Raw genomic sequence first — 113,320 nt, 5'->3', positions numbered from 1 at the left:
AGAATGATCACTAGCACTAAATATGTTTGTAATGGTATCTCTCTTATAATTAAAAATACTTTGATAGTTTGAAATTCTTTGAAGCATTTTTTTTGAGCACAAATCTTCTTTGAGTGAAATACTTTGAAATTGTCTTTTGATTTATTATTTGTTTGTTTCAAAGAATTTGTATACAATTTTTTCATTCTCAAAACAAAAGAAAATTTTTGGGAAAATTTGATTTCAAATCAGTGTTGATGCTTCTCTTGGTTATGAAAGACATAGTATTAATTTCATAGAATCTAATTCTCTTGGTTGAGAATGTATCAAAGTTAATAATAAACTAGGTATTGGAAGAAATTATTGATCATAATTCGGTTCAACAATAGTTAGAAGTAGTGGAGAAAAATGCAAAGCTAAATGAAGTTAGAAAAAACTCATCAACAAAGTGAGCAAACAACTAAAGGATCTTTCAAAAGAATTGAGATAATATTAATCATCATCCACATGATCAAACTGATAACACTACAAGAGGAGTAGAATTTTCACTCTTAACTTAGGAATGCTTCAAAGGCATATTTTCTAGCCGAAGGTTTGAATAAGGAGAAAGATACAATCTATGAAAAAAAAACCTTACTTCTATAATTGGTCTTGAATAAAATATAATGCAATCTTGTGTTTTCATTATTTAAGAATGTTTTTAAAGATGTTATTTTATATCAAACCCAGGTTAGTTTTGACATACATTAGAATTAATGGAGGAGTTTGAGAGGTTAACCTTCAAATCCTACTGATCTGAATCGCAGAAATAATCAAGAATTAACAATTTGTTGGATTTGACACACATTAGAATTGATAGAGGAGTTTTAGAGGTTAACCTTCAAATCCAACTAACTTGAACCATAAAAATAATCAAGAATTAACTTTTTTTTAAGACTCTAAGGCATGACATTAATAGGATAAGTTTTGAATAAATATAAATGAATTTAGAATTTTTAAAAAATTAGGTGCCCATATGATTTTGTTCCATTCCATCAAGATTATATATAATATTAAATAAAAATTATTTTAATTTATTTGTTTTAATTTTCAATCTTTTTAATATATATATATATATATATATATATATATATATATATATATATATATATATATATAATATTTTACTTTTCATATAAATACATTATAAAAATTTATAGTATCTATTTATTTATAAATTATATTTATTTTTAGTATAATTTAAATTTTTAAAAGTAAAAAATGGCGGATGGGTATGAGAATTTTTTATATTTGTACCATCCAATTAATTTTTTTTATAATAAAAATGAAAACAGATATAAATAAATGATTTATGGGAAGGCCTGACCTTAAACCACCCCATTCTCATCCCATTGGAGAAAAAGTGAAAACCACATTCTTTTCCTTGATGTTATTTAGTATTTTCCACCACACACAAAAAATCCACGTAGGACAATCTATAATGGAACTCCACATGTCACAAATATAGCTTGTAATCTCAAACCTGGGTCAATACAAGACGTGTGGTGAATAGTTCCATGTGAAGCAAGTAATTCACAAAATGCATTGAAATTATATTCCCCACCCAAATCACACGTAAAACACTTGATAACAACAGAATGTTGAGTTTTGACATAAACTTGAAATGCATTATAAATATTCAAAAAATTATAATGGTATTTCGTAAGATGAACCCAACAATAATCAATATAATCATCAATGAAGGAAATATAATATCGAGACCCTTCTTTTTTAGAAATTGGAGAATGTCCCCACACATCAGAATGAACTAAATCAAATTAGACGAAAGAAGAGGAAACACTTCTATTAAAAGGTAAGGCGAAAAATTTTGTCAATTTACATCCACTACAATCAGAAATATCTCGTGTTTACAAATTTCCTAATGCTCCTATAGAAACTAAATACTTTAAATGAGAAGTCGAAACATGTCCTAAATGAGAATGCCATAAATAAAAACTAGATGAAAAATGACTCAAATGAAAAGAAGACAAATCAAGACTAGGAGCTGCAACTATTAGAACTTTTAGCTCGTTTAGAATATATAATCCCTTTCGCCTACAACCTGTCCCAATCAACTTCTAGGATTGAGGATCTTGAACAAAACAAGAAGTAGAAAAAGAAGAAACTAAGTAACTAGAGTCAGATAATTGACCAATAAAGACAAAATTCCATGTAAGATTAGGAATATGATAGACATGAGGAATAGACAAATGAGGTATGATAACAAAATCAATACTGGCTAAGGGTAAAAGAGTGTCATCAACAATCATGATAGACATAAAAGATGGAGGAGATAAATAAATAAAAGATAAGGAATGAGGAGACATATGATGAGAAGTTATGGAGTCTAAGACCCATATGGAAGAAGACATACCTAAAGAACTAGTGGTTGGCAAACCCTAGACATAAAATGTGGTTGAGTGGTGAGGAGTTTCTAGAACTGTTCAACAAGAGAAGCTACTATGGGATTAGAGGATAATGTGGATCCAGATCCAAAAAAGTCAGATGGAGAAACAACTATTGTGGTATTAAACTATGGTGGCTTGTAAAAACATTATTGGCTAGTATTGAACTGACTCTCCTGAGACTGTTGAGAAGACTAGTGTTGTGTTGTTCTAGGGGGATCATCAAACATTGAGCCTTTTAAGTGACCTTTTTGCTTACAGTAGCTACATTTATCTGCAACAACCCTCGAGTAATCTTTTGATAAAAAATTGTAAATGCTAAAAAAGTTACAAACACTTCATAAAATCACTATAAAATGGATTCTTAATCTTTTGGGTCAAATTAAGCATTTGATACTATTTTATTAATATAAGTTTGTCATTGAATTCCTAAGTGGTGGATTGGATGGCGAAGATTTGTCTGCTCAAGACGATTAACCCAATCATTCTCTTTGCTTACTTAAATAAATGACTTGGAGATGACAAAGACTACAACCTTAACATGCTCAAGTTAGTCACAAGTGCTTGCATGGAATGGTTGGACAACAAGCCTAATGGATCCATTGTTTACGCCTCATATGGGACCTTCATGAAGCTAGAACCCAAGCAAATGGAGGAAGTATCTTAGAGTCTAAGGTGGAGTAATGCCTACTTCTTGATGGTGGTTTGGGAATCTAAGTAGGCCAAATTGCCTCAAAAGTTCAAAGAGGAGATAGAGGAAAAGGGCTTGTAGTGTCATGGTGTCCCCAGTTGGATGTTTTAGTCCATAGGGCAATGGGATGCTTCCTCACCCATGGTAGTTAGAACTCCAAGATGGAGGCACTCAACTTGGGTGTTCCAATGGTGGTTGCCCCTCTATGGACTAATCAACCCACCAACGTTGAGTTTGTTGAAGATGTTTGGGGGATAGGATTAAGGGTTCAAGACGATGACAAAGGGATTGTGAGAAGAATAGTCGTGGAGCATTGCATAGGGCAAGTGATAAGAAGTGATAGATTAAAAGAGATTAAAAACAATGTTATGAAATTGAAGAATTTGGCCACGAAAGCAATTGATGAAAGTGGAAGTTTAGATAAATGCATTGATGAATTTGTTGCCAAACTAGTTGTTTGGTAACTTTCACACTAAATTTTCCTAGTGATATTCTACGACATTAATAAAGATCCTTAGAAACAACTTTGCAAGTCATGGAAAAATGGTTTTTCAATAAGTATCCTTCCATCTATGAAAAAACATCATATTTTCAATTTTTCTCAACTTTGCATCCACTACAACAAATTTCATATTTTGTTGTAATGATTTTGCAATGATTTTTATTTTTTATGGCAATAAGATTACTTTATAGCGGTAAAAAATCATAATTAACCACATCATATTTTTGGGCAAATTTATTTTCATAAAATTTTGACATAAGTTCTATTTTCATAGTTAAAAGTCATATTTAATCATAATATTTATTTATGATAAATGGTTTTTATAATATTTTGGCACAAATTTTTATTTATGGAAAATCGATAATTTTTTATTATATTTGAATGAATTTTATATTTTATGATGAAAAATTGTATTTATGGTTTTCTCTCTCTATGTCTCCTAGCTTTTTTCGTCAACAACCTCATGTTTCATCATCCGCTTCTGGATCCCCCACTGTAAGTCCCTAACCTCACTCTTCAAACCCTGATTTCTTCTCTGCATCTCTCGACCCTACCCGCTTCTCCAAGATCCCCAATTTTGTATTTGTTTATTTCGGTATTTTTTTGGTAATCCGTGCACGTGTTGATTTCGATTCGCAGTCTGGCTCTGATTTTGTGTGTTTTATTTACTGGAATGATTTGATGATTTTTGGTTCTCGACTTTGTGCTCTTCTTTGTGCAAATTGGCTTGGTTTGATTTGGTCTGCGATGTTTTTGGGGGATGGTTTCTCGATCTGCTTCTGAATTTCGGATTTTTATTCCTTTTTATGATCTGTGTGATGTCGAAAAATTATGGTTTAATTTTGGATTTATAGAAACTTACTGGTGTTCAATTCGATTCCTGAAATACATGGCCTTGCCGCGCTTTTTGTGTATTGATGATGGATTTGGAGAGTATACTCAGCTAACATTTACTTGTTTTTATTTATATGCTCCACCATCTCAACCATGCTCTTTCTAAGGACCAAAATACCCCTAATACAAAGCCTAAAGTGCCCTTACAACTTAGTACACACTCACCTATTTCTTACAACTCCAAGGGACGCAGCTTTAAGGAGATAGATGACTATAAGACGTTCGATACCAAGGATTTGGATGGCTCCAAGGTGTGCAATGCCAAGGAGCTAGACAACTATCTTTTAGCCAATACTCTATTGTAGGATAGATTGTTGAGGTTTATCATTTGAGGTCTAAATAGTGTTGATGGTCCCCCAAGGAGTCGATGCTCTATCGCCTATGGGTTGTCGGGGTTTTGAACAATGCCATCAATCTCCTCCCCCTTTGCCTTTTTCTTTCCCCCACCCTTTTTCGAGTTTTCATCCTCCATTCATCTCCAAATTCATCCTCAATGTCTTCCCAAGTATTTTCATGATAAAAATTGACCAAAAATAACATAAATAATAAGCCTAAATATATTCATGTGGAGAGAACCAAATATTATTTGTACATTCCAAATATAATACATTAATGGAAAATTTGGAATTAACTCTGAACTTCCTTCAATAAAAAACTTTTTGGAATGTTAGAAAATATTCCCAACCTCATATAATCACTCCCCAAAACTCCCAAATCATACCCTTGATCTAACAATAGTTTTGCAGTCTGTGCTCAACTTGCAAAAGGACAAAATATTAAACCAAAGTACTAGCTAGTCATTCATGTAGCCAAGATGGTACTAGGAGGGCCACACAAAGATCTAAGGACCCAAGTTCGAATCCTAGGGAGGCCACTCTGTGATGCCCCTGACTAGCACAGAGCCAAAAAAGCCCTTCGAGGTACAACAAATGACGTCCAACAATCCATGTACAAATTATATAAAGAAAAAGTAAAAGAAAAAAGAAGGTATATAAATGCAAACAACTAAAAAATATGTATATTCTTATCTTAGGGGGAAAGAATATCCCTCTCAAAATAGTATGCATACATAGGTTGGACATCTCGGAGGATAGAAGCTATGAACAATCTCACCCTCACATGTCCACTTCTCTACACACATCATTGATGACAACAATCACATGTCATGCTTACAGCCTACCCATATACTCCAAACTTGTTAATTAATAAAATTGGTAACAAATTAGCAAACATTCAATAACTAGTTGTTGAAATTCAAAAAAAGAGAGAGAAAAGAAAATCTAGGATTTCTCATTATGAATTCTCTTGAAAAAAAAAAAGATACAACTCTATTAGGATTTAAATAGACCTAATAAAACCTAAAAAAGAAAGAGAATAATTCTAATATAGTAATTAAATAAGAAAGAAAAATAGTAACTAAACAAAAACTAAATAATAACTAAATAAAGCTACTTGATATTACTAAATAAATAACTCTAACACTGATAGCCACAAGACCCCCTCACAAGTCACAACCCTTTTTTAGTTTCACCATCTCCATATTTATTTAACAAAGAAGATGGCATACTTTTAACTTTCTTGTCAAACAAGTTGTCAGATGTCATAGGGTAGTGTTTGTATTGAAAAGGAACACTTTAAATATATAGCTGGAATATAAAATTAATATACTGAATGTTGCATTTTATGGAAAAGTTATATATATATATATAAATTAATAATTACTCAAGTTTGGATCTCATTCTATTGTATGCTTATCTTTGATCTTGCATTTTGAGCTCTTTTAAGTAGAAAATGAGATTCAATTCTTTGATTAGGAAAACCAAAAAAAAAAACCCATGGTTGGAGGGATGATTTTCCATTTATAAGTAAAAACAAGAAGAGAGCAAGAGCTCAAGAGTGTGTGAAGATTTGAAGGAATATGGAGAAGGAAAAGAGAACCCACAAATCTCACTGCATAGCCCTCCCATATCCAAGCCAAGGCCACATAAACCCTATGCTCCAATTCTCCAAGCGTTTGGTACACAATGGGGCCAAAGTCACACTGGTTCCTACATGCTTCATCTCCAAGTCCTTGCTCGGAGACTCTGGTCCCATCACCATTGAGACCATCTCTGATGGATATGATGAAGGTGGCTTCGCCCAAGCAGAAAGTGGTGGTGCCTACATGGAGCGGTTTCGGGTGGTTGGCTCAGAAACCCTGGGCAGCCTCATTGAGAAGCTCAAAAGCTCAGGGTGTCCAGTTGATTGTGTTGTGTATGATGCATTCTTGCCTTGGGCTCTTGATGTTGCCAAGAAGTTTGGGCTTGTGGGGGCTGTGTTTTTCACTCAGTCTTGTACGGTCAACAACATATACTACCATGTCCACCAGGGTATGCTCACGCTTCCTCTTTCAGAGCCTGAAGTTGTGGTTCCTGGATTGTTCCCTCTTCAAGCCTGTGACCTGCCATCTCTTGTTTATCTTTATGGCTCCTACCCGGATTTCTTCAACATGCTTGTGAATCAGTTCTCCAATATTGAGAAGGTAGACTGGGTGTTCTGCAACACCTTCTACAAGTTAGAGGAAAAGGTAAGGTACTTCATCTAAGTTGGCTACATGTACATTCTAGGGTACTTATTATCTAACAGTTTAAGCTTTTCCTATTAAAAAGGAGGACAATGTTAGAAGGAAAAGTCCCTGCTGGAGCTTAAGCTTTTAGGTTGAGACATTTATTGACTCATTACTTCATAGTTTCTCTTTTGGGTCAAATAAAAGGTTTATCAGGGTAAGGAAAAGTCTTGTTTGAGATGATCGACCCAATAGCTAATGGCTTAATCTTTTGGGTCATATTAAGCATTTGATACTCTTTTGTTAATCTAAGTTTGCCATTGAATCCCCAGGTGGTGGATTGGATGGCGAAGATCTGTCCGCTCAGGACAATCGGCCCAACCCTTCCCTCTGCTTACTTAGATAAACGGCTTGGAGATGACAAAGACTATGGCCTTAACATGCTCAAGCCAGTCACAGGTGCCTGCATGGAATGGCTTGACAGTAAGCCTAATGGATCCGTTGTTTACGCCTCATACGGGAGCTTCGCAAAGCTAGAACCCGAGCAAATGGAGGAATTAGCTTGGGGTTTGAGGAGGAGCAATGCCTACTTCTTGATGGTGGTCAGGGAATCTGAGCAGGCCAAACTGCCTCAAAAGTTCAAGGAGGAGACAGCAGAAAAGGGCCTGGTGGTATCATGGTGTCCTCAGCTGGAGGTTTTAGCACACAGGGCGATAGGATGCTTCCTCACCCATGCCGGTTGGAACTCCACTCTGGAGGCACTCAGCCTGGGAGTTCCAATGGTGGTTGCCCCTCTATGGCTTGATCAACCCACCAACGCCAAGTTTGTTGAAGATGTTTGCGGGGTAGGATTAAGAGCTCGAGCGGACGACAAGGGGATTGTGAGAAGAGAAGTCCTGGAGGATTGCATAGGGAAAGTGATGGGAAGTGATGGATTAAAAGAGATTAAAAACAATGCCCTGAAATGGAAGAATTTGGCCAGGGAAGCAGTTGATGAAGGTGGAAGTTCAGATAAATGCATTGATGAGTTTGTTGCCAAACTAACTGCTTGGTAACTTTCACACTGAATTTTCCTAGTGATTTCTACCACAATAAAGATCTTAGAAACAGCTTCGCTTGTCATGTAAAAATGATTTTCAATATGTATCCTTATTTTCAATTCTTCTCAACTTTGCAGCCCTGCCCATGGACATCAACTTTCTCGTACTTTCTGGGAAAATTATGGATATAAATGTTTGGTTATCATCAGTAGCTAAAAATTTGGACAAGGAAAGTTTATTTGTATTCTGGGAAAATTTGATGTGTTCCAAAGTGGTTAGGAGGAAAATTGTCCAAGAAAGTGGAGCCTCTAGTTAAAAAATCATCTTTCTATACAAGTATCCTCAAAAGATATGAGAACATGTAATCTCAAAGATTGAGAAGGCTCTCTGCTGCATCAGTGATTTCTTTGTAATTTTGTAAGGTTTAATGGTGTAGATATGAGTTGATAAATGTATATTAAATATGAGGACTTGTTTTCATATTAAAAGTGAGCAGAAATAAAAGCTAGTGTAAAATCATACAAGGGACCTCCTATCAATTCCCAAAATAAAATAAAAATGAAATGATACATGCAATGTAACTATGAACCTGAACTACTCAAGGCAGCAAAGCCACCACCCTTCATCATCTGCTTGAACTCCTTGTAGTTCACTCTTCCATCTCCATCAACATCCACCTTCTGTATCATCTTCTTGCAGTCCTCTATCGTCCTCCCTTGCTTCAACCCCAACGACGACAACACCGATCTCAGCTCCTCCACCGTGATGAACCCATCCCCATTCTGATCAAACACGTTGAAGGCTTCTCTCATGTCCTCCTCCTCGTCCCTCTCGTCCATTATCGTCTGGTACAGCGCCCCGAACTCCTCCATGTCCACGTACCCGTCCCGGTTCACGTCGATCTTCTCTATCATCTGGACAAGGTCTTTGTCCGGGATGTAGATGCCCAGGTTCCGTAAGGAGTCGCTGAGCTCCTTCTTCGTTATTCGCCCGTCTCCGTTGCGGTCGAACATCTGGAAAACCCGACACAGCTCTGCCGGATCCATGATCAATGAAACTGTAAAAAAGATGACAAAAAAAGTGGCTGACCAAAAGGGTTGGTTTTGGAAGGAGACTGAGAGAGTGGAATGGGGTTGCGCTGAGCACAAGAGGGAGAGATCATGGGATTGAGAGATGAGAATAAGAAGGGAAAATTGTTGAGGAAAACGGTTGGGGAAGAGGGGTGAGCCAGTAAGGGTTTGTGGTGGATGTTGTTTCGATTTGTTGAGTAGAAGGTGGCGGTAACTGATGGTTCATGTCTCGTTTTAGGGTTTTGGTGGTTTTAGATCGTTCTTAAAATTGAATGTGGATTATATTAGGGCAACATTTGAGGTGGTGGTTTTTTTTGAGAAATGAATGGTTTTTTTCTTTGCTCCCTATCAACTTCCTTTATTGAACAGATTTATACACAATCATGATTTAAAATCCGTTTGACAATTATTATATAAAATGTTTTTACCATAAAAAGTGTTTTGAAAAACAAATGAACACTAAAAAGTATTTTTGAAAGCAAATGAATTGTTTGCCAAATTTTAAGAAACATTAGTCAAATTTTGATATTTAAATTATGTATTATCTCATTATATTATAAAGAAGTTTAGTTATTTTTGTTATTATGTCACGTTTAATATTTAAATTTTCTATAAATATTTATAAAAATAAAATTAAAAATAAACATTGATTCATTGGTTAATGAATTTCAACTATAAATAACAAGGAGTGAATAGGTTTTTTTACATCAATTTGAGATAGTCTCTTACAAATATTGTTCATTATTCCCTTGATATTTTTTAATTGTTTTGATTTTCTTTTTTAACTTTATTAACAAACTAGTAAAAGGTAAGAATGGATGCACCCATATTCTCCCAATAAAATAGTCAATGCAATTCACATGTAGATATACACACAATATTTCAATTATTCAAAACACATTATTTTTTCATATTTATTAATATTAAAACAAGTTAGAAATTATTTCACATTATTTCAAACATTAAATAATTTAATTTCAAGTCATTACCTCGATCAACCAACATATTAAATCAATAATTAAATTAATAAATTAGGATAAACAAATAAAAAGATGATATAAAGGTAAAACGACAATAACACCAAGATTTAATGTGAAAAACCTTGAAAAAATAAAAAATCATTGACTTAAATGTGATCAAAAGCATCCACTATGAAGAAATAATTGAGCACGAGGATTTATCTAGCTTATGCCTTCAATCTTTTCTTAGACCATTTAATTAAAACCTTCAAACTTCAATTAACCACTTTCATACTTGGAGCTTACACCAAACTTAATTTCGATCCCTTCTTGAGTTCTCAAAAGAAAAAAATTTGAGTTTTACCCTAAACATGATGAATAGGATAATGGAGATAAAACCCATATCAAATCAACCCATTTTGAAAGAATTTTTCTCACTCAAAAGATGATTTTCTTATGGCTCAAGAAGAATATGCAAAAATGAGAGAATTGAGATAACAATTTTTTCTTATTAAGAATAATTCATCACTACTTTTTTCTCATTACATTCCCCCTATTTATATGGGCTACAAAATAGAAATGGAAACCAATAGAACCTCATCCTAATAGAAACTAGAAACTTATTAAAAATAGAACTCTTCTTAATAAAACTATTAATCCTAAGATTCTTTATTCCTTACACTAAATAAAAACCAAATATTGAGAGATTCTAGGGATCCTTTATTCGGGCCATAACATTCCCTCCCCCATCAAAAGAAGCCTTATCCTCAAGGCTAAAATTGTGGAAGCTTTTGTTGAATCTTGTAAGCGTCTTTCCATGTTGTGTCTCTTGGAAACAAGTTGGACAACTATCCTATCGTTCCTTTTCAACTTCATATGTTGCTTCCACTTCACTTTTGTGACCATTTAATAAAAAAAAAAATTGCTTTTTTTTTTTTTACACTTATGACCAGGTTCATTTTTCTCATCATAATAATAACAAAGTCTTTTTTTCTCGTCTCTCTTGCATCTCTATGTCTAAAATCCTCTTAATGGGTGGTAATTGTTTATTATGATTCATTTTGATTCCCATAGAGTTTACTATACTCCCCACTTTCATTAGAGTACTTGACCTATTTGAGGATTGCCTCCATTGTCTCTTCTTATAGCAAGGCTAACCCAATGGCTTAGGATAGTGTGCTTGGGTGAAACATGGTGACTTGATTTTTTATTGCTTCTTCCAAGCTACTAATGAAACATTGAACAAAAAACTCCTCCGATAACCCACTAGTTTTGGCCACCAATGCCTTAAATTGCTTTTGATATGCCCTAATCTTAGCAACCCGTTTTAATTTGGTTATTTGTCCAATAGGACTATCATAAGCACTAGGACTTGAATCTAGAAACCACATCTATAGAAAATTGTTGCCAATGGATCTCCTTGTCACTAACTTCATACCCTTGAAACTATTCTAAGGCTCTTCCTTCTAAGTGTAAGGAAGTCAATCCTACCTTCTCATGATCTCCAATTCCATTAATTTTAAAAAATCTATCACATTTGTAAATCCACTCACTTGGATTTCTTATCTTCAAAAGTTGGAAATTTGAGTTTGGAAAACTTGGTTTAAAGGAAATTTGTACCTTATGAGTGATAGTCAATCCCGAAGCACTACCCCCATTACTTGACTCCTTTCTAGAAGTCATATCTTCAAATTTCAGGTTTATTACTGCTACCATTCTTGATAATTCTTATAAAGTAGTTGCTTGTTTATTCAATGAATCCTACAACTGAAATAAAGTGGCTACTTGTTTATCCGATGAGTCTTTCAACTACTTAATAGCATCTTCAAGTCTTTGTTGTTCTTATCAATACCAATTCTTATTACCCAAGAAGATGCAAAATTAAAAGAACATTTTTTTCTTATTAAGAATAATTCATCATTGTTTTTTTCTCATTACATTCCCAATTTAAACTCATCCTAATAGAAACTTAAAAACCTATTAAAAATAAAACTCTTCCTAATAAAACTATTAATACTAAGATTTGTTATTCCTTACAATAAATAGAAACCAAAAATTGAGAGATTCTAGGGATCTTTTATTATGATCATAACAGATTTTCAACCCAAAACTCATAAATTCTTTCAAACCAAATACTCCTCAAATAGGTAAAAACCTTGAAGTTTAAGGGACCTCACTTAGCTTTCACAGTCATTTCATCCTCATCTAGAAAAAGGCTTAAATGCTGGGGTTTTAAAATTCATAAAAGAAATGAAATTAATATAATCTAATCGATCAAATGAGATTATGAAATTTTGGGTATGACAAAAACTATTACTCTTTAGTTTGATCATTTGATATATCGCAAGTGAACAAGTAATTGCAAGCAATTCAACTTGTTAACCATCCTCATGTGCACTTTGGACACTTTAGAGCCCAAAAATCATTCAAAATGTTGATAAAATGCCCAAAATTGTTCAAAATTCTGATAAAACGCCCAAAATTGTTCAAAATCCCAATTCTATTGGGATAAAATTGAATCCACAATATTTTGGAAAAATGTTGTTATTTGATTTTTGGGCTTGATAATTTATTCAAAATAGTAGGGTTATGGATTTTATTGAATATGGTACTTATACTAAAAAAATCGAAACACACCATTTATGGATTGGATTGGTGGGCTGGTCAGATCTCATAGAACCACAAACATGATTTGACAAAAAAGGAAAGGCAAATGGCTTAATGTGTCTTTTACGCTAATTTTCAAGCTGGTGACTAGGGTTTCAGAGTGATTTCCAATCAGCAAAAGAATTGAAACGCCGAAACACGAAGAAAAATCAATCCAAGATCAAACCAAAATTTCAATGTAAAAAATGCTCTGAAAAACAGAGAAAATTTAATGGAATGTGATCCAACCATGTGTCCAAAGAGACCACGCCATAAAGAAGATCAAATGGACGAGTAAATTGGAAACTGAAACGCAGATTTCAATTGATATCGCAAACGTAGAAATTGCCTCAAAACATCGCAGAGGGTAATGGGACAGAGTGCGTTTGCTATTATAACCGTTAGGAAATGAAAAAGAAAATGCGAGAAAACAAGATTTGTACCAGTGATTAAAGGGCCTGGAAAATCATGACAAAGTTCAGATCCAGGCGAGTGAAACTGGAGCCTCCATTTCGCAAGTTTTTCAATTTAATTGGCTTCGGATCATCATGTTCTGACCCAGCCAAGAAGCTGACTTGCTTTCGAAACCAGAAATAATAAAGCAAAAAAATAAATAAATAGATAAGGAAGAAGAAAGTATGGAAAATCTATTCTCGTGAGGATGGAGGAGGCAGGGCTTCGGAAGGGCTTCTTCTGGGTTCTTATAGAGAGAGAGAGGTGCGATTAGGGTTTTGAAATTGTATTTTCAGGGCTTATGGACAGTAGTTCAAGTCCGAGTCTTTTATATACTGAAACACGGTATAACCTCTAGGATTAGGGCGTGTTTGGATTGACCATACTGATTCAAACATCACTGACAAAAGATGGGAAATGGCATCGCTCTTTTAGGAGGAAAAAAGGAAAAATCTCTTCTTATTAAGCTCAATAAAAATTTGAATTTTTATATATATTTGATTAATTTTATTAAAAACACTTTTAAAAAAAAATTAATAAAAATTTATTTCACTTATTTTATATAAGAGTATATATATTTCAAGAATAAATTTTAATTCTTCCAAAAAAAAAAAAGAAAATCAAAAATTATTTTTTATGTTATGTTCCTACAAACAAAAAATATGATGTTTTTAAAAAATATCTTTTAATTATTTTCTTATGAATATTTTTAAAAATTCTTATAAAAACATGTAGATTAATTAAAAATAAAGCATTAAATATAAAAAATATTTGCTCAATCAAGTGGTCTGGAACAGGCCCGCCTTGGTATCTCACTCTCCCACTCTTTCCCTACATCTCAACAGCTCTTCCTCCCCTGCCTGCATTGCATTAAAATAAAACAAACCCTCCCAAACAGAAATCACACAGTTACAGTTTCACCAAAATACGAATCCAAATAATCAAATCCGCCCCTTAAGGCCTCACAGCATCAAGACCTGATTTAAATAAGCAAGTAGCCTAAAGAGACATTTGATCATCTATTTCAAAATCCAGGCCCCCAACCAGGAACTGCTTCAAACCAATTCCATTTGGCTCGGAAAACCATAAACCCAGACAGACCCACCCGCCCCCACACTATACACTTCTGTAAGATACTCCTGTTCCTCGCACTGGAATCTTCCTGCATGGATGGGTCAGGGATAGCACAAGCGTGCAACTAGGTCAATTCTCCTGATGAAGTCAACTCAGGATCATATTCTAGATATCAGCGTCTCTACCACTACAAGGTTTCTAGCTGAGGTGCTTGCTCCCAGTCAATTACAGACGTATCTCTCTTCTGGCACCATATTCTGAACCAATTTGTATCTCAGAGCTACTAGTTGATGGAGGGGCTTTTGTTCTCCTCAACATAGTCTCAGTTCAACAAGTTTACTCTCTTCAATTTGAAATGTCCAAGTTGCCACCTTAACATCCAAACTAGCAGCCACTACAGATGGCATAACATTCTATCTAAAACATTATCGTCAACATGAATTTAAGTCCTAGACAATCTAGATCAGAATTGCTATTTCTGAGCAATTTAACTCCACCACAGTTCCAAAAATCCCTTCCTCCCTCCTTTCTCAAATCCCCATCCCAACCCCTTGCCACTTGGGCCAAGCCTCAAAGGCACATCCCCCATATAATGCACTCCACCATTTCTTTCAAATTGTAAAGGCAACTGTCTGACTCCTCTCCCACTCATAATGATTGAAAAACCAGTGAGAGACAAATCCCAGTACCAATAATGCACTTTTTCACTTCCAAATCAAATTCAAGGACCGAGTCCCAAATCCCAATCAATGCCTTCCCATCAAAGCCTTTTTTACTTCCAGGTCACTACCAGTAAAACACAACCTAGAAAACATAAAAACCATGCTAGAAGTCTGAAAATTGGAGAGAGTTTGTCAACTATTCCTACATTTTTTGGCAACCCAAGGTTCAAACTTGAGCTTCTTTTCTTTTCCTACAATTTTCAGTAAACAAAAGCAGCACAAGGGCATTAGAGATCACAACAAAAATAAAAATAAATAAAGAGGAAGAATCGAAGAAGTTTAGAATCCTTGGTAATTTTCCTTCCCAAAAGACAATATGAGAACAAAAAAGAATGCACTAAAAAAATCTTATCAACATAATTGAATGTAATTTGAACCAATCTCTCTTTCACGCACAAAAAAATAAAAAAAGCCACATCAAACACAGCATAAAACTGCAATAACAAACCCAAAAGGTCATTGTAAATCTAAACATCACAGATCAAAACACAAATTTTAGAAAGCAAAGGCAATCCAATTTTTAGTGCACATTCTCAAAGCAATAAAAATCTACACGTTCAGGCTTTCTTTGTTTCTGGTCAACTAGGCCCAAAATGTAAGCTAAAGAAAAACTTAAATAGACTTGAACACCACATTCAGCGTAGGAAAGCTTAACAGAGTTGCCAACAATTTCCCACGTTTTTGCAGCAACCAAATGTCCAAATGTGAGTTTTGTTCCTTTCTTTTCCTACATTTTCTCAGCAATCAAGTGCAGGACAGCGGCATGATCAATCACAATGCACTCGAGCCAAAAAATTGAACAATAAAATGAACTAAAACTTAAATAAATCTCATTAAAGAAAAACCCACATCAAACTCAACATATATTCAAACTAATCCAAGAATGCCTATTATAGTCCAGACACCACATATCCAAATGTGAAATTTGTAGGAAGCAATAATAATCTAAATATCAAGTGCATTTGAATGAGCTGAAAAAGCAAAACAAAACTACCAGTGAGCAGAATGTATGCCTTCTTGAGCAGTGAATCATGACATGACCCAAGATTTGGGCTTGTGCACAACAACCTTGAACCAAAATTTCAGCAATCTCATACAAAGAACCACATTACACCCAGCATAAAACTGCAATAATGGATCTCAAATTGCCTATTACAAATCCCAACCTCCTTATCCAAACATGAAACCTCTAGAAGACAAAGGTAACCTTGTATGATAGTATCTAGTGAATATTATTGAACTGAAAAACAAACTATTCAGGCATCCTTTGTACTGGAAACTACCAGTGGAGTAAAAGCTAAGTAAAAACTTGGCCGGCTAAAAAGCCATGCTAGGAGCACCAAAGCTGAAGATAGTTATCAACAGTTTCCCACATTTGCTAAGCAACCAAAAATTCAAATTTAAGCTCTGTTTTTTTTCCCAAATTTTCTCAGCTACCAAGAGCAAACTTCTCTTCCCAAAGGATAAATCAATCCAATAGGAACTAACCAGTCTTACACAAGTCACAGTGTATAACCACCAATTCAAATCTGACAACGCCCATTATAGATCTAAACACATCATAACAATTGGAATCTGAAACAACTAATGGTGATTTAGGAATCCTATAAATCGTGTGGCATAAAAGGAATTCAAACATGAAAGTTTTTGACCTGTCAACAATTCCCTACAATTTTTTCCACAGCTAAAAGTTCAAATTTGAGCTTCCCTTCTTTTCCTACATTTTCTCTGCAACCAAAAGTAGGCAAAATAAACTATTTTCACACCCAAAAGCATCCAGCATAAATCCATTACACCCACGTTAAAAACAGCAGACATATACGAAACTGAATCGGAAAATACCCATTAAAAATCCGAACAATACATATCCAAATACGAGATTTTGAATAAGGCAACAAGAACCCAATGTTTAGAGCACATTATTGAACCAAAAAACGAAACATAACCACTAGTGGTTAAGAGCAACTGACTTCTCAACCACCAAATTCCGGAAAATCACGGCCAATTACGCAGTATCCCAGGGCCTGGGCTCCGGCACAGCAACAACCATTCCATCCATGTCATCGGTGAGCAACACCTGACACCCCAACCTGGAGTGCTTGTTCAAAACCCTAGACCTAGAACTTCTCTTCAGAATAAACTGCTCGTCGTGCGTCCGCGGAGGCAGCCTGTCGAGCCACTCCTGGGCGATGTTGATCTCGCACTCGGCGCCGCAGGCCTCGATATCATCCAGGCGGTGCGATTCAGGGTCGATGAGGCCGCTGTTGCAAAGGGCTCTGAGCAGAGTCTGGCCCGAGAGGCCCAAGACCTCGCGCTTCTTCCCTTCGTGATCGATGGCTGAGAACTTCACGATTCGATCGGCGACTTTCTTGGGGGATGATGAAGATGAAGACGAAGACGAAGATGATTTGGAGATTGTGGCTCTGGAGAGAAGGGGGAGGGAGGAAATGCGGTGGATTTGGGATGATAGCAGCCTCTTCGTGCCGACCATCGCCATTGTTGATTGTGGGTTTTCCTTCTCTCTTTCTCTCTTCTTATGTTTGGAATGAGGGAAACGGCGAGAAAACTACTTTCCCGGAGAAATAAAATTTGGAAATTATGTTCGATTAGAGGGATCGAGCAAAAAAGGAATAAAATTAAAAATAAAAAATAAAATTATTAGGAGGAAAACATATTGTTATATTTTAATATGAAATGAAAATTATATAATTTATTTTTAGAGTAGGTATATTTTTTTGTTTTCAAAAATATAAATTAAGGACTTGTTTGATAATTATTTTGTAAAACAATTCTAAAAATAATTTTTAAGAACCAATTTTGAAAATTATTTATGTAAAACAAAAGGATGTTTAAAAATCTAAAATGTTTTAATCTGTTTATAATATTTTAAAATATATTTTAAAAATATTTTTATATCTAATATTTTATTTTTAATCATTTATATATTTATATAATTATTTTTAAAATCAATCTTTAAAAAAAACGAGTGAAAACAAATAAAAGATATTTTATAAATAAGTCATTTTTTTTTTTAGAAAATAAAATAGAAAATAATTTTTAATTATCAAATGTGTTTTTTTTATTTTTTTATTTTAGAGAACAAAAAACTATTCTTAAAAACAATTCTCAAATAAATATTAAAAATAGCTTACATATATAAAATATAATCGTTCTTCTCATTATTTTCATTTGATACCCACATTTTTAGACACCTAGGAGTGGGAGATAAATATGTATTTCTCCTTAAAATTAGTTTGATTATTTTATGAAGGAGCATTTTTATCCTAAAAATATTCATTATTCGTATGGATGCATGCATAAGCCTTTTTTGGTAATTGTTTTGAAAACAGTTTTCTGTTCTCCAAAACCAAAACATAAGAAAATACTCTTGACTACTAGAAAATGTGGTGTTTTTAGATAACATGTTTTGATTGTTTTTAATTATTTTTATTTGTTTTTAAATGATTATTTTAAAAATTAAATATATCAATATAAGGAATGATTAAAAATAAACTATTGCATTAAAATCTATTTTTAAATATAAAAGTTATTTTTCAAATATCTTTAAAAATATTAAAAACGAGTTAAAAGTATTTCAAGTTCTCAAACAAACTTTTAGTTTATAAAATATCATCAAATAATTTTAAAAACCTTTTTTTAAAATTATTTTCGAAAACACTTCTTGAACATAATCATAATTTCTCTATAAAAAAAAATTATGTGTATATATAATTTGAGGCCGTAAAAGCTTTCTAATATTTTAAGTTTTTAAGTTCCAAAGAATTCTTAAATATTACTTTTTAAATCAACGGTAGTAAATTTTTTTTAGTATTTTAATTCTTTAAATAATTTTTAGATACCAAAAATTCTTATATTTATATAAGAGTTCCTATTTTAATTTATTTTTTTGATAAAGGAAAAATAAAAAATATGTCCAAAACAATACATTAGTATTTTATATTTTTATAATAAATATGTTGGAATAAAAATTAAATTTTAAAATCAAAATTAATATAAAAAAATATCAAGCAATATTTTTAAAATAAACATCTAATCATGTAATTTAGCTTTTGATACGAGTGGCTTGTTGAAAATTAGTTGGATGTTCAACAGTTAAATTATGTCAAAGTGTAAGGCTTGAGTTTTTTCCACGTTAGCATTTGGTAGAATTGGAAAATGAATTGTAGATGAAATATAGAATTGGGATATGAATTGTAGATGAAATATTTGAATTGAATAAATTAAGAAAATTGTGGGAACAAAATTTAGCGGATTTAATATTTTTGGACATGCTAAATTGATTAAATTAATAAATGGAATTAAGTTTTACAAAATCGCTTATATTTATGTTGATAAATAAATATTAGTAAAATTAGTATTAGTCCAAGGGTTCTCCTAATCGGGTTTTAATGATAGCAAATTTTGGTTAAGTGACTAATTGTTTTGAATGGTAAAGAATCTCATATATAAATTCGAAAATTTATCAAATAACCAAATGGATACAAGACCGAGACTTTTGGAAGACCTTTGATCATAAGAAACAAATGTAAGATGAATGCATGGGTGCACTTAATGTTTTCATACCATTTTATGCATTTTTTTTAAAAACTCGGGTTATCCTTTAAACTTTCAAATTCAATAAAACCCAAGTTTGAATTCTCTAACTCTTTTCTCTTTATTTTTGTTTATATTGTGCTTAAACTTGTTGTGTTGAAAAAGATTTTTAAAAACCCAATTCACCCCCCCTCCCGCCTTTTGAGTATTTTTCTTAATTAAACATAACTTTTATTTTCTCAATTGGTATCAAAGCTAGACCTCTTGTTTAAGACCTAATAGTCTAAGAGGAAATGACTATTCCATCAAGCTCATCTCAAACTGAAATTTTTGCAAAACATAGAGCTTCATTCTTTACGGGAATTGACTATCTCTATTGGAAAACCAAAATGACTTGGTTTTTACAATCAACCGATTTAGACATATGGGATGTCATTGAAGATGACCCAACTTTTCCTACTAAACTAGCTGATGGAGTCTTGGTTCCAAAACCCAAACAAGAATGGAATGAGCTTGATAGAAGAAATTTTCAATTAAATGCTAAGGCTGTTTTTACTTTGCAATGTGCTATGAATAGAAATGAATATAATAGAATATGTTAATGCAAATCAGCTAAAGAAATTTGGAAATTACTTGAGATAACTCATGAAGGAACAAATCAAGTGAAAGAGTAAAAAATTAATTTACTTGTTCATAACTATGAATTGTTTTCAATGAAAGAAAATGAGACTATTGTTGAGATAATTACTAGGTTCATCGACATTGTCAATAGTCTTGAAGCTTTGAGAAAAACCTACAAGAAATCCGAGAAGGTGATGAAGATATTAAGGTCACTCCCATCAAAGTATCATACTAAGGTCATCGTAATTCAAGAAACAAAAGACTTGACTAAGCTACCTATGGAAGAGCTCATAGGGTCATTGATGACATATGAGATTAACTTGGCAAAGAAGTTACAAGAGGGTGAAGACAAAAAGAAGAAGAGCATAGCTCTCAAAGCTACAACCAAGGAAGAAGAAGATGTTGAAGAAGAAAAACCAAGTAAGGAAGATGATGATTTAGCCCTCATCACAAGAAAGCTTAACAAATACATGAGGAATGAAAGGTTTAAAGGAAGAAAATTCACATCTAGAAGAGACCTTTCTAAAAAGGAATCCTCATCTCATGGCGACAAGAAGAAATGGGAAGATAAAAGGGATTTGGTGTGTTTCAAATGCAAAAAACCGGGACACATCAAATATGATTGTCCTCTCTACAAAAGTAAAGCCAAGAGAAGAATGAAAAAGGCAATGACGGCCACTTGGAGTGATAGTGAAGAATCCTCCGAAGAAGAAAAGGAGAAAGAAGTGGCAAACATGTGCTTCATGGCAATAGATGATCTTGATGAAGTAAACTCTAACTTTATTGATGAAGATATGCATGATCTTTTTGAAGAATTATATGAGGATTTTGAAAAACTTAGTTTGAAAAATAATGCTCTCAAAAAGAAAATTCAAGAACTTGAAAAAGAGCTTGAAAAAGTGAAAGAAAAATTTTCAATTGTTGAAATATCTTAAACTCGTTTTGAAAAAGAAAATGAGATTTTAAAAAAGAAAATGAATGGTTGACCTCTTCTCTTTCAATTTTTTCTTATGAACAAAAATCTTTTGAAATGATTTTAACTAGCCAAAAATGTGTTTTTGACAAACAATGGCTAGGATTCAAATCCTCAAGTGCAAGTCCTTCTACTATTTGCAACTTTTGTGGAAGAGGAGGACACATTAGTAGCACATGTCCCTTAAGAAATGGATCTCAAAAGAATTCAAACACTAAGGTTAAAAAGGTTTGGATTGAAAAATCCAAAGTGACTAACCCTCAAGGACCCAAAAAGATATGGGTACCTAAATCAACTTGAATTTTATTTTGTAAGGTTCAAAGAAAAATAAGTGGTTCTTGGATAGTGGATGCTCAAGACACATGATTGGAGATGAATCCAAGTTTGTTTTCCCTACAAAAAGAAAGAGAGGATACGTTACCTTTGGAGACAATGCAAAATGAAGGATCATTAGTCAAGACAACATTGGTAATGACACATCCTCTCTTATTGAAAGTATTTTATTAGTGAATGGTTTAAAACATAATCTTTTAAGCATTAATCAACTTTGTGACAAAAATGTGACAAAGGTTTTAAAGTGACTTGGAGGATGATCACTTCCACCGTCAAAGGGGTTGAGATCAGATTGATTCCGAAGAGCATTTATCGCATTTTGGACATTATTTCAGTTGGACTCAGGGTGTATGAGTCCAAGGTTTGGCCCACGGTGCCAGGTTTCAAGCCTAGAGAGGCTATTTAGAGAATATGTGGCCTTGTAGATGCCTAGGGGATGGGCAAACCATCGGCACATAGCCTGACCGTGATTAGTTGTGTCCTTCATCACATGATCTGCTCCATCTTATTACCACGAGGCAAACATCGAGATGAGGTCTCTTACCTTGAGGCATTCATTGTGGACTCCATTCTGACGGGGAGACAGATTCACATAGGGCATTTGATGATGATGCATATGATATCATGTTGTGAGAGCACGACCCGAGTACTCCCCTACGGTCACTTCCTTACTAGAGTATTTAAGGATGTCGGGGTTGATTTGAGCAAAGAGACAGATTTTGAGGCCCTACCACTTATGACACATACGATGAGCAGTCATTGGGGCAGATGAAGTTTGAGAAGGCCCCTAATGACTCCTAGATTAGGAGAGCTGAGCGACCACCAACGCAAGCCCGGGGATAGGGACAGATGCATCCCGGAGTAAAGGATGAGGCCGATATCCAAGATATGAAGGGTAAGATAGACCCTCAAATAGAGTAGAGAGGGCCCAGGCTTGATATTCCTCGGTCCGAGGGTGTTCAGTTTGAGACATCATTTCCTGAGCCGATGATATCCAAGTCGACGTACACAGCGGGACCATCTTCTCATCCATCCTTCCTTAGGCCTCATCACACAAAGATACCATCTCAGGCACCTCACGCTCCTGATCATGCGCCTTGGATGGATTTATTCACTTAGATCAGTTCACTTGGCATTCGTATGGAGGAGCTTGCAGTAGTCAGTGATACTCGATTATACTCTATGGAAGATCGCATAAATCAATATTAGACTGACTTCACTTCTCAGTTTAAGCACCTCCAACAGATATTTGAGCGTATAGAAGAGCGTATGGATCAGCAGTAGACTACTTTTGAGCATCTCTAACAGAGCATTGAGCGCATTGAGAGTCGCCAGGAGAGTCAGCATGAGGAGATGGTGACTTACCTCTGCTCCGTGTTTCCACCTCCTCAGCCTTGATCTCTTCGAGACCCCCTTCGTTTATTTTTTATGTTGCCAAAGGGGAAGAGATATTTAGGATCTAAGATACTTATATGTGCATATCATCATCATATCATTTGCTTTGTTTTGTGTACATTTGACTTTACTATATATGATATGATATTTTCATGGTTTATATTGTTTCCTATTGAAAATTTGCATGTCCTAATTATCTCAGTTTTAAATTCATAAATTTTGGTTTGATTAATCCATGCTTGGTTTGAGGGGGAGATTTCTTTTTCTCCTAGATAATCGAGGTTTGTCATCATCAAAAAGGGGGAGATTGTTAGCCCAAGGGTTCTCCTAATCGGGTTTTGATGATAACAAACCATGATTAAGTGACTAATTGTTTTGAATGGTAAAGAATCACAGGTATAAATTCGGAAATTCATCTAAGAACCAAATGGATACAATACCGAGACTTTTGGAAGATCTTTGATCATAGGAAACTAATGTAAGATGAATACATGGGTGCACTTAAGGTTTTCATACCATTTCATGCATCTTTGAAAAACTCGGTTTATCCTTTAAACTTTCAAATTCAATAAAACCCGAGTTTGAATTCTCTAACTCTTTTCTCTTTATTTTTGTTTATATTGTGCTTAAACTTGTTGTGTTGAAAAAGATTTTTAAAAACCCAATTCAACCCCCCCCCTCTCTCTCTCTCCTCCCTTTTGGGTGTTTTTCTTAATTAAGCATAACCTTTATTTTTCTCAATTAGTATACTAAAGGTTAATGCTTCAAACATTTTCTTTAGAGTATGGCATGTTATATTTATGATCTGAATGTTCCTAGATCGGTTCCTATCGGTGGAGAGGTAATGTAAATCTTGAAAACTAATAGATCTTCCACTTGATAACTCTCTTTCTTGAATCCTGACACGTGAGGATGATAGAATCCTCTAAGTGGGTAGAGGCTAAGATTCCTCTTTTTAAAAGATTGAATGACAAAAAATACAAGTCTTAAACCCTTGAAGGGTTTTATGTAGTCTTACTTATGGGCTTGAGTGACTTGAACTTATCTTGGGTTTAAGTCACTTAATCTAGCCCATTAGACCCTAACTAATTAATTAGTTCCATTGGACTCCAATTAATTAATTAACCTAATTCAAAAAATCGTTCATAAGCTCTTGTGCATATTACATTTTTACCAAAACACCCTTATGTCTACATATGAATAAAAAACTCTTAGAAAATGTGTCACCAAAGAATATGAGTTCAAGTGAGAACCAATGGGATCCATAAGAAAATATTGATTTCGTCATAATTCAATTTTAAAGTTGGCTTAAGATCCCATTGCGGAGAAACAATTGCACTCCAATATTCTATGAAAATAACTCCAAATACTAAACTCAAGTTTGTGACCTATTAACCACTATATGCAAATTCCCAGTGAATTGATGTATGTAATCTAACGAGATGAATGTTATCAATCTCTCAAAATTACCTCTATAATCCTTGAGTCTCAGATCTTTCTCTTATATGATCAACTGACATATTTAAGTTCTTTAAAAGTATTTGTCAAATTCCACTTAAGAAAATATTACAACTATAGTTTCTTGATCACTTATCCTTAAAATCATCTAAGATGACACATTATTTCAAACTAATGAGATATCATGACTTTTATCTTGAAAATACTTGTTACCACCTGCCTCAATCAATAGTGACTTGGTCTAACAAAATAGAGGATATTGATCTAATTGTGCATTTATTTTTTAATTCAATTTTTTAAAGAACATCTAACCCTCAAGAGCCAAGAAGCTCAAAATGGGAATCATTAAAAACTCATCAAGATTGAAGATCATTTTTGGTCAATTTCATGTGAGCATTAAGTTAGGAATACATATGATCATTGTTTTAAGGCACCAAAATTCATCTAGGAGAAGTTTAATCTATTTAATTCTTTCAAAAAATTGGATAAAGCATGTTCTTAAATAAAACTACATTAAAATTAGTTTATTTATGTCTAAAGAGGTTTTCAAAATCATAAGAGCTTTTTCTAAGTATTTTCCCTAATATTTTTTAAGCTAAAATGAAAATTGTCACAAATAAAAGAAGTAAGGAATTGATAGACTAATTAAGGAGATTTTGGTAAAGAGAGAAGTTAGTAGCTACTAGTTGAGGAAAAAACCTTAATCAATTGATGATTGGTTGACTAATCACTCAACTAGTCGAGGTTTTTGTCATTCAATAATCACTTGTACATTTATACTTCCAACAACTATTAACTTGATAAATTGGCTAAATACAAATTGTGAATCAACTTCTTTAAAAAAAACTTTTACTTAAGGTTCCTACACTTCATTTATTGGAATAATAACGGTTCAAAATTACTATTCATTCATTTATTGAACCTTCGAGAGTAATGAGTGCATCCCGCCCAAGATACTTGCACACTCATTTATCGCACCTATAATCCTAGTTTCTTTGTATCGTTGAGCCTAAATTTTGTAAGCTAGGAGAATTTTTTTGTATCTCATGTAAACCAACAAGAAACAGTCAAAAGTGAGGGATATCTTGGAAAAATTGATGAAGGTTCATTGGAACACAAGAATCGATGTAAGATTGAAGGACTCATTGATGGTGAAGTAACCTCTTAACTTGGGATCGAAGATAGAGAAGGGTGATAGTAGGCAAACTTCTCTCTTTCTCTCTTATGTATTTGCAATTTGTACAATTATTGTCACTTGCATTTAAATTTTGTTTAAAATTATTTAAAGATATCATCATCCAATTCAAATGCTGCTAATTCTTTTTTCATATGAAACTATGAAATACTAATTTAACCTAAAAGATTAAACTGACTTTGACATTAACACTAAGGCTTTGTTTGGCTCTAGGAAAACCGATCAAGATAAAATAAATTATAAACTTGGGTGAATCAATCTCAAATCAAATAGTTGTATAAAATTAGAAACCAATTTTTTTTTTTTTAAATTCCAACATATTTATTCATAAATGACTCCTTTACTTTCCATCTATGGTATTCAATTTCTCTAATTGGACATTTATTCCAATTTATTTTACATATTCTTATTGAAAGAATTGGGTAATTATTATTCCCAGGCTTCCAAAATCTATTTCCATAGAATCTTCTACCTTTCCGTTGAGTGCTTTTGGTACATCTAATAGAAATTAAAATAAGATAATAATATATTAAAAAAGGGAATCAAAATCTTCACAAAGATGGGTTTTGGTTTTCGTAAGAACTCTGAACTCTATTTATGAAATACATCCTAAACCCATTCCAACAATTCAAACAAGCAAGGTAAGTGAGAAAATTTATGGACTAATCAATTTCCTTATTCTTATTTTTCTCTATATTAAAAGAGCGCCAAGATTCATTACTTAAAACTTAAGACCTCTAATTCACCATAACGGGCAACAACTAGACACTGGATTAGATCCAATCTTCCAACCGATTAGTATTAGCTCTTTTTAAAAGTGATTGATATTAATTACCCATTTGACAGTGAAGCACTTTTAACCTTTTTAACACTTTGAAAAATTTTATCATTCAATTATTAGAAACGTTAAATATGTTTTTTAGAAACAGTATCAAATACGCCTTAAAACTTTATTAAACAAGATTTCTCGGTTTTAAAAAACAATTCTAACCCTCCAAGAATAACTCTGTATGGAACTATAGGCGGTATTCATAACTTGGAGAAACGACTTTTCAAGTAATCATGAAAGTGAATATGTTAGACATTACTATAAGATCAAGAAAGTGTTTGTCCTATTGTGAATAGGTCAATTTTTTTTTTTTAAATCCAAATAAAAATCAATGTAAAAATGCCACTCAAACTTTATATTCCAAATAAAAATTAAAAATTTTGACATTTTACATTCAAAGAAAATATTTAAAAATAAAACTTAAGAAAAATAAATAGCCCTAAGACAACCGAACCAGTGCCAAAAGAACAAAAAATAAAATAAAATAAAAAAGGAAGAAAGGAAAGAAAAGAGAAAAACCCAGTTGCAAGAAATGGATCAGATCCATAGCTAGAGATAGAAGCAACCACATTTGTTTCTTTTATAGACCTAAATAGAATGAAAATCTACGTTTCTCTTCCACATTCTTCATTCCATCAACCCTTCTATTGTCTATAGAAGGTCATTCTGGCATGCATCTAGCAGATAAAAGGGGCAAAATCATAAACAAAAAGGAGGAAAACTATGGCACACCAGACCCTGCAACAGTGTTTTAATGTTGTCCCAGGCAAAATCACTTGCCTGCAAACAAGAAAAGAGATTATTACAGGGGAAGTTTTCATTGTTCAGAGACATGGGCAATCAAGTTGCTGGATATCAGCATCAGTTCAGCTCTACAGCAGCACCAGACTGGACCCAAGTAAGTTTATTTCAAGCCAGTTTCTAGTTTGTAGATACTGTGTTTATCAAAGTCAAAAAACCCCTCCTCCATCAACTAATGTGGTAAGCACATTTCAAAATCGATGAAACAACAATGATCATTAACATTAACAAGAGAAATGATGCTACTTCGGCTAAAGACAATTGACGATTTCAAATGAAACGATATGGAGAAAGTCTTATGATATAGGCATGGAATCAAATGTACATTATTACTCTACATCCTTCCCATTTTCTCATGGGTAGCCTAGATTTCAATGAGTTCCATCTTAATGTGTTGAGGCTTTGAAAATTAAGACCAATTTTTCTTCTGCCTACTTGGACCTACCATAGTTTCAGGGAAACTTTGCTTTCACATAAAGTATTTATAGACCACAACTAATTTCTTGTAGTTCTCCAATTTGAAATGTTTTATGATTTTAACATGATTCTTCTTCTAATCATTTTCAATTTGTTACACTATTGTTTTAAGTCAGTGGCTGTGTCAACCAACAGGTGAAACAGGAACACCTTTTATGGTTCAAATTCTAGATTTGATTTAGCAACACACATGAAGTAGGATCGAGGACTCAAACATAGGTGTAGGATTCAAACTACCAACATAAAAATCGTAGTATGATTGTATTCTTATCATGCACAAAATGATTTCATATTGAGAAGTTTGGAGTTCAAAAGAAAGGTTTTATCAACTCGGTCTAGACTCATTTCCAGAGTCTTATATGAAGGCTGGCAGGTTTTTATAGTTGCACTTCATACAAAAGCAGTCGCTGGTAGGTCATGTAGCAAAACTGCATAACTTGTTCTGTTTGATACCAACTTGCTTGAAAAACAGATGAGAAAACCTTAAAACATTATTTTCAATTTGATACATAACATCAAACTGCTGCTGACAACCTTTTGTATTTCATCCAAGATACTGGAAAAGGGAAGCTAAGTGAGAAAGCATACCTCAAGCATGGAAAGAGTTGTGAACACAACGGTACCAAAATCACTAAATATAAAGTCAAGTTCAGAGTGGAGCCAGACTTTGGAATTCCAGGTGCTTTTCTGATTAAAAATGAGCATAAACACAAGTTCTTCCTTCAATCTGCAACACTTGAAGTTCCTGCAAATCAAAGTATTCAGTTTAACTGCAAATCTTGGATATATCCATTTACAAAGACAAAAACCAATCGACTTTTCTTCTCAAACACTGTAAGTAAGCATATTAAATTTGGTTATTGGCAGAATCCTTTTAAATGCAATAAAAAACCAGAGCTCATGTTGCTGTGTTTAGGTTTATCTGCCAAACGAAACGCCAGAAGCTTTGGATGAACTGAGAAAAGAAGAGCTTGAAAGCTTGAGAGGACATGGAACTGGGGAGCGGAAGGAGTGGGATCGAGTGTATGAATACGACTACTACAATGACCTTGGCAATCCTGATAAAGGTCAAGAACATGTGAGACCCATTTTGGGTGGGTCAGATTCATACCCATATCCTCGCAGGGGAAGAACTGGCCGACCTTGTTGCAACCAAGGTATTTGGCCTGTTTGGAAACTATTTTTGAAAACAGTTTTTGTTATTTAGAATAGAAAATAATTTTCTAACTCAAGAAACACATTTGACAAACAATTTTTTAAGGATATATTCTGAAAACAGGTTGTTTTTTTAACAAATTTTAGATGTTTTCAATTGTTTTATATAGATTGTTTTAAACAACAACTGAAAATATGAACAATACTTTAGAAACTTTTATATCACGCATAAATGTGCAGTACCTTTACGGAGAATAAGTCAAGAAAACTGTTTCATATTTGAGTTTCCAAATATAATTTTGTTCCTAAAAATAACTGAGAGGTTTTTTCAAGAACTGTTCTCAAAAACTGTTTTTGAAAATGTTCCTAAATAGGCTCTCAGTCTATATTTGGTTCTCAAAAAATTTGAAGGAATACATGAAGAAAAAAAAAGAAGAGAAAAAGTAAAAAGAAAGTAAAAAATGAAGTAAAATAAAAAATAAACTTAAAGTCAATAAATTATTTTATATCTTATTTTACACTCATTTCATTTATTTCAATTCTTTATATAAAGATTAAATATGAAAATGCATAAGGTTTTAATTAATTTCATTTATATTTGATTTTTTTTTTCATAGTACAACAAAATATGAGAAAATTATTTTTCTCAACATTCTTTTTCGTTCCTTAGTACTTTCAGGAACCAAGGATAGTCTTAGTTTCATCTTATACTTCCTAGGGTTGGTAAAAGAAATGGGTTCTGGTCAGGCAAAGGACCAGCATAAAGCCTAGTCATCCATTTCAAACATAATCCCACTTTTATTTCCATGCCCAAAATTGTCTCTTTTCCTCTCTCCTTATTTGAACCACAATGAACAACCATTCCAGTTTTTGGATGACATGCTGGCATAGATTGTTTTCATGTCTAGACCCAGATTTCAAAAGTGCTATTTTGCCTGAACCCGGTTTGCAACTTCTAATTTATTTTCTTTCTAGTCCTTTAGTTTTACACCTATAATAAATAACTTACTGCTACATGATCACTAATGTTTAGATCCTCTAACTGAGAGTCGGCCAACAAAATTCAACCTGGATATATATGTTCCTCCAGATGAGCGATTCAGTCCCAAGAAACTATCAGAGTTCATAGAGAATTCGGTCCAGGCTATTGTACATTTCCCTCTCCCTGAGGCACAATCCATCGACGAGCAAGAATCCAATAGTTTTGAGTCATTGGAGGAGATAAAAGACATTTTCTCTAGACACAAAAGGCAAGGAGTAGAGGGATGGATTGCAGAGGAACTGAAGAGTTTAGTATCAGATGATCTTTTCAAAGAAATTAAGGAAGCAAGCAAAAAAGATCCCATGAAATTTCCATTACCAAAAATAATAGAAGGTGGGATCAGCTTATAATCTATTGCTAGGATTGCATTGGTGTATTCTGTAGAGTAGGTTATTTTATTTCTTTTACTGGTTATTTTATTTTTCAGAAAACGAACTGGCATGGAAGGATGACGAGGAGTTCGCACGCCAAATGCTGTCCGGAGTCAATCCAACAGTAATCAAAGGCTTGGAGGTATGTCCAAATATTTGTGGACTGAGTTTGATTCATTGTAGGCTTAGCTCATAGCCTGGATAGGCATAGAGATTCCTAAAATAAAGTAACACTCAGTTGTAAATAAAAGGGCATGAAATGAATGGAGTGGATATGTGACATCCAACTAGGAAGGTAACCATGTCATCTTGGTCCTAGCTAAAATTTTTATGATATGCAGGAGACAAATGGGAAAAAAATACATGGGAAAAAAGATATAAGAAAACAGGTTGCAGACAAAAGAAAAATCGAACTATAGCCCATTTTCAAGTACTATGATCCAAATAAGCCCTAAATGAAATTATTTAAGTATAACCAGTTATTCATGGGCAGTCACTACCAAAATTTATGCCTTAGTGAAACCATCTTCATACCTGCCAAGCCATATCAGCTTTGTGAGTTTTCTTTTCTTTTCTTTTTCTCAAATTCCCAATAATATTCCCAAATTAATTTTGTTTGTTACTTTGACTATTCTTGCATTTATTTGTCTGTTGATTCAAAGTGGATCATTTTTACTTGTGGTTTGTGAATAATGAATATAACTAATACTATACCACTAGAACCCAAGTTAACTCGTACAACCAAAATTAATGTTCATTTCAAAGATCCATGCCTAGATATTTGGACTTGGATAAGAATAAATATCTCAAGTTGTATTTTTCCATGCTTCTACATATCACACCCCCTATATCCAAAATCAAGACCAAAAAAATACAGAAAAAGGAAGTGTAGGTGATTCGCCTACCTGGAAACAAGACAACAGCATTTCTTGTGATATAGATATGGGGCAAATAGGCAGTCTAATTTTCAAGATTTTCATATCAAAGTTCAAGCTAAATTAGGAACATCAATGGAGCCGCTATGGGACAGGGTGCCCCTCCCCAACACCACCCCTATAGAATAACAGTCCACCTTAATAACCAGATAACATAAACCATGTAAATAAAATTTGAGAGAGATGAGTAAATAGTAGCAGAGAGAAAAGGGGAAAGGAGACTCCTTACTCTGTTGCATTACTAGTTTTTCAAAAATCTTAAATTGTTAGGATTTGGACCCACATGTATACCATACTCTAACAAGTTAGTGACTCCACAATAGCAGCCTCCACTACTACAGGAAGGGAGACAACAATTGCAGAACAGTCCACAATCATAACTGGAAGGAGAAGAAAATATAAGAAATAAAAGCTTTAGACGAAGATGAGATGCCAGGGGAAGATGAACTTGGTTTGAAGACATTTAAGAGAAGAAAATGTTAGGCTGGGAAGAAAGTTGAAAGAGAGAACTAGAGTTAGAAAAGCCCACTTTACGGGTGTCTATAGGTGTATTTTCTGTAGTTATTTGAAAAAAAAAAAAAAGAAGGAAAATAAGTAATGATCACTACCCAACCTGTTTAAAAATCACCCAAGCCTTACTAGGTCACATCAAAAGTCTGCCCCATTGGCAGCCTAAGCTAAATCCTTACCATTGTATTCAGCTAAGAAACAGGTAATGATCACTGCCCAGTACTTAAGCTTTATCTAAATTGCCATATTCATGGCCAAACTAACACCTCACATGTAGCTAGGGACACCTTTCTAATCTTTTTGCAAGCTACACTATTTAGAAAAATGTTTTATGATTGTTGCATGATGTTTCTGGTTTTCCATCCGTTCTTTTCTTTTGCCTCTAAATGTTCACATTATCAAGCTGAATGTTTAAATTTTATAATTCACAGGTGTTCCCCCCACAAAGCAGAAATGGAGTCTGGAGTTCAATAAAGGCATCACACATACAGCACAATCTTGATGGTCTCACTATTGCAGAGGTTACCACACAAACACAACCCCTAACCATTATCTTTCTCACACACAAACATGCATGTGCAAATACCTAAGCCTGCACTTTTAACTTTAGAAGCTGGAACCTCATATAAATGGCCCAGTTCTCTCTTCTTTATATTTCATGGGCTGAGTGGAGGTAATCCTCCAATGCTCATCCCTTGTGGTTAGGTTGGAAGTTCTCATTCAGGACCTTGTATATCTAATTCCAGAAAAATGTTCAGAATAGAGAACTTACAACACTATGATACGAATTCACATTCTCAGATGCTCCCCATGACTCCAGTCCATCCTATTAAAATGGAAAGGGAAAGAAAAGAAGCACATGCACACATGTATTTTGTTTCCAGAGCAAATGATTTTGCAAAATGAAAAACTCAACATAACTTTATCTCAATTGAACATGATAAATTGCTCTTTAACATCTAAGTTTCATTGCAGGCAATGAACCAATGGAGGATCCTCATCCTGGATCACCATGACTATCTCTTGCCATTTTTAAACAGAATAAACACAAAGGGCATTTGTGTTTATGCATCCCGGACTCTGTTGTTCCTAAGGGATGATCATACACTAAAACTATTGGCAATAGAACTAAGTTTGCCTGGCTCCTCTGCTGACATGGAGATCAATAGGGTGTTTCTACCAACAACTCAGGGGACAGAAGCAGCACTTTGGCTTCTTGCTAAAGCTCATGTTGCAGTTAATGACTCTGCCTATCATCAATTAATCAGTCATTGGTGAGCTATTTGAACAATTTTGCACACTCATTCTAGCAAAATTTTTAAATTATTCATGACTTTTCCTATTTATGCCTAACAATTTTTCTAAGGCACCATGCCTACACAAACATATTGAAACTCCATGTACTGAAAACATCTCAACTATTTCAAGTAATTCTAAATTATGATATCTGCTTACTTATTAATAATATGCACTGTTATTTGTTAAAATTCTTACAAACAATTTGTATACAATGCTGATTAATGCCAAAGTTTGTAACCATCTTAGCCAAAGAGTTCCAAATTGTCACTGCAAGAATACTGAGTAGATGCTATGTCATGTATTTTATAGGTTAAACACTCATGCAGTAGTTGAACCATTCATTATCGCCACCAGAAGGCAGTTAAGTGTGATGCACCCAGTCCACCGGCTACTGGATCCTCATTTTAAAGACACCATGCACATAAATGCATTGAGCCGGAGTATCATCATAAACTCTGGTGGGATCCTTGAGAAAATATTGTTTACTCAAGAAATCTCAATGGAGTTATCTTCAGCAATTTACAGAGACTGGAGATTTGATGAACAAGGCCTTCCTGCTGACTTAATCAAAAGGTATTTTTCTCTTTCCAATTAACTAGAAACTGCATTCTTCCAGTGTAGCTGCAATATTCTCACACACCCATAAACCAAGATGTATACATAAAGCCATGAACAAGGCCTTCCTGCCGATCTAGCCAACTTGCCCATTTTCATTTTTCTAAGAATTTCTAATTGAATTATTCCAAAAGCAATGTTACCTTGTCCTTACAAAATCCCAGGAATGTATTTTTCCAAAGGCAGAAATATCTTACAGGGTATACCAACCAATTGTGGCCATCCTAAAAATCTTTTGCCAAAAATCATTGGGCAATGTCAGAAAAGGGGGCACAAGATTCACTACTCTTCCAACACAACACACACATTTGGAAGCATACTCTGGGCATCAACTTTCCCATGGAGTCGGATTACCAGCCGACCAAATGCCTTCACCTGACAAGGCAGCATAGAACTCTAAATGGGAGAGCAATATTAGGACCAGAAACTATAGAAGAAAAGAACTCAGTAAAGAAGTTGCCATTAGATCCAAGAATACAAGATGTAGTGCCTAATAAGGAAAGGCAAGGGTATTTTTGAGGAGATGAAGGGGAGGGGAAAGCTCCTCAGTTTTGAGTTTGGAAAGATTCTGTTAAAAATTGAAGTGTCAAGAAAAGGAGGTTTTGATAATAATAAAATATTAACAATAGGTAAAAGTAGCTAAGGAAAGAAGTTTTTTATTTATTAATTTTTATTTATTTTCAAGTAAATTTTTTGACGTTTTTGGAAAGGTAAAGGTAGCTAATGAAAGAAGTTCATTATTACTGTTATTTATTTATTTTCAAGTAAATTATTTTCCTATTATACAATTTTGTGTGTTTTAAATATGGTAATGCCAGAAAAATAAGAAAATGAGGTTAATGATTAGCAAGGGTTAGAAATTTTGAGAGGTGCATCATCAACCTCCCACAATAGGGAAGCTAAGTCATCATCAACCACTAGTTTGATGTGTTTGACAAACTTATATAAACTTTTGGCGACATTTCAAGGGGCACTTATAGTTGGTCCCCTGAGCCATGTTGGAATTCCAACCATTAGGGTGCAAGCAATATTTGATTAAGATCACCATATGCCAAAGAGCCTTGTGTCACCTAGGCCACTTACTAGTGGTCATGGAATTTTTTTATTTTTTTTTATTTTTTATTTTTTATGTTTTTTTGGCCATCCTATGGTTGTCCATAGATATAAATGTGAATAAGATAATATGTGCATGTATACATGACACATAAAATAGAATAGGCATGATATAGTTACAAACATGTATAAAATAATCAAAGTAGTATCAGTCTTTCACTCATATGTCATATTTACTCTGACAAGATCAAGGTTAAATATGAATTTCTACAACACAGTCTGACAAATCCTGGAATAATAGACAACTTTTTTATACTTCCATTTTCCAAAATAATTCCCTCATGCCACAATATTTGCAGAGGCCTGGCTCTAAAAGATCCAGATAATCCCACCGGGGTTTATCCACTCTTAGAAGACTACCCTTATGGTGCAGATGGACTTGAGATATGGACTGCCATCAAGACATGGGTCACAGATTTTTGTTCACTCTTCTACACTGATGACGATTCTGTCAGGTCTGATGTGGAAATACAAGCATGGTGGTCAGAGATTAAAAATGTGGGTCATGGTGATAAGTGCAATGAGAGATGGTGGTATCCACTGACAACTTTAATGGACCTAATAGAGGCTCTGACCACTCTGATATGGATTGCTTCAGCTCTTCACGCTTCAGTCAACTTTGGCCAATATGCATATGCTGGTTACCCACCAAATCGTCCCACACTATGTCGACAATTCATTCCAAATGAAGGAACACATGAATTTGCTGCTTTCCTTAAAGATCCAGACGGATACTATCTTAAAATGCTGCCTGCAAGATTTGAGATGACCATTGGTGTAGCATTGATAGAGGTACTCTCTCAGCACGCATCAGACGAAGTGTATATAGGTCAGAAGCCATCACCAGAGTGGACAGACAACGAAGAGGTCCGACAAAGATTTGAGAAGTTTCGTGAGAATCTTCAGAAGGTAGAGAGAAAAATTTTGGTAAGGAACAGGGATCCCAAGCTGAAGAACAGAAAAGGACCTGCCAAGATACCATACAAACTTTTGTACCCCGATACATCAAATATAGGAATTGGAAGAGGTATCACAGGAAAGGGGATTCCTAACAGCATATCCATCTAGCTTATTCCAATGTAATGTATTATGGAACATTCAAGATCAATACTTATGCCATGAAGGCTTCAGGAAGTGTTACCTTGTATAATCAAGTGAGACAAGCAATAACCTGATGACATGATCATCAAACATTTGACAGCCCTAGAACACTTCAAATTAGGTGCCCAATCTCATCCTTAGATTGAACATTTATATGTAGACATGGAACTCAGTATTCATCTCCATTAAATTAAATTAAATAATCCAAAAAGTTCAATATTTTAAGTGTGGATGCTTGTATACATATGCATATTGCATCATAAGAATTGACACATATGTTTAGGACATTTCTTTTGAGATATGTGGGTAACATAAGTATAGGAAATAAAAAAGAAAGAAGTAAATTAATTTGGAAAGATGGCAACTATGAGCAAAAACGTACCAATTTGAGAGTGTGTGTTCAAGCTGCTGGTACAAGATGCATTTGCATCCATGAAATGATCATAGAGTATGCACCTGCATTATTTGTCTTGGCTGACCTAAATTTAATCAAACACATCGACCTTGAACAGCAAAAGGAGCATAATCAACTTTCCCCGGATTGCCTAACACCATATCAACAACCATTTCAGCAGTTCCCAAAGCCTGAAATTTGGCCAAGATGACGAATGCTTGTTTAGTTACTTTTTCAAACAGATAACATAATTAGCAATTATTATGCCATTAGCCAGATCCAGATAAAGTCCCATAATATGACAAGATCAATCATTCTGCACATTAGTTTAAGACAGCAATAACACAGACAAATAAAACACATAAGGTGATGAGGTAAATTAATCTTAGATTTTTATTGTTGTCTTGTTCCCTAAGCATATAAAGAATATGAGAGTAGTACAGTTACCATTGAAAGTCCCCCTCCTTCATGTCCAGTAGCAAGGAATAGATTTGAGAAGCCAGGAACAGGTCCAATCAATGGTTTGCCATCAGGCACTGAGCAGATAACATATATGATTTAATCAGTTTTCCTAGCTGATGAATCAAATTTTCAATATTAGTGCAATTAAAATCTCTCACAATCCAACAAGTCAGGCAAAACTTTGTTTTACAAGATCTAAAGGATATTGAGACTCACTGTAAGGGCGTAATCCTACTCTCACTTCTCTGCTTCTAGTGAAATCATTCAGAGGCAGCTCTTTTAAAGAGGGGAAGAACACCCTAGCCCGTTCCCATATATGATCAAGTATGTACTCATCTACATTTGTATCAAATCCAGAAAACTGGCGGCTGCTCCCTGAAAAGATAGAATAGATGGAAGGAAAAACAAGCTTGTTATTGGTTAACAAACATAATCTATTAAGAGACATATTGATGATAGGCATGATCAGGAACCACACTGTCACCCAATTTAAGTGCATTAAATGCTTACTAGTTGAATCATCATCTAGCGAGAAATCTGGGAGCAGTTAAGAGAATAGAATAACTCAAAATTAGATAAAATATGTAACCACATTATTTGGAAGATTGGAAAAAGGCGAACAGTTTTTATTTAAAGAATAAAAAATTAAAAATTAAAAATAGAAAAGAATCTGTGAAAATGGCTTAGGTAAATGTTACTTCAATTAAGTTACCAACATACTGATCTGCTAGGAAACTCAAAAGTCCCTTTCTGGAACGAGGGAGTAGATTCTAGATTTCTGTGCATGAAAAACAGGGGAGACGCTTTTTTTTGGTTTCTGGTTTGATTCAGATACCAAAAAATAGTGTACATTAGGAAACTAAAAGCAAAAGATTTTGATGTAGGACAAACCTAGAATGATTCTCCACAATCAAATAGGTAGGATAGGACTTCACTAGTTTAGGTTTAAGGAGAGGAATGAGGAACTAAAAACTATGGCAGCATGTAAAAGAAAATAAAAGTGAGAGAAGCAAAAAGATGAAGAAAAGATAGGAAATCTAAGAGTGTCACTAAAGCCTTCTACAAGTTTCACCCACAAGAAAAACAAAGAGTCTCAAATTATGGGCAGAAAAAATGGTATTGTTCATCACCATCACCAATCTCATTTTACAGCAAATTATCTTAACTTATAGGCTTTCAGAAAACCCGAAAAACTTAATAAAACCATTAAAAAAGGAAAGAAAGAAACTTAACTTATATAGTAACTTATTAGGACTCTTAATCCTTTTCTAAAACTCCAAAATCTTCCAAATAATGAAATAAAAAAGAAACTAAAAACTTTCTTTTTAGAATTAAAAAATTTTAAACTTTATAGAAACTTACTTTAATAAGAGTTTCTAATAATGAAGACTTTCTAGAATCTAAAAGGGACACACATGAAAATTTTAGAAAAAGAGAATTTCAGAAAATAAAAATTTTAAAAATATAGAAATTTTTTTTAAGGAGAAATTTCCAATGAAAAAAGGTCTCAAATTCTAAATGGGATTCAAACAACCAACTACTTAATAATTATGACTCAAAAGAACCTAAAATCGGCAAAATTTTTCTTTTCTTCCTTTTCTTGAGTAGATCTTGAAGGACTCATCCCAATCAGACATATAGGCAAGCAAAACAAATATATATATATATATATATATATATATATATATATATATATATATATATATATATCAAGATAGCATCTAGGATTGAGAACATCCAGAATGATTTCAAATTGAGACAGGAAGAGAAGATTTAGTGAGCAGGATGCAGGTATGCAGATCCAAGAATTAAAGGGGCTAGGATCTCAAGGGGATCTCTGCTTGAAATAGAGCCTCCTTTGCTAAATGTTTGTGGAGGTTCCAGGAGAAAGTAACTTCTCATAGCATGTTATCATTAGTGCAAGAAATCGATAGAATATACAGAAAAGGAGACTTGGGATGCTGTTACACATAACTATTCAAAGAAGGGAGATGTTGCTCAAGTTTTTGGGTTGAAGAACAAGATTCATGGAACCAAACAAGGAGAATTGACCATCACAGCCTACTATAATACATTGAAGGTGTTATGGCACGAGATGGACATCTATCAACATATTGAAACGGAATCACCAAAGGATGCTGCAAAGCTTGCCAATTTATTTGAAAGACGGAGGATCTTCGAATTCCTTACTGGCTTGAATCCAAAGTTAGATCAAGAGTCAAATCCTTGGAAATTCCCACATATGTAGTGAAGAATCTAGAATTGGTATTATGATGAAAACATCGTCTCATGATAATTCTGCTGTCAATGTGGCTGTGGAGAACAATCTAAACACAAACAAGGGAGGGGAGAAAGATCTGAGATGGTGCAACAATTGCAAAAGACTCAAACACACCAGAGAGGCATGCTGGAAAGTGAATAAAAGGCCACAACAAGGGAACAAGACTTCCCAAGCTGAGACAGTACCAAGTCTAACCTCTGCTGCTAATAGACCCACTTCAAGTGATGAAAATCTGCCTTTTACGAAGGAACAGATTGATCTGCTATATAAGATCATGGGAAAATTAGAGGTTACTCCTACTTCCACTTCTTGTTCTTTTGCGAAATTAGATACACCCGTAGAGCCCTTACAACCACTATAGAGTCTAATAAGGACATTGGGCCGTCAATTACATACAAATATGTCCAAGACAACAAGTTACAAAGAAACAAGTTTTTCAGTCTTTGGTCAAAAAGCTCCTCGTTTCAAATGATCTTCTATTTCTCTCCTTCCAAATTGTCCAAAAGAGGTACAAAGGAGTTACTCCCTACACCTTTTTTTGTTTCCTTCCGACAAAGGAGTCACGCCATCCTAACAAGGTCTCCCTTGTAGAGGAAGATAACACACACATACCTTGACGATGAAATTTCCGCTCTTTGTCTCCAACCAAATCACCTTATCTTCTTCTCCCCTAATAATCACCTTTTCTTGAAGCCTCGAAAAGAAATGCTCCACAATCTTAATTTCCTAATCGTTTAGATCCTTAGAAAAGCTAAGAGTTCAAATACCCCTTTCATTGGATTGATTCCACACATCCGCCACCTATCCAGATGCAACACCTTTTCCTTATACCTTCTTAAGCCCCTTAAGAGCACCCTCTCAACATCAAAGTTTTCCTCAAAGTCAAACAAAATAAGGGCACCTCATAACAAGGAAATCTTCACTCCCCCACTCAGAGGCCAATTAAGGGTCACCCACCTATTCAACAAACATAACTCTAAACCTAGATCTGAACACTCACCCCATCTCCCAACCAAACAACACGTCAATTGTTCCTTCCTACTTTGAACCTCATCAATCCCAACCTGAATCCAAACAGCTTCACCTATCCTACCATGAACTTTCCATATAGAGTTTGCATACAACCTTTTCCCACCTCCATTAAATTGCCCCCTTTCTCCACTTGCCTTGAGGTCAGTAAGATTGGGAGCATCCTTACCTCTCAAGAAGAAACTATACTTAGACAACAAAGCTTCTCAGCCAAACTAGACCACCCCCAAGTAGACCCCTTCCTTCAAGGAAAAACCAAGAAAATCTCTTAGCCTCCACCGAACTAACCAAATAGATAATACACCTCCTTGTCACTCCAACTTGAACTCTACCATTTTCAACCCAAACTTTGCTATGCCGCTTCCCATCTTTATCCTTGCAACAAGCTTCCACACCTTCCAATAGACGAATAGCTCCCCAAACCTTATCCACAAAGGAAAACTTTTGCTTCTCCCCAAGACTTTTCCTATTAGTTTCCCTCCAGCCTCCTCCATTGAGATTTCAAAGGATTTGGATCCCACTACAAACCAACTCTTACCTCCCTCTCATCCTTTTTAACCACATTCCTAAGCTTAAGCTCCCCCAAGGGCCAAGACTACCAAAGTCCTCACAAAAACCTATGAAGCACAAGGGAAAATCTAGGGAAGAATGGCAAATTTTAGAGAAAATGAAAAGGGAAGTACAGACCCAAAGACTCAACTCTTATGACATGAAATTTAATTTCTTGTTAATATTTCCTTAATGTTGTAGTTGCACAGTTAAAAGGGGAATATATGTCTCAAAGAAAGTACATTCTTGATCTTCTAAAAGAAACTAGAATGTTAAGGTGTAAACTTGGACAGAGTACCAATTGATAAAAGAACATATCAAAAGGCTTGTTGGCAAGTTGATATATCTGTCTCATACAAGGCCAAACATTACATATGTTATAAGTTCGTGAGTCACTGCACGCACACTTCCTTAGAAGATCACTTGGAAACTGCAATGAGGGTTAAGATATCAAAAGACCACTCCAGACATGAGATTGTTATTCTCTAAAAATAGTCACATGCAAATAGAGGCTTACATAATGTGGACTATATTGGATCTATAACCAACAAGAGATGTCCTACAGGGTATCACACATTTGTAAGGGGCAATTTAGTGACTTGGAGGAGTAAAAAACAACCATTGACTACTAGATCAAGTGTTAAGGTTAAATACTGAGCTATGGCCCTAGTATTTGTGAACTCAGGTGGATCAAATCTCTATTAAAAGAAATTACAATCAGAAGTTGAAAAACCTATGAGGCTATATTGTGACAATAAAGCAATAAGAAGCATCGTACATAACCCAATTTAGCATGATTTATATAAACTATAGCTGACTAATATATTCATTAAAAGGCATGCCTAATTCAAGCTTCAACTCAATGACATGCAAGTTGGGAATAAAGAATATCGTTGAACTAGCATGAGGGGGAGTGTGTGAAATCAACAAAATCTCTTAATCTTAGGCCTAATTAACTCTAAATGAACAATTTTGGGTGTATATTAGCTGTTAATATTAGCCAGTAAAATTAGTCAACTACAGATAAGGACAACTATTATAGTTAACTATTAATTGGGATGGTTGTAAATTAGCGATTAGGACAACTGTAAATTAGGCGTTACTATCAGACGTTATTATACATATGTGTATTATTTTCTGATTAAGTGAATGGATTGATTTTTCCAACCAATAGTTAGAAACATCTAATTGGACACAACATGGTCATTAGGTGGTCACACTGATGACCATGGAAACCTATCTCCAAGGCTTCTGTTATTCACTTTGCCCACTTCTCAGTCAATTATGGTTCAAAACTCAAGGTTTAGGAGAATTTATGCTGGTGAGATCAGCCTCTTTCTAGAAAACTCCTAAACTCTATAGTGGTCTAGGAATTCTGATTTTTGGCAGACCCAGAAAGGCAAGGAAATGGTTAATCTCAACTCCCTTATGCATCCCTTGAATTGTTTTATACAATTATGCACCTTCATCTCCTAATTTGAGGATTTAGGCCTACTCTCCTTCAGTTTGTTCCCCTCAATGTCCATTTTTCTTGCCTTGTCTAAGGGCTCATCTGGTTATATTGCCTCAGCTGATTTCATCTGGCACTCTAATGTTTTTTTTAAACCAACCTAACACTCAAAGAGACCCTACCTAATCTACAAAATCAAACAAAGGCATCGAGCCTTCTCTTATGTGCATGCTAATCCAAGCTGAAAGATTTGTAAGGAATGAAAGTTTTAACATTTGGTCAGTCTTTTCCTTGTTTTTGATGCTCTTCAATTTTGTTTCCATCAAATTATCCAAAAAAATGCAGAGAGGAGTGGCTCTCCACACTTTCTTTCTTTTCCTCCCCACAAAGGAACTATACTAACTTAAATAGAGTTTCTTTCATTCAAGAAAGATCACCCAAACTACACCAAATAAGGAGAACAGAAGATGCCATAGAATCCTTGTCTTAATACAATGAAATAGAATATGATCAATAGATTTCTTCTCAAGTTTACAAAGGAAACATCTATTCATTAATCAGATGTCAGAACTTTCCTCCAACTGGCTTTCCAAGCAAAAAAGCCCAGTTTGGATGAGACCCATGGATTCCAAATAATGTCCATTGGAAAGGGGATTGACTTCCAGGGTTCCAAGACCAAAAATAGAAGGGATTGGTCTCTCTTCTAGCTCATGTCAATGCTTTTTCTGGGTTAGCAGCCAATAAAAAGGCCAACACTAACACCTGACCAGGACATTACAAATAAAGAGGCTGTATAGCCCTTTTTCCATCCTGTTTCTTTGGGATTAAGACATGGTTTATTTCAGAGGTTCATTTCATTCCTAGCAATGTTGCAAATTCAATTGATCATTTCCTTTAATGGTCTAGCAAAAAACCCTAGGGACAGAGTTCTCTGGTAGGGGGAGATGGTTGCAATCATTTGTGTGATCTAGCCAAAGAGAAACTGTTGAAATAATGCCAAAGTTAGGACTTTAATTTAGGAATAAAAAAGGAGAGATCATTTAGGATATTTCCTTATGATTTAGTTTCCTAATTTTAGGAGAGAATTAAGCTAGATTGATTCTTTCTTATTCAGTCATTTGTGTATATATATGTGTATGGTGTGTACCGATAATTTATCAATAAAGGAGTTCAGAAATTCTTCATGGTATCAGAGCCAGTTTTCTGAAACCCTAATCCCTTCTGGCCACCTCTTATTCAGGCCATCACTCATTCCGGCCAAATCTCTCTGGCCATATCTCAATCCGATCATCTTTCTCTCTCTCTCTCTCATTCCGGTCATCAGTCCCTGTTCTCAGAGCCAAGGGAGAAAACGCTTTCCGATCAGTCGAATCATCGTCAGAAAACACTCACCGCCGGCAAAATTTTCCGGCGAACTTTTCCGGCAAACTTTCCGGCGACGGTTTTTTTCTACACCGCAAGGAGCGCCTGGAGGAGATCTCCAATTTGTCCCAAAGCACCGGAACCAGAAACCCATCCACGCGCCGCCCACGCGCGTTTTTCCGTCCGGCGACTGCATCTCACGCGCCGGCGCGTGAGGGCGCGTGAGCCACTTTCCGGCGACGCGCTTCCTCCTCCAGGCTCGCCTGACGCCGACCAGCCACCCTTCCTACCTGTTTGTGCAATCCAAGCCCTGCACGTGCCTCTTTTGGGGTTCTTTTGCTTCCGCGGGCCCTCTGATCAGATTTTCCGGCGTCCTCCGGCTATTTTTTCTCAACTCCAGTCCCTGCACGAGCCTTGGGAAGTGTTCTTCTACCTTTCCGGTCCATGACAAAATACGGAATGGCATCATCACAAGTATCCAGCGTCACGTCACCAGAATCAGGGGGCAGATCTGAAATTCCAAACCTTGGTGGCAATGATTCCTCTCCTATTCTCATCACAGGACACAAATTAAATAGCCATAACTATTTACAGTGGTCACAATCTGTGTTGCTGTTCATTTGCGGTAAAGGAAAGGATGAGTACCTTACTGGAGAAGCAGTCATGCCAGAAACTACAGAACCGGGTTTCAGGAAGTGGAAGATTGAAAACAGCATGATCATGTCATGGCTTATCAATTCCATGAACAATGACATAGGCGAAAATTTCTTGCTGTTTGGGACTGCAAAGGACATATGGGATGCAGCCAAAGAAACTTACTCAAGTTCTGAAAATACTTCAGAACTGTTTCAGGTTGAATCAGCTCTACATGACTTCCGCCAAGGAGAGCAGTCAGTTACTCAGTATTACAACACACTCACAAGGTATTGGCAGCAACTTGACTTATTTGAGACTCACTCATGGAAATGTTCGGATGATGCAGCAACATACAGGCAAATTGTGGAACAAAAGAGACTGTTCAAGTTCTTCCTAGGACTAAACAGGGAATTGGATGATGTTAGAGGCCGAATCATGGGCATTAAACCCCTGCCAAGTCTCAGGGAGGCTTTTTCAGAGGTTAGGCGTGAAGAAAGTAGAAAGAAAGTGATGATGGGATCAAAAGAGCAACCTGCCCCAACATTGGATGCCTCTGCCCTTGCTGCTCGGTCATTTAATAGTAGTGGTGGAGATCGTCAGAAACGGGATAGGCCTTGGTGTGATTATTGTAAGAAACCAGGCCATTATAAGGAGACTTGCTGGAAGCTTCATGGCAAACCGGCTGATTGGAAACCAAAGCCACGGGTTGACAGAGATGGCAGAGCACACGTGGCTGCCAACTCTGAGAGCACATCTGTTCCCGAGCCGAGTCCATTCAACAAAGAGCAAATGGAGATGCTACAGAAATTATTAAGCCAAGTTGGCAGTGGCAGTACTACCGGTGTAGCCTTCACTGCTAATCGAGGAGGAATGAGGCCGTGGATAGTAGACACAGGTGCTTCTGATCACATGACAGGAGATGCTGCCATTCTTCAAAATTACAAGCCAAGTAATGGTCATTCATCCGTCCATATTGCTGATGGTTCAAAGTCAAAAATTGCCGGGACAGGTTCTATAAAACTTACTAAAGACTTATATCTTGACTCTGTCCTCCATGTTCCAAACTTGGATTGTAATCTTTTGTCCATTAGCAAATTGGCTCGTGATCTCCAATGTGTTACTAAATTCTATCCAAACTCGTGTGTTTTTCAGGACTTGAAATCGGGGAAGATGATTGGCAGTGCTGAACTGTGTTCCGGGCTCTACCTCCTTTCATGTGGCCAATTCTCAAACCAAGTCTCTCAAGCAAGTTGCGTACAGTCTCAGAGTATGTCAGAGTCTTTCAATTCTGTGTCAAATTCTAAGGTCAATAAAGATAGTGAGATTATAATGTTACACTATCGCCTTGGTCATCCTAGCTTTGTTTACCTTGCGAAATTGTTTCCCAAATTATTTATCAATAAAAATCCAGCATCTTATCACTGTGAAATTTGTCAGTTTGCAAAGCATACTCGAACAGTATATCCTCAAATCCCATACAAACCTTCAACTGTTTTCTCTCTAGTACATAGTGATGTGTGGGGTCCCTCCCGGATAAAAAATATTTCTGGCACTCGATGGTTTGTGACATTCGTTGATGATCATACTCGGGTAACATGGGTTTTCCTTATGAAAGAAAAGTCAGAGGTCGGGCACATTTTTCAAACCTTCAATCTTATGGTTCAAAATCAATTCAATTCCAAAATACAAGTCCTCAAGTCAGATAATGCAAAGGAATACTTTACTAGTAGTCTCAGTACTTATCTTCAAAATCATGGCATTATCCACATAAGTTCTTGCGTTGACACCCCACAACAAAATGGGGTGGCTGAACGCAAGAATAGACATCTCTTGGAGGTTGCCCGGTGCCTTATGTTTTCCTCTAATGTTCCAAATTATTTCTGGGGGGAAGCTATTCTCACAGCTACCTATTTGATTAACCGTATGCCATCCAAAGTGCTTACCTTTCAATCCCCACGTCAACTTTTCTTAAAACAGTTTCCTCACACCCATGCCGCCTCTTCTGATTTACCACTCAAAGTATTTGGTTGCACAGCATTCGTTCATGTGTATCCTCAAAATCGTAGCAAATTTGCTCCTCGAGCAAATAAGTGCATTTTTCTAGGGTATTCTCCAACCAAAAAAGGGTACAAATGCTATTCTCCAACCAACAAAAGATTTTACACCACCATGGACGTCTCTTTCTTTGAACATGTCTTCTTCTATCCCAAATCTCATGTTCAGGGGGAGAGCATGAACGAACATCAAGTTTGGGAGTCTTTTCTTGAGGGTGTACCTTCTTTTCACTCAGAGTCACCAAATCCTTCCCAATTCGCGCCCACTGAGTTGTCCACACCCATGCCGCCATCAGTTCAGCCAGCCCAGCACACAAATGTTCCTTCTCCCGTGACCATCCAGTCTCCCATGCCTATTCAATCTATAGCCCCACAACTTGCTAATGAGAACTTACAAGTTTACATCAGGAGGAGGAAAAGACAGGAATTAGAGCACGGATCACAGTCAACATGTGGCCAATATATTGACTCCAATTCAAGTCTTCCTGAAGAGAACATAGGTGAGGATAGGGATGGAGAGGTGTTAATTCCCAGCATTGATGATTCTATTTTGCCAATTGCATTGAGGAAGGGTGTTAGGAGATGTACAGATCATCCAATTGGGAATTATGTTACGTATGAAGGGTTATCACCATCTTACAGAGCATTTGCCACTTCTCTTGATGATACTCAGGTTCCCAACACAATACAAGAGGCATTAAAAATTTCAGAATGGAAGAAGGCAGTACAAGATGAGATTGATGCACTTGAGAAGAATGGGACGTGGACTATCACAGATTTGCCGGTTGGGAAGAGGCCTGTGGGGTGCAAGTGGATTTTCACCATAAAATACAAAGCAGATGGATCAGTCGAAAGATTCAAGGCTCGTTTGGTAGCTAGAGGGTTTACACAATCCTATGGGATAGACTATCAGGAAACTTTTGCTCCTGTTGCAAAACTGAACACTATCAGGATCCTTCTCTCATTGGCTGTCAATCAAGATTGGTGCTTGCAACAACTGGACATAAAAAATGCGTTTCTAAATGGGGACCTGGAAGAGGAAGTCTACATGGAAATACCACCTGGTTTCGAAGAAAGTATGGCAAAGAATCAGGTTTGCAAACTCCAAAAATCCTTGTACGGCCTTAAACAATCTCCTCGAGCCTGGTTTGATAGATTCACAAAAGCTGTCCTGAAGCTGGGCTACAAACAAGGTCAGGCTGATCATACTCTATTTGTCAAGAAGTCTCATGCCGGGAAATTGGCCATATTGATAGTCTATGTCGATGATATTATTCTATCTGGGAATGATATGGGGGAGTTACAGAATTTGAAGAAATATTTGTCAGAAGAGTTTGAAGTTAAAGACCTTGGAAATTTGAAATATTTCCTTGGTATGGAAGTGGCTAGATCAAGGAAGGGAATCGTAGTCTCTCAAAGAAAATACATACTCGATCTTCTTAAGGAGACCGGTATGCTTGGATGCAAACCAATTGATACTCCTATGGATAGTCAGAAGAAACTTGGTATCGAGAAAGAAAGTACACCTGTAGACAGGGGGAGATATCAGCGGCTTGTCGGGCGCTTGATTTATCTCTCACACACTCGGCCAGATATTGGCTTTGCAGTGAGTGCTGTAAGTCAATTCATGCACAGCCCCACTGAGGAACACATGGAAGCAGTCTACAGGATTCTTAGATATTTAAAAATGACACCAGGGAAAGGCCTATTCTTCAGAAAGACAGAGAACCGTGACACTGAAGTATACTCAGATGCGGATTAGGCAGGAAACATCATTGACAGGCGGTCCACTTCCGGATATTGTTCTTTTGTCTGGGGAAATCTTGTTACCTGGAGGAGTAAGAAGCAATCAGTTGTAGCCAGAAGTAGTGCAGAAGCTGAGTACAGAGCTCTTGCACAGGGAATCTATGAAGGGATTTGGATAAAAAGGGTTCTTAGTGAACTGGGACAAACGAGTTCATCTCCAATTCTGATGATGTGTGATAATCAGGCAGCTATAAGCATAGCAAAGAACCCCGTGCATCATGACAGGACCAAGCATGTTGAGATTGACAGACACTATCACAGAGAAGGTGACTAGTGAGACGGTCAAATTGAACTATGTTCCTACCAAGCACCAAACCGCAGACATCCTCACCAAAGCTTTACCTAGGCCTAACTTCGAAGACTTAACTTGCAAGCTGGGATTATATGATATATATTCTCCAGCTTGAGGGGGAGTGTTGAAATAATGCCAAAGTTAGGACTTTAATTTAGGAATAAAAAAGGAGAGATCATTTAGGATATTTCCTTATGATTTAGTTTCCTAATTTTAGGAGAGAATTAAGCTAGATTGATTCTTTCTTATTCAGTCATTTGTGTATATATATGTGTATGGTGTGTACCGATAATTTATCAATAAAGGAGTTCAGAAATTCTTCAGAAACACCATAATTTTTTAGGACAAGAGCAACACTCCATAGGTGCAATAGGATTTCAGGGCACTCCCATGAGTTTGATGATGTTGGATTGGAGGGAAGTGCACAGGGTAGCAGGATCTCTGCTCCCTTCTTCCCCCTTCCTCAGGTTGCTTTAAGCTTAATTTTTTTGTGGGTGCTTGGGAATCCAAGACAAATGGGGATAGGCACTGTCATTGGCGATCAGTGTAGCATCATGATCAGAGTTTATGATAGACCAGTTAGTTTTCATTTAGCCACTGATTTGAGATTTTAAAAGGTTGAGAGGAAGTGATTTTTGGACATTAATGATCTTTTGGTGGAATGTTGTTCCGCAATTTTGATATCTTATGTTTCTCAGGGCAGGGAAGAGCCTTGAAGATGGGATGGTTGGATTTGAAAATTCTTGGTCTTTTCGAGTTTTGGTTTATTCCTTCACTAGGATCTTCCAACCAAATGGCACTGGCAAGAGAATGTCTTGAGGATCTATTTTGGCCCCACTCCCACCCGAGGTGGTTTTTCTCAAAGGATTCCCCTGTTAATGTTTTAATCCTGCCTCCTCTTTCGTAATCCTTGCTGTTTGGTAGGACATGTCATCTTTACTCATACCATATTTCATTACCACTAGAAGTTTATGTTTCTTATCCAAAATAAAAAAAGAAAGAAAGAAAAATAGAAAGAAAAATAATTCTTCTATCTGATAATTGCAAAAAATTGAATAATTAATAACAGAGAACAGTGAACTAAAAAATATACAATTTAAATGGGAATATAGGGAAATTAGAATAGAGGGAATGAAAACTGACCCAGAACAAGGTTTCCCACTGTGTCCATGGTGGCTGTCATTGAAATAGACAAGGCTTGCCCTTGATCTCCTGATGCTGAACTGGTGGTATGCTGAGCTGTAACTTCATGGTTAGCATATCCCACCTCCATCAGACCATGTTTCAGTTGGAGGAAATTGAAATTCTCTAGCACAAGCAGGTGACCCTGTCATTCAGATCATGCAAGTTAGGTCTTGCATATGTAAAACTTGAGGTCATCTAAGGAGCTCATTGTAAAGGAAAATTTCATTAAAAATGTACCATAGGACTAAGAAAAAAAAAAAAAAACAAAATCCCAACATATTCCTTCTGAAAATTTTCCCCAGGAGATGTGGTAATGTAGAACATGTAATGTATTTTCCACAAGATTGCAATTTAAAGCAACAAATGTGAATGCAAAATCACAAAGGGTGTTAGAAAATAGTCTAGAAGAGAGTGGTTTAAAAGAATCATCTTAAAGCAATTAAAGTTATTCTGTTCTTAAGGTCCACTTTGACACAGAGGAAAAAGCAAAAAAAGAATAAGCATTACATTTTGACTAAAATTAAGGAATTTCAAACAAGGTCCTCATTCTATTGATGGGATTAAACACACCAAAATGTTTTGGGAGTCATTCTCATAAAAGTATTTTTAGTCTATAGCACTTCTATTAAAAACACTTGAAATTAGAATGTGCTTTTAACCTTCCAAGAATCACTCCTAAATGGACTCTTAAGTCCCTCTGACCAACATGTTTCAAAATTTAAACCATGCCTCAAGGTAAAACTAAGGTCATGGGGTGTAGATACTCCAATTAGCCATTGAAATCTTGAAACCTTGAAGAGGATACATTTACCACAACCAACTAAAAAACTTACTACACGCAAATAAGTGATTCACATTCTAGATTCTAACCTTCCGGGGCTTTACAGGGACATCCAACACAACGTCTGAATTTCTAAGTAAATCATGTATTAAAGACCCACTCCAGCAGCCAGCTGCCACAATAATGGCCTTCTTACGGTACAAGATATTCTTGGAAGTTTGAACAGCTTCAATCTCCCCAGTATTACCAGATCTGAATATATAAGGATTGCACAAGTTACTAATCTATATCACTAGTACATAAAATTCCATTTGAATCCCATAGTTTTAGCATTACTTTCAGCATAGCACAATAAGGATCACAATAAACCTTAATAACAAAGTAGCTGGATCATTAAAGAACTCTGCATATCTGCCTTCCGATGCAAAAACCTCATTAGCCTACAAAAGCCATAATTACATTGATTAACTATAAATGAATGGCACATAATCAGACTTGATTGAAGTACAAGCAAACAAGGTAGTTGCCAACAGAGAAAATGTTGAAGGAACCTTTCTAATAAATGCAACAGTATGGCGAGCATCCAATTGGCAGTCATCAGGAAGAAAAGCGGCCCCACCTTCTTTCTCAACCATAACTGCCGGTTCCTTTAATAGCAGATCGCTGCTACACAAATATTCTGCACTCAAACCAGCTTCAACAAGTAGATTCACCCTTCTTTTTAACATGTCAGACTCTTTAAGGGTTCTCCCAATTAACAAACTTCCTGTAAATGAGAATACCACAAAATAATTTGTGTCAATCTTCCATCAGAATGGAATACAAGAAACACACTAATCATTACACAACAATCAAGACCTTTTTTCTTTTTTTCTTTTTTTCTTGTTTTGGTGAATTAGGCAAATTGGAGATATATATCAACAGGCACCTAACAAAAGTGGGGATGCAACTGAAGCATCCAGGAGGAATACAATGATTGCCAGACATCAGTAGCAAAAGCAAATGACAAAAGCACCTAATCAGCCTGCACTCTTGCCAAACATTAAATGAATTCTGGAAAAGAAATGTATTCCACCCCTGAAATACAAAGTCTTTAGGAAAGACTCTTTGAAAGCCTTATCAAGACACTTAACACAATGAAAAATCCTGTTGCTTCATTATTTCCACAGGCATCAGAACAACTACAAAGGAGTAATCCTCTATGCCTTAGGAAGCTTCGTTACCACAAAGCAGTCATGCCAACCAAGCAATAAATCCTTACCTGACACCAAGAATACAATATCAAAAAGAAAACAGATGCCACAAGTTCTAGGTCTTTCTATAGTGAAGTAAATATGGTTGGTTGGCTCCTCCATGACCTTGCACAAAGGTCACTTTTTTGTTCACTATTTCTACTCATAGAAATGCCATGGCCATTTTATATAGGTGAAGGCAAAGAGTTTCACGATTTGGAGTTGGAGACCGTTTAGCTGTTTCTGCAGCTCATTTAGGGAGTCATGTGTGTGGGTTTGAGGATAGTTTGGTTTGGAGGTGTGCTTAGAACCTCAGAGTGAGTGGTTTTCCATCCATAAATCTATATTTCATCTAACAAATATGACTACAAAGCAATTTAATAAATCGGTGTAAGCCACACCAGCTTTGATCCATACCATCACCAAGCAATTTATGTCAAATGCAATTGGTAGTAGATTTCAGCTCTCAACTTTTCGCCATTTGGTTATTTCAGCTCTTATCATGTCTCCTTTTGCCATCCCCAAAAAAGAGACACTAGACTAGAAAAGATCCAAAGGGATTTCTTTTAGGGGGGAGGTTCCTTGGAGAGAAAGTCGCATCTAGTGAATTGGTTAATCATTTGCATTTTGCATGGATAAGAGAAGTTAGAGTTCAGGTATTAGAAACCTATCCACTCTAAACAAGCCTTTTCTTGGAAAATGGTGATGGAAATTTGTGAATGAAAGTAATTTTCCTTGGAAACGGGTGATAATTGGAAAGACTGGGGTGGAAGAGGGAGGTTGGTGCTCTAGAGGAGCGAGGGAACGTTAAGGAGTTGGAGTATGGAAGGCAATTAGGAGTAAGTGAGAAGTTTTCAAGGGTAGAAGTGGTTTCAGGTTAGGTAGTGAGAATAAGGTGAAATTTTGAAAGGATAAATGGTGTGGTGACATTTCCATTAAGGAGTTATTTCTGAAGCTCTTCTCAATAGCATCCTCTTAAGGATGCATGGGTTGCTAAGGTGTGGAAGGGGGGGTAGTTGGAAGGTCAGGTTTATAACAATTTTTATGATTATGAATTAGAGGAGCTGGAAGCCTTCTTTAAGAGACTGTACGAGCAGATCATTAGGAAGGACATGGAAAATAAACTGGTTTGGTTGACTTCAAAGAGTGGCATTTTTTCAATTAAGTCTTTCTACTCCTCTTTGTCAAATGGAAGGGTGGAGGCATTTTCTTTTGGCTCTGTTTGGAATTCTTGGACACCATCAAGGATTAATTTTTTTTTTTTTTTTGCATGAGAAGCAACATGGGATAGGGATTCTTATTTTGGATAAGCTCAAAAATAAGGGTTGGAGGATCCCAAATGGATACTACACATGCAAAGAATAATAAACAACTGACCACATCCTCCCCCACTACTCGAAAACAGCTATATTGTGGCAGCTGATCTATGCCCTTTTTTGGCATTCAATGGGTGATGAATTCTACAGAGAGTGGTGCCTTTTTGACCTGTTATGGGTCTTTCATCAAAAAGAAGAGAAAAAGGGCTTGAAAAGCTGCTCCTTTATGCTTGTTGTGGATACCATGGAGGGAGAGAAATAGCAAAGCTTTCAAGAATATTGAGGGTGGCCACCAAGCTATTAAATAGTCTTTCATGTCTTCTTGTTGGATTGGGTTAGGGTGTCTATAGGAGACTGCTCCTTGTCCATCTTGGACCTTGTGGAGTGGCTAGGCCCTAAGTAAAGCATGGTTGCTATTTTTTGTGTTCCCATCATCTTGTTTTGGCCTTTTTGGCATCTCTATATATATGCGGTACCTAATAATATAACACTGCTGTTTTGAATACCATTCTGCCATTTCTCTGCCAATGTCACCAGCATAACACTGAGTTCTTTAAAAAGGATGGTGGGAAGGAAGACATTGAAGGTCTTGGTGGAGAGGAAGACCTTCTTGGTTAGGTTGGAAGGCGAGCACGGAGGAGAGTGGTGCTTGATTACAGAGCTAAGTAGAGGCTCTGTTTTTGTATTAGGTTTTAAAAAGGATGGAGTCGGGTGGATGATTGAATATCTGACGAAAGCCATCGAAATGAAGAGCCACCTGGGTTTCAACAGAAAATTCAGGGGAAAAAGCAGGGTCCATCTGATAGAAGTTGGCTTCAACAACCACGGAAGGTTCATAAGGATCTCGGAGTTTGCTACCAACAGAAAATCTTCCGTTCTGATTATTCCTGAGGGCGACAAGGGCAGAGGTTGGGAGAATATCAAAAATGCGTTGTCTTCAATGTTGGTGGTCCCCTATTCGAATGCAGTCGAAAAAGGAAGGAAATTTAGAGGGGAAAGTTGTTCTCACAATCATGTGGGCTCTCTGCACCGATCCTACGTAAAGGCAGTCAGTGGTGAAGGACCAAGAGGATGTGGTTTAGTTCCAGTTGGGAGGTGGGCGCAAGCCGTGGTATGTGAAAGCAATGATGACAGTGCGAATTGGGCTGAGGTTGGAAGAGCAGTGGCGAGAAGCTTAGGGAAGAAAGGCGTTGTAACGATTGTACCCATTTCAGGTGGAAAAGGTGTATTTTTCGTTGAAACAACTGAGGAAGCTATCTTTCTCCATGATATGAGGAATTTAAGGGTTGAGGAAAGGAATATAATCCAGTTGCGAAGGTGGTCGCCGAAGGAAAACGCGGAAATAGTTGGAAAGTTCAGAGGAGGTTAGATCGAATTACGGGGGTTGCCATTTCATCTATGGTTTGAGGTACATCTGAAGAAAATTGTGGAGCAATGGGGGAGGGTAACTAAAATTGATTGGCGAACGTTGAAGCTGTTCGATCTTAGTAGGGTGAGGTTAAGAATCGCAATGAAGGATAGGCCAATCCTTCCAGCTTTGTTAGAGGTGACTGACGGGGATTGGGTGTTTACAGTTGTCGTCGTGGTGGTCGGAGATGAAGAAAGTCGGAGAGGTAGTGAAAAAAGTGAGTCGACTTGGGAGGCTGTCGCATCTCATTCGGGGACAGGTGGAGGAAGACGAGGGGAGAGAGGCAAATCAACGACGAGGGGAAGATACCGTATCAGGGAAGACAATAGACTGAGGAAGGGGGGAGAAAGGGGCAAAGTTGTGCTTCTCTCAATGGGAACATGTGGCAAAGGCTGCCAGCTTCCATCGTTGTCTTGTTTGAATTCAAAAAAGACGACCGATAGGCTAGACGGGATTGAAGAAGCGGTAGAAGATAGGGCCGGAGGAGACGAGGCCATCGCCGATGTGGGTTGTTGGGCCTATGAGAGGAAGGCCCAATCACTGTCTAAGACTGGTCCAAAAGTTGATATAATGGGCTGCAAGTCCAAAGGCCCGACGGGATTGGGCCTAAGCCCAAAAGAAAATAATCAAGTGGAGACGGCGGTGTCGTTAAGTAAGGAAGAAGACCCTTCTGCAACCGGAAAGGGGAAAACAGCTCCTAGACTCCTTGAGGTTCAGTCGAGAAGTTCCGCGATGAAGAAGGGGTTGTTCGGTTCAAAGAAGTTATGGTCAACCCTCTTTCCCCCAAGCTTTGAGCGCCGACAGGGAATCCGGTGTTGCAGCGAGCCCATATTGCGCGGAAAGAACCAAGCTGACAGCGAAGAGGACCCAAAGGAAGAAGCTTCAGGGGCCGATTTTCAGGCGAAAAGAGGATTTAGTGCAAGTCCTCTCTTTTCTTGTCAATTTCCAAGGTTTCGTAAGAAGAGTTTAGGGGAAGGGGCTTCGTCGTTGAGAAACGAGGCGGATCTGAACAATTTTTCCTCTGACGAAGACATGGAAGGATTTTCGGGCCTAGTGGGCTCCGATCCTCATGGCTTAGCAGTCATGGTTCTGCCTTCTTTGCCAGAAACCAGAGGTAAAGGGCCTAGCTTTTTGGGGAATTGTGGATTGATGGTTGCAGAAAATCTGGAGGTAATCTCGTCATCACATTTTCAGTCTCCTCCGTCATCTATTCCTCCTTCTTGTGGTTTGACTTTTTCCTTTCTGAGTCCTTCTACCCCCATTCTTCCCGGTTTAGCCTTTCAATCTCAGGTTCCTATGGAAAATCGAGTAAATTCTAATTTTTTTTTTCAAAAAAGACAACGTTGCTTATGAAGGTCAAACTTTTCTTGATATCCCTACTTTAGAAATGGAGGTGATCCAGCCTGCTTTTCCATACCAGATGTTCCAAAATGTCAACCCTCTTTCGCCTAAACCAATTTCGCCTATTAAGGACTCCAACATGGTTACAGTTAACTAGGGAATTAATGCGGGCTCTCCTTCGGGTGAGTTCCAAATAGAAGGATTGTCCCCTAGGAAAATGGAAAAAGTGCGTGAGGTTTTAAAGTCTCTGGATATTAAGGTATACTCCAGGAGGAAGAGCAGATACTCCACAGGTTTGTGAGAACTATTGGATTTGGTTAGGAGTTCAGGGTCAGTGAGTTTTACACATGAAGATAATCAATTGGAATACTAGGGGTTTGGGTTCAAAGAAAAAGAGAAGGGTGGTAAAAGATTTTCTGAGATCAGAAAAGCCGGATGTAGTGATGATTCAGGAAACAAAAAAGACGGAGTGTGATAGAAGGTTCGTGGGTAGTGTTTGGATAGCCAGATATAAGGATTGGGCAGCCCTTCCGACGAGTGGGGCGGGTGGGATTTTGATCATCTGGGACTTTAAAAAATTGCGTAGGGAGGAGGTAGTATTAGATTCCTTTTCGATCTCAATCAAGTTCACACTAGATGGATGCAAATCATTATGGCTATCTACAGTTTATGGCCCAAACAACTCAGCTCTTAGGAAGGATTTTTAGGTGGAGCTTTCAGACATTTTTAGGCTTTCTTCTCTGCGTTGGTGTGTGGGCAGCGATTGTAATGTCACAAGGAGAAGATCAGAAAAATTGGGAGGTTCTAGATTAACCCCAAGCATGAAGGACTTTGATGATTTCATAAGAGATTGTGAATTGATAGATTCACCTTTAAGGAACACACCATTCACTTCGTCAAACATGCAAGAGCATCCCGTATGCAAGAGATTAGATCGTTTCATGTACTCAAATGAGTGGGAACAATTATTTACTCAAAGTCTTCAAGAAGTTCTTCCAAGATGGACATCGGATCATTGGCCGATAGTCTTGGAAACAAACCCGTTCAAGTAAGGCCCAACGCCGTTCAAGTTTGAGAATATGTGGTTGCAACATCCTAGTTTTAAGGAGAGCTTTGGAAGTTGGTGGAGAGAGTTTCAAGGAAATGGGTGGGAAGGGCACAAGTTCATGAGGAAATTACAGTTCGTTGAAGCCAATTTGAAAGAGTGGAATAAGGCTTCTTTTGGAGAGCTAAGTAAAAGGAAAAAAAACATCTTGTCTGATTTAGCTAACTTTGATACCTTGGAGCAAGAAGGGATCCCCTGAACTTTTAGTCCAGAGAGCTTTAAGAAAAGGGGAGCTAGAGGAGTTGATTTTGAGGGAAGAAATTCATTGGAGACAAAAAACTAGGGTGAAATGGGTTAAGGAAGGGGATTGTAACTCAAATTTTTTTCATAAAATGGCTAATGGCAGGAGAAATCAGAAATTTATCAAGGAGTTAGAGAATGAAAGTGGCCTAATGTTGAATAATTCAGAGAGCATCAAAGAGGAGATATTAAGGTATTTTAAAAAGCTCTACGCGAGTTTTCCTGGAGAGTCTTGGAGAGTGGAAGGCTTAGATTGGTCCCCTATATCTGGTGAGAGTGCATCTAGGTTGAAATCCCCCTTTACTGAAGAAGAGATTTCTAAGGCCATTTTTCAGTTGGATAGGGATAAGGCCCCAGGGTCGGATGGCTTTACCATTGCAGTGTTTCAAGACTGTTGGAAAGTGATAAAGGAGGATCTAGTGAGAGTGTTTGCAGAGTTTCACAGGAGTGGGATTATCAATCAAAGCACTAACGCTTCCTTTATAGTTCTGTTACCCAAAAAAAGCATGTCAAAGAGAATCTCAGACTATAGACCTATTAGCTTGATCACTAGTCTTTACAAGATAATAGCCAAAGTGTTAGCAGGACGTCTAAGAGGGGTACTTCACGAAACATCCATTTTACTCAAGGAGCTTTTGTTCAAGGGATACAAATTTTGGATGCAGTTCTCATAGCCAATGAGATAGTGGATGAGAAAAAACGATCAGGAGAGAAAGGAGTTGTCTTCAAAATTGACTTTGAAAAGGCCTATGACCATGTGAGTTGGGGTTTTTTGGATCATGTGTTGGAGATAAAAGGGTTTAGTCCTAGATGGAGGAAATGGATGAAAAGTTGTTTGTCCTCAGTTTCTTATGCAGTTCTAGTGAACGATAACGCGAAATGGTGGGTTAAGGCTTCTAGAGGTTTAAGACAAGGTGACCCTTTATCCCCTTTTTTGTTCACTATAGTTGCAGATGTATTGAGTAGGATGTTATTGAGAGCTGAGGAGAGAAACGTCTTGGAGGGTTTCAGGGTGGGTAGGAACAGAACAAGGGTATCCCATTTACAATTTGCAAATGATACCATTTTCTTTTCTAGTACTAGAGAAGAGGATATGATGACCCTTAAGAGTGTTTTGCTAGTGTTTGGGCTTATTTCTGGGTTGAAAGTTAACCTTGACAAAAGTAATATCTTCGGCATTAATCTTGAACATAATCATCTTTCTAGGTTGGCCAAGATGCTTGACTGCAAGGTTTCTAAGTGGCCTATACTTTACCTGGGTCTTCCTCTGGGAGGGAATCCTAAGGCGTGTGGTTTTTGGGATCCCGTGATTGAGAGGATATCAAGGAGATTAGATGGGTGGCAAAAGGTGTATTTGTCTTTTGGAGGCAGGATAACTCTCATTCAATCTTGTCTCACCCACATGTCATGTTACTTTCTCTCCTTGTTTAAGATTCCCGCCTCAGTGGCAGCAAAAATTGAGAGATTGCAAAGAGATTTTTTATAGTCAGGCGTTGCAAAGAGATTCCCGTCTCACAAGAAGGTTAATACTAATGACTTGCTACAGTTGAGAAAACCCTATAAAGCACTTAGTCCCGACATTTGTAAGTTGTGCGTGAAGCATGGAGAAACAGTAGATCACCATTTTCTCCATTGCTCTTTGACGATGGGGTTGTGGCACAGATTATTTCAATTAGCAAAGATGGATTGGGTTCCCCCCAGGAGCATCTCTGACATGTTATCTACTAATTTTAATGGTTTTGGATCTTCTAAGAGAGGGATAGTTTTATGGCAAGACGCGTGCATCGCTTTAATGTGGGTGGTGTGGCGGGAAAGAAATGCAAGGATTTTTTAGGATAAAGCAAGGAATTCAAAGTATCTTTGGGATTCTATTCGTTTCCTAGCTTCTCTTTGGGCTTTCTGTTCTAAGGTTTTTAAGGGGATACCTTTTAACGTGTTACAACTTGATTGGTTAGCGGTGTGCAATCCTAATGGGTTGGTCTAACTAGAGAGTTCGCTTGTTTTTTCTTTGTATTTTCTTACATTTGATTACTTGTAGTCTTGTTTTTCTCTGTGGGAGGATTCCTCATCCTTCTCTTGTACTTCCTTTTTATCAATATATTCCTTTGTCGTTTCCTATCAAAAAAATATATATACGATACCTATACACCCACTGCCAAACCGGCCAAAAAAGTACAAATAAACAAGCACCCAGCTAGGTCAAAAAACAACCTTAGCTAGAGCTCAACCAATCAATAAAACTGACTAAAGTTAAAGGGCGATCAGTTATAAAAAACAAAAAAGTATTTGAGTCTCTGGATTGATAACACATCATCACAGAAGGCCAATCTATTTTTCGCCTTTCAAACCGTCTAAAATATGTAAAGAGGAGCTGCTCTCCACACCTTCTTGCGCTTTTTGCCCACAAATGAACCATGTCAACTAAGGATAGTCTCTCTAACTGAGGAAGGCAACACCCATGACATCTCAAACAAAGTAAAGAGCAAATTCTATAAGACCCTTGTTTTTGTACAATGAAGAAGAAGATAATCTATAGTTTTTTCCTTCTCATGGCACAAAAAGCATCTATTTGTCAAGACCCTCCTCTTTTTTGAATTAAATCCAAGGTTAAAGTTTTGCCCCACCTAGCCTCCTAAGCAAAGAAGCTAATCTTGAGCTACACCCACAAGTTCCAAATGCAACTTGAAGGAAAAAAAGAAGGGTTACCCGGCTCTAGAACATAGTAGAGGGATATGACCAAGAACTTTCCACTCTTTGTTTTGGTCCAAAACACCATGTCTTCCACATCTTCGTGCACACTCCCTTCCCATGCAACCGCTCTAAGAAGCTTTTCGCTTCCTCCACCTCCCAATCATTGAAGGCTCTTGAGAAACAAGGGTTCCATTCCCCCCAACCCCCCTCGGCCAAGGGGTCCCAAATATCTGCCACTCACACTTCGTTATCATCAATTAAAGCAAACAAGGAAGGGAAGGACACACACAAAGGAGAATCCCCGCACCACCTATACCTTCAAAATCTCACCCTCCTCCCGTTACCTACAAGGAAGGAAATCATAGAACCCGCAAAGTCCCAGTCCATCCTTATCCTTTTCCATAGCCCAACACCATACACCTCTCTCACTTCTCGTGAACACCATCCCCCTCTTTCTTCATCATACTTCCCTCTAATCACTGGATTCCACAAAGCCTCTCTCTCATTTGCGAAACACCAATTCCATTTACAAAGAAGAGCCTTATTGAAAGTGGAAAGACATTTGACCCCTAAACCCCCTTTCTTCTTGCTTAAGCACACCAACTCCCATATTACTAAATGAAGTTTTCGCTTCATATTTCCACCTCCCCAAAGGAAATCCCTTTGAATTTGCTCTAGTCTCTATCTAACTGAGCTTGGCATACGCAAGAAAGACATAAAATAAATGGGTAAATTCGACAACGTGCTTTGAATTAGGGTCGTCCTCTCTCCTTTGGAAATGTATTGTCTCTTCCACATAGCCAACCTTCTACGGAACCACTCTTCCACTCCATGTCACTGACTTAAACGGTGCACCCAAAGGAAGGCCTAAATAAGTGGACGGGGGGCTACCCGCTCTTTTCCAAGTTTATTCTCAACCCCAACACGGCCTCAAACCACATAAGCAACCAACTAAGATAGGTCAATTGATCTTAGGAAGCTTGGCAAAACACCAAGGTATTGTCAACAAACAACAAATGGGAAATCTAAACCCCCTCTTCACTCCTACCCTTCACCCTACAACCCAATAAAAAACCTCCATCCACTGCCTTCTTAAGGAGACAACTAAACACTTCCATAGCAATCACAAATAAATAAGGCGAAAGCGAATCCCCCTACCTCAAACCCCTTGAGCTTTGAAAGAAACTCGTAAAAGTACCATTAACTAGCACAGAGAAACTTGCAATGGAAATGCACCATTTGATCCACCCAACCCATTTCTCCTTAAAAATTTTCTGCATAACTGTGAGAAGAAATGATTAGTCCACATGGTCATATGCCTTCTCTATGTCAAGTTTGCACAAAATACCATATTCATTTTTCTTCAAGATCGAATCAATGGCTTCAATAGCTATCAGCACTGCATCTAGGATTTGTCTTCCCTCCACAAAAGCCCCTTAGGCCTTAGAAACCACCTTTCTTAGCCTATTGGCTAAAACCTTGGTCAGCCACTTGTATAGACCCCCCATCAAACTTATAGGCCTAAAATCCCTTAAATCTTTAGCACCCACTTTTTTTGGGATTAAAATTAGAAAGGTTGCATTCAGGCTTTTAACAAAGTTACCATGTTTATAGAATTCCCAGAAGAATTTCATCACATCATCCTTCACAAAGTCTTAAGGAAACTGCTAGAATGCCATAGAGAAACTGTTAGGCCCTGGAGCTTTGTCCCCACTACTCCCCAATAGAGCACCAAACACCTCCTCTTCCTTGAACGGCACCTCCAAAGCTAGAGCATCCAGAGTCTCCAGAGTCTCAAATTGCAACCTAGAAAAAGAAATATGCTAGTCCCCCGGATCAGACAGTAAAGACCGAAAGGATCTAACCACCCCTTCCTTGATTTCATTCTCCTCCGAAAGCCAAACACCATTAATCTTAATTTTGTCCACATCATTCCTCCTTCTGTGTGCATTGGTCATCTTGTGAAAGAATCTCATATTTCTGTCACCCTTTTTCAGCCACACTTCCTTAGATTTATGCCGCCAAGAGATCTCTTCTAGCAAAACCCATTTTTTATAATCTTCCATCACTTCTTTTCTAGTTTCCAACTCCTCCAAAGAGAGGGTGCTAGTCTTTTTCTTAGCATCCCAATAGTCTTCCTTATTTAAAGCCAAATCCTTCCTAGCTTCAACCCTGTCAAAAACATCTCTGTTCCACTCCTTCAGTTTAGACTTCAAGGCCTTTAATTTTGCCGCCAAAATAAAACTTGAAGGGCCACTAAAGCTGTCCTCCCCCCGCCATGACTTTAGAAGATCCTTAAAGTCCTCCACCTTTAGCCACATATTCTCAAATCTAAAAGGGAAAGGGCCTCTTCTCAAATGTCCTCCATCTAAAAGAATCGGGAAATGATCAAACATAGGTCTAGGAAGGACACACTGCGTCGACCCGCTAAACCAATAGTCCTACCCCTCATTCACAAAAAAACGATCCAACCTTGACATTGATTGATTGTTCACCCCTCCACTCCAGGTAAAAGGGCCCCCCAACAACAACAATTCCTGTAACTCTAAGTCTTCTATTACCTAAGAGAACCTTCTCATGTCTACGTTCAAACTCCCTCCCCTGCTACGCTCTTCAAGGCATTTAATCCAGTTAAAATCCCCAGCAACACACCACAGGCCACACCAAAGTCCCTTTTTGGCTTCTCTGTATACATCATGTATACTTTTTCCTCTTCAAGTGTTGCTAATATAATTGATATTTTACCTATCAAAAAAGAATAGATTAGATGCAATTGACAAGAAGAGAAAAAGGAATCAATAGGCTATTAAAAAAGAATAAATTAAAGAACAACAAAAAAAATATTAACATTGTTTTGCTATTAGTTAAACATAAATAAAATAGTTACTTCCATTTAATATAAATCGACGATGTTAAAACATGACAACCAAAAGGCTTCAATCTTAAAGTATGATTCTAACTAAATACAATTAACAAAGTTTACAATAACTAGCACACTGTAGTCTATGAGCTCTAATAACTAAAATTAAAGCACCAAAAAGACAATTTTACCATTTCCATTAATAGGATGCAAAGACTGTTGCTGCTGCTTAAACATGCTTGTGAAGTATGCTGTAAACAAACATCCTTTCTTCTAAATCCATCTAGGAAATTTTCAAAAAAACCTGTTGAAAGTTTTACTATGGATGCAAGGGAGAACATGATAACTAGAATAGAAAAGATGATCTTGTTTATAAAACCAGAAAGCTATTTATACTTCTATTACCTTAGTTATTCATATTCTTATCAGCAATTAACCAACAGAGAGTGAGGGAAAAGATGAAAAAATTTCTATTAATTTTACTCTCACAATTGTATACATGATTGCTGTTAAATATATGCATGTGTAAGGCTAGGATCAAGGCTGAAAACTAGTAAGAAATCTGGGAAAAATCTGTAAAACTCCTGTATATAATTTACAGCTATAGAATAATCTAAATATAGGAACAAATCAGTCTAATCAGTCCCCAAATTTTAGGCTTGACAGCAAACTCCTCCAAGCTGTATGATCTGATTTTATTTCGGATTCTCAGCAGAGAGATTTAACTTTTTAGGGCATTTGCTTTCAAAACAATTAAAGAAAATAGAAAATTGAGGGTGTCAAGATCATGAAGAAACTGAAAGAAGGATCTGGTTATGAAACTGCCACCACACTCAAGGCACCAACATCTCTTGGATAGGTAGAACTTGGAAGTTGCAAAAAAATGGTAGCTTAAAATTTTCTTGATAATTAAGATTCCCCAAGAAACTAAGTTGCAATGAACTGAAGTGGGCTGTGGTAATTGGTTTTTCTGTCTCACTTATATGATAATTAAAAAAGAGAAGTTGATAAGACTTACAACATACCAATATGATTACCAAAAACATCAAGAGAATGCATACAGAGACACATTTAAAGCTGGTGGTCTTGGGCATAGTGACCTTTGGACAAGAGATAAACATTAATCAATAATGCTAGAAGATCATTTATAGAAGAGACAATATGTAATGTTATAGAATCCTGAAATTGCACATAATGTGATGAATTATTTAAAATTCACCTCATGTTCAAGGTCATCTTTTTATAAAATCACACAAAAAGAAAATCAATACCTGTCTTCTTCCAGCCCAATACTTCCAAAGGATTCATGCCTTGCTCCTGTATGCTCTCAGCCAATAGCTCCCACAGTTTGTGGCTTCTTATTGACAGCTCCCATATATCACTCCCAGGTGTTTTATGTACCATCCATAAGTAGCCCTGCCCTAGAATCATCTCAAACGCCAAACAAAAGGAGATATCCAACAACCAATCAGAGCTCGGGGGAATTTTAAAATAAAAATTCTTAATGCTAGTATAATTGCTTAAACATTTCTTAGTTATCTAGAACACAAAATCAACCAAAAAAATTATTTTTCCTAGCAACACTGTAGCTTCAAGATTTCACCATATCCTACATTACAAATAGTAGAGCAGTATAATGTTCAAGCATTTTTGCTATATATCAAGCATTATCTACAAATTTGCATATCTAAACATCAAGGAGGTTCCAGAAAAGGAAGGGTGGGATTCTTGAATTCCATTAAAAGTTGTCTTATCCGTTTGGGAGGCATTTTGGAGGAAGACACTTACAACCAATCAGCTTATTGAAGAGGAAAGGACACTTGTTAACTGGCATTTTTTGTGTAAGCAAAGGGGAGGTGGTGGCCAATCATATTCTCCTTCATTTTGGATGGGCTCGAACTTTGTCATCTCTGTTGCTCTCTCTATTTGGGCTGTCTTGGGAATTTCTATTCAGTCGTGGGATGATACATGCATTGTATGTTAGTTTTCTGCAGAAGAGTAGCAGGAGGGGTTGGAGGATGGTCGCTCTATTTTTTTTTTTATTATTAAAAGTGCAATTGTATTAATTAACAAAGAATAAAACATGAGAAGGATAAGAAATCCTCCCCATGATATACAAACCTAATCAAAAGACCCGAAGAAACCTCCATTATACAAGGAGGGCTCTACAAAAGGAACAAAAAAACTTATACAAGTATAACATCTCCTGAAGCTCATCTAGGAACCTGACCCTGTAGGGCCAACCCTAGGATGGTCATTCTATGTCTTTTGTTGTGTAGGGAAAGAGCATTTGAGGATCTTTTTTTACAGCTTAGAGCAAAATTATTTGGCATTAGAAAACCTTCTAAATAGATTCTTGTTCGTTTGGTCTATGGGTTCCTTTATAGCAAAATTATTCGGCATTAGAAAACCTTTGAACTTCTGTTGTCTTCTTGTTTTTAAACATTCATCTAGAAAACTAATATTGAAAAAAACTACGACTTGCCCAGTTTTAAGAGATTAGGTCTGTTATTTATATCAAGGTAACATATATTATAGGACAAAGATGAGTAGGTTGTGCAGTGTCAAAAGTAAATCCTTCCAAGAAAGATTTGAAGATGAGCCTGGAGGAACTTGGATTTCAGTGTCAAAGCAAAGCAGAGGTGTTGTCTTCTCTTTGGGTTTTGAGAAGGAAGAGGTTGGATGGTTACTCGAGCACCTAGGGAAGGTGGTTGAGTTAAAGAGTTTCATGGGTTTCAACAAAAAATACATAGGAAAGACCAGGGTTCATCTATTGGAGGTGAGTTTCAACAAAAATGGTGAAATCCTTATTCTATTATGTGTTCCAAACTAGGTCTTAGTAATTTTTGTCTCTGCTTATGGGGGAATGTTAAAGAGTTATTAGTTACAAGCAAGAGTTAGTCTAGTCTAGTCTCCTTGGTTTTTTATAGAAGTCCATATACATGTTCTAGGAGAAAGGTGAGAACTAGTATGTTTTTGCCACACAGAAGAAAGGTGATAAAGTGACAAATGCTATTGTCACTACCATTTAAGGGACTACTATCAGCCCCTTAGCCTCTTGACCCAATGACTGAGGAAAGGTCATGGGAAGGCCTTGCACCCATGGGGATCCTAGGTAGAGAGCAAAGATAGCCTGGAGGTTTGGTCGTTCAAGCCCTAGTAAGCAAAAATGAGGGAATGGGCAAGTCAAGCGTAGGCCATGCGCGCACCAGGCGCAAGCCACATGCGCACCAAGCTTGCACCAGACAAGCATTGTGCGCGCACCAAGCAGGCACCGTGCGCACACCAAGTAGGCACCGTGCGCGTAGCAATCCCACGCCCGCGCACCATGTCGCACCATGTGCGCACCGGTCTCGCTCCCACGCACCATGTCGCACCAGGCCACGCCCATGCGCACACCAGGCCATACCCGCAAGCACATCATGCACACTTGGGGCTATGGAGATGGTGCATATGAAGGGTGAGGTTTCTTATGGAATATAATTATTATTTATTTAAATATTCCATATATCTCCTCAAGGGGGTCTGATGTCTCCTCTAGACATCTTGAGAATGGTCTGTATTACTCTTTAAGGGGGGAAGGTAGGTGACTCAAGGGGGCACCAAGGCCAAGCCTTGGCCGCATCAAGGAGGCACCACGGCATGGCCTTGGGCGTGCCTAGAACACACGAATGGCACACAAGCATGCACACATGGGCTCCATGACATGTATAGCGTGCACCCCGTGGCCACAACAACACGGGGCCTGGTGCAGCCTACCTCCTCCTCGCACTAGCACGAGAGTGCCTAAAGACTTGTGCAGGGAGCCCGCTAGAACAGCCATGGGCGCAATGCCATCGCTCGATGTTGTGAATCAGTGGCTAGAGCAAGGTAATGATGGAGCCTTGACTAACCAGAGGAAGCTTGACACATGCCCAGGCCATGGCCACCTTGACATGACAAGGGCTCAACCATTAGTGTAAGGAAGGCACACTGATGCACTAGACACCTAGTCAACTAGTTGATGCATATTGTTGGTTCAAAGGGCCTTGATCAGAGACACCTTGGTGGGCACCCGTTCACAAGAGGCACCTTACAGGGAAGAGGCACCTTACAGGGAAGAGGCAGCTTGTTAGGGGACTCATCAGCAACTCGATGAGAAAGGGCTTGAGGGGGCAACAACTAACTAGTGGCAGCAGGTTGATCAGTGCAGCACTCAACAACAGGGAAATGGTGGTTGGTGCCAAGAGACAACTCGGTTCAGAAGGGTAACTCAGCAGGCTCCTTGATTTGAAATTTGAAAGGGAAAACCACAAGTTGGGTGATATAAAAGCCCCCTGCATCTCTGAGACAGAGTAATGTATGGTATTTTGAATGCTTAGAGGTTTAAGTATTGTAGTCTCTGACTCTGGCAAACTGTTGAGACACTTTGGAGGCAATTTTGTATTCTTGTAGTGATTGGAATAATACAAGTTGGAAAGCTGTAATTGCTTTAGCCCGTTACTCTGCTTTTTATAAGGATTGAAGGGAAAGGTTGGCTAAGAAAGGGTTCTTAGCACCGCACACTTAATGAAAAATTTGGGGTGGATATTAGGGGTGTGACAACTACCATGGTCATTACATTAAGTTTAAAACCCCTAATGTCAATAACGTTTATAAGATTTAAGGGGATAAAAGCCTAAAAACATTAATGGCATTAGCGCTTTTAACATTCTAACAACGTCTTAACACAGTAATATATAAAGGGTGGCAAGTGTACGTATGTTATGACCACTATTGAAAATTAATGCTAGCACATTATTTCTTCCATTTTTTAAAAACAAAAATCTTAATTGCTATTGAAAATTAAAATATTTGTAAGTAAAAAAATCATTTTTACAACGCTTTGATTCATAATAAGCACTTAAAAAAACTTCTTCTAAAAAAAAGCACCGCGACGACTTCTTTTCCTTTATTTTCTACATTTTCTAAGCAACCGAATGGGCCAGAAAGATCTTACCTGCACCGGTAGAGCCGGAGCAGGGGACGTCCTTATCAACCACGGCGACAGAGAGGTCCGAGTGCAGCAGGAACTGCCGGGCAATGCTCAACCCGATTATTCCGGCTCCAATTATCACCACATCGAACGAATGAGACGCACGAGTCGGGTCCATAGCTGAACCATGAGCGGGTCCAGATCGTTCTGCTCTGATTTTCTTAGTGGAAAAGGAGAGAATTCTCTGGGGAAATTTGGAGCCAAAGAAGTTTGATTCTCCGACGAAACCACACGAAAACAGTCTCCTTGGAGGTGAAGCGAAGCTGGTTCGGTTAGCAGGAGAAAGCATCGGGATCGCCGCCATGGATTATTAAATCCTGCTTTTAATTAAAAAAAAATTAAAAAAAAATTGAAAGGAAGAAGAATAGAAAATGGGTTTGGGTTAGGGTTTTTTCTTTTTCTATTATTTTCTGCAGACCATGGAAGTCTTTCTTCTTTAATTACTCAGAGTGAAACAGAAGTCTCACTCAGATTCGTTCGACTGCACTATAAGAATGGTCAGGTTCAGCCACATTCTGATTGTTTTGATTACATAAAAACAAAGTTGGGAGGTGAATCACAGAGGGAAAATTTTTGACGGGATTCATCAGTGTTTTGACACACGGGAATAGGAATAGTATCATAAAGATACAACCGAAGCCCCCAAACACTTCCCCTTGTAAAATAAGTCAATTTGATGAATTAAATAGATTAAACGAGTTAAGGCATGTTTGTTTTGCGAATAACAAATTCCCAAGTAGCCAAGCTTTAAAATTTGTTCTCCTCTATACCATTCTCCCCTTAAAACTTTTCCCATAACTATTCAATCCATGCTCCCCTGAATGTTCTTTAACTTCAAGATGAATATATTTAGGAAGACGTCTATTCTAAGTCAAGGTATTCCATAGGCCAATAACACACCATTAGTGGATGTTCCAAATCATCACTAACCTCACCAAAGAAGGTGAAAATCAGTGACCATTGTTCCAGTTGTGGACCAAACTCTAACGAAGCAAGTAAAGACACCAACATTGTTGTACACATCTTTCCAATGTAAGTTCCATTTGGATTCATGTAAGCCCTTGAAGCTTTCTGATAACGAAGTAATTGTACAAGAATATCTCGATCCAGCAGCATAAAGCACCCTCTGGACTGCAATTACAAATGAAACATAAATATAAGACATGCCTAGCACATTAGCATTGATCTCACACAAAGCACGGTGCCATTCATCAACTAATCCCTTTCATGAACTGGGCTTTGCAAAAAGTTAAGAGAGTTCGAAGCATATCACTACAAGCACATCTCCAGATCTGGGTTACTGCCAGATTGCCCTCAAGTTATATCTCAAAGTTCATCCAAGTTTATGATAGAGTCTCTACTCCAGTAAATTTGTGAGGGGCCTGTTGGCTTTGCTTCAGAATCAGCTTCTGAGTTGTGATCAGGTTCTTCCAAGGCCTTGTCCAAGGAATCTGCTAAATCTGCCTCCCAGAAACCCAGCCTGCAGGCTTTTTTGTAAGTCTCATAACCTGCTGCTCTTAGACCTTCTGAGACCATCTCCCTTAAAAGTCCGGAAATCCAATTGGAACTGATGGCTTCTAGAAAAGTTTGAGACAAACCAGACTGCCAGAAAACTACAATTGCACAGCTACCATCCACCATTCGAACATCGAACTCTTCAGAGAAAACAGAGTGAGAACCCTGGAGCAGCCTCTTAAGGCCTCCAGCAGACATCCTACCCCTGAATCCCCAGATGAAAACCAAACCCTCACTGCTCACTTTTCTTGTGTCATCTGTCCAAACTTTGATACCCCCATCAATTGGGTCTTCAGTGTTGGTAGAATGTGGATGGAAGATGTTTGCATAGCCTTCCAGGGCTGAAGCCAGATGGCCGCCATCAGATTGGATCATTTCAGGAGTGATTTTAAGTATGGAGCAGAGGTTTGCAAGCAAATGACTTATTTTCAAAACATTATGCCCATGGATCTTGTCTTCATTTGAAGCTGTTAAACCCAAAAGAAAGGAACATAAAGAAGTCAGATATGCTCTTAGGTCATCAATCATCAATTCATGATGCGGTTTACCCACTCTACCATTTAAAACCCATGCTACAAAGGTCAAGCGGTATAGCATGTAAGCCAAAAGTAACATTTTTCAGCTTGTCTGTATAGATTTGCATGGGTCACAGGTTTCCTCATCATAGATACCATTACTTGTCCTCAGTTTAATGAAAATCTGTGAAGGACTGATCAAGGATTAATCTGTCCCACTATCCAATGCAGATGCACACATGAACACATAAATAGTGTCTGTCCGTCTGCATGTGATCATTGTTAGATTGAGAAGATTAGTAAAGAGTGACTGACCTTGGTGAGGAATTTCCATATCAATGGGCACAAAGAACCGTCTCTTCAAGCATGAAGCAGCTGCTGATAAATTGGTGACCTTTTTCAGAGGGCCAATCTCCTTCATCAAATGGTTGACATCAAGTACATGGGGAAAAACCATGCGCAAGGAGCACATGAACTCATCCATGTTAGGAGGAAGAGGAGAAAGGAATTTTGAATGAATAAATGCAAACTCTGCACACAAAAAAAAAAAAAAAAAAAAAAAAAAAAAACCAGAAGTACAATAAACAATCAAAAAAAGAAAAAAAGAAAAACAAGTAGACAGGTTAGCAATTCTGGAGTTTAAAATGATTCTAAAATTTTCATTTAGATATACACCATTAAGGGAGTTGTGAGAGACAACGGGTTTCTGGGAAGCAGAAATCAAATCGATCACCTCTCGAAAGCCACAAACTCTCTTGTTTTGTTCCTCTTCAAGATCTTGAAGTTCCCTCTGCCAAATAAAACCACAATAATACTATTTACATGAAGCTAGACATCTATTATCACCAAAGATGGAATTTTGCTTGCTACCTTCAGAAGATCCTTGTCTTCTTCAGAACTTGTCAAAATAACTCGAACTGCCTGGGTTCCCCCACCCTTTGCTGGGATTAGTAACGGGACAAGGTCATCAAAGAACTCCCCCAGCACCTGCAGCCAACCAGGAGAATCCAGTGAGACTACTAAGATTGTATTGATATCTTTGAAGGGTTAATTTCACTCACCTCCCTTGAGGCTTGGGCTAAATACACCTATGCACCATTAGTTTGAAATTTCATCAAAAATTTCCCTTACCCTTCTTATTGATTAATTTCATTCACTTTCCCTTCAACTCAAAGGGACATTTTTGACAAAATTTCAAACTAATGGGTGCTAGATGTATTTAGTCAAAACCTCAGTAGACGTAAGTGAAATTAACCCTATCTTTGAATAGTGGAGATTCCATACCCTAGGATGGGCTTGTGGCTTTTCACCTAGTAAGAGGTTTTCCATTAAATTCTTGGTCCCTATAGTGATTTGTGTTGTTGCTCATTTCAGCACGTTATATGGATTGACTTGGCCAATTGTTGTGAAGATTAAAACAGACCATTCTTGGTGATTGGATAAAAACATAATGGAATCTGGTAGAATAAGTGCCTCAACCGGTGTTCATTGCAATAACATCTAAGTACCTTACATGATGCATTCAATTGAGGAATCAAAGGCATTTTTCAATATGAATGCACACAGAAAAACAGGAACATAGCAATAATTAATTATAAAAGCACCAACACACAGATTGTTTGCATCACTTCCAACTAAAGGATCTAATTCTTAAGCAGTTCAATCTACCTCTAGGACAAGCTGCACTTGATGTTCACTACAAACATCCAAATTGACGCATGGTCTTGATCTGTACTCTTCGCTCCCCAAGATAAGTTTTCTCAGGGACTTCACTAGAGCCTCTGTAAATGACAGATAACAGATTATCCCAATGAAATGACAATTTCCCATTAGATTACAAGAAAGTAATAACATTTTCCATACCATCTGCTCTTGTGCTTGAGTCTCTACATGCACTTTTCCAATGTTTAACCCGTGATTTAATCCTTTCTATAAAAACAGCGTCAGCAACTGAAGGGGTAGAAGACGATGTCTTCACATTGTTACTGGGTATTGGATTCCCAATTCGAGCATTTGCCACAGACTCTTGCGCTCTGGATAAGTATGATATGCCTGTGGCAAGGAAAAGACCCCCTTTTCCTATTTAGCATATAGATCTCATAACAACATAGATAGTTGATCACACTCCTGAGTGGTATAACTGTCTTCGGTTACAATTTTTATGTTAAATTGAGTAATAATCACAAGGAAAATAGTTCCTTTTCTATTCAGCATATACATCCTCACGCCAGCAGATGCAGTCTCCAAATATATAAAATTCACTTTGATTGCAGTTCCTATGTCAAACTAGAAAAATAGCAGGCGATAAATTTCAGAGAAAGAGAGTGAAAAAGAGGTGTGTGTGTGTGTGACAGAGAGAAAGAGAGAGAGGAGACTTGTGTTCTGGAAAAGGTGAGTATTCTTTATTTTATAAAATTCACTTTGATTGCAGTTCCTATGTCAAACTAGAAAAATAGCAGGTGATAAATTTCAGAGAAAGAGAGTGAAAAAGAGGTGACAGAGAGAGAAAGAGAGAGAGGAGACTTGTGTTCTGGAAAAGGTGAATATTCTTTATTTTATAAAATTCACTTTGATTGCAGTTCCTATGTCAAACTAGAAAAATAGCAGGTGATAAAGTTCAGAGAAAGAGAGTGAAAAAGAGGTGTGTGTGTGTGTGTGAGAGAGAGAGAGAGAGAGAGAGGAGACTTGTGTTCTGGAAAAGGTGAGTATTCTTTATTTTACCACCACAAGATTAACATATAAAAGGATTTTTTATTTAACCATCACGAAAGGGAATAAAAATTTTTATAATATGGGAATTAATAAGGAAAAAAGGCTCCTCCCTCCTTTGTTTTTATGGGAGGAATGAAACGTGTGCTCTGAATCCTCGCCCATCAATATGCTGTTAGTTTTAGAAAGATAGAACTAAAATCTAAATATAGTAAATTCTTCCTGCTATGGTTCAAGTTGAGTGGCCCCCTCAACCAGTGGTGGTGTGTAATGTGAAAGGAGAGTGGAGAATGAATTGATCATCTATTCCTTCACTACCAACTGGCTTTAGGTTTATAGCATAACCATGCTAAGATTGATTGGGTTACTCTCAAAAGTGTGAATAGGCATGGTGATCATTTCCTTTAGGCTATGTTTAATCCAAAAAATTATAAATTTATTTTTCTCATCCATTTTCTTCATTTGTTTTTCAAATATTTATACTACACATTTCCCACAAAAAAAAAAAAAAAAAAAGATTAAAAAATTAAATTTGTACTTTAAAAAAAAAGAACTAAAAAACATGTATAAAATATATCATAAAATAATATACTAATATATATTTTATTTAATATAATCATAAAAGAATTTCACATTCTTTCTTTTGGGAAGGGAGGATTAGGAAAATCCTATTGATTGTAGCTTTCTTTAGACCTCCGGGAAAAGCATGAAAGAAAAAAAAAAGGCTCGAGGTGTCCTTCCTAAGGGAATTTTTCCCTCCCTAAAGCATGATTAGTAAATCTTTCATTTGTTGTTTACAGTTTTTATTCTTCCTCAAATGCGCAGCTTGTATTAGTTCACTATGTGGAGCTTCTCTTCTTACTTTTTTAATTAGATTTTGTATGCTATTATGGAAGGACATCTCATCCTTCTTGACCTTTTTTAATAGAAACGATATGTTTAAAAAAAATTACAATATTGAGATACTTCACAAGACATTATGTTTACAATTGACTGGAGATATCCAATGTTCATGAGATAAGACAAGACCAATAATGCCACTATTTATACTATAATTTCACTTATTACTATTCTTTGATTTAGCTTTTCATATGGAGACTGCTTTTGTTGAAGAATTTAGCAAATAGGATCAGGACTTGTAATTCTATCAGTGATTTTACTGATTCAACTGATTAACTCACCATCATATATGCAGACATTAAAATCAAAACCTTCCCGAGCCATGGACGCCAAATACGATGTTTGACATGAAAAACTGTAAGATGGCATCCCTATTTTTAACTCATCCCTAGGGAACAAATGAAAGTTATATCTGCACCAAGAGTAAGAAATCACTGTCACAAATCAATGCTTGTACATGCTAGAAATAAATCTGCACTCTACATAACTTCAGCCTGCAGTAGCCATATTGCACTAAAGCCTAAAAGCACAAATTGAAATAAGCCCTGAGGAGGAACTTAGAAAAAATAATGCTATTAAAACAGTAAGAACGGTTTTTGTAACACTAGTTATCATGAATCAAATTTTCGGAAGTCTCTGAATTTTTCCAATATGAAACGGAAAAAAAAAAAAAAAAAAAAAAACCGTTGCCTACATATGATATATAATTACAAACAAATTATTTTGCGAGTCACTAGCACCATAAAAATGGTGCAAGGCCCACAACTTAACAGTGTCCATGACAACAGTGTTACCAAAATTTTAAGATAATAATCAATTTGTCCCCATGCTTTCCCCTTTTATTGGTGAAAATATGGCCTAGCCGCCTAGTTTGTCCAAAAATTTAATATTTTGTTTTCTTTTATTGGTGATTTTTTTTTTTTTTTGATAAATAAGAGAATGAATTAAATAGTGCACAAGGGTACACAAGTCATATACAATGAGCACCAAAAGGCTAAACAAAAAAAAGGAGAAAAAAAATATATATCCCCTCCCTTAACAAAAGTCCAACCAATCTATAAAATCAACCAAAGGCATAGAGTCTCCACCTCTACACCTTAACCCATAGAGATAGATGATTAAAGAAATTGTTTTTGAGTCTTTGGTCTAACATTTCTTCACCTTCAAAACATCTTTCGTTTCTTTCCTTCCAAACAGTCCAAAAAATATATAAAGGAGTGGCTCTCTAAACCTTCATGCACCTTCTATCTACAAAAAAGTGGTGCCACCCTAGGAAAGTCTCCCTAATCAATGCAAAGATATCCTACCGAATACCGAAAATAGGAAACACTAATTGCCATAATATCTTTGCCTTATCACAATGAAGGAGAATGTGATCAACGGATTCTGACTCCTCTTTGCACAAGGCACACTTGTTGCCCAACGTCCACCTTCTTCTTTGGAGCTATCGAAATGTTAGGAGTTAGCTAGAGCTGAAAGTTAGGAGTTTCTAGTTTCTTTTTTCTGTTTAATAAAATTCGAATTTTAAATTCAAAGTATTTAAGATAGGGATAATTGTTTGTTTTCATATTTTTAGGAGTTAGTTGTTTTGTTTTGTTAGCTAATGTAGTTGAAAAATTTGTGGCAGATCTCAACTCTTGCTGAGTCTATTTATTTGATGTAATCAATTTCAAATTTCAATTTTTCAAATTTCAATTTTTCAAAAAAATGAGAAATCTTTCCCTTTCAAAATTTTCATGGTATCAGAGTTTTGGTGTAATCAAAGTTTCTGATATTGAAAATTGTTATGGCTGGAGCAGGCAGAGGCTCGGTGACTATAGGGGATGCAATAGAGAGCATTCAAAACGACTCTGCTGCATTATCAAATGAAGCAGAACACTTGTCTGATGTTTCATCAAATTCCCTTCAATTGACTGTGAATAAGTTGAATGGAAAAAACTACTTGGAACGAGCTCAAACAGTGAAGCTCGTGATTGATAGAAAGGGGAAACTTGGTTACTTAACTAGTGAGGTGAAAAAACCAGCAAACAATGATCTACGCTTGAAGAGTTGGAGATCTGAAAACTCCATGGTAATAGCATGGCTCATCAACTTGATGGAGTCAAGTATTGGAAAGTCATTTCTGTTCATTCCAACAACAAAAGAAGTATGGGATGTTGTTCATGACACTTATTCGGATCTGGAAAATTCATCTCAAATATTAGAATTGAAGACTAAGTTGTGGCAATCCAGACAAGGAGATAGAGAAGTTACTATGTACTTTAATGAAATGGTAACTTTGTGGCAGGAGTTGGATCAATGTTATGAAGAGGAATGGGATTCTCCCACTGATAGTATGTGATATATGAAGAGGAAGGAAGATGACAAGGTGTATCTATTCCTACCAAGTCTTAACAGAGAATTAGATGAAGTACGGAGCCGAATTCTAGGATGAAAACCTCTCCCCAGTCTTCAAGAAGTATTCTCAAAGATCAAGAGAGAAGAGCCTCGCTGGAGAGTCATGATACAAAAGCAAGAACCAAAGACCAACCCTGAAACTAAGAGTTCAACTCTCATAATTAAAGGACCAAAGGCAGATATGGACAAAAGAAACTTCAAGCAATGAGAAAAACCATGGTGTGATCATTGTAAGAAGTCATGGCATACATGTGAGACATGTTAGAAGCTACATGGGAAGCCTCTGAATTGGAAAAAGAAGAATGGGGGAGATGGTCATGAGTTCCAAGTCTCAAATGAAGATCAAGGGAACCAAGTTTTTTCAAATCAGCTTCCATTCACAAAGGAGCAAATAGACAACCTGTGTTAATTGCTCCAGTCCTCGAGGCCCATCGTAAATCCTTCTTCCTCGTGTTCTTTAGCCTAGAAAGGTAACTACCTTACCACTTCTCTCTATAATGTCAAACCCAATTTTAATTGTCCATGGATTATAGACTCAGGAGCAACTAACCATATGACCGGATCTTCTAAATTATTTTCCTCGTATAGTCCTTGTGTCCGAACCAAAAAATAAAAATAGCAGATGGAACTTTCTCAGCCATAGCTGGGAAAGACTCAATCGTTATTTCTCCTTCCATTACTTTGAATGATGTCCTTCATGTTCCTAACTTGTCATGTAATCTTTTGTCTGTTAGTAAAATAATTCATGATCTAAAACGTCAGGCTCATTTTTTTCATTCTTCTTATGTGTTTTAGGATTTGGACTTAGAGAAGACGATTGGCAATGCTAAGCAAAGTGGAGGACTCTATTTCTTTGAAGATGGATCTGAATTGGAGGGGCAAGCTCATAGTACTTGTTTCAAATCTCTTTTTGTTGTTAGTACGAATAAGATTATGTTATGGCATTTTAGGTTAGGACATCCAAACTTTCAGTATCTAAAGTACTTGTTTCTGAATCTATTCCTAAATAAAAATCCATCTTCATTTCAATGTGAAATTTGTGAATTGGCAAAACACCACTGTTCTCCTTTTCCTCTACAACCATCTAAACCCTCTAAACCTTTTTCTATCATTCATAACGATGTTTGGGGCCCTTCTATAGTTACTACTCTTTCAAGAAAAAATTGGTTCATTACATTCATTGATGATCACACAAGGATAACATGGGTGTATTTGTTAAGAGAAAAATCCGATGTTGAACAAGTTTTCAAAAAAAAAATTCAATATGGTACAAACACAATTCCAAGAAAAAATTCAAGTGTTTAGAAGTGACAATTGAAAGGAATACTTTAATAAAATATTAGGGAAATTTTTTAAGGAAAAAGGAATTGTTCATCAAAGTTCTTGTAATGACACTCCACAAAAAAATGGAGTAGTTGAAAGAAAAAATCGGCATCTTCTTGAAATTGCTAGAGCCTTGCTTTTTTCAACTAAGACACCTAAATATTTATGGGGTGAAGCTGTTCTTAGAGCTGCATTTTTTATTAATCGAATGCCAACAAAAGTTTTGCATTTTAAAAAACCTGTGGATGTTTTTAAAAATTGTTTTCCCACATCACGTCTTGTCACTGATATTTCACTAAAAAAATTTGGATGCACTGCATTTGTCCATACTCATAGCCACAATCATGGGAAACTTGATCATAAAGCTAGGAAATGTGTCTTTGTTGGCTACTCATCAACACAAAAAGGATATAAGTGTTTTGACCCTGTTTCAAGAAAATTGTTTGTCTATGGATGTGACTTTCTTTGAGACAACCCCATATTTTGATAATAATCATCTTCAGGGGGAGAGTGAGAGTGAAGATTCTTGTGTTGGGGATGTTTTCCAAATAGAGCCAGAACCACCAGTTTTAGTTGAATTTACCCCTGATCAACCTATTCCTTCAGCTCTAGAAAATCAAGACACTGCAACCATTCCTTCAGCTCCAGAAAATCAAGACACTGCAGCCATAGATCAGCACTTGAATCGAGACTCTGCAGCCACAGATCAGCACTTGAACCAAAACACTACAGCCATAGATCAAGACTCGGGTAGTTTAGGGGATGAAATTAATGGAACCAATCCTTTAATGTCGTTACATAAGCATGAAAAAGCGAAGATGAGAGAAAAAACAAGTAAAACAGAACATGAGCTTCATGTCTATTCAAGGAAGAGACATCTTCAAAGAAAAGAAGATTCAACTTCGCAACAACTCCATGAGTCCAACCCAAGTACAAATCAAAACTTTACTAGTTCCTCGGATGAGTTGTCAGGTAAACTTCCTTTGGTGTCAAACCCTTCTAAGTCTAAGTTTGAGTCGATAAAAAAATTTAGATGTTCCTATTGCTTGTCGTAAAGGTGTAAGAACTTGCACAAAGCATCCTATGTCTAACTTCATATCTAATGAAAATTTGTCACCCTCGTTTTATGCCTTTACCACTCAACTCTCTTGTGTAGAAATTCCAAAAAATGTGCAAGATGCTCTAAGGGTTCCAGAATGGAAGGAAGTTATTCTTGAAGAAAAGAGGGCTCTTGAAAAAAATGAGACTTGGGAAGTAGTTGATCTGCCCAAAGGGAATAAAACAGTTGGCTGCAAATGGGTTTTTACAATCAAGTACAATGTAGATGGCACCTTGGAAAGATACAAACCTTGACTAGTGGCAAAAGGGTTTACCCAAACCTATGGTGTGGACTACTCCGAGACTTTTGCATCGGTTGCCAAATTGAATATGGTACGAGTACTCCTATCAATTGCAGTAAATTTAGATTGGACACACCAACAATTAGACATGAAGAACACATTCCTAAACAGAGATTTGGAAGAAGAGGTGTACATGGACACTCCTCTAGGATTTGATGGAAACTACGATTCAAAGGTGTGCAAACTAAGAAAGTCTTTATACGGCCTTAAACAATCACCGAAGGCTTGGTTTGATAAATTTGCTCAATCAGCCAAGAAGCAAGGCTATAAACAAGGAGAAACATATCACACCTTATTTGTAAAGTTCTCATCAGGAGGTAAAATTGCAATTTTAATTGTTTATGTGGATGATATCATTCTCCCTGGAGATGATTTAATAGAGATGGACAGGTTGAAAAGGAGCTTAGCCACTAAGTTCGAAATTAAAGATTTGGGTTCCTTAAAGTACTTCTTAGGCATGGAGGTTGCAAGATCAAAAAAAGGGATTGTGGTTTCACAAATGAAGTATGTCCTTGATCTCTTAAAAGAAACTGGTATAAGTGGTTGCAAACCATCAAAAACACCTATGGAACCGAACTTTAGGCTTGGAGATAGTGACAAAAAGGTTCCAGTTGATACCACAAGATACCAAAGGTTAGTTGGTAAGCTAATCTACTTGTCTCATACTCAGCCAGATATAGCTTTTGCAGTGAGTGTAGTGAGTCAATTCATGCACTCTCCATATGAAAAGCACCTTGAAGTCATCTACCAAATCTTGAGATACCTTAAGAGCACACCAGGAAAGGGACTATTTTTCATGAAGAACGAACAACGTGGTGTTGAAGCCTATACTAATGTTGATTGGTTCGGTTTAGTTACTGATAGGAGGTCCACCACAGGTTACTACACATTTGTTTGGGGTAATTTGGTTACATGGAGGAGTAAGAAACAAAGCGTAATGGCTAGAAGTAGTGTTGAGGCAGAATTTAGCGCTGTCACATGGAATTTGTGAGATGTTGTGGCTAAAGCGTGTCCTAGAAGAGTTAAGGCAGCCAATTGAAGGAACAATGAAGCTATATTGCGATAATAAAGCTGCAATCAGCATTGCACATAACCCAATTCAACATGACAAGACTAAGCATGTGGAGATTGATAGACAGTCTATCAAGGAGAAATTGGAAACCGGTGTTTTATGCATGCCATTTGTTCCAACAACTCAACAAATAGCTAATATCCTTACAAAAGGACTCATCAAGCCGAACTTTGAATTTCTAACAAGCAAGTTGGACATGATAGACATCTATGCACCAACTTAAGGGGGAGTGTTGAAATGTTAGGAGTTAGTTGGAGCTGAAAGTTAAGAGTTTGTAGTTTCTTTTTTCTGTTTAATAAAATTTGAATTTTGAACTCGAATTATTTAAGATAGGGAAATTTCTTTGTTTTCGTATTTTTAGGAGTTAGTTGTTTTGTTTTGTTAGCTAATGTAGTTGAGAAATTTGTGGCAGATCTCAACGCTTGCTGAGTCTATTTATTTGATGTAATCAGTTTCAAATTTCAATTGTTCAAAAAAAGGAGAAATTTTTCCCTTTCAAAATTTTTAGGAGCTAATCCAAGGTCAACACCTTACCCCAATAAGCCTCCCAAGTTAAAAGACTCACCTTATAAGGAATCCAAGAGCTCCAAATAATTTCCAATGGGAAGGGGATGACATAATTCAACTCCAAAAGAAAACAGAGCCCTTTTACAAAGAACCTCCCTTTGCCATCGCCCTTCCACACTAATCTATCCTCCTCCTTCCTATTTACTAACTAAACTTGGAGTTTACATAAGAACCACTCCATGACAACCAACTCCTGCTTAAGGCTTTGTTTGGATTAAAGGTTAAAAATGTTAAGAACTAATTAAAGTATATCCCATTTCCAAGAAACTTTCACTTATTTCCAAAATCCCAACAGAACCCAAAGATTGTTTGGTAGTGGATTGATTTTGTTTCTTTTTATTTTCCAAAAACAAAAAGGAAAAAAAAGCGATAATGACACAAAAAAATGAGTTTGATACCATGTTATTGAAAACTGCTTACAATAACATTACTCAACCTATGAAAAGTTAAAATTCCCAAAATTGATTCTCTAATAGAAACTATTAAATGTTTTTCTTTTACACTTTTGAAAAATGCAAACAATTCAATTAAAATCAATCAAAAAACTCATGTATTTATTGTTCTTATTTTTTAAAATAAAACCCATTTGATTTCCTCTAAAACAAACACTAAATACTTCATCATTTCTTACCCAACAAGAACTCCCTCCAAACCTTACCATCATACTCACAAAACAAATCCAACACAAAAATTTCCCATTTCCTACATTTTCCTAGCAACAAGACAAATCATCATAAGAGAATGTTTAGCCGAATATATTAAGCTAGCCAATAGCTAACACCTTATTTCTCGTGGGCATAGGAATATACAAACAGATAGGCCCAAAGTTAAGTGCTTCATGGACTAACACTCTGGCCATGTTGAACCACTAATGAAACCAAAATTTCAAACTTGTATGAAATAAGCCAATAGTGTATATGAAGCTCGCTACCAACGCTTTGCCTAATAGTGACAAGTGATGCCTCATCTTAAATGGTTTTCAATAAATGGTTAAATAAACAAGAGAAGTTCAAACCAAAGAACCTCCAACAACCAATATTCACATGTGATACTAAGCTACCAAACAAAATCAAAAGCCTAAAAATGTCCATCATGTCCAACAAGTTGAATAACAGACTAACAGTTAACATCCACTATCTCAAACCAATTCCAATAAATAGCATAATTAACACACTAATTGGTCTAAACTATCAAATTATCCCAAAAGCTTAAAAATTCAGCAAATGAGCTAACAATGTAAATCAAAGTATGGAAGGGCAGTGAAATTATGGAAGGACACTGGGTGCAGCGATATAGCTTTGAGCATCTCTTTCCCTTCATTGTCTGCCATAGCCACCTCAAAGGATGCATGTGTATGCAAGGAATTAGGGGAGGAAGTGCATTGGAGTCTTTGTTTCTCAGGACAGTTCAATGATTGAGAGCTAGGAAGTGTTGAGGCCTTTTTATCAAAGTTGCAAAAGTATTTAGATAACAAGGACATGAAAGACAAATCAGTAAGTCTTCCACTCTTTCTTGGAGCTCGAAAGAGAAGGAACTCTTCTGGTAAATGAGTTTGGAACCCATGGGTGTCAACAAAAATAGGATTCTTCACTTGTGAAGCAATTTGGGGGAGAATTTTTTTTACTTTAAATCAGCTAAAAAGAAGGTGATGGACTTTGGTGAATAGGAGTAATCTTTGTAAAATTGAGGAGGAATCAGCTCACCATGTCTTTCATTGTGCTAAAATGAGAATTTTGTGGCACTTATTATTCTTGTTGTTTAAAGTTGAGTGGATGGTTCCACAATCAGAGAGACTTTATCAAGTTGGCAAGGGACCTTTATGAGGAAGAAGCATAGTAAGGTATGAAAGGGCCCGCTTTATGCCTACCATTTGAAAGGAGAAGAAACTAGAGTATTTGATAACACATAACAAATGGATCAAATTCTCAAAACTCGCTACCAACACTCTGCCTAATAGAGACAAGTGATGCCTCGTCTTAAACAGGCTTCAATAAATGTTTAAATAAACAAGAGAAGTCCAAACGAAAGAACCTCCAACAACCAATATTCGCATGAGATATTAAGCTACCAAATAAACCCAAAATCTTAAAAATGTCCATCATGTCTAACAAACTGAATAACAGTTAACACCCACTGCCTGAAACTGGTTCCAATAAATAGCAGAATTAACACTCTTATGTGGTCAAAAATATCAAATTAACCCAAAAGCTAAAAAATTTAGCAAATGAGCCAACAATGTAAATCAAAGCCACTAACATCTAAAAGATGTCTAAACTGGAGACATCGCACCTCCAGTGGGAATGGTCACAGACGAAAATACTCGAGGAAGACTGTGAAATACAGTAGAACTGTATTCATTCAGTAAGGGATTTCTCCTCAAAGTACTGTAACCTAGCTCAATTCGCCTCATTGATTCCTTATACAAGCCTTAAATCTCGACTCCTCCTTTCTTTCTGAGCCCAGCCACATTTCCATTTGGTTATGCTCTTGTTGCGGGGGCAGGCCATAGACCTACTAAGTAGCTAGCTATATATATAATTTGCTCAAGTGTGAAAGCGGAAGGCTAATATCGGATAGATTTTGAAAGCCGAATCTTTTGCATTTTTGTTTTATATTCTTTGGTGTCGGTGCCTAATCCAATTTATATTATCTTGATTTACATCTAAAAAAACAAAAAGGTACAAATATTAGGGAACTCACAGGTGGGTAATGGCCACTCTAGAATTATGTAGAGCTCATAAATCAACTCAAAAACCAAAACTTGTAGAAAACTAGTCAACAATGTATATTAAGCTGACTATCCATTAACACTCTGATCTAGGCCTCAACTCATGCCTCACCAGGACGATTTCAATTCTGACCTTAAGGCCCCCAACAACCAATGCCCATATACCATGTAAAACTACTCATTAACCCAAGAATCTTAAACTTTGTTTTGATAGGTCAACCTAAGAATCTTAAACTTGTAAGGAACGAGCCAACAATGTATATTAATATTAAGATAGTTAAAAGCTAACAAAAATATTCAACATTGCCCAACTCATGAGTGGGCTACGGCATTGGAAGTCAAATAGAGCATCAACATACCATGTTAAATTTACAAATTAACCTGAAAAAACTTAAACTCGCACAGAATGGGCTGACAATGTATGTGAAGCCGACCAACAACTGACAAAAAGATTCAAGATTGGTTCTAGAGATTGGACATACCATGTTCAACTCCCACATTAACAGAAAAGCTTAAACTTGCACAGAATGAGCCAAGAATGTACATCAAATGGACTAACAACAACGAAAAAAGAGAAAAAACACGATTGAAGTTTGATGAACTCACGGGTGGGCGACGACCTTGGAAGCCCTAACGGAGAACGGGCAGACGGCGAATTGAAAGACCTGGAATTTGTCGGCGGCGAACCTGGCCTTGGAGTAGGCGGTTTGGGGGGTGTCGAAGGGCAAAACGCGGTGCCACGGGGCGGAGAAGGAGCCCGTTTTCTGGAGAGAGACGGCCACGAAGTCGGATTGGGAGATTTGGGGTTTGAGAGATTCTAGGGTTTGGGAGAAGTTGGATTTGGTCACCTGTTTGACTCTCCATTCCCGCTTCGTGGACAGCCCTCGTCTCTGCAACCACATTTGGAGGCGTTTTGGAGTGAAGCCAGTGGCATATGCTCCCCGCTTATACCGGTGTTTTCTTTTCTTTTGTTTTTTTTTTTTTCCTAATATCACTAAAATAAATTTTAATTAGATAAATTCTGAGAAAAAAATTTGTTTATTGTTGTAAAATTATAAAGTGAAAGGAGAAAAAAAAATAATAAAGAGAAAATAGAATGTAGGAAGAAAATATAATAGATTTTCATTAGAGGTATCTTAGAGTCACAAAGAGATATACATCAATATGGATGATCATCCACAAGTTCCCATAATCCGATAAATTCTCATATTTTTTAAAACTCCCTTAGATGATCATAAAAATATGGTAACTGTCTCATTAAAAACTTTGTCAGTAAAACTCAATTGGACAAAACCTAGATGAAGAAGAACTTAGGGAAGATATGATCAGTTCTGTCACCTTTTATGAATCCTCCTTTAATTTGTGCAATACAAGCAACATTATCTTCATATAACATAGTTGCATTGCTTCTGATGGAAGGTAGTCCACATGTTTCTTGTATTTGTTGGATCATTGACCTTAACCATACACATTCACAACTTGCTTCGTGAATTGCAAGAATTTCTTAATGAATTGAAAATGTGGCTACCATTATTTGTTTAACTGATCTTTAAGATATTGTCGTTCCACCATAAGTAAAGACATATCCCCTTTGAGATCGAGCTTTATGAGAATCTAAAAGATATCCTACATCTGCATACTCAATCAATTGTGATTTTGATTCTTTTGAATAATATAAACTCATGTCACTTATTCCACGAAGGTATCGCAATATATGTTTAATCTCATTCCAATGTCTTTTAGTTAGGGTAGAACTGTATCTTGCTTGTAAGTTGACAGAGAATGCTATGTCTGACCTAGTACAATTTGCAAGATACATTAGTGCACCAATTGCACTGAGATATGGTACTTTTGGACCAAACAATTCTTCATTTTCTTCTTTAAGACGAAATGGGTTTTTGTTCACTTCAAGTGAACGAACAACCATAGGGAAATTGACTAGATGTGATTTGTCTATATGAAATCGTTTTAATACTTTCTCTATATATGTCGATTTATGGACTAATATGTCATTTGAATAATGCTCGATTTGCAGGCTAAGGCAATATCTTGTTTCCCTAAGTTTTTCATTTCAAATTCCTTCTTTAAATAATTAGCTGCTTTTGTGAGCTCTTTAGGAGTTCCTATAAGGTTTAAATCATCCACATACACTGCAATTATTGTAAGCCCAAATTTTGATTTCTTGATAAAATACTGGCTTAAACTATTATACCACATACGTCCGGATTACTTTAATCCGTATAAAGATCTTTGTAGTTTGATTAAGTACATGTTTCGAGGTTTTGGATTAGTTGTTTCAGGCAATTTGAATCCTTCAGGGATTTTCATATATATGTCAGTATTTATAGACTCATATAAATAGGTTGTAACAACATTTATAAGATATATATCTAGTCCTTCAGAGACTGTTAAACTTATCAAGTATCTTAGTGTAATTGCATCCATTATAGGGGAATAAGTTTCCTCATAGTCTATACCAAGTCTTTGAGAAAAACCTTGAGCAACAAGTCGTGCTTTATATCTTATGATTTCATCATTCTCATTTCGTTTTTTCACAAAGACCCTTTTATATCCAACAGGCTTTATGTTTCCAAATGTTTGAACTACAGGTCCAAATACCTCTCGTTTTAGTAACGAGTTTAGTTTTGTTTGGATTGTTTCTTTCCATTTTGGCCAATCATTCATTTTTCGACATTCATTCACAATTTGTGGTTCTTGATATTCATCATTTCTCATGATGTCCATAGCGACTTGGAATGCGAATATATTATCTATGATAATATCGCTACGGTCATTTGTTTCTCCCGTGTGACTCATTGAGATCTCTTCAGTTCTAGATACCGATATTTGATCAATTTGTGCCTCTTCGGGAGCTAACTATTTGTCAAGTTGGGTTTCATCATTTGACCCTTTCATATTTGTGAACTCTTCAAGAGTATTAAGTTTTTCATATGTTGTTCCTTTTCTTTTTCTAGAAATTAAATCCTTTTAGCCAATAGGTCTACCACGCTTTAGGCGTGTCTTAGATTCATTTTCTATGACATTCTCCAATTGTCCTTCAAGGACATCAATATGTGATGGGGCGTTCACAGTTGACACATGTGACTTTGTTATTTTATTTATATCAATGAATGCATTTTGTAATTAATTTGCAAGATTTTGCAAATAAATAATCTTTAAAACTTTCAGTTCACATTGATTGATATGAGGATTAAGATAAGTCAAAGTCAATGCATTCCAAATAATTTCACGTCATTCTTCTCGAATTGGCTCTTCTCTTCCTAACAGTGAGAAAATTGTCTCATTAAAATGATAATATGCACAACATGTCATTCTACTTTTTAAATGTATATGTAGACTAATCACTAAATAAAAACTTCTGGTTTTATAATGTACATCCATATGACCTTTTACCCCGAGAGACCAAGTTGGTCTTAAAAGATTCTTCTGGATCTATCATTGTATAAAGTAGCATTCACATGGAATCAAATATTACTAGTGACATAGAATAAGCCCTTTTGGAGCCTTTAATAAGGCTTTTATCACCTAATATATTATTAACATTGTTTGTCATCAATGTTGTGCAATTAATGAGACAAGAGTTTTATCAAAATAACAAGTCATAAAACATTGTCACAAGGCCTCTTCTTTATAGAGTTGAAGAAATATTATCACAAAGAAAAAGTTAAAATCAATGAAAAATATTAGTCATTAATGATGACTTAACTTAATAACTTGTGTAAACACAATGAGAGCATATATAACACAATAAAGCAAATATGAAAAGATAATTTAAAGTTATATATTTCTTAAATAATCTCACACATTTGATTTTGTAAGTGTGGAATAATTTATACATGAAATAACAAAGAAGTATTTCAATAATCAAACTAATTGTTGTAATAGATCAATAATTTTATTCAAACTATTATTATGATCTAAATCAATGTGCAAAAATTAATTCATAAATCAAAATTTCAAGAGAACATATCATGATTTAAAGTATCTTGTTGTCTCAAAACTTTAATTAAAATACTACAAATCCATCTGAACATATATGTAAAGATATAACATAATATATTAAGAATAATAGTTGAACCTATTGTAATTTCTAAGTTATTTTTGAATAATGAAATTATTGCATTAATAAAAATACCATATGTGGCAACATGCAATATATATATATATATATATATATATTTATATAACTCAAAATTTTTCAATCATAAAAACATGTCTTAAAGAAAACTGACATGCAAAATCAATTTATTAATCATATAACCAAGTCATATATTTCACATGTATCCAAAGAATCTCAATTTTCTAAATCAAAAGATTATTGCGTATTAAATAACTAGAATAAAAAAAAAATTCCAGACTATCACCTTTAATATAAAAATATTATGCAATCCGAAATTCCACATCTATATGTAAATTTTTCTACTAATGACAATATAACTTCTAATAATAGAAATTTATAAAAACTATCAAACACTTACCTATTTGTATAACTTGATATACAAAATATTAATCATTTGATAATATATAAATATTATCTATATGCTTGTTATCATAGTTTCAGGCTATAATTATTTCATTATAACTTTTGGTTATATAAATTTCATAAAGTTGTACAAAATTGTTAGTTAACAATTTTGCTCTCTATAGTTTTTAGCTATAAGAAAGTACACATTAACAACTTGGGCATAACCTTTGATCAGCACAAAGAATATTAATTTTCTTATTTTCATAACTTCGGGTTATAAATAATAATATTTATATAATTTCAACTATAAGAAAGTACATATTAACAACTTTGACATAACCTTTTATTCACATAAAGAATATTAATTTTCTTATTTTCATAACTTCGGGTTATGGATAATAATATTTATATAACTTCTGGTTATATAACAAAATTTAAAAAATTTATGTATCTTCTAGGTACATAGTTGTTTAATGACAATTTTGTTTTGTATAACTTCTAGTTATACAAGAAAAATTAGAAATTGTATGCATAGCTTCTGGCTATGAAACAATTGTTAATAAAAATTGTTTTCCATAATTCATGTTGTAAAAAATGAGTACGAAATAAAAATTAAAAGCCACTATTTTCATAACTTTGAGTTATGATTATTTTGTTTAAACAAGAAAATATTCAAATTTATATATAGTTTCAGGATATGAACTATTTATTTATAACTTCTAGTTACACAATATAATTAAAAGAAATTAAAGAAATTAAAAGTTAATATCTTTTATAGTTTGAGGTCATGATTATTTTGTCAGAACAAGAAATTTTTAAATTTGTTCATAACTTCAGGTTATGGATTGTTTTTATATAAATTTGTGCATATCTTCAAGCTATGAACTTTCATTATGTAAATTTGTACATACCTTTGGGCTATGAACATTTATTTATTTATTTATTTTATAGCTTTTGACTATATAATATTGTTTGGTATAACATCTAGTTATATTGTATAATTAAAAATAAATAATTAGGGATCATATATAAACTTCTAGTCATGTATCTGTAATTCTATAATTTCCCCCCATAACTTCTAGTTATAGGAATTGTACATATTTTTCATAATTTTTGGTTATGAATTTACCCCATAATTTGTAATCTATCCCATAACTTCTAGTTATAGAGACTTTTTGTGAGAAAGAAAAGAGAAGAGTCTTTCTATTTATCTTAATAGAAAAAAAATCTTTTTATTTCTTTTTTAAAGACTAGTCGTGCTGATAATTGTAAAATTATAAAGTGAAAGGAAATGAAAACAAGAAAAAGAAATTATAGTGTAAGAAGAGAATATAATAAATTTTCATTAGATGTATCTATTAAATTATAATTGTAATATATTTATCTCCCTTTTATTGGAACTCACAAAGAGATATATATCAAAAGATTATCTTTAAAATAGTTTTTTTATTACAAATTCTCCTAAATTATTATATAAATTCGGTTTAAGAAAAAATATATATTACAATTAACATTAACAATAACAATATACTATATTTTTTTTAATAAAATATAAAAAAATTAAAAATAATTAATTGTAATTAAAAAGAAGGATATGCACTTTTATTAATTCCAAAAATAACCTTTGCTGATTATGAAAAAAAAAAATAATAAACAAAAAAATCCAGGTTGGAATTTTGCCCTAATTTTGGTGTCTCTTCAGATTTCAAGCCTAGAAGCCGTTTTCTTCTCTTCATCCCGAGTTCCTCCATCGCTTGCATCTCAATCTCTACGGCTCTTTGAAATTTTGCCCTAATTTTGCTCTCTTCAGCATTTCAAGCCTATAAGCCATTTTCTTCTCTACCTATAAGTCGTTTTCTTCTCTGCCTAAAAGTCGTTTTCTTCTCTGCCTAGAAGCCGTTTTCTTCTGTGCCTAGAAGCCATTTTCTTCTCTGCCTAGAAGCCGTTTTTTCTCTTCCTCCCAAGTTTCTCCATCGCTTGCATCTCAATCTCTGTAGTTTTTTAGAATTTTGCCCTAATTTTGGTCTCTCTTCAACATTTCAAGCCTAGAAGTCGTTTTCTTCTCTTCCTCCTAAGCACCTCCATCACTTGCATCTCAATCTCTGCGGCTCTTTCATTTTTTCTCGCATTCGTCTCTCTCGAAAATTTGAATAAGGTATGGATTTCAGTTGGGTCTCTCTTGTTGCATATTTGAGATTAGTAGATTGCCTAAATCTTGACCTAAATTTTCTTAGTCCAAATCTCTAAACTGTGTTCAACTTGATCTCCGGAGTTCAAGTTACTATTCCCATTCAATAATTGACTTCTTGGTTTGCTACTATTATTCGGATGCTGAGAAAATAATGAGAAAAAGAAGGAAAATTTTTGAACCATAATTTTTTCTTTAAGCCTTGAGAATATAGAAAATGCATTTTACTTGCAACTCATGATTCATGGCTTAATCGATCTGATTTTATTTTTGTAATTTTTTTTAGATTTTTTTTTTCATGCTATTTGTATATTTTAAATTCAAAAAAATATTTGTGAAAAATTGTCATATATAATTGAAAATAATTTATAATTGTTTAATTGGTTGCTAGAAAACCAGGAGAGGATATCTGATTGTGCCAAAAAGAAATCATTGTAGTTCTAATACTAAAGGCTTATTGAGGTTTAATAGCTCTTTGATCCTTTTATGTCCTTGTATATACAGTGGAACGACTAACATTTGAAAAGTTTTTTAACCACCTATTCATTTCTCAAAAGCAACCAGATGAAGCGTTAAGGTAAAGGAGAAAAAAAATTTTACTCTTCTCGATCTTGGCATATGATATTTTCATTCTTTACTCATGTTAAAATCCTTCATGGCATGCAATAGTATGAGATCCTTCTATGTCCTTGTATATGCAGTGGAACGACTAACATTTGAAGAGTTTTTTAACCACCTATTCATTTCTCAAAAGCAACCAGATGAAGCATTAAGGTAAAGGAGAAAATTTTTTTTACTCTTCTCGATCTTGGCATATGATATTTTCATTCTTTACTCATGTTAAAATCCTTCGTGGCATGCAATAGTATGAGATCATCAAGAATAAATGATGGGTTTCCTTTGTCTGAATGCAATCCTGTGAGAAAGACAGAGGCAAGTTCTCAAGAGGATTGTATGTCTATTCCTCTAGATGATGATTCTAGTGGTGCTGAAGGGAGCCCATCATTTTTGAGGAAGAGGTCCTCAATGAAGTCTACCTATGGATTTTCTCTTGATAACAAAGTTGATATAAGGGAAGCAATATTTAACACTCCCAACAACACGGATCTTGCTTTTAAATACAGCAGTGCATCACATAAACCAGAAATTACTGGCTTTAGGATTGACAGTCTTAGGCCTTCAAATGAGAATGTCAAAGAACCTCTAAAATCCATGGAACAAAGACCAATGAGAAGTTGTTCAAGAGGTACCAAAGTTTTCAATAATATTTCATTGCTCATTTTAATATTCTATTATCTAAAAAAACGTGTTGCTAAAATTTATGTTCTTTTTTATTATCTTATTTGTATGGATTCCACAATTGTGGATTCATTGGAGGAGTTGGTTGATCAGGATTATGTTTTTGTATCTGGACCCCCAATGGATGTGTCATCTTCCTTAGCTATTGCTTCCAAGCCAAGTCATTCACAATGCAAATCAGGGAGTGCCCCTCTAACATCTGCAAATATGAAGACCAAATCAAGTGCACCAATGCCAATTGCTGGTGCAGGAATCACTAACACATGTTATACTGGAAGCTTGGAAAGTCATAGCTCGGAACCTTCTGGGACTTCACAAGGATCCATGGATATAGGAGATGCTTTAGAGCAACCATCAACTCACTGCATGACAAGGATTAAGTCATTGCAGCAATGTGCATCTGTCATCACTGAATTGGTAAATGAGAAGGTAACTTATCAATCCTACTTTAGAAATCAACTCTCCTTATTTTGTCCTGTAATAAATTATTTTGTCGGTTAAAAGTGCAAGCATGGTTTCTGGGTGGCGCTGGACTAAATCTGCCCCAATACTGAATAACTCTAGATCACTTGTTCTAATTTGTTTCTCCTGTAGGTCTTTTTAATTTAGGATATTGTATAGGAATCATCAGCTAAATAACCATTGACCAATCATTGTAGAGCCACAATCCTGGCTCCATATAAATGGATTGGGATCCCCATAAGCTTTGGTGTGACTTAGTATCTGAGGTTAAATCTTTTCTTGCTTGATTGGAAGTGATCAGTATATTTAGCATCGACAAATTTTGTTTTTTGTTTAAAACATGAAATTTTTTGTGTTAATAACAATGTGTCAAGTAAATTCATAGATGCAATGTCTCGTGATAGAGTAGTATTTGAGAGCTCATTTCCATATAGACATTAACTTATTATTGATTCCTGGTCTCTATATGTGTGCCACATGCGTACTGGTTTGTGGTAGACTCACCTTGTGGTATGTTTTATAGTACCATGTATTATTTCTGCTGATACAAGTTTTTTTTAACTAACAATTTGTATATCTTTAAATGACTACATTGTCTCTTTTTCATCAAAAAGATTGAGGCATGCCCATCGTTACCACCTGAAGTATATTGAACAAGTCAACAACACTCCTACATGCCTCATTTGATCTAGTGTGTGCCCAGTTTAGTTTTAACATATTGTTACTACCATAATGTCACTGCAAACTCCATTTTGCTACACATTGACGTTTCTATGTTTGCCAACGAACTGTCTTTTATCATATGTTTCTACTTTGCATCATTCAATAAGGACATTCTTTTTTGGTGGATTTTTTTATTAGAAAACATGGAGTTCTGGTTTTGATGGCATTTTTTGCTATGGCAGGTTCAAAAAATGGGATTAGTTGGGAGGTTAATTGATGTTGCAAGTTTTAAGAATTATGAAGAATTATGCTAGGAAATTGAATGCATGTTTGGAGTTGAAGGTGTGCTCAACGACGAGAAAGGCTCAGGTTGGAAAATGGTGTATGTGGATTATGAGAATGATGTACTTCTTGTTGGGGATGATCCCTGGAAGTAAGTTCTGTTATGTTGTTTTGTGCATGCATGCACTGATAGAACCCAGATCTACTGAACCCCCACTATACCATTATAGTAACTAGACCAATACATTATCATAGTAAAATTAACCAGAAATAAAGTCAGCATATACCTACATTTTTAGGATCATTTTGCTGGCATTTTGGTGGGGACTGTTTATAGTTCACTTTCTTGCTATATCTTGCTTTCACAGCTTATGTTTTTAGTAGTTTGTGTTTTCATTTGGAACAACTAGCACTATGGGTTCGATTCTGCAGTTAGACATATTCCCAATGCTTATCAATGTTCCTCTACCAATGAGTTTGTTGGTTTTGAATCTATTACCCATCACCACAAAGGAACTTCTGTTACAAATCATAATACTTTAAACGAAGCCTTAAGAATATATTAATGCTCATCTCTAAACATCCATATTCTAGCCATGGTTGGGTCTATGCGTTGTTCTCTCCTTACCCATTGGGGCATAGGTTACTTCCATATTTCACCTAATGCAGAAGGCACTTTTTAATCACTACTATGTTGTTTCCTGTACAGGGTTGCCATTCTCCGCTATTTAGATTTCTTAACGAAAATTGAGAATTGAAACTGATGAAAGAAAAAGGTGATTGATGAGAAATTAAACCAAGTGGAATGCTATATCTTGTGGTCCTAGACTCTACAATGGTTCATCCTTAGACAAAAACATGTCCTTCCCATGTGCTTTTGAAAGATATATCTTCAGCTTTTAGATTCTCTCTGTTTTCGTATTTATTGCATCTTTTGCATTTCAATAGCCTATACTTTGTTGTTGCATATTGTGCATTTATATGGGTTTTCATGATTCCTTTTGCATGTTTACACCTCTACTTCCACTCTTCTATAGATATTTTTTTCTCAGATTTAGGCCCTATCTTCTTTCAGATGAATTATTTTTAATGAAATTACCTCTGTATTTAAGACCTTTGAGATTCTTTTCAGCAAAAAGATATTATTGAACATGGAGGTTAGTTGACACTCTCCTTTTATTGCTATGCTAATTCACAGATGATAGAATGTTTCAATTTTTTTCCCATTCAAATTTTTGTTCATTGCTATCAATTTGAAGATTTCTGTTTGATTCTATTGGTATATCATTGTTAATTGTATGAAAGCGTGCTTAATGTAGAGGCATTTATTAAAATATTAAAATTTAATTTTTTTGTAATAGGATCTATCATTTCATCCAACCAGAAGAGTTTCTCCAATTCTATGCATTTTTCTAGAATATACAGACAATCCTGACCTTTCAAGCCATTAAATTGAAATCTGGCTTACTGATGCAAAAAAATTACTAATTTAATCAAAGTATATTTTTTCTTTTCTAGATCTTATCAGCTCAGTTTTTGTGCTGACATATAGACTGGTTCATAAATTCATGTTTCCCTAGAAGATTGAATTCAGAAGTCTCAATTTCTTGAGATGTGAAAGCATGCCAGATAAATGGTGTCCCTTGTCAGGCAATGTTAGTGGAAAATTTATCATTTCATTCAAGAGAACTTTATATTTGTTTTGACTTCCCATGTTGGTTGAATGCATTCCCTGGACTTGGGTAGTTTATTTTCTGTTCTACTTCAATCCATACCAAGACCAAACAATAGAAACAAGGTGAAAATGACAGGACAGTTAGATGTTCCAGGACAACAATGAACCCTTCATGCAATTCTGGAATTGTTAATAAAATTTTCTATCCGACTAAATTCTTGTAATTAGAAAGATTAAGCTAATATTGGTTTTTGCATGATCCTGGTTCCTTTATGGAATTTTATGTCAGTAGTTTTAATTCTTTGGTGTCAACACATTTTTAAGATATCTCAATTTCCAGGGCCATACTCCAATATTCTGTGTTGGTGTTTTGGATTCTCTGGCAGTGGAATTGAAGGTGACAAAGGATTTCTCCAAGTTATATGCTGGCATTGCAATACTTGGGTATATTGCTTCCGTTCCAGAATCCGTCAACACCCAAGCCTTTTCTCATCTTCTCACTTTCCTGGGCCATAGATATCCCAAGGTATGTGGTGCACACAAAATATTATCACTTTTACTGAATTTTAAACCCTAAAAAATTTGCCTCTCAATTATATAATAAACTGTCCCTTGCTGATGGATTGTTTTTTTGCTATCTCCCTTAGATCCGGAAGGCTTTAGCTGAACAAGTTTACCTTGTCCTCTTGCAAAATGGAGAGCTTGTGACAGAGGATAAGATGGAGAAAGTGCTTGAAATTATTTCCGAAACTTGCTGGGAAGGTGATATAGAAGAAGCAAAACAACGACGATTAGAGTTGCATGATATGGCTGGTCTAGAAACAGGGCTACTTCCCAAAATTGGGAATGGAGCATCAAACAGGGATGGTGAGAAGAGGCCAACAGCCAGTGATGAGAATGCATCATACTCTTCCTTAGTTGGGTCAACTAGGTTTTGATTGACTTGAATTAAACCATCCTTCATGTTTGTTGTACATTTTCGTCACTTCTCTTCACCTTAGACATCTACCTCTCTAGCTTTTCCTGCATGTCGCACAATTTGCGTGACATAAGTCTTGTTTGGATAGACTTATTGGAAGCGCAAGGCATTTTTTTTTTTTGTGTTATACAAAATATTTTTATGTGCCCGTTTTAGCTTCTGCTGTTCAATAGAAGTTGGTGAAAGTTTGGAAGGGAAAGTTATATCACTTGAAAAATTCGTCTAAAGCCTCTAGCGACTTAGGGAAAGTTTCAGAGTGTTGGAGCCCGTAACTTAATTGAAGCACATGAGCATGCCATCACATGTTGCCAGTGTCACATGACGTGCCCACAAGTCATGCAGTGCCTGTTGGCAGTGTCGTGCCCACCTGATTTGCCATTGAATATCTGATCACTTGTTGCTGGTTGTTCTAATGGTGAAAATGGAAACCTTGGCTTCATCAGGGGCTCATCATCAATCCTGGCAACCTTGGGTGTACACAGCCTCAATGCAGGCTTAGGCAATCTGGGTGCTGAAATGCAAATGGCTCTAGCTTAGGCCTTTTGTTTTAGCTTTTGTTTGGTTGAAGTTGGAATGTAGTGTAAGAATTATAAATGCAATTCTACATGTGAAACTAGAATAGGAACCCTTTTAGTAGATGTAATGCTATGGAGGTTGATGTACGACTGTCAGAAATTAAATCAGTTGATATTTCTACCAGAGCAATTACTTCCTTCATTTGATAAAGTTCTTAAATTAAACTGGGTATCTCTGTTTAGTTCATAAGGCCTTCGGTGGTGGCTTTATATAAGAGGGCAAGATGTGTAGGTGAAACCAGGTTGCGTGCTTGCATTCCTTAATTGGAAGTGAGAAGGAAAAAGGATTACAATTCAGGAATCCAAAGCCCTGAAGGGAAACAAAAGGATCTCAGCGAATAATGATCTTGCAATAAGGGTAGAATTATGACTAATTGATCTCATCCATCAACTGTCTACAGTCATAAGAAAATACGTCATTATTCTTTTAGAAAATTGCGCTAGAAAATATGTCATGAATATCCATTCCTTTCGTTTCTCTACTCTTATGCCTTATACATCATTAGATTGCATGCTCATGGGGGTTTTGAACAAAAATAACTTGTTTTCAAAAAATATTCTCTAAAGTAAATCCCCTATCAAAATAAATTCTAAATTGGTGTTTCTCAATCATGTGGATGCCATGTGGTTTGAGATCTTTTTTTTTTTCATATATATATATATATATAACATTTTTTCATGTGGCTTTTTCCCTTTTTTGTCCTAGGTTTTTTTTGTGGGCAAAATTGGTCATGGCTTGGTAATAAGAACCCACTTTGCCCTTGGGTTAGTTGGGTGAATATTGGCTTGATTGATTATAATAATAAGGTTTTTCAGAGACTTATAGTCAATATTTGTGTTTAAATTATCAATGGACTCCTACTTTAGTATTGGGAACTAGCAAGTTCAGACAAGAGAAAAGGGAAACTCAAGAATAATCCATAATCACTTGAAAATTATTAGTCTTTATTTTGGAAGTTATTATGTATGATTTTAAAAATTATTATTAACGATTCTCAGAATGCAGTAGCTCCACACCTTAAAAGTAATCATTCGGCACATCGAAAAATGGCGATCATCATCCCAAAATTTTGGACTAATGGGAATGACACCGTTCAAGCACAAAACACATTTTCATCACTAAGTACTTGGTTAAAAAGCTAATCTATCAAGTCAATTCTCGTTAGATTACAGGCAGGTTACCTCTATAATTCCTAATTTACAATTGTTACAATTATTGAAGCATGTGTTTGTCATACAAAGCAAGATGTCTCTCTTGCTGGGATTCCTGAACTGAAGCAGCTCAACCCCATAATGATGTTTTGTGAGTTCTTCCATAAGTTTCAGCACGATGAATTTTGTATAGTCCTCTAGGTTCGTATGTTGGCTGTTGTTGTTCCTCACGTTTGGAAAAAGTAAGATAGACACCCTTGTACTTTTAGTACATTGGCCTTGTACACTTAGTGTAAATGCCTTGTACAGTTGCAGAAATTCAACCTAGATATAACATAACTAGTGCATATGGTTGTGTTAACCACGTTCCAATGTCATGGCTCACCAAGTTGGGGAAAAATGAGACCAAATCGAGGTTCCTATTCATCATAAGCGCGCTATCTCATCCAATGAATGTGTATGAAGGGAAATGAGGAATGTCCCTCTTAGAAAAAGTAAATGAGCAAGCAATTTTTTCAAAAGCATTTCAAATCCTTCAAGATAGGCTCCCCTGTACACACTTGTACAGTTAGCACATTTGCTTTGACATTTAGTGTAAATGCCTTGTCTAGTCACCAAATCCCTAATAGGTACATATTTTCAAGTGAATATGGGTGGGTAACCAATGTTTCCATTACCATGGACTAGGGAAAATGACACAAAAGTTTACCCTAATTTCGGTTCATATTCATCATTACTAGGGAAGCCAATAGGATGAATGAACATGGTAGACATCAATTAAATTGCATGCAATGCGTGTGTTATCAAGCAACATGTGTGAGGATTGTTCCCCACGTTTGGAAAAAGTAAGATAGACACCCTTGTACACCCTTGTACTTTTAGTACATTGGCCTTGTACACTTAGTGTAAATGCCTTGTACAGTTGCAAAAATTCAACCTAGATACAACAGAACTAGTGCATATGGCTGGGTTAACCACGTTCCAATGTCATGGCTCACTGAGTTGGGGAAAAATGAGACCAAATCGAGGTTCCTATTCATCATAAGCGCGCTATCTCATCCAATGAATGTGTATGAAGGGAAATGAGGAATGTTCCTCTTAGAAAAAGTAAATGAGCAAGCAATTTTTTCAAAAGCATTTCAAATCCTTCAAGATAGGCACCCCTGTACACACTTGTACAATTGGCACATTTGCTTTGTACTCTTAGTGTAAATGCCTTGTCCAGTCACCAAATCCCTTATAGGTACATATTTTCAAGTGAATATGGGTGGGTAACCAAGGGCCTGTTTGTTTAGTGTTTTCAAGAACTGTTTTCTGTTCTTGAAAACAAAAAACACCAAAAACTCGTTTGGTTGAGAGAGTGATTTTTGTTTTTGTTGTTTCCCGTGTTCTCAAAATGACACTGTTTAGAGAACAACAAAATCTTGTTTTCCCCGTTTTTTTACTGTTCACAGAACAAAATTAAACAAAAAAAAAACAATCTGTTTCCCGTGTTTTTTTTTTCTTCCCGTTTTCATCTCTTCTCCAGCACAGTGGCTCGCCTCTTCTTGATTTTTCCCGTTTCTCAGTTTTGATTCAAGGTTCGTGAAATTTAAATCCAATCGCACAATAGCAAAGAGACCCCTAAAACGGATCCAGAAAACGCAGGGAGCAAAAGAAAATCCATTTTTTTGGTTTTCCTTGGGGTTTTTGCTTGGATTTTCTCGGAAATCAAACGAGGATGAATTTTCCCGGAAATCGAATGGGGGATGGGTTTTCTTGGGAATCAAACGGGGGTTGCAGGGTTTTTGCTTGGATTTTCTCGGAAATCAAACGAGGATGAATTTTCCCGGAAATCGAATGGGGGATGGATTTTCTTGGGAATCAAACAGGGGTTGCAGGGTTTTTGCTTGGATTTTCTCGGAAATCAAATGAGGATGAATTTTCCCGGAAATCGAATGGGGGATGGATTTTCTTGGGAATCAAACGGGGGTTGCAAAAAATAATAATAATAATAATAACATGATTAGATTAGTACCTGTGAGGATTGAGAGTGGCAGAGGAAAATAGGGCCTTTTACGGATTCTCTCGGCTGGAGGGCAACTTAGAAAAGGGCTTCTTGATGCCCGATGAGAGAAGTGGGTGGAGAAGTGGGTGACATTTTGAATTTTAGATTTAGTAGAGATAAAAAAAAATTAACATCATGAGAACAATTTTATCCCAACTTAATAAAATATGCTATAATTTTTAATAAAGTTAAAGATTAAATAAAAAAATATTAATAAAAATAATTTTATTATGTTTGATTTATTTTAAAAAAATATAAAAAATATTTTTATTTTTAAATTAATAAAATAAATAATTTTTTTTAATTTAAATGAACTATATATCTAAAAATTATTTATAAATTTATAATATAAAATTACTTGAAGAAAATATTTTATTAATTAGAAAAGAAAAAAAAATCTTTCAAACATGTTTTTATTTTTATTTGTTCTAAATTTTTTTTTTATTAACTCAACCAAACATGTTTTTTTGTTTTTGAGAACAAAAACTGTTTTTCAAAATTCAGTTCCCAAACACAATTTTTTTAAAAAAAACACCAAAAACTGTTCTCAAAAATTGTTTTCCAGAACAGTTTTCAAAAACAGCAACCAAACAGACCCCAATGTTTCCATTACCATGGACTAGGGAAAATGACACAAAAGTTTACCCTAATTTCGGTTCATACTCATCATTACTAGGAAAGCTAATAGGATGAATGAACATGGTAGACATCAATTAAATTGCATGCAGTGCGTGTGTTATCAAGCAACATGTGTGAGGATTGTTCCCCACGTTTGGAAAAAGTAAGATAAACACCCTTGTACACCCTTGTACACCCTTGTACTTTTAGTACATTGGCCTTGTACACTTAGTGTAAATGCCTTGTACAATTGCAGAAATTCAACCTAGATACAACATAACTAGTGCATATGGCTGGGTTAACCACGTTCCAATGTCATGGCTCACCGAGTTGGGGAAAAATGAGACCAAATCGAGGTTCTTATTCATCATAAGCGCGCTATCTCATCCAATGAATGTGTATGAAGGGAAATGAGGAATGTCCCCCTTAGAAAAAATAAATGAGCAAGCAATTTTTTCAAAAGCATTTCAAATCCTTCAAGATAGGCACCCTTGTACACACTTGTACAGTTAGCACATTTGCTTTGTACACTTAGTGTAAATGCCTTGTCCAGTCACCAAATCCCTAATAGGTACATATTTTCAAGTGAATATGGGTGGGTAACCAATGTTTCCATTACCATGGACTAGGGAAAATGACAAAAATGTTTACCCTAATTTCGATTCATATTCATCATTACTAGGGAAGCTAATAGAATGAATTAACATGGTAGACATAAAATAAAATGCATGCAATGAGTGTTATCAAGCAACATGTCTGAGGATTGTTCCCCACAATTGGAAAAAGTAAGATAGAAACCCTTGTACACCCTTGTACTTTTAGTACATTGGCCTTGTACACTTAGTTTAAATGCCTTATACAGTTGCAGAAATTCTACCTAGATATAACAGAACTAGTGCATATGGCCAGGTTAACCACGTTCCAATGTCATGGTTCACTGAAAAGGGGAAAAATGACACCAAATCGAGGTTCTTATTCATCATAATCGCGCTATCTCATCCAATGAATGTGTAGAAATGGAAATGAGGAATGTCACCCTTAGAAAAATAAAATGAGCAAGCAATTTATTCAAAACCATTTGAAATCCTTCAACATAGGTAGCATTGTACACACTTGTATAGTTAGCACATTTGCATTGTACACTTAGTGTAAATGTCTTATACAATGGCAAAAATTTGACATACCTAAAACTAAAAGCGTGCATATGGGTGAGCTGCCATGTTCCAATGTGATGCCTAAGGGAAAATGGGGAAGGAAAAATGGGGAAGTGAAACCCAATATAAGTTCTTATTCATCATTATTGTGGTTGGTCATCCAATCAACATGTACGAAGTAATAAAATTGAACGGGATGAGTGCGTGATCAAGGAATGTGTGTGAGGGAATGTTCCTCATCCTTTCAAAATGGAAATGATTTTAAAACATTGCAAATACTTCAACATAGGTACATTTGTACACCCTTGTACATTAAGCACAGGTACCTTGTACACTTAGTGTAAATGATTTGTACATAGACATAAATTCCATACAACCACTACTGAATGTCTACTCATGCATAGGTTAATCATGTTTGCAATCTTTTGGTTAATAAAATAAGGAAAAACTAAAGTCTCAATTTGTTCCCTATACTTTTGTAACAATACAAGCAAATTAAAAAATAGCAATCTGTCCATTAATGTGAAGCTATTCGAAATTAATTCCAACTTTCCAACTAGAATTCAAAAGAAGATTATATGTTAAGCATGACAAATTATTATTCAAACATATATTTTATTCAATAAAAAGCATGCCTAAATATGGGTTCCATTCAACTAGTGAACAGCTTTTTAAACATCACATGTGGCACCAGGCCTAACAATTGTCTATAATTTACGAGGAAACTCTGAAGAAGACCAAAATGCTTCTAACTGTGGCTCACTTTTAGAGTACTCACCATTTTCTCATCCAAGCAATTCTTCAGAGCCAAACAGGGAGACATTATTTTCTTTTGTTCGCAATTCTCCTTCTCATCCATTCTCTCCTAATCCAGAACTTTCATTTCTAAACCTGCTTCAATTTATTGTCAATGATTAGCAATTTCAAGCTTCCTGTTTATTCCCATAAACACCAAATATTTCCAATTAAAATTACATGAGATAAATGTGGATGAAATTTACACCAAACTAATTGGGCACAAATTAAATTTTTAATTCATTTTTTGCAAGAATATACATTGATCAACGAAATAAGAATTGTTTCTGATACTAATAAAAAAAAATGAGAAAGGAAAAGTTGGGTGGAGTGGGCTAAGACAAGAAAAATATTCAAAAAGAAAATTTAGGAATTCAAGTAGAAAACAAAAGCTCATGATTTTGATAAAATCAAGATAGCTAATAGAAATTTTAATAGAATGTGAAATAGTCATGAACTTAAAGCTAACACAAAGAGCAAGAGAGATTCTGAGAGAGTGGATCCTAAATTAATCTCATGATATTAGTTTCTATGAGCCCCAAGCCTATAGAGCTTATAAAGCCTTATTACAAAAGTCTACAGCCACATGGAAAGACAATAGGACCAAAAGTAGCATTAACTGTGCATGCATCATGTAACCAGGTCAAGGTATACAAAACGAAAAGGAAAAATGTAAAAAATGGAATAACCTAGAATGTTCCAGAGGAACACAACACCTTATGCATATACATCTTGCCCAGTGTTTGTGAGCCACAGAATAATAGTTACATTTGAGGCTTTTTAGAGGTCTGGACTCATCAAACAGAACGGAGGTCTTGCATTGTCCAACTGGTGCACCATATGGCCCACAACCCACTAAAACTGAAGCTGATGGACTACATAGATGTTTGATATGCTAACAATGAGTAGTCAATTGGTGGACATAGTAGTTGGTGGCAGCCAGTTTATATCTTCATTGGCAGCCAGTTTCGTCGGGTTGACCAATTTATCTATTTTCGAAATATTTTTTATCCGAAGGATAGCTATTCTGGATTATTTGCATCATCACCGGACAATCTTCTTCCCAAAGCTCACCGTTTGGATGAAACCCATTTATTCTCTCTGGACGATGATGACAAAATACCTACAAACGCCTCAACCTGATAAAATCAAAATGTCAGCAAATAATTCAAACCCCCATCATTTGGATTTGGGAATGATCATTGATAAAATACCTACAAAAGCTTTTCTGAAATGCTCACAATCCTCGGTTGCTGAAGAAAGCGATTGGGGGATAGTTAAGGTCAGCATCGTTTGTGCGTATGTTGTTTACAGAGGGAGAGAAAAGGGTAGGAAGATTCAAAATTTTCACTCTGGTGACATGACATTTCAAGTTTACCAGCTGTGAAACCCATTAATTTACAACCATTTGAGTTGGAAATGTAAAGGGCATTTTCGTTTGTTAACATCTGATATCCTTATCATTAATGAGGTTAGTTAGATGAACCTTCTCTTAATTTTTGGGCCCAGCTGCCCAAAACACAATTCTCCCAAATTAGATTAAGGCGTTTTGAGATGAAAGAAGCACCGCAAATGCAAATACACCCAAACGGCCCTTACACCCTTTGTTTACTGCTTACCAACGTGTTCCAGTGTGATCTTGCAAGAACTGCGAGTCTTCCATGCGATAATCTCCCTCAAAGGCAACATTAAAGAAACTAAGTTCTCCATGGAATCACACCTTCGGTATGAACCGCATCAAACCCCACCACATCTGCACCCTAAGAAGTCACCTACCCACCATCTTCTCCCCCAAATTCACCCACTCCCAAATCCATTCTCTATCCCAAACCCATCTCTCCCTTCATCATACTAAACAATCCCACGCCTTTGCTGTCCTCCACGCCCAACTCCCCCACAACATCCCCCTCTGTGCCTCCCTCATCCTCGGCTACGCCTCCCATGGGGACCCCATATCCTCTCGCCTCCTCTTCCAACAAACTATGCATCACCGCACCACTGCATTCCTATGGAACACACTCATCCGGGGTTATTCCATTGCTGGTGTCGGTGGTGGGTTGGAGGTTTATAATCAAATGGTTAGAATTGGTGTCAGGCCGGATGATCACACCTTCCCTTTTGTCCTCAAGGCGTGTGCTGATGCTTTTGAGGTTCGGAAGGGTCGGGAGGTTCATGGGTCTGTGGTGAAGTTGGGTTTTGAGTCTGATGTTTTTGTGGGGAATACCCTTTTGTCGTTTTATGGGAATTGTGGGGGTTTGAGAGATGCGGGGAGGGTGTTTGATGAAATGCCTGAAAAGGATCTCGTGTCGTGGAATACGATGATTGGGGTGTTTTCCGTTAATGGGTGTTGGGCAGAGGTGCTTGATTTGTTTGGGGAGATGAGGTTGAGGTCTGGATTGAGGCCAAATGTGGTTAGCGTCGTGAGTGTTTTGCCGGTTTGTGCTGGAGTTGAAGATGAGGTGACCGCAAGTGAGATTCATGGTTATGTTGTGAAAGTTGGTTTGGAGTTCCAAGTGATTGTTGGCAATGCGTTGCTTGATGTGTATGGAAAATGTGGGAATGTGGCCGCTTTGAAGCAAGTTTTTGGAGAAATGGTCGAGAAGAACTTGGTTTCTTGGAATGCAATTATTACTAGTTTTGGTTATAAAGGGCATTATAGAGATGCATTAGATATGTTTAGATTGATGATTGATGAAGGATTGAAACCCAACTCTATCACCATTTCTAGTTTTTTACCCGTGTTGGTTGAATTAGAATTCTTTAAAGCAGGAAGAGAAGTTCATGGGTCTAGCATAAGAATGGGCTTGGAATCTGATATATTCATTGCCAACTCACTGATTGATATGTATGCAAAGTCTGGTCATTCAACTGAAGCATCAAATGTGTTTTATAAGTTGGATGCAAAGAATGTTGTTTCTTGGAATGCCATGATCGCTAATTTTGCTCAAAACAGGTTTGAGTTAGTGGCTGTAGGACTTGTAAGACAAATGCAAGACTATGGTGAACTTCCCAACTCGGTCACCTTTACAAATGTTCTTCCAGCTTGTGCACGAATGGGTTTAGTTCGTCCAGGAAAGGAAATCCATGCAAGATCAATTCACATGGGATGTGCATTTGATTTATTTGTCTCCAATGCTTTGACAGACATGTATGCAAAATCTGGACACCTAAAGCTTGCTCGAAATGTGTTTGATACCTCCCTTAGAGATGAAGTATCTTACAATATACTAATAGTAGGCCATTCTCAAACTAGTGATTGCTCAGAATCTCTGAGTCTATTCTCAGAAATGCAGCTCATGGGTTTGAAGCAGGACAATGTTTCTTTTATGGGAGCTCTCTCGGCTTGTGCAAATTTAACAGCTATCAAGCAAGGGAAGGAGATCCATGGATTTTTATTGAGAAAGCTATTTCACATACATCTCTTTGTTGCTAACTCACTTTTGGATTTTTATACCAAATGTGGAAGGATCGGCCTTGCTAGGAATATCTTTGACAGGATGACTAACAAGGATGTAGCCTCATGGAATACTATGATTCTGGGTTATGGAATGCTAGGTGAGCTGGATACTGCAATCGATCTATTTGAGAACATGAGGAAAGATGATGTCGAATATGATTCGGTTTCTTTTATTGCTGTTCTGTCAGCTTGTAGCCATGGTGGGCTACTTGAAAAAGGGAGGAAATATTTTGATGAGTTGAAAGCTCGGGGAATCGAGCCAACACAAATGCACTATGCTTGTATGGTTGATCTTCTAGGCCGAGCTGGCCTTATGGAAGAGGCAGCAGAGCTTATTAAAGGTTTACCAATTGTACCAGATGCCAATATTTGGGGTGCTTTGCTAGGAGCATGCCGAATCTATGGAAATTTAGAGTTGGCCGCTTGGGCAGCTGAGCATCTATTTGAACTAAAGCCTGAACACAGTGGATACTATACACTTCTTTCAAACATGTATGCAGAAACCGGGAGGTGGGATGAGGCAAATAGGATCAGGGAACTCATGAAATCAAGGGGCGTGAAGAAGAGTCCCGGGTGCAGTTGGGTTCAGATCGGTGAACAGGCACATGCCTTTGTAGTTGGAGAGAAAATAGAAGGATTGGATTTGGGTTTATGGCCAGTAGAATCTGGTTGAAATTGGTTAATCTCCAGGATGAAAATATCGGTAATCACAGATATATCGATACTTGAATTTTACGAATATATATGATATTTTGAGGATATATCGGTGGATATTTTGACACATAATATTGATGGATGGAAAATGGATCAAAACTCATGATAATATAAGAAAAAACTTTTAAAAATAAAATTAGAAGTATAATAGATATTTTAAAGTTGTTTTGTTGAAGAAATTGATATAGATATGATATGATTTACGATATTAAATTTAATTATATCACGTTGATCGATAAAAAAATGTGAATTTTGTTAAGTGTACATTCATTATAAAGCTAAATTATTGCAAATGTATTAATTATGTGATTCAAATGTATTATTATGCTAAGTTAATTTACTTACATCTATTGAAAATATACTAATTAATTGTAAAAAGGTACTAATTTAAATTTAATGTTATACTAATTTAAAAATGTAATAAGTTAATTTATTCTCAATAGGCTATTATTACACTTGAATATCAAAATAAAATTAAATCATTAATTTAAAACTAAATTAGTACAAATATACTAATTATGTGATTCAAATATATTTATGAATTTTATTTAAAAATATCGGTACATTTTGACACAAAATATTTTTATTTAAAAGTATCGATGAATATTTTGACACAAACTATATATCAATAATCTTATAATAATTTTATTTTAATTAATTTATAAAATATATTATAACACATAAAAATATACGTTTAATAATCATATATATAAACAATTTTAAGCATATATATACCATAAAATAAGTTTGCTTTTAGCTCATACTAAAGTTCAAAATTTACATATATTAAGTTGTTGGGTTTCATCCATTTTTGGAAATCCTAGCATTTTCATTCTTGAAATGTGTATGGATGTTTCCAAGTTTCTTATCAACTCAACGCCTCACTTGCTCTTTGTTATGGAAATTCTAAATGTTGTTGATGAAGACAGATAGGCTTCTCATGTCGGATAACACCATGGTAGCTTAGATCTAGAGCGATGATGCTTCTTCAACTAGCAATCCTCGATTTTTTTTCCCTTGATCCAATCAACCTGAGAGAAAGGAGAAATAGCAATAAAAAAACCAATACAAAACAATAGGAAGCTAATACAAAATTGAGACACCAATAACCAAAAAAGAAAAAAGAAAAAAATCAAAAGAAAAGGGAAATAACATAGGAAAAAAAAAATTAAAACCCTAACTTTTTCGTTCTTGAAATGTGTACAGATGTTTTTAAGTTCCTTATCAACCTGAAGCCTTGCCTATTCTATGTTCTGGCAATTCCGAATGTTGTTGATGAAGATGGATAGGCCTTTCATGTTGGATAACGCCATGGTAGCTTAGTTAAAAGTAATGACGCTTCTTCGATTAGCAATCCTCGATCTTCTCTCCAAATCCTATCAACTTGAGAGAAATGAGAAATAGCAATGAGAAACCAATACAAAATTGTAACACTAATAACCAAAAAAAAAAACAAGTGAAATTGAAAACCCTAACCTTTTCATTCTTGAAATGCGTATGGATGTTTCCAAGTTTCTTATCAACATGAAGCCTTTCTTGCTCTTTGTTCTGGCAATTCCAAATGTCGTTGATGAAGATTAAAAAGCCTCTCATGTCGGATAATGTCATGGTAGCTTAGATCTAAAGCGACAATGCTTTTTCGGCTAGCAATCCTCGATTTTTTCCCCATATCCTATCAACTCGAGAGAAAAGAGAAACAACAACAATTAATCAATACAAAACAATAGGAAACCAATACAAAATTGAGACACTAATAACCAAAAAAGAAAAAAGAAGGAAAAGCCGAGAGAAAGGAAAAATAGCACAAAAAAATGGAAACTCTAACCTTTTTATTCTTGAAACGTGTACAAATATGGCCTTTTATTTAAGATAATGCTATGGTCGCTTAGATCTAGAGTGATAATGGTTCTTTGACAAGCAATCCTCGATCTTCTAGTCAAATTCTATTAACTCAAGAGAAAAAAGAAATAGCAATGGGACACTAATACAAAATTGAGACACCAATAACTAAAATAGAAAAAAGAAAGAAAAACCGAGAAAAAAAAGAAATAACACAAAAAAGAGAAATTGGAAACCCTAACATTTTCCTTCTTGAAACACCTACGGATGTTCCTAAGTTCCTTATCATCTTGAAACCTCTCTTACTTTTTGTTCTAGCAATTTCAAATGTCGCTAATGAAAACAGAGATGTCTCTCATGTCGAATAATGCCATGCTAACCTAGATTCAACTAGCAATCCTTGATCTTCTCCCCAAATCCTATAAACCCGAGAGAAAGGAAAAGTAGCAATAGGAAACCAATACAAAACAATGAGAGCCCAATAAAAAAATTAAAATACCAATAACCAAAAAAGAAAAACCAAGAGAAAATAGAAATAACATCAAAAAAAAAAAAAAGATAAAGTAGAAACCCTAACATTTTTGTTCTTAAAATGCATACGAATGTTCCCAAGTTCCTTATCAACCCAAAGCCTCTCCTACTTTTTATTCTTGCAATTCCGAATGTCGTTGATGAAGATGGAAAGGCCTCTTATGTCGAATAACACCATGGTAGTTTAAATCCAAAGCAGTGCCACTTTTTCGACTAACAATCCTCGATTTTCTCCCCAAGTCCTATCAACCCAAGAGGAAGGAGAAATAACAACAAGAAACCAATACAAAATTGAGACACCAATAACCAAGAAAAAAAAACCTTATTTTGGATATGTTTTTCACATTATATGCAAAGTGAGGTTTGAATACAATTTGCCACACGTATTCTTTAAAAAGGTTTTAGACAGAAAAAATAACTTTGCATTCTATAAATTCTAAAGTTGTTTGAAACACAGATATGCTTTTCACATTATATGCAAAGTAAGGTTTGAATACAATTTGCCACACATATTCTCTAAAAAGGTTTTAGATAGAAAAAATAACTTTGTGTTCTATAAATTCTGAAGTTGTTTGAAACACATATTCCTTTCCCAAAATACCCAATGGTTATTTTCTTAAATTTTCTCTTATTTTTAAACAAAACACACACACACACACACATTCTATATTTGATGTATTAGATAAGAGTAAATTTATAAGAAAACAAAAAGTTCATTTACACATCCCATCAATGTCAAAGGCGAAATGAATTAAAATTCTATATCCAAATTGCGTACAAAATATTTTTGCTTCCAACTCAAAATTCTAAAAATGCTAAGCACATATTTTTTGGCACTTGCTTGTCAAGGAAGAAAAAGGAAACAAATACAACATGAAGATAAAATGCAATTCAAAGAAAACCAATGATTTAAAAACCGGATAGGACTGATTAGTTCGACTATTGATCGACAACCAAACTAGTCCAGTCCACTCAAAAAGTCGTTTGGACATTGAACCGATAATTGAACCGGATGAATCAGTGGTTGAACAGGTGAACTGCTCGAACTGGGCGATTCTTAACGATCTGAATAATCTTTTTTTTTTTTTTTTAATCCAAAAATACGTTTTGATTCTCTAAGGGAACTAAATCATTCCATGAGGAGCCCATCTAGCCCATTTGTCATCAAGCCTAATAAACTTTTAATCTTGCAAGTTAATGATTCTTACATGCCTTTTATACCTCACAATCCCTAAATATTTTTTTTATCCATTTCCGGCGTATTTAGGGGTAAAAATTGAAGCTTAACCATTAAGTTATGTGACTTCTTTATTATATTATATTTTCAAATAAAAATATACAACAAAATTAATATTTTTTTCAAATTTTTATTGTATAAAACCCTTTCACATTTATTTTTATAATAATTATATAATGTAATTATAAAATTAATATAAATTAAGTAATATAATAATTTCAAAATAATAAAATACAAAATAGATGCAAATAAAATTAAATATTATAATTTTTTTCATTTTAAATATATCTTTATATTTAAATGTTATATATGTTCTATTTAATAAAATTTAAAATATTAATATATTTATATTTAACTTCATCATTTAATTTGATATGTCAAATAAAAAAAATGAAATATTATTAAAAATTTTAATTATATATAATTTTTAATTTCTTATAATTATTTAAATTTTTATATAATATATTAATTAATTTATAATGTTACTGGTTTGACCGTAGTCCGATTAGTGAATCGTGAATTGGTAACTTTTTTTGTTCAGTCATCAGTTCAGTTCTAAAAACATTGAAGAAAATAATTTTTTTGATAAAGGAATTTAAGCTTACATCTCAGAAAGGGAAATCAGTTTCAAGCATATAAATTACATGCCCCAAATTTGGCCTATTCTAGTCACTTTGGTCCATACAACACAAAGTTACTTAAGGGTGTGCTTTAATGCCCTGTATATATATATGAATTAGTCTTAAAATAATTTCATTTAGTGATCTTGGCTTATAGATTCCAAGATAGGTTATGATCAAGGATACCTTTTCACTCAAAGAGGTTTGATTAACCCAAATATTCGTGCCAAACAAGTTGTCATGTAACTTCTCTCTAAGCCCAAGGGTTTAGCCAACTCAAAGTCATGCTTTTGGATTCCATTGCTTATCAAGCAAAATGTTTTACTTTTAGATTCTTTACACGGGAAGCAACTTGAGGTCAATTCTTAATAATTGATCAACTTAAGAGCAGGGGATAGACAATGCCTAATCGATGCTACATATGCCAAAAAAAAAATGAAAAAAAAAAGAAGAATCGACTAATAATTTGCTTCTCTATTGCCCTAAAGTTAGTATCTTGTGGCAACTTGTTTTCTATCTCTTTAGAATTGCTCGAGTGATGCACTCTATGTTAAGAGAAAATCTTTTGAGTTGGAACATATCTTTTATTGGGAAAAAAAGGGTTAAAAGCTTTGTGCTTATTTTGAAAGCCATGGAAAGAAATGAATGAGAGATCTTTTGAAGATTCAAGACATTTGGATAAAAAAATCAAATATGTTTTATGAGTATTTTATTTATTTATTTTTGGAATAGATTAGTGTACATAGGTAATCATTCTTTGTCAATAATTGACTTTATTGATTGGTTTAACTTAAAGTAAAGAGAATGAGGTTGTTTTTGTGTGTCTCTCTTTTTCAAGCATGCTTTTGGTGGGTGTCATATGTGACATCATGTGTACATTACTACATCTTTTGATTAGGCATCTTTAAAAGATATTCACCATTTGCCTATCAAAAGAAAAGAAAAAATACCATATCTTTCCATCCAAACATTCCAATAGCAATCATAACTATTGAAAATATACCATCTATATATTGTTTTTGAAAATTTTATACAAATTAAAACATAAAAAAATGAAAGTAAGAAAGTATGTCAGATGAGTACCAAGATTTGGGAAATAAAACAACTATGAAGTGAAGAAGACTTGTCGCAAATCAAAAGAAATAAGAAAAAGAAAAAAGTAGAAATAGGAAAATGATAGTCCAATTCTTATACCATAAACATTGAAATCACCACAAAAAAAAAAAAAAAAAAACACAGGAAGTGAGAGTCTTATTAGCTAGCATTGGATAAACTCCTTATAATAGAACTAACAATTTCCTCTGTCTCATATCGATTTCAAATCGTACAAGAAGTAAAAATGAAAATTTGATGATATAAAAAGAAAACTAATGAATAATTAACCAAAAAGGAATGTAACTTGAAATAACACTCTCATTCAAAGTGATTTCTTATTTCACCCAATCAATAATGATGTATATGATGCATGATTAAAAACCTAAATTCATGAATAAAAAGAGCAATTTCATAGACAAATAATCAAGGGATGGAGAGTAGTAAAGAGAGTCAACAAGAAATAATTATCAAGGGAACACCACTTCTAGTCCCTATGATTATTTATTCATTAAACAAAATAAGTAGAGAACACAAGTAAATGTATTAAGAAAATTACACTTTGAGAAAATTATGTTACCTATTCAACTTGGTGAACACTTTTCTTCCTTGGCTCTACCAAAGCAACAAAACCTACTTTACAACACAAATAAAAAGAGTTTCTCACTACATAAGAAAAATCAGATAAACCAATCAGTAGTAATACCAGCAGTGGTAATCAATAGTGTAGGAAAACCACATCAAATGACCATTAGAAATTTTATATTCATGATGCACTACTTACCAGGAATAATTATTATATGTTGTTTTTTTTTTTCCTATCTAGTATCAGAAAATTGACTATTAAGGTAGCCTGTCAAGATACATGGTTGGTTAGGGTGAATGCCAAGTTGTATTGTAGAGGTGTACGATCCTGGTTCAGTTCCTATTGTTGCTTGCAATGCCTTGAATTACCCAATGTTGGTTGTAATAGACATAATCAACACCTCGAGGTTTAGGTTCTCATGGAAAGTCTGAAGAGCTTGATCATGAAAGGATCCTCGGTTATGGAAAAAAAATGAATATTTTGATCACCATTGTAAAATATGTGAAAAATATTAATGGAACTTCTAGAGACTGGAGATTATAAATTAGAAAAATCATATTTGGCTCTTTTGGGTGACCAAATAACTATGAGATGAATGTAGTCTCTTCTACCGAATGGACCTTCAGTCCTCTAACTAGAAGCTTCCCTAGCCTAGAGGAATTCCAGGGCATTACTCCAAGGTTATATGATCAGTTTAAACTGTGTGACCAATACTGCAAATTTGAAAACCACCAGAAAATTTTGGCCACAGTTTATGGCCATCCCTCCTTTGCACCTACTGAACCTGGCACCAATTAGTAAAGGGTTGATGATAGGTCTAAAGCAGGTCATTTTTTGTTTTTGAATAAAGCTTCCAAGCTTTGGTTACCATTTTTTTAGAAGTGTTGATAAAGAGAAATGGTATTTCACAAGGACGAAAATATTGATAATTATGGATATATTGATATTTAGATTTTATGGATATATTGAATAAATTGGGGAAATATTAATAGATATTTTGACATAAAATATCAACGGATATTTTGATACAAAATATTGGTGGATGAAAATTGATAAAAAAAATATTAGGAAAGACTAAAAAAATGTTTAAAATAATAATAATATATGTATTAAAGTTATTTTAATAAAAAAATTGATATATATTAAAGGATATTCAAGTTCTAGTGGTGTGCTTTAGGATTATGATTTTTCTAATCTTTGTGGAAGTGCATTGGGTTTATGATTTTGTAATCTTTGTGGATGTGAAATGATTTTGTAATCTTTGTGGAAGTGAATTTCACATGGGAAATGGGAAGCAAAATGAAGTTATATTGAAGAAGGGATGCTCCCTTCCATTATTGAGGCATGGGTTGGGCCAACACATTTCTGAAAAATAGTTTTTGAGATTGTTGTTTTATAAAACAAAAGTCGGTTTATAACCTAAAATATTTTTAACTTGATTTCTATATACTTTATTTTTAATCATTCTCCATATTTATATTATTATTTCTTAAAGCAACTCTAAAAAACAAATAAAAATAATTTAAAAATATTTTTTGAAAACACCATATATTCTATTTTTAAAAACCGGAAACATGTTTGTCATTTTTTGTAATTATGAAGAACAGAAAATTGTTTTCGATAACAGTTTCTAAATAGGGCCTTCAATTTTTCTGAACTTTTGAAGAATTTGTTTATAAGACTAAAGTTTTGTATTAAGACACCATAAGAAAAATCCTCCTGGGTCCATTCTCAACGTTAAATTTTCAGAACCATTTTTCTGGATTTCAAACAGTTTCCTAACAACTTCTGTACTTCTGCTGCCCTTTGTGCTAACTATGATTTGATAGGTTTGGAAGTGCTAGATTCAAAGCCACCACAGATTCTGCCACAAACCTCCGGCGGAGGATTTTCCAAAGACCAGAGCTTTGCAGGCAGGGAATCAACCAAAGACTCGCCAGCTTGTCTTCTCTCCCTGTGGTAGGCTTTTCTGAGAAAGCTCCCCCAAAGATTAGAGCCCCCAAACAATCTTTCATAAGTTGAAAGAAGAAGTTGAAGAACTGAGATCAAGAACATTGTTTATCTCAAAGCTTGATCAGTAAGCTTTCCAAAGTTCCAACAAGAAAGGGTTCTTCAAGGAAAGCCTGTGCTTGCTCACCCCTACAACCTCAACATTAGATCGGTTTCCATGATCAAAGAGGAATTGGTATGGTACAATTCTTTGATCATGTTTTTGGTTCTTTTATCCACTTACAGTATCTAGTGATGACATTATTCATGATTTTTTTTTAAAATTTTTTTATTTGCTTTATTGTTGAACAATAATGATTCATATAGCATTCCTGATAGAAGTGCTGAGGTAAAAGCGCTTTTACAGAAATAGGCCAAAGTGATTTAAGTGGTATAAATGCCTTTAGTGTTGTTGCGTGTAGTCCTTTATAATGCCAAATCAATTCATAAGTAATTGATACTCTTGCCAT

The 113,320-nt window shown here is 35.7% G+C and overlaps 8 protein-coding genes across 18 annotated transcripts; 4 read left to right on the top strand and 4 right to left on the bottom strand.

The window, feature by feature from the left end:
- The first annotated feature begins 6,326 nt into the window (after window positions 1-6,326).
- LOC100265486 (UDP-glycosyltransferase 74G1) lies at window positions 6,327-8,314 on the top strand. Its single transcript, XM_002268967.5, has 2 exons — window positions 6,327-7,076; window positions 7,388-8,314. The coding sequence occupies exons 1-2, from the start codon at window positions 6,429-6,431 to the stop codon at window positions 8,108-8,110; spliced, it is 1,371 nt and encodes a 456-aa protein (XP_002269003.3). The 5' UTR covers window positions 6,327-6,428; the 3' UTR covers window positions 8,111-8,314.
- A 236-nt stretch (window positions 8,315-8,550) lies between these two features.
- LOC100267033 (calmodulin-like protein 3) lies at window positions 8,551-13,532 on the bottom strand. Of its 2 annotated transcripts, none has more exons than XM_010646926.3 (2): window positions 13,214-13,532; window positions 8,551-9,152 (listed from the first exon to the last, which is right to left on the bottom strand). In XM_010646926.3, the coding sequence occupies exon 2, from the start codon at window positions 9,139-9,141 to the stop codon at window positions 8,677-8,679; it is 465 nt and encodes a 154-aa protein (XP_010645228.2). In that variant the 5' UTR covers window positions 9,142-9,152; window positions 13,214-13,532; the 3' UTR covers window positions 8,551-8,676. The 2 variants fall into 2 exon arrangements, with proteins under 2 accessions (XP_010645228.2, XP_059594256.1); XM_059738273.1 differs by having other exon boundaries at window positions 8,551-9,128.
- Window positions 13,533-16,836: 3,304 nt separating this feature from the next.
- On the bottom strand, window positions 16,837-17,740 carry LOC100854844 (uncharacterized). Its single transcript, XM_003634785.4, has one exon. The coding sequence runs from the start codon at window positions 17,514-17,516 to the stop codon at window positions 17,025-17,027; it is 492 nt and encodes a 163-aa protein (XP_003634833.1). The 5' UTR covers window positions 17,517-17,740; the 3' UTR covers window positions 16,837-17,024.
- An 8,971-nt stretch (window positions 17,741-26,711) lies between these two features.
- LOC100251626 (uncharacterized) lies at window positions 26,712-68,079 on the bottom strand. 5 transcript variants are annotated; one of them, XR_009466166.1, is made up of 11 exons: window positions 67,249-68,078; window positions 63,542-63,691; window positions 50,629-50,843; window positions 50,447-50,517; window positions 50,167-50,329; window positions 49,255-49,438; window positions 36,869-37,027; window positions 36,638-36,726; window positions 36,179-36,381; window positions 28,244-28,400; window positions 26,712-27,157 (listed from the first exon to the last, which is right to left on the bottom strand). XR_009466166.1 is itself a non-coding variant. In XM_059738272.1 (9 exons), the coding sequence occupies exons 1-9, from the start codon at window positions 67,586-67,588 to the stop codon at window positions 36,286-36,288; spliced, it is 1,467 nt and encodes a 488-aa protein (XP_059594255.1). In that variant the 5' UTR covers window positions 67,589-68,079; the 3' UTR covers window positions 35,992-36,285. The 5 variants fall into 5 exon arrangements, 1 of the variants encoding a protein (XP_059594255.1); XR_009466165.1 differs by lacking the exon at window positions 26,712-27,157 and having other exon boundaries at window positions 27,915-28,400; XR_009466167.1 differs by lacking the exons at window positions 26,712-27,157; window positions 28,244-28,400 and adding an exon at window positions 34,749-35,595 and having other exon boundaries at window positions 67,249-68,079.
- LOC100854792 (linoleate 9S-lipoxygenase 6) lies at window positions 27,101-36,013 on the top strand. The gene is made up of 9 exons (XM_059738269.1): window positions 27,101-27,275; window positions 28,209-28,489; window positions 28,572-28,812; window positions 29,844-30,185; window positions 30,280-30,365; window positions 32,100-32,189; window positions 32,644-32,942; window positions 33,277-33,540; window positions 34,995-36,013. The coding sequence occupies exons 1-9, from the start codon at window positions 27,101-27,103 to the stop codon at window positions 35,761-35,763; spliced, it is 2,547 nt and encodes an 848-aa protein (XP_059594252.1). The 3' UTR covers window positions 35,764-36,013.
- Window positions 68,080-68,308: 229 nt separating the features above from the next.
- LOC100855155 (poly(A)-specific ribonuclease PARN-like) lies at window positions 68,309-83,360 on the bottom strand. The gene is made up of 8 exons (XM_059738270.1): window positions 83,017-83,360; window positions 73,205-73,335; window positions 71,178-71,366; window positions 70,983-71,095; window positions 70,185-70,301; window positions 69,990-70,104; window positions 69,630-69,845; window positions 68,309-69,266 (listed from the first exon to the last, which is right to left on the bottom strand). Exons 1-8 carry the CDS (start codon window positions 83,310-83,312, stop codon window positions 68,611-68,613), a joined length of 1,833 nt encoding a protein of 610 aa, XP_059594253.1. The 5' UTR covers window positions 83,313-83,360; the 3' UTR covers window positions 68,309-68,610.
- Window positions 83,361-88,569: 5,209 nt separating this feature from the next.
- Window positions 88,570-94,661, top strand: LOC104877825 (tubulin-folding cofactor D). 6 transcript variants are annotated; one of them, XR_009466163.1, is made up of 7 exons: window positions 88,571-89,051; window positions 89,589-89,661; window positions 89,786-89,858; window positions 90,526-90,812; window positions 91,751-91,941; window positions 93,806-93,991; window positions 94,113-94,661. XR_009466163.1 is itself a non-coding variant. In XM_010646929.3 (3 exons), exons 1-3 carry the CDS (start codon window positions 92,942-92,944, stop codon window positions 94,401-94,403), a joined length of 483 nt encoding a protein of 160 aa, XP_010645231.1. In that variant the 5' UTR covers window positions 91,949-92,941; the 3' UTR covers window positions 94,404-94,661. The 6 variants fall into 6 exon arrangements, 1 of the variants encoding a protein (XP_010645231.1); XR_009466162.1 differs by having other exon boundaries at window positions 88,570-89,051; window positions 89,589-89,858; XR_009466164.1 differs by lacking the exon at window positions 89,589-89,661 and having other exon boundaries at window positions 88,572-89,051.
- A 7,613-nt stretch (window positions 94,662-102,274) lies between these two features.
- On the top strand, window positions 102,275-105,215 carry LOC100259047 (pentatricopeptide repeat-containing protein At1g18485-like). The gene has a single exon (XM_059738267.1). The coding sequence runs from the start codon at window positions 102,513-102,515 to the stop codon at window positions 104,913-104,915; it is 2,403 nt and encodes an 800-aa protein (XP_059594250.1). The 5' UTR covers window positions 102,275-102,512; the 3' UTR covers window positions 104,916-105,215.
- The last annotated feature ends 8,105 nt before the right edge of the window (window positions 105,216-113,320 follow it).

Source organism: Vitis vinifera, chromosome 7 (genome assembly GCF_030704535.1).
Source record: "Vitis vinifera cultivar Pinot Noir 40024 chromosome 7, ASM3070453v1".
NCBI classification, from domain to species: domain Eukaryota; kingdom Viridiplantae; phylum Streptophyta; class Magnoliopsida; order Vitales; family Vitaceae; genus Vitis; species Vitis vinifera.
This window is presented reverse-complemented; position numbering and strand designations above follow the sequence as displayed.

Excerpts from the sequence above, each read along its gene's own strand:
- LOC100265486 (XM_002268967.5), top strand. The coding sequence starts at position 6,429 with ATGGAGAAGGAAAAGAGAACCCACAAATCTCACTGCATAGCCCTCCCA. Across the intron at positions 7,077-7,387 it reads TCTACAAGTTAGAGGAAAAG|GTGGTGGATTGGATGGCGAA; the intron begins GTAAGGTACTTC and ends TTGAATCCCCAG.
- LOC100267033 (XM_010646926.3), bottom strand. The coding sequence starts at position 9,141 with ATGGATCCGGCAGAGCTGTGTCGGGTTTTCCAGATGTTCGACCGCAAC.
- LOC100854844 (XM_003634785.4), bottom strand. The coding sequence starts at position 17,516 with ATGGCGATGGTCGGCACGAAGAGGCTGCTATCATCCCAAATCCACCGC.
- LOC100854792 (XM_059738269.1), top strand. The coding sequence starts at position 27,101 with ATGGCACACCAGACCCTGCAACAGTGTTTTAATGTTGTCCCAGGCAAA. Across the intron at positions 30,366-32,099 it reads CAGTAATCAAAGGCTTGGAG|GTGTTCCCCCCACAAAGCAG; the intron begins GTATGTCCAAAT and ends TATAATTCACAG. Across the intron at positions 32,190-32,643 it reads ATGGTCTCACTATTGCAGAG|GCAATGAACCAATGGAGGAT; the intron begins GTTACCACACAA and ends GTTTCATTGCAG.
- LOC100251626 (XM_059738272.1), bottom strand. The coding sequence starts at position 67,588 with ATGGCGGCGATCCCGATGCTTTCTCCTGCTAACCGAACCAGCTTCGCT. Across the intron at positions 50,330-50,446 it reads CCAGCTACTTTGTTATTAAG|ATCTGGTAATACTGGGGAGA; the intron begins GTTTATTGTGAT and ends TTATATATTCAG. Across the intron at positions 36,727-36,868 it reads AGTAGGATTACGCCCTTACA|TGCCTGATGGCAAACCATTG; the intron begins GTGAGTCTCAAT and ends TTATCTGCTCAG.
- LOC100855155 (XM_059738270.1), bottom strand. The coding sequence starts at position 83,312 with ATGTGGTTGCAGAGACGAGGGCTGTCCACGAAGCGGGAATGGAGAGTC. Across the intron at positions 71,367-73,204 it reads TAATGTCTGCATATATGATG|GCATATCATACTTATCCAGA; the intron begins GTGAGTTAATCA and ends TCCTTGCCACAG. Across the intron at positions 71,096-71,177 it reads CTCAAGCACAAGAGCAGATG|AGGCTCTAGTGAAGTCCCTG; the intron begins GTATGGAAAATG and ends TGTCATTTACAG.
- LOC104877825 (XM_010646929.3), top strand. Across the intron at positions 93,992-94,112 it reads TGGGCCATAGATATCCCAAG|ATCCGGAAGGCTTTAGCTGA; the intron begins GTATGTGGTGCA and ends TATCTCCCTTAG.
- LOC100259047 (XM_059738267.1), top strand. The coding sequence starts at position 102,513 with ATGAACCGCATCAAACCCCACCACATCTGCACCCTAAGAAGTCACCTA.